Source organism: Lynx rufus, unplaced genomic scaffold (assembly GCF_022079265.1).
Source record: "Lynx rufus isolate CCGP_SWC_20201006 ecotype Redwood Valley unplaced genomic scaffold, mLynRuf1.p SCAF_1, whole genome shotgun sequence".
Taxonomy (NCBI): Eukaryota; Metazoa; Chordata; class Mammalia; order Carnivora; family Felidae; genus Lynx; species Lynx rufus.
In genome coordinates, this window is record NW_025814823.1 from 176,488,901 (window position 1) to 176,611,432 (window position 122,532).

Here is a 122,532-nt window from a genome sequence, read left to right on the forward strand (position 1 = left end):
ACCTTAGTTTAGCTCTCTCCTTACAAATTAAAAAGAATAGGGGCACCTGGATGGTTCAGTAGGTTAAGCGTCTGACCTCAGCTCAGGTCATGATCTCATGGTTCGTGAGTTTGAGCCCCATGTCGGGCTCTGTGCTGACAGCTCAGAGCCTGGCGCCTGCTTCAGATTCTGTGTCTCCCTCTCTCTCCCTGCCTTTCCCCCCACTTGTACTCTGTCTCTCAAAAATAAATAAATAAACATTTTTAAAAATTAAAAAAAAACAACTTAAAAAGAATAGTTTCCCCTTTTCTCCAACTCCAGGCAAATATGACGCTCAGTTATCATCATGTTTGTCCTCACTGGTGGTTATTTGACTTCCATGATCTAGAGTTCCTAGCCACCTAGATAAGGATCCAAGAGCCATTTGGAAAGATCTGAGGTTTAGAACATGTCAATAAAGAAATGATGGCTTAAAAGGTCCCTAAGTAATCCCAATCAAAATGGTAGTAGTGCGTATGTGTATAATGCAGCTTGACAAGCTGATTAGAAAATTCACATGGAACTGTAAAGAAAAGCCAAGATGCTCTTCAATAAGGAATAAGGAAAACAAGGGGGGGAGGTTCTTTCCCCGTCAGTTAACATGGTAGTTAACCCGGTGTGGTTTTGGCACAAGGGCAGACAAATGAACCAATGGAACAGAACAGGGCACCTAGAATCATATCTATACATGTATGATCCATAATACAGTAATGGATCATGTGGATTTTTTTTTTACATTTATTTATTTTTGAGAGACAAAGCACAAGTGTGGGAGGAGCAGAGAGAAAGAGACACAGAATCCAAAGCAGGCTCCAGGCTCCAAGCTGTCAGCACAGAGCCCGACATGGGGCTCAGGCTCACAAACCAGGAGATCATGACCTGAGCCAAAGTCGGAGGCTTAACCAACTGAGCCATCCAGGCGCCCCCACAGTTACTTTTTTTTTTTTAAGTTTTTATTTATTTATTTTGAGAGACAGACTACAAGCAGGGGAGGGGCAGAGAGAGAGGAAGAATCCCAAGCAAGATCCACGTGCTATCAGTGCAGAGCTCAACGCGGGGCTTGAACTCATGAACTGTGAGATTATGACCTGAGCAAAAATCAAGGGTCGGACACTCAACCGACTGAGCCACCCAGGTGCCCCCATAACACAATTATTTTTGTAGATCGGTGGGGAAAGGGTGGACTTTCCTAGAAAATAGTGCTTCATGAGACAAAAAACAAATGAAATTAGACTCCTACCTCACACCATTCATGAAAACGAAATCAAGATTAATGAAACCTATATAACACTTAGAAGGCAACGTAGGAAAAAAATTTATGACCTTCTGGTAGGAAAAGGTTACTTAAATATAACACCAAAACACATAAACTTAAAGGAAAAGATTGTCTCCGTTAGATATTGGCAATGCACATAGCCAACAGAACATTAGTATGCAGAATATATAATGAAATCCTAACACAATTCCTCAACACCACACTCCAGGCCTCTTTGGCTTCCTTGCTGTTTGCCACACAAACATGGCACATACCCCTGCCTCAGGGCCATTACATTGGCTGTTCTCTTTGTCTGGAATGATGTTCTCTCAGATATTTGTCTGGCTAATGCCTCATCTGTTTTAAGTTTTTACTCCAATGTCCTTATCATAAGGCTGACCCTGACTACTCTATTTAAAATTGCACACACATCCCCCCCTCCCACACACACATCCTCCTGGCAGTCCCTATTTTTTTTTCCTTTAACCCTTGTCACCTTTTAATGTGCTTTTTTGTTTAGTGATGTATCCCAAGCATATAGAAGAGTACTTGGCACTTGTAGATGCTTAATAAAATGCGATGAATGAATAAATGAAGACAAATTATCCAAAAGGGAAGAGTGGACAAGTGAAATGAACAGGAATTTCATGGAGAAGGAAGTACAAATGTCCTCAAAACATATAAATACAATTAATCTATTCATTAATTAGAAAAACAAAAAGTCATGATGAGGTACTATAATTCACCCGCCAGACTGGCAAAAATCAGCCATTAGTAGCAGAAATTGGGAAAATAAGCATCATTGGGAACTACTCCTCTGAAAGAGGCATTACCAAGTAGAAAGCCTTTAGAAGACAGTTTGGCACAACTTAGTAAAGCTGAATAAGAGCCTCCCTTAGATCCAGCAATTCTATTTCTAGGCACATATCCCAGGGGTATTCTTATACATGTGCACCCAGAGACATATGTAATTATGTGGTTAAGTTTAAAATAGCTTTGTGTGTAACAGTATGGACTAGAAACAACCCAAATGCCTATCAGCAGTTGGATGGAAGAATCACACAGTGGAATATTATACACCAGTGAAAATGTAGGTACCACAGCCACACTTGTCAACATGAATCAATCTCAGAGATGAATCAGTGCTCAAAGGTGAGCAAAAGAAGCAAGACACCAAAGAATACAGACAATGAGATTCCATTTACATAATGGTGAAAATGGGCAAAACAAAATGACGTATTAGTTAGGATGTGCACCTAGATGTCAAAACTATAAAGAAAAGCAAGTGAATGATGAACTCAAAATTCTTTTTTTTTTTTTTAATTTTTTTTTTCAACGTTTATTTATTTTTGGGACAGAGAGAGACAGAGCATGAACGGGGGAGGGGCAGAGAGAGAGGGAGACACAGAATCGGAAACAGGCTCCAGGCTCTGAGCCATCAGCCCAGAGCCTGACGCGGGGCTCGAACTCACGGACCGCGAGATCGTGACCTGGCTGAAGTCGGACGCTTAACCGACTGCGCCACCCAGGCGCCCCAATGAACTCAAAATTCAAAGAGTGGTTGCCTCAGGGGGAGAGAGAGAGAGAAATGCAACTGGGGGGGAGCTTTCAGTGGGGACTTGTGGGGTATGGCCATGGCCTATTTCCTGGTCTGGGTGAGGAGTACTCAGTTCATTTCATCCTTCTTTAAACTATACATATATATGCTCTTTTTTTAAATTTTATTATTATTTAACTTTCCAATATGATTTACAGTGAAGTGCATAAATCTTACATGGTCAACTAAATTTTGCAAATTATAACACTCTTTTGTGTACATATGTAAAATGCTATATTTCACAATTTTAAAATACACGCCCAAAATCAATCATAATGTCCTCAGTTTCGGGACTTAGCCTTAGAATAAGGAGACTCTGCCCAAGACATATTTCAAAGTGAAAGAAAGCAAGATAAAAACTGTTTCCAGGAGGGTCTCAGGTATGTAAAAAAATAGTGTATACTTATTATTTCATATTATATGCTATTATGAATATTCTTTATATTGTCTAATGATCAACATTTTCCAGCTGTCAAATGTTATTTAGCCTGCTGTGCACTGAGCCCTTTCAAGCCATATGCCCATTCGGGCCACTGACAATTCTGTGAAATTAACCCAGGTACTGTTTCAACTGAGGACACAGCAGGCGAAGTGAATCAAGTCACTCAGCTACAGGCTGCAACCCTCCCCCCTCGCTCACAACAAACGGGGGGGGGGGTTGAAGTGGGAAGTAAATACACCGACACGTGCCTGGCCAGTGGTAATCTTAAATTTTATACGAGGCAGGCTTCCTTAGGACTTCAAATCATTCAAGCCTGGGTTGCAGTAGGATTAAATGGAAAGTGCAATTCATATATCAAGTTTTTTTTTAATTTAAAAAAATGCTTTTTATTTAATTTTGAGGGGGGGGGGGAGAACAAGCAGGGGAGGGGCAGAGGGAGAGGGAGACACAGAATCTGAAGCAGGCTCCAGGCTCTGACCTTCAGCACGGAGCCCGACGCGGGGCTCGAACTCACAAACTGTGAGATCATAACCTGAGCCGAAGTCAGGCACTTAACCAACTGAGCCACCCAGGTGCCTCCATATTTCAAGTTTTGCATCTAAAGGGAAATGATTATTTTTGGTATTATACTACTTCAAAAGCACAGGATTCAATTTATATACAATGTAAGATACAAACTCTGATTTCTTTACATTCGAAGTCTACTATAATGAGCATCAGAAACAAAATCAAAGTTTAAAAATATAAATACAGGGGCGCCTGGGTGGCGCAGTCGGTTAAGCGTCCGACTTCAGCCCGGTCACGATCTCGCGGTCCGTGAGTTCGAGCCCCGCGTCAGGCTCTGGGCTGATGGCTCAGAGCCTGGAGCCTGTTTCCGATTCTGTGTCTCCCTCTCTCTCTGCCCCTCCCCCGTTCATGCTCTGTCTCTCTCTGTCCCAAAAATAAATAAACGTTGAAAAAAATTTTTTTTTAAAAAATATAAATATGTAGGGGCACCTGGGTGGCTCAGTATGTTGTGTATCCAACTCTTGATCTCAGCTCAGGTCTTGATCTCAGGGCTTGAGTTCAAGCCCCACATTGGGCTCCATGCTGGGTGTGAAGCCAACTTAAAAAAAAAAAAAATAGAGACAGCAGTAGGTGGAGGCCCTCTTGGTGAACCAAGAGGCCTGGTAACTATGAGCTAGAGATCACGGCCAGACAGAGAGAAAGGAGTGCATTATCCTTCCTAGAAATGATGGTGCGTTTGCTCATTGTCTCCATTGCTACAGTGGAAGTTCCATGAGGGTAGGGGTTTGGGATTCTCAAGGTCTGGGACAGTTCCTGGCATAATGTGGACTAAATATTGACCACAAAGTGTTTTTGTTTTTTTTTAATTTTTTTTTAACGTTTATTTATTTTTGAGACAGAGAGAGACAGAGCATGAACGGGGGAGGGTCAGAGAGAGGGAGACACAGAATCTGAAACAGGCTCCAGGCTCTGAGTTGTCAGCACAGAGCCCGACGCGGGCTCGAACCCACGGACCGCGAGCGAGATCATGACCTGAGCCGAAGTCGGCCGCCCAACTGACTGAGCCACCCAGGTGCCCCGACCACGAAGTGCTTTTACATTCATCCTCAGTCTCCCAAACTTGACCATCATGCTGAGATGTTTCTGAGATATCAGAAACACAACACCCAAGCCCATGCCCTGGGGATTCCAATTCAGCCCAACTTCCAGGATGAGGCCCCAGAAACCAGGCTGATCCCAGAGTTTGGGCAACATGGCTGTGGTCTGTGCTGGAACCTGAAGAATATCTGGGGGTATGAGTCTTACTTCCAAGGACTTCAGCCTTGATTCTCCCAGAGTCAAGAGATGTCCAGCCTTGGAGATGTCCAAGGCTGTCCAGCCTTGTCCAAGTCTAAAGTCCAAGATGTCCAGCCTTGACCAGTCTAAAAGAAAGTTTTTAAGAGGAAGGGAGAAGTGTCTGTGTTTCAAAAGAGTTTGTTTAAAAGAATCAAAAAGCACCACAACACTGTATCAGGGTCATTATCCAAATCACTTGGCCTAGGTTTCATAAGAAATCAAAAGTCCTCAGAAAATAAAAAATAATGACTAACAAATTGACAACTTTAAAAAGTAGGCCTCATTTAAACAGCATTTTCACATCTACATACACACTCTAGAGAAATTCTTGCAAATGTGTACCTGGAGAACCATTGCCATTAGATCAAAGTCCCCCAAGCATCCCCCAGTAGCAGTCTGTCAGCACCAGTGCAACTCCATAAGGCCACTCAATTATAAAATGAAACAATAAATCCCACAAAACATGTAGGATTTCAATTTTAAAATGAACAAAGGACTTGTATAGACATTTCTCCAAAGAAGACATACAAATGGCCAATAAACACATGAAAAGATGCTCCAATATCATTCATCATTAAGGAAATGTAAATCAAAATCACAATGAGACACCATTTTGCACCCATTAAGGTGGCTACTATCAAAAGAACAGAAAATAACACGTTGTCGGTAAGGAGGTGGAGAAACATGGCCATGTAAAATGGCGCAGCACCTGTGGAAAACAGTATGGCAATTCCTCAAAACTGAAACATGGAATATCCATTTGATCCAGCAGTTCTACATCAAGATATACACCCAAAAGAGGTAAAAGGAGAGACTCAAACAGACATTTGCACACTAATGTTTACAGCAGCATTATTCACAATAGCTAAGAGAAGCAATCCCAGTGTTCATCAGTGAATGAATGAATAAATGTGCTATACAGTGAATGAATGAATAAATGTGCTATATATACATATAATGAAATATAATTAAGCCTTAAAAAGGAAGGGAATTCGATACGTGCTACAACATGAGTGAACCTTGGAGACCTTATGTGATGTGAAATAAGCCAGACACAAAAGAACAGATATTGTATGGTTCTGCTCATAGGAGGACCTAGAGTAGTGAGATTTATAGAGGTAGAAAGTACAATGGTGGTTGCCATGGGGCTGGGGGGAGGAGGAATGGGAAATTAGCGTTTAATGGATACAGAGTTTTAGTGTGGGAAAACTAAAATGGCATATTAATAAAGTGTTCACCGTAATATCATTTTCAAGACAAAAAAATTGGAAACAACCTAAATATCCACCAATAAGCAACAAAATAAATGGTACATCCATGCAGTGAAACAGTACGTACTTATAATACAAAGAGTAAGGTGCTTCACTAACTGATAATGGAGCCAACTCCAAAAATTATTTTATTTTAAAAAAAAAAAATTTTTTTAACGTTTATTTATTTTTGAGACAGAGAGAGACAGAGCATGAACGGGGGAGGGGCAGAGAGAGAGGGAGACACAGAACTGGAAGCAGGCTCCAGGCTCTGAGCCATCAGCCCAGAGCCCGACGCGGGGCTCGAACTCACGGACCGTGAGATCATGACCTGAGCCGAAGTCGGACGCTCAACCGACTGAGCCACCCAGGCGCCCCCAAAAATTATTTTGAAAAGCAAGGTGACAAATGGATAAAGAAGATGTGGTTTATATATACAATGGAATACTACCTGGCAATGAGAAAGAATGAAATCTGGCCATTTGCAGCAACGTGGATGGAACTGGACGGTATTATGCTAAGTGAAATAAGTCAGTCAGAGAAAGATACCATATGTTTTCACTCATATGTGTATCTTGAGAAACTTAACAGAAGACCATGGGGGAGGGGAATGGGGGAAATAAAAGTTACAGGGAGGGAGGGAGGCAAACCATAAGAGACCCTTGGATACTAAGAACAAACTGAGGGTTGATGGGGGTTGGGGGAGAGGGGAAAGTGGGTGATGGGCATTGAGGAGGGCGCTTGTTGGGATGAGCACTGGGTGTTGTGTGGGAACCAATTTGACAATAAATTATATTTTAAAAATAATTTTAAATAATAAAAATAATTAAAAGCTAATAAAACCCTGATATTGCACGAGTAAAAGATAAAAAATAAAAATAAATAAGAAAGCAAGGTGCAGACCAGTGAGTCTAAAATCTGCCACTTATGTAAAGGGGGCAAAAAGAAAAAAAAAGAGTCTCATGTATTTGCTTGTTTATGCATCAGGTATCTGTGCAAGGATGCAGTTCGTCACCAGATATCCTTTTGGGCTTTGTAAAAGTTTTCTAAACATTTAAAAAATGATTCGATATAACATTCAGACAGAATGAGGCATAAAACACATATGTGCAATTTTACTTATTGTAGTAAAGCAATATCCACGTAACTGCCACCCAAGTCGAGAAATATAATGTAGTTGGGAAAATCTACAATTAATCAAAACCTCCACCCTCCTTCTGGAGCTTAACACACTTCAGCTCCATTTCACCGCTCCTCATGTATAAGTTACTATTATCTGGTATTAGGGTTGTAGCCCCTCCTTTTTCTTAACCCACGTCTTACATTCAATGTCTGCTTATACTTGCCCACGTATTTACATCTTTCTTTGCTTTTTCTCTTGTCTTCTATCTCAAACCCTATATGAGCTTATTGTAATTTTTAAATGAATTAACACGTATTTTTAAGAATGATCACTCTTAATTTCTAATATGATAAACATCAATAAATACAACCAACAAACTAAAGCTCTTTGGGGTCCTCAATAATTTTTAAGAAGTGTAAAGTGTTCCTGGGAAAAATATGTTTGAGAATTTTGGATTCTAGTGGATTTTTGCTTTTTAACAAATCACTCCTTGATTTTCTCTCTGTGTGTGAGGAACTGGGTTCCCCTTGCCAGGTCTGTATCTTCCTGTTGCCTTGGGTATAAGTGGAACAGCACTTTCCTCAGCTTTCAGAAAGCTGGCAACACTTTTTCTTTTCTTTTCTTTTTCTTTTTCTTTTTCTTTTTCTTTTTCTTTTTCTTTTCCTTTCTTTCTTTCTTTTTTTTCTTTTTCTTTTTTGATTGTTGTGCAACCATCACTATTATTAGACTGAGATCTTTAATGATGATATTTTGCCACAGTGCTTCAAGATCTTTTTTTATTCTGGCAACTGCTACATTAATACAAAACGTTTCTTGATTATGTGTTTTGTAGGGTTTTTCTTTTTTTAAATATTTTTATTTATTTAAAAAAATTTTTTTAATGTTATTTCAATCCAAGCTAGTTAACATATAGTTAATAAAGATTTCAGGAGAATTTAGCGATTCATCACTTACCTATAACACCCAGTGCTCATCCCAATTGCCCTCCTTAATGCCCATCACCCACTTAGCCTACCCCTGACCCAACACCCCACCAGCAACCCTTAGTCTGTTCTCTGTATTTAAGAGTTTCTTGTGGTTTGCCTCCCTCTCTTTTGATCGTATTTTTTCTTCCCTTCCCCTATGTCCATCTGTTTTGTTTCTTAAATTCCACATATGTGTGAAATCATGATACTTGTCTTTCTCTGACTGACTAATCTCGTTTAGCATAATACACTCTAGTTCCATCCACATTGTTGCAAATGGCAAAATTTCATTCTTTTTGATTGCCAAGTACTTTTCCATTGTATATATGTACCACATCTTTTTTTTAAAAATTTTTTAAATGTTTATTTATCTTTGAGAGACAGAGAGAGACAGAGTACAAGTGGGGGAGAGGTAGAGAGACAGAGAGGGACACAGAATCCGAAGCAGGCTGCAGGCTCCGAGCTGTCAGCACAGAGCCCGATGCAGGGCTTGAACTCACGAACTGTGAGATCATGACCTGAACGGAATTCAGATGCTTAACCGATTGAGCCACCCAGGTGCCTCTACCACATCTTCTTTATCATTTCGTCAGTCGATAGACATTTGGGCTCTTTCCATAATTTGGCTATTGGCGATAGCACCGCTATAAACATTGAGGTGCGTGTGCCCCTTCGAATCAGCATTTTTGTATCCTTTGGATAAATACCTAGCGGTGTAATTTCTGGGTTGTAGGGAATAGGGTTTTTCAAGTTACAACTATAGAAGGCATATGTTTCACAATGACAGCCGCATTTTGAGGGTTTTAAATTTCTGTAGTATCTTTTACCTTTTACCTGTAGTTACAAGAAATGAAATGGTATTGGCTTAAGGTTCTGTGGTAGCACATGACAGGAGCCGACTCTGGCTAAACAAGCCCAAAAGAGGCCTTCACTGAACAGTTCTTAGAGCAACTCATCAAATCCAAGAAGGGGGACCCAAACAACAAGGTCCAGGAGGTGTAGAACCAGTGCATCCTGAAGGCCCACCCGGAGGAGGAGTTCACAGCACAGCCCTCTTTAGAGGGTGTTGTTAAAAAGCCACCGGGCCCCAATGGCTGTAGCCTGGGAAGCTCCATCCGTGGTCAGGTACTGAGGAGAGCAGCTGGAGGCTTTCTATCCCTGGATCCATCAACTGGGCCAGAGGGAACTCAGGGCCTGCCCTGGGCACTGCAACTGTTCCCAGAGAAGGGGGCATCATGAGCCAGTTGGCCTTGTCAACCAGCACCTACCACTAAGTGGAGCATGGAATCCTCAGGTGGGCGCTGGGGTGGCCAAGGAAAAGCTGGGAGGGACATCACTCTTTCTGCAAATAGGAAAGTGCTAAACTCCAGAACACTGACACACCAAATGCTGGTGAGGATGTGAAGCAACAGGAACTCTCATTCACTGCTGGTGGGAATGCACAATGGTCCAGCCGCTTGGGAGCAGTGTGGCAGTGTCTTAAAAAACGAAGCATAGGGGCGCCTGGGTGGCGCAGTCGGTTAAGCGTCCGACTTCAGCCGGGTCACGATCTCGCGGTCCGTGAGTTCGAGCCCCGCGTCGGGCTCTGGGCTGATGGCTCAGAGCCTGGAGCCTGTTTCCGATTCTGTGTCTCCCTCTCTCTCTGCCCCTCCCCCGTTCATGCTCTGTCTCTCTCTGTCCCAAAAATAAATAAACGTTGAAAAAAAAAATTTTTTTTAAAATTAAAAAAAAAAAACGAAGCATACTCATGATACCAGCAATCGTGCCCTTGGTATTTACCCAAAGAAGTGGAAAATTTATGTCCACATAAAAACCTGCACACAGGTATTTATAGCAACTTTATTCCTAATTGCCAAAACCTGGAAGCAACCAAGATGTCCTTCAATGTGTGAATGGATAAATAAACTGTGGTGCATCCAGACAATGGGATGTTATTCATTCCTAAAAAGAAATAAGCTATCGAGCCACAAAAAGACGCGGAAGGACCTTGGATGCATATAACTAAGGGAAAGAAGCCAATCAGAAAAGGCTAAACACTACATGATTCCAACTCTATGACCTTCTGGAAAAGGCAAAACCATGGAGACAGTAAAAAGATCAGTGGTTGCCAGGGGTTGGGGGAGGAGGGGCGATTAGGAGGAGCCCAAGGGATTTTTAGGGCAGTGACACTATTCCGTATGATGCTGACACATGTCATCGTACAGTTGTCCAGACCCATAGAATGTGCCACACAAAGAATGAACCCTAGGGTAGACTATGGACTTGGGTGATAATGATGTGTCAGTGTCAGCTCATCAGCCGTAACGAGTGTTCCACGCTGCTGCGGTATCTTGATAGTGGGAGAGGCTCCACATATGTGTCGGGGCAGGGGATATTTGGGAACTCTCCGTACCTTCCACTCAATTTTGCTGTGAACTTAAAACTGCCCTAAAACACAAAATTGTTGTTTTTAAAAAGTATTCCTTACTATAAAATTAACACATTTCATTGCAGCCAATTTAGAAAATGCAGAGGTAAAATTCACCCATGATGCCACTCAGAGAGAACCAGGCAACATCATCTTTCCCTTTCAATGATTTGTCGTTTCTTAACTTTTCTTTTGTTAAGGAAAAAAAAAAAAAACAAAAACACAGGTACGTCCCTTCACCTAACAGTACGTCACGAATGTTTTTGAGAGTCTGGCTCCAGCATTCCTGATTTCAAATCCCAGTTCTGCCACTTACAGCTGTATCATCTTGGGCAGCTTCCTTAGCCTCTCTGTGCCTTATTTTCCTCAAGAGGACAATGGGGGTAATAATAGCACCTACGTCTTCAGCTGCGGGGAGGATCAAATTGGTTGTTTATATACATAAAGCACCCAGAACAGTGCCTGGCACATAGTAAGTGCCTATATTGTGTCCTCTACATAATAGTCAATATTCTTGCATAACAGGAAGACACCACTTTTATTAGCTGCAGCAAACAATTCTGTTGCTCACATATGGCATAATTTAACTAGCCTCCCCTAACTCAAAATATTCAGGGCCCTTGTGTTTCTCTCATAACCAACACTGCGATAACATCTTTACGGATACACTGAAGTAGAACCTCTAGAAACTGTTTTATTTTATTTTATTTTTAAAAAAAAATTTTTTTTTAACGTTTATTTATTTTTGAGACAGAGAGAGACAGAGCATGAACGGGGGAGGGTCAGAGAGAGGGAGACGCAGAATCTGAAACAGGCTCCAGGCTCTGAGCTGTCAGCACAGAGCCCGACGCGGGGCTCGAACTCATGGACCGCGAAATCATGACCTGAGCCCAAGTCGGCCGCTTAACCGACTGAGCCACCCAGGCGCCCCTAGAAACTGTTTTAAAACTCGAGCCTGCGTGACGCCAAGTTGCCCTGGAGAATGTGGCACCAGCTAAAGGTGTTACTGAATGTGAATACGGTTTCATCTTTGCCCACCTGACAAGCAGCAAATGGCATTTCAGTGTTTTCCACTCCTCCTTCCAGCAGATAGAGGCATCCCCTGACCTGATTCTGGGGAGCGCCTTCCCGCGGCTCCAGGCGAGCTGGTCAAAGCCTAACCTAACCCCGCCCTGGATCCAAACCTGAGCCCTACCATCCTCGGACCCACTGGCATGCTCTAGCCACAATTTCTGTTTTTATTACCCCACCTTCTGTTTTGATAACTACCGTGATCCACATCACACATTCTGCCTCAGTTATTTCCTCTCTGCTCCCCGGGGGGTTGCCTTGCCTGAACTCGGTACCTGTGGTCTCCACATGCTGGACGGGAGCCCTCTCCTAATTCATTCCACCCGTGCTGGGTCCACACCAGGTGATGGGTTGGGGGGCTCTCTGCCTCTTCACAAGCTCCCTCGAGGCATCTATTGTTTCCTTTTCATTAAAAAAAAAATTTTTTTTCTTGGTGCAATTGTGAATGGGATCAGTTTCTTTATTTGTCTTTCTGTTGCTTCATTATTAGTGTATAAGAATGCAACTGATTTCTGTACATTAATTTTGTATCCTGTGACTTTGCTGAATTCATGTATCAGTTCTAGCAGACTTTTGGTGGAGTCTATCGGGTTTTCCATATATAGTATCATGTCATCTGCAAAAAGTGAAAGCTTGACTTCATCTTTGCCAATTTTGATGCCTTTGATTTCCTTTTGTTGTCTGATTGCTGATGCTAGAACTTCCAACACCATGTTAAACAACAGCAGTGAGAGTGGACATCCCTGTCGTGTTCCTGATCTCAGGGGGAAAGCTCTCATTTTTCCCCATTGAGGATGATATTAGCTGTGGGCTTTTCATAAATGACTTTTGTGATGTTTAAGTATGTTCCTTCTATCCCGACTTTCTCAAGGGTTTTTATTAAGAAGTAATGCTGAATTTTGTCAAATGCTTTTTCTGCATCAATTGACAGGATCATATGGTTCTTTTCTTTTCTTTTATTAATGTGATGTATCACATTGATTGATTTGCGAATGTTGAACCAGCCTTGCAGCCCAGGAATGAATCCCACTTGATCATGGTGAAAATTGCACCTGCATTCTTCTCGAAGCTAGAACAAGCAATCCTAAAATTTGTATGGAACCACAAAAGACCCCAAATAGCCAAAGTAATATTGAAGAAGACCAAAGCAGGAGGCATCACAATCCCAGACTTTAGCCTCTATTACAAAGCTATAATCATCAACACAGCATGGTATTGGCACAAAAACAGACACATAGACCAATGGAAGAGAATAGAGTCTCCAGAATTGGACCCACAAAAGTATGGCCAACTAATCTTTGACAAAGCAGGAAAGAATATACAATGGAAAAGAGACAGTCTCTTTAACAAATAGTGCTAGGAGAACTGGACAGCAACATGCAGAAGAATTAAACTAGACCACTTTCTTACACCATTCACAAAAATAAACTCCAAATGGATAAAGGACCTGAATGTGAGACAGGAAACCATCAAAACCCTAGAGAAGAAAGCAGGAAAAAACCTCTCTGCCCTCAGCCGCAGCAATTTCTTACTTGACACATCTCCAAAGGCAAGGGAATTAAAAGCAAAGATGAACTATTGGGACCTCATGAAGATAAAAAGCTTCTGCACTGCAAAGGAAACAATCAACAAAACTAAAAGGCAACTGACGGAATGGGAAAAGTATTTGCAAATGACATATCAGACAAAGCGTTAGTATCCAAAATCTATAAAGACCTCACCAAACTCCACACCCAAAAAACAAATAGTCCAGTGAAGAAATGGGCAGAAAACATGAATAGACACTTCTCTAAAGAAGACATCCAGATGGCCAACAGGCACATGAAAAGATGCTCAACATCACTCCTCATCAGGGAAATACAAATCAAAACCACACTGAGATACCACCTCACGCCAGAGTGGCTAAAATGAACAAATCAGGAGACTATACATGCTAGAGAGGATGTGGAGAAACGGGAAACCTCTTGCACTGTTGGTGGGAATGCAAACTGGTGCGGCCACTCTGGAAAACAGTGTGGAGTTTTTAATTTTTAAAAAATTAAAAATAGATCTATCCTATGACCCAGCAATAGCACTGCTAGGAATTTACCCAAGGGATACAGGAGTGCTGATGCATAGGGGCACTTGTACCCCAATGTTTATAGCAGCACTTTCAACAATAGACAGATTATGGAAAGAGCCTAAGTGTCCATCAACTGATGAATGGATAAAGAAGACGTGGTTTATATACACAATGGAATACTACGTGGCAATGAGAAAGAATGAAATATGGCCTTTTGGAGCAACGTGGATGGAACTGGAGAGTGTTATGCTAAGTGAAATAAGTCATAAGGAGAAAGACAGATACCATGTGTTTTCACTCTTATGTGGATCCTGAGAAACTTAACAGAAGACCATGGGGGAGGGTAAAGGGGAAAAAAAAGTTAAGAGAGGGAGAGAGCCAAGCCATAAGAGACTCTTAAAAACTGAAAATAAACTGAGGGTTGATGGGGGGTGGGAGGGAGGGGGAGGGTGGGTGACGGGCATTGAGGAGGGCACCTGTTGGGATGAGCACTGGGTGTTGTATGGAAACCAATTTGACCATAAATTTCATATTAAAAAAAATTTTTTTAAGTAATCTCAATACCCAATGTGGGGCTTGAACTCAAGACTCCAAGATCAAGAGTCACATGCTCTTCTGACTGAGCCAGCCAGGTGCACCATATTTTTGTTTGTTTGTTTGTTTGTTTGTTTAATTGTGGTAAACTATACATAATAAAATTTTACCATTTTAACCATTTTTAAGTGTACAACTCAATGGCACTAAGCACACCTACAATGTCATAAAACAATGCATTTTTAGAACTTTTCATCATCAGAAACAGGAACTCTGAACCCATTGAGTAATCACTCCCCACTCATACTTACCCCAGCCCCTGGTCGTTTCTATTCTACATTGTCTCTATGAATTTGCCTCCTCTACATACCTTAAATAAGTGGAAACATATGGTATTTGTCTTTTTGTGGCTGGTTTATTTCACTTCGCATAAGGTTTGCCAGGTTCATCCATGTTGTAACTTGTTTCAGAATTTCATTCCTTTCTATGATTGAATAGGATCCCACTGCATGGATACGCGACATTTTGTTTACTCACTCGTGTGTGGATGGCCGCTTGGGTTGATTCCACTCTTTGACTATTGTGAATAATATAGTCATGAACAGGAGTATACAGGTACCTGGTTTGAGCCCCTGCTTTCAATTCCTTTGGGTCTATACCTAGGAGTGGAATTGTTGGATCATATGGTGATTCTATATTTAACTCTTTGAGGATGTCATCACCATTTTACAGATAAGAAAACAAAGTCTCAGAAAGGTGGGAAGGCTGGCTCTACCCTGGAGTATGTGTAACCCAGGCCTGTCTCACTCTGAAACCCATGCTGTGTCCAACACTCTGTTGCCTCAGAGGTGAGATGTGGACAGATCTGGGGGCAGACATCAGAAGGCCCAGCTGGGGGGCCCTCTAAACTATATCTCACATCTGTTCGCTGTTTCCATTTCCATTTCCACGGCCCTGGGCCAAGCAACTACCTGGTCCCACTGGGATTCTAGCCACAGGCTCCATTATCCCTGCTCCCCTCTGCCTGCCTCCAGCCAACGGAATCCTGCAAAGACACAAATCAGATGGAATCACATCACTCCCCTAATTAAAGGTCTTCAATGACTTCTCCTTAAATTTAGGGCAGAATTCTTGGGCCTGCTGCTCCAGCCCCTATCTGTTTCTCCTGTTTTCCCTAGCCCATCCCCTTCTTGTATGAGGTATACTAATCTGCAGTCTGTCTCCTGAACCAGAGAAGCCCCTTCCTGCCTCAGGACCCTTGCCATGCTATTCTCTCTGCCATCAGCACCTTCCACATACCCTTGTCTGACTGGCCCCTTCTCAACCTTCTGGTCTCCTGTTTAAGGATTAAGACTCCTCAGAGAAGCTTCTCTGGCCACCACATCCAGAAGAGTCCCTCCCCACCCTTCCAACTTCTCCATATCTCCTATTTTGACAGTCCATGATTCCAGAAGAGCCCCTTCTCAGCCAAGAATGGGCATTTGTCCTTCAAGTCCAGCTCATGCAAAACAGGGGCCTAAACGTGCACAAAGTCACCTGGGCCACCAGCCACCATGGAGGAGGGCAGCTCCTGCCTCAGTCTGGCTCGGATTCCGTGCCCCTCCCTGCCCCCTCCAAGCCAATTGGTTGTCTCAGAGGAGGAGGTTTCTGAAGTCCATTCTGACCTGGTCTCACCCCGTTTATACTCTTCAGGGCTCCTGTTGCCCTCAAGGACAATCAGGCACGTGAAGCTGCCAGGGCTTGCCTCTCTCCTTTCCCAGCCTCAGCCTGCGTCCTCTCACCCAGGCCCTAGACACGGCAACTTCAGAGGGTCTGCAATGTGCAAGTCCTTATACTGAGGCACAGGGAAGCAGACGTATCATTAAGGACCTGACCAGCCTAACACAAGTGTCCTACCTGCCTAGACCCATCCCCTGGTCCCCAACAAGGCCACCGGTAATCCTGCTAGTATCTTTGTGGGTTGCCTGACCAGCATTCTGATGAGATGGTGCAAATAAAATGCAAATCAAGAGCAAAATGAAAAGATAACTCTTGCAAAAGATGCAGGAGGTCATGAAGTTGAGGACCTTGGCATCAGAGAACCTCATGGACACCAGCTCAGTCCTGGACAATTGGGGGCTGGGAGGGAAGGAGAGCAAACAACTATCAACAAAGAGAGACAGGGGGCGCCTGGGTGGCTCCGTTGGTTAAGCCTCTGACTTTAGCTCAGGTCATGATCTCACGGTTCATGAGTTCGAGCCCCATGTCGGGCTTTGTGCTGACAGCTCAGAGCCTGGAGCCTGCTTTGGATTCTGTCTCCCTCTCTGTCTGCCCCTCCCCTGCTCACACTCTGTCTCTCTCTCTCCGAAAAATAAATAAACATTAGAAAAAAATTTTTTTAATTAAAAAAAAAAAACAACACAAAGACAGGGAAATGCTGAGAGGGTCAGCTCCAAATGGGAGCAATTCAACACACCAGAGGGCAAAGACAGGCACTGGGGAAACCCGCCCAAGTTGTGGCCCGTGCTCTGAAGTCAAATGCAAAGTGAAGGATGTGGTGAACTTGGCCAGAATAAGTCCATCTTTCCCCAAATGAACATCTGATTCCATTTGGGTTTGCTGTAAGAATTAAAACAACTGTCAATATAACAACTTTTGTTGACTATTAGATGAATTTATTTTCCTCATTTTTCATTTCTTCAAGACAAAGTCCCAAACTAATCTTTTTTTTTTTCTTTCAGAATTTGTTTTCAGTTTGGACTCCATTTATGTTAAATAGCCCTTTTTCTAGCATGAGTTTTCCTTCAAGAATGATCACCCCACCCCAACCCACCCCCCGTTCTCACGGTATGAAAAACAGTACTTTCTCTTATATACACTTCCACTCTTATGTTTGAAGTTCCTCCTTCCTACCTGGTAAACTCCCACTCATCCATCAAGGTCCATGTCATGTGGCCCAGCCTTTCTGAGAAGCATTCCCTACTGTTACACAGATTTTGTAACGTGGTGGGTACTGTTGGAAATCTGATGCATCTCTATGCTCACAGTGCTTAATATAGAACACACTTCTTAGTAGGTGCTCACATATGAGGAAGGAAGGAAGGAAGGAAGGAAGGAAGGAAGGAAGGAAGGAAGGAAGGAAGGAAGGAAGGACACCTGCAGACTCATAATCTCCCGCATTTGTTTTCTGTAACAGAGCATTTATTCATCTTGTTGCAATTCTGTCTTGCTGCTAAATCACGGGCCCTCTAGGGAAAAGAGGTTCACCCTGTACAGAGCCTTCATCCCTGAAAGCGTGTCATAAATGTGTACTGCCTGAATGAAAGTGGATTCATCAATTCTGACTTTCAACATAAAGAAATCCACTCCTGCTGATGGAATAAGAAATAGGACTGTCTGCGTTTTACTCATCACCTTTCCCAACTTCCCTCCTCTGCTCCTCTCTGGCACCACTGAAATTCTTCCAGTACATATTTATTGAACATGTGTAAGGCACTAGGGAACTCAACAGTGAGCAATATCTCTGCCATCACGAATCTTTGGTTCTGGTGAGAAGGCTGACAATGAACGAACAAATACATGTATAGAGAGAGTCATCTGAGATTGTAGTACTGAGAAAAAATTCGGTTGGGTGATGTGACAGAGGGTGCTTTGGATGGGTGAGATAGGGTAAGGGACGGAGAGAGGTGTTTTAAGCATTGTGGTCTGGTAAGGCCACACGTTGGAAGTAACATTTTAGTTATGTTCTGAGTTTTTAGATGGAGCAGCCAGGGAAGAATCTGGAGAAGAGAGTTCAAGGCAGAGGGAGCAGCTTGTGCAAAGGCCCTGAGGTGGGAATTACTTTGGCATGTTTGAGAAACAAGCTGGTCGGAGCTAAGTGAGCACTTAGATGGTTGGCTCAGTGGATGGGTGGAGGAATATGATGTGGGCTTGGAGAAGTCAGCCTTGTGGACATGGGGCAGATTGGTCATAAGTCTCCACTGCTCTGTATGGCATTTATGTCTGTACATGAATTTCCCTGACCCTTGACTTTGGGCTTGCCCAGGGGAGTTGTTTTGATGAATGAGATGTTAACAGATAGGACACTGGCAGAGGTTTGACATATGCTTTCATGGTGGGGCTTACTACCTTGGGCTTCTGCCAGCCCACTGGTCCAAGGAGGATAAGAGACACCTGGAGCAGGCCTGGACCTAACCTAGAGCGTGGGCCAAGCCCACCCAACCTCAGTCAAACTACAGCCGACCCAAAGATGTTGGAAAAAACCTGACGGTTTTAAGCCACTGGATTGGTGGGAAGGGATTGTTTCACAGCATTATTTTGGGTATAGTTAACTCACATGAAGCCACTGTAGGAAGCTGGGATTTTATTTCAAGGGGCATGAGAAGCCAGCTGGATGAATGCTGCCTTAGATGGCCCTTAGCTCCAGTGTCTCTACGACAGATGTGGCAGTCACGAGGCTGGTTCACACACACTATCTTCCTGAGGGGCACATAACATGATTGCATTTCCCCACCACCTTAAAGTTAGCACGGCCATGTCACTTGTGAGCAGAAGTGATATTAACATGTCAATTCCAGATGAAAGCTTTAAGGGCCAGAACACTAGTCCATCTTTCATTTTTCCTCTGCCAGGGCAACCAGTAAAGCTCTCTAATTCCACCCACTTCTCTCCACTTCCACGGCTTCCAACCTGGTCCAGACTATCGTTCCTTCTCGCCTGCATGATCACAGTAGCCTCCCAACCAGTCTCCTCTTTTCCATTCCTGCCCCCTGTGTTAGACAGCATAACAGTCTCCCACAATGATGTCAATGATGTTTATGGCCTAATCTCCAGAACTTGTGAAAATGTTACCTTATAAGGAAAAAAAAAAAATCCTTTGCAGGTATGATTAGGTTCAGGGTCTTGAAATGGGCAGACTGGCACCCAACTGTGTGGCCCACTGTCATCCCAAGGGTCCTTACAAGAGGCAGGAGGCTTGGAGTCAAAGAAGGAAATGTGACAATCATGGCGGAGGTTGCGGTGAACGCACCTGGGGGAGGATGAAGGCAGGAAGCCTCCAGAAACCGGCAAAGGCAAGGAAAAGGCTCCCTAGAGCCTCTGGAAGGAACACAGCCCTCCTGCCACCTTGATTTGAGAGCTTCCAACTTCCAGGACTGTAAGATAATAAATCTGTATTGTTTGAAGCCGCTGAGTTTGTGATAATAGAAAACAAATCCACTTCCCTAGAGTCTCGTCTCCACACGGCAGAAGTTGGAGGCTGTCACTTCCCTGCACGAGACCCTCCATGGATTCCCTGTTGCCTGTAGGGGATCCCGAACTCCTTGTCTGGGCAACGAGGCCTGTCCACCTCTCCAGCAGCGTCACTCGCTCCTGCAGGTGGCTTTCTCTGAGAGGGCCTTCCTGAGCCCTAGACTAAATTGAGTGCTTCCGTGTCCTCTATTTTAGCGCCCCTTATGACATCTGTTCCACACATTTGCAGATGCATTGCTTTGCTGTTGTCCCTTCTAGACCATCAGCACCATGGAGGGCAGGGACTATGCAATCACTGTCAGTACTCACTGAGCAATTACGAAGCATCAGGCTGCACTTGCAACATCACATTTAATCCTCAGAGTAACCCCGTAGACAGATTCCATCATTACCTTCCTGTTACGGACAAGGCCCGGAGTCTTAGTGAACAGAACATGGAGAGTAAGGGGCTGAGCCAGGACTGAACTCGGGACTCAGGAAGGCTTGGCCCAGAGCCCATTCTTGTATCCTCCGGACTCTACTGCTCCGTTTGGTTCACCCTGCCTGGTACACAGTAACTGCTCAGTAAATACATGGCAAACGGATGGATGTTCCCTGGAGGTGTGGCGCCTGGGCTGAGAACGGCGTGCCCTTATTGAAAGAGCGGCAGAGAGCACAGCTGCATCGTTGAAAATAAAACACACAAGACGACGAGACCAAATTGTTCGGGGCCATCGATGGCCTCACTGCCCATCTGTTCCCTGTGCCACCCTGTCCCCATTAAGCGTAAAGCTCAAGGAACTGTTAGAACAGAAACCTAGCCCCTCCTTAACAGTGTTTATAGATGAGGAGAGAGCCACCCGGCCTCCCGGGAGAATGATGGCTTTTGAACCTGACAGTGTTTCCCCACAAGGAAATGAACTGTTGGTCCTGCAGGAATCATCTTCAAAGCCAGAGAACCTGGTTTAAGCACGGCTTTTAGAAGAAGCTAATCATGCCCCTGACTCCCGCCAACCAGATGGCTGGGCCGCCTTCCCCTTGTGGAAGCGGGGGCCTGCTTCACACAGCTGTCCAAGCTGCGGGCTGAAATCAAGATGCTGGAATCCAGCCTCTTCTCTTTCATCCGCAGCCTCTGGGACCTGCGGTCCGGAGTCAAGTGTGGGGTGAGCCGCAGGGCCTGCGGCAGACGAGGCCTCGCAAGCAATTAGCTCCCGTGCCCAGACACTTGCTCCTTTTTATGTTCCTAATCTCTTTACCAGAAACACTCTGGATTTTGTTCTGAGCTGGGCTAGGAGCATCGCCCTCCTCAGATGGCACTGGAAAGTCAGGTGTTTTCAATGCCAAAGCCGTCAGGCCGAGCTTTGTGGACTCGGAGCACAGACAGACGGGGGTTAGAGGGCCAGAAGGGAAGAGATACTACAGAGCACAACAGTGGGGGAACACCAGAAGCCAAGGGGTAGAAACCAGAACATTCTATCAGATGAAGAAAAGTCCTTGGACCTGTCAAATGTTGTTGATGTTTGGGAGGCAACCTGATTGATGGGGTACCAGAAAGGGGTGGGGGGTGGCTATGGGGAGACACTTCTGTTCTGGAGAGAAAATGCTTTCCCCTGCATTCTGATAAGATGAACTTGGACCCAAATGTCTGTCTGTCACTAACACTGATCATCTCTGGTGGGATTATGTGTGTCTGTTTTCTTCCTTCTTTCTGAATTTTTGGAATGATCATGCATTTCCTTGAAAAACTGAAAAAACACTTTTTATGTTGAAAAACAAAACAAAGTCTGGCTGACCCTGCGAGGGTCCTCACAACAACCCTAGCAAGTGCTCAACACTTGGTGAACATTCTTTCCTTGAGGGCCACGGCCAGCTCCTGAGCCAGGTGGACCCCTACTCCAGCCCCGCCTCTCAGAGCTGTTTGTGGAGTAACGGCCTGCCTGTCACAACTGTCCCAAACAGCCAGACACCGAGCTTAGAGTCCAGGCCAGCCCTTGGCATTTAGCCTTTCTTATCCTCCAATGAGGACAAAAAGACTGAGCAGAGGCAGGCTTGTGAGCAATAAGTAGCCCGATGTGTGTGCAAACACTGAGCCAGTATCTAGCAAACACAAGACAACCAAAGGTAATGAAAGATGGCTGGCTGAACTGGAAACCACCAGCGCAGCCAGCCCCAGCCCTGACGCCTCACCTTCTCCGTTTCTCCCACGGCCACTCACCCTGGCGCTCGGGTGCTTATTTACTTTACATGTTCCCCAAGTTCACTTTAAGTGACTCACTGCTTTTACTTGCCTAATCCTCAACAATACCTGTGAAACCACAGCTTTGATATGCCAGTTCCATTTCCCAAAGGTACGTGAAAGTCAGTACAGAATTACTGACAACTAAAATGTTTTCTGTGCACCATCTAAAACTGCCTTTCATGGGGGCACCTGGGTGGCTCAGTCGGTTAAACATCTGTCTTCGGCTTAGGTCACGATCTCAAGGTTTGTGAGTTTGAGCCCCACATTGGGCTCTTGCTGTCAGCACACAGCCCACTTCAGAGCCTCTGTCCCGCCCCCCCCCGCCCCTTCCCTTCCCCTCAAAAATAAATAAACGCATCAAAAAATACAATGAAATTGTCTTTCATGGCCCCAGGGTCCTGTGCCCCACATTGTGGGAGCCACACCGTGGGAAATGCTGCCCTACCCACACCGAGCTCCTGTGAAGCGTCCAAACTGGGTTGCTGACGTTCTAGGTGGGCTGCAGCACATCAGGGATGAGGCTCCTGAGAGAGGTCGCTCTCTGCGGGGCCAGCACCCCCCACCCCGCACCCACCTTCCCAAGCCCCCACCGCAGAGCCAGCCGGAGGGCCTCCCAAAGCACAGCCAGATGCAAGCCAGGGAAGGGGGGGCGGTCCACTTCCCCGCTGGCGGTGGCCTTGGGCTCTGGCCTGCCCTTCTCTGTGCCCACAGTCACCACCTTAGTCAGGCTCCATTGCCTCCTACCAGCCTGGGCCACCGACCCTGTCTCTCACTCTCCAATCCATTCTCCACACAAATCTCTCCCCACAACGTCCTCATTCGAAATTCCATCGTGCTCTCCAGTCACTAGAGTTGTTGAGGTTGTAAACTGGAATGTTTTGCCCATGCAGGGTTCTCTCTCTCTCTCTTCTTTTTTTTTTTTTTTTAATTTTTTTTTTTCAACGTTTATTTATTTTTGGGACAGAGAGAGACAGAGCATGAACGGGGGAGGGGCAGAGAGAGAGGGAGACACAGAATCGGAAACAGGCTCCAGGCTCTGAGCCATCAGCCCAGAGCCCGACGCGGGGCTCGAACTCCCGGACCGCGAGATCGTGACCTGGCTGAAGTCGGACGCTTAACCGACTGCGCCACCCAGGCGCCCCATCTCTCTCTCTCTCTTCTAAAATGAGCACAATGAATGTGATTTTCATGAATATTGATGTAACGCCTTTAAAGATTATTCTAGGAGCTCGGAAAGTAACTCCTTGGCAGTTCCTCCTTACCGTAACAGTGTAACAGCGACGCTGAAGACAGGCTCTGTGCTGCTCCAGACTATCTTCTCTTTGTCCCACGTCTCATGGCCCCAGGTGGCCTCATGTTACTGGGCTTGTGCTACCGTTTGGAGGTGCTGCAGAGCTGAAGGACTGTCCATCCGACCAAGCTCTTCCCAGGTGAGGTCTCTCAGCTGGCTGCTCTGGGCTCCTCTCCTCTGCTACACAGATGGTGCCAAACTTTTTTTTAATGTTTATTTATTTTTGAGAGAGAGAGAGAGAGAGCACAAGCAGGGGAGGGAGAGAGAGAGAGGGGGAGACACAGAATCGAAGCAGGCTCCAAGCTGTCAACTCAGAGCCCGACGTGGGGCTTGGACCCACGAACCGTGAGATCATGACCTGAGCCGAAATCGGATGCTTGACCGACTGAGCCACCCAGGCGCCCCCAAATGTTGTGAACTTTAACAATTCAGATTATTAAATTTGAAAAGTGGAGTTATCCAGCCACGGGCGCTCATGTTCCCACGTGGCAGCCACGAGGAGAGGCCAGGTGGCAGCTGCCCCTTGACTGAAGCATCTGCTCTCCAATTCACCACAGTCCCCACCACCCCCTATCGTTCCCCAACAATGAGGCGGCACCAGCTGTTTCTCTTATGGCGGCGTTGAGGACAGAGAAAGCTTTCTTATGTCCTTGTCTTGCAAAATTGGAAAAACTAAAGCTAGGCGACGAGGATCCTGTATTTCAAACAGGAAAGAAGGTATTTTTTGGTGAAAAGAAGCACCCAGTCTGCCTTCCTCATCTGCATGGCTTGCTTGGCCTCTATCAGTCGTCGAGTTTGTATCCGCTGTTCTGGGGAGAGAACTAAACCTCTCTGCAGGGTATAATGAAGTTAGGATAAAAGGCGGCTATAATAAGGCACCCCCAAACTAGAATGGCTTCAGCAAATTACAAGTTTATCTCTCTTTCATGCAAAGTTTGTTCCAACTTATGATTTGATGGTGTTGGGAATCTGGGCTCTTTCTATCCTGTTCTGTAATTTGTTCTCAGTATGCAACAGCTACCTCATGGTCTGAGATGGCCCCACCATCCCAGCTGCATCCCAGCCAGGGGGATGAGGGAAAAGTAGAGAGGGGCACAATCTGAAAGTGTCACTTAGAACATTCACTCTTGGGGCGCCTGGGTGGCGCAGTCGGTTAAGCGTCCGACTTCAGCCAGGTCACGATCTCGCGGTCCGTGAGTTCGAGCCCCGCGTCGGGCTCTGGGCTGATGGCTCAGAGCCTGGAGCCTGTTTCCGATTCTGTGTCTCCCTCTCTCTCTGCCCCTCCCCCGTTCATGCTCTGTCTCTCTCTGTCCCAAAAATAAATAAACGTTGAAAAAAAAAAAAAATTAAAAAAAAAGAACATTCACTCTTGTCCCGCTATCTGAAAATAGTTGCCTCGCCACACCTACCTAGCTGCGAGGGAGGTTGCCAAATGTAGGTAAGCTGATGTCTATGTTCGTGCCTACCTAAAAACTGTTACAATACAAAGAGGAGGGAATGAGCAGTCTCTGTCATCTAATCGCCCTGCTCATCCCTCCAGCCTCATGTCCCACCCGTATGCCTCAGAAATATGCCCTCCCATGATCCGTCACTCCCCTGTGCCCTTTGTGTACACCCTTCCCTGTCTGGAATGCCCTCCCTAGACTGACTCCCTGGTAAGTCTTCCTCATTCTTCAAATCTAAGGCAAAGTATGCCTCCCCTATCACGCCTCTGCCACCTGCCCCAGCTAAGCTCAACATTCTCTCTCTTGGGTTCATTTTATAGTTTGTAGGAGCCGATGCCAGACTGCCTAGGCTGTGTTTCAGCCTCTGTACCTGCCCTCTCCTTCTTCCCTTCCTCCCTTCCCCTCCCCTCTGCCCTGGACTGGGTAAAATATATATCTGGTGAACTAGGTAGGCCATTGGAGCTCAGGGGCCATCTCTAAGGGTGTCTCATCTCAGGGTCTTGTCAACCTTACTGGATATCTGCAGAGTATCCTCACCCTGAATCTACAGGAAAGGCTCCTGAGGGCTATGGTCAGCTGGGGTTTCTCTCCAGATGGGCCTTGGCCGGCATAGGGATGTTCCCATCCCTAAATGGCAGCCACCCCAACCCAGCCCAACAATCCCCATCCTCTTATCTCCACTGAGCCCAGCACTGGGTGGGGGGACTGACCACATCCTACAGCCACAGGCAAGCAGGGCCCATGGGATGCATAAGGATCTGTTGTCTGGGGGAGGACACAGGGAGGTACAGGGAGGCCTTCTTCTGGAAAGGACCATGGGGTAGTAGCAAAAGCACTGGTTTTAGCACCCACCGACCTATGTTATTATCCTATGATGCTCTAGCATCATGAAACAACCTCTTGATTTCCCTGTCAAATGGGACTAATAAAGTCCCACGTGCCATGCTGCTGGGAGTATAAAAATGGGATAATACAGGTTCTCAACAAACATCAGTTCCCTTCCCCACTTTCCATGGGTCTCTGTCTCAAGCGGGAGACTGGGCCTAAGTAAGGTAGTTTCAGTCCTGGGCCCCAAAGCTGAGATTCCTCGTGGACAATCCCAACTGGGTAGAATTGGAAGTCGGGTTGCAGTGTAGGTCGAGGACAGGCTTTGGGCACAGAGAGTCCGACTGCTGCTCTTGAGCTGTCGGATCTTGGTCAAGACACTTCATTCTGTTGTATCTCGGGTTCCCGTGCGTCACTGGGGCAATGAGGTCCTGCCTGTGGGAGCACTTACTGAGAAACACTAAAGGGTTTGTAAATCACTGAGTGGGGTTTTCATCACGTGGTTTGAACAGACAGATATGATAACGTTTTCTGTATCTGTTCACGGGCTAGCAGCTGGCTAGCATGACTGTTCCTTGTAAGAGGGTTTGCCGAGGGCATAGGTCTGCTCTGCTGTCACTGTCCCTGGTCACCTTGGCCACCACACCAGAAAGGAAAGGTATAAGGGCAAGACAGGTCTGGAAAGGGGTGAGTTAACAAGCCTCGCTGGGTCATATCTGACCAGCACACAACTGGAAAGGAGGGAGCCAGGGTGGGCTGCTGCCTGCTTTCATGCTGTCCTGTATCTCCCACCCACCGGTCCATTCACGGCACTAGGCGTGTGCTGATCCCTGCCCAGCACCTCCCTGGCTCCCAGGGGTGCCACTATCACGGCACAAAGGTACCCCTCTCCTGGAAGGAACAGGCAGCAATTTTGCATTCGGGTTGAAACCTCCACAAATCAATTTTCAAATACTTTCTATGTGACAGCCTATGGCTGCGCCTGCCTCCTTGGTCCCCTCAATTTCAGTCTCTGCCCCTCCACAGTGATTCAAAGGGAGCTTTCTGAACCCCTTTTCCCCTCCAGTGAATCACTATTCATTTATTCATTCATGTGTGCACTCAGTATTTGTTGAGACATTGTGCTGGGGCTGGGGAAAGAAGAGTTAATAAGATATATGAGGACCCTTCTTGGAGCTTATAGTGAATAAAATAATGACATGTGGTAGTAAGTGTTGCCCTATGAAGAGATGTGCCAAAAGGCAAGAAAAGGGGTTACCTCTACACGGGATGGTAAGCCCATGGGAGAGCCAATGCATTAGGGTGCCTGAGAAGTCCTCCCGGATGGGTGCTCCACTGGTCACCTGGTGAACCCCTCAGACTGGGTTCTCATCCTCATCCTGCTGGCTCAGAGGGCTTTTCATCAGCATCCTGGGAGTAGGTCCTTATCTTGGGGTGGACTTATGTTATCCAAGCTGTTATAGGTTGAATTGTGTCGTCCCCCCCCCGCCCATAAAGATATGCAAAGTCCTGATACCCAGTACCTCAGAATGTGGCCTTATTTGAAAATAGGGCCATTCCTGATGTAATTAATTAAGGTGAAGTCATTAGGGGAGGCCATAAGGCAGTATGATTGGTCTCCTTATTAAAAGGGTAAATTGGACACAGAGACAGATGTGCACAGAGGGAAGACCATGAAGACACAGAGGGAGAGGATGATCATGTGGTGGTGTAGGCCAAGACTGGAGTGATGCATCTACAAGCCAAGGAACATCAGAGATTGTTGGTAACTACCAGAAGCTAGAAGAAGCAAGGGAGGATTCTCCCCTCGAGCTGTCAGAGGGACCACGGACCTGTCAACACTTTGATCCCAGACTTCTAGCCTCTAGAATTGTATAACAATAATTGTCTATTGTTTTAAGCCATCCACTCATGTACCAAGTTCTTAGTGAGCAACTATTACGTGCAGACACCATGCTAGGTCCTAGGGACACATGTGGAGCCCTGGAGGCCCAGGGGTAGGGGTAGGGGTGAAGAGCCTGGGCGGGAGGTGACAGGACCAGGGCACCACCATCATGGAGAGGCATTTGTGGGGGAGGCTGGAACCAGAGCAGGGAAGGTGAGGCCCCACCCCTCCCTGATGGACAGAGCTGGGGGGTACTGTGAGGTGAGGCCTCAGGGGCGGCCCTTTCCTATCCTCCTGGCTGAAGTGATCACAAGGTTGTTTCTCTAGGTGGGCGCCACATAACAGATGAGGCTTCTGCTTCAAAAAAGCATCTACAGTCCCTTCTAATAGTTGGGCCTCCCTGAGATTGCCCCAAATGATGCTGGTTGGAGCTTACAGTGTGCTCCAACTCTTGGTTCACGTTGACCAAGGTGTTACTGGTTTAATCCAAATGTCACAAAGGCCTCACCCCAGCGCCATCAGGTGGGTGCTTTTCGCCAGGTACGGTGTTTTTACTGGCCCTCCCCACTCCGTCACTAGGCCCCATGCTCACATTCTTACTTCATGCCTTGCCCAAGTGGAAGCATCTGAGGTTAAGATCTCTGACTTACTCAGGTTATCGGAATGTTCCAGTTATCTATTGCTATGTGACAAACCACCCCAAAACAACAGAACAACTGTTTAACTCTTCTATTGGCCAAGAATCCAGATGAGGCATAGTGTGGATGATGTATCTTCCCTCCATGGTGTCTGGGGCCCCAGCTGGGAAGACTGCAATGGCTGGGGGCTCGGATTACCTGGAGCCTTCTTTACTCACTTATCTGGCACCTACACTGGGATGACCCCAAGATTGACCGCAACTTGAACTGACAGCCCAAGCATCTACGCTGGCTTTTCCATGTGAGGCTCACATGGCTCTCCATTGGGAGCCTCACACCATATTGGCCTCAGGAGAGTTGAACTTCTTACACGGCAGCTCAGTTTTCCAAGGGCAAGGGTTCAGGAGAACGAGGTTTGGCTGTATGGCCTTTCATCACTTAACCTTGGAAGTCACAGAGAATCACCTCCACTGTACTCCATCCATCAAAAGAGTCCCAAGCCCTTGGAGTTTTGAGAGGAAGGGCATGGAGTTTATGGACAGAGACATAGACTCCTCCTCCAAAAGAGAAGTGTCAACAAATCCGTGGCTGTATTTCAAAACTACCATGGTCAATTACAGCCACGAGGTAGGAAACCAGATTTCCCTCAGGCTTAGGTTTTGGGGTATGCCTCACTTGACTGACACCTGGCCCTCCACTCAAGCACAGAATGAGGTTCAAATCCCTTGGCATGAAAATCTGAGTCCTTCATAGCCTGTCCCAGCCTGCATTCCAGCCTTCTCCTCTGGCCATCTGAGCTTTCCTTGAACCGGCTGAATATGCTCACGTAAGGTGCCACTTGCTGGCCAACTGTGTGGGCGAGAGGACCCGTGACCCCCCCTGGAGGGACACAACTTTCCAACTCCTCAAAGGTGCTGTTGAGCCTGGCGGCACCCCTGGGTTATTCCTCCAGAGGCTCGGAGCTACCCCAGGGGATGCTGAAACCCATCCGGAGCCCTGGATTCTTGGCCTGATGCTGTCCCCTGTCCTCCGCTAATGACTCAGCCATCTGTTTTCCTTCCCTGAACTCTGCTCTGCTGGAAGCTGCACAGACACCCCAGCTGGGGCTTCAAAGCCAGGTGGTTTGAGTGGCCCTAAGCATGGGAATCGGAGCTGCTTGTGATTCTCTAGAGTTCCCGCCCCAACTCATAACTATTCACAGGGCACGGACAGCTGAGCTCTGTTTCCTTGAAAGGGCCGCCTTTGAAGCCAGTGATGGGGGCCTTGGACAGCCTCCCACGTGAGCACTGCACCCGGTGAGGGGAAGACAGGGGTCATGGGGGCCACACCTGGAGGGGCCACTCTGTTAAAAGGACCCACGGCCATGGCCAGGAAGGCAAGAAGTGAGACAGAAGGGATGCACTTCCGCCAGGTGACCTCTGGTCCCCAACCAAATGGATGACTGTGAGGACTGAGAGTCTAGGAATTAAAGCCACATCTCATTTCAGTTGACGAGCTGCAGCCTGATCTTTACTGGGGGGGGGGCGGGGAACAGACAAGTCAAATTCACAAGCACATAAGGTACATGATACTCTGCACTGGGACTTGTGCCCCTGCACAGTACTTAGCGAGTCAAGCACAAGTAAACTGAACCTGAGTCTAGCAAGAAGCCTTTTTTTTTTTTAAGTATTAAAAAAAAGTATTATCTGTATTAATTCTTAATGTTTAAGGTTTTTAAAAACTTTGGAAATAATTAGAGACTCCCAGGAAGTTGCAAAAATAGTACACAGGATTCCACGGACCCTTCAGCCAGCCCTCCCCCTGTGGTAACATCTTCTAGAGCAATAGCCCAACATCACAAGGAGACTGATGTGGACATAGTACGGTTAACTAGACCGCCGACCTTCCTCCACACTGGTTTTTACGTGTTCACTTGTGTGTGTGTGTGTGTGTTTCTGTGTAATTTTATCCCATGGATAGACTGGTGTAACCACCACGGTCATCAAGACACCGACCCTTTCCATCCCCACTTAGGAATCCCCTCACGTTACCTCTTCACAGCCAAAACCCCCTCCACCCGTCCCCTGGCAGCCTCTAATCTGGTCTCCACCTCTTTAGTTTTGTCATTTTGAGAATGTTCCATAAATGGACTCATAGGGCATGCAGCCTTTGAAACTGGCTTTCTTCACCAAGCATCATTCCCACAACGCCCATCCAGGTCGTTGCACATATGGACAGTTTGCCCCCCGTTACTGCTGAGTAGTGTTCTAGTGTAAAGATGCACCAGAATTTGATCAGCCATTCACCAGCTGGAGGACATTGGAGTTGTTTCTGGTTTGGGGGCTATTAAATCCACTGTGCACACTTGTCTGTGGGTTTCTGTGTGGATATAAACTTCCATTTCTCTGGGATAAATGCCCAAGTGAACATGTCGTTTTAAGCTTCTCTGTTATCTGGCGCACGTCTCCCAAGGAGTTCCAATCTGCAAAGACTTTGGATTTTGTGTTTTAACACACCATACAGTTAGTCATTTTTCTGAAGGGAAATCATCTTGTTCTCACACGGCTTTTGGAAATGGGGCTCCTTCCATATAGAATTTGCATATGAGAGAATATTTACGTGTCAGTTTTATTCAAGGGATAATTATGCTATTCTCATAACCAATTTGAAAAGTAGAAAAGAGACAGGCATTGTACCTCCATTCTACACGCAATGACATGGAAGTCCATGCTTGACGTGGTTTTGTTTTTCATTTTACTGGTGGACTAGCTGTGGGCTTTTCAGTAGGAGCCTGAGATGGGTACAGAGGAGAAAATGAAAATAGTCTGCTGGGTCTGGACTAGAAAGTGATGACAGTAAGGATGATCCAAGCTTCTGGATTCCTAGTTGTCAGACTTTTTAAAGAAATACTTCACACATACCAAAGGGTAGAAAGTTGTTTTACCAAGATGGTAATGTTGCTATGGCAACACAAGAGGGGTTTCAGACCTGTCTCTATGGGGCTTAGTGAAAACATTCACCACACTTTCATAATATGTAACTGATTTAGAAATAAATTACGAAGAGCAGGAAACCTATTTAATAGGAAATTTGAATGAAATATTTTCAAAAATCTGAATGAGAATTTCCTTCCATGAATGTAACTTTTGTGTCAGGCTTTAGGCTCACGGCCACCTGCAATCTTTGCTTTAATGACGAATGCTTCAAATTCTTAATAGTCACCATTGCTAAGAAATTTTGCTTTCACAGGGTGCCTGGGTGGCTCAGTCCGGCTCTTGATCTTAGCTCGGGTCAGGGTCATGATTTCACAGTTTGTGAGATTGAGCCCCCGTTGGGGCTCTGTACTGACAGGGCAGGGCCTGCTTGGGATTCTCTCTCCCACTCTCTGCCCCTCCCCACTCATAAGCATGCCCACACATGTGCTCTCTCAAAATAAATAAACTTAAAAATATTATTTAAAAAAACAAAAAACAACAAATTTTGCTTTCATAAGTAGTTAAAAAAAACGTTTAGAAAAATTTTTTTGCCATATCTAAAAATTTACAACAGTCAAAACTACGTTTAAAGAACCTCTCTTTTCTTTTACTTGGCAATTATAATGTACGAACTTCTTGGGACTTTGAATCCGGTCACATTTCTTCATATTAAGTGTTTCTGTGGAAGTGGGGGCTTCGTGACTAGTCAGAGGTAAAGACAAAGGAGGTGGGAAGGAGGTTGAGTTTCTGCCTTGGGCACTGGGGGCCCCCCAACAAAGGTGGGGAAGTTATGAGATGGTAATTAGGCTGCAACCCAAACAGGGAACACCACTGGGGTTGGTAAAGCTTTTGACACCGAGTTTCTTTATTCTTGGTCAGTGGTCGGATTTAAGCACTCATCCCTGTGGTCAAGTAGGGCTTGGTCTTGGGGCAGAAACCCGTCGTAAGCCAAGGGTCAGGCTTAACATCAATAAGGGCCAAATCCCAGACTTTGGGACAACGTTAATCCCAACTCTGGGTTAAGACCAGTCCACAGTTAACTGAACAACTGGTGGTAAAAGTAAACCACGAGGCCTACGGGGCTTGGGCCTTCGCAGGGAGCAGTCTGGATAAAAACTGTTATTCTTCAGGCCATGCTGATGTGGAGGGCCCTTGTTCGGAAGCCTCTTTGGGAAGGGGGTTGGCCTGCCAGTTCCTTCCCTCTTCATTTCTCCCTCCTCTAATATGCAGGGGCTGTATGAGTAAGGACCCTTTCAGTTGCAAGTGACAGAACCCAAAGTAAAATAAGTTAATTTTTGGATGACTTACATAGGGAGACTAGAAATACAGCTGGTTTCAGGCATGGCTAGATCCTGGGGTCTTAAATTATGTCAATAGGATGCTGTCTCTCTGTCCCTCTGACTCTCAGCTCTCTTCTTGAACAGGATACCCCAAAGATAGTAACCCCAGGATCCTTTCCTATGAGCTCAGCAATCCCAGAAATCTTAGCAATCTCCAGATTTCTTTCTGGATAATTCCAGCAAATATCTGAGGACTGATGTTTGGTGGCCTGGCTTTGGTTATATGAGACAATCACTTAGCTAATCTGACCCTCACTGTCCAGGTCACATCTCCAACCCTGGCATCAAGGGTTGGGTGAGCTCCACCCTAACCATGTGGACTGAGAGTGAAGAAGGGTAGTTCCCCAAAGAAAAACTGGCAGGGGTGGGGTATTCCCAGATGAAGGGAAATAGATGTGGGAGAGGCAGACATAGCAGATGCCTACCACAGGGCATTTGCTTCTCAACGCTGAGGCCAAGGGAGAGAGACATCCCTTTCCTGCCCAAAGGAAAAGAGTGTGGGTCCTTCCCCCAGACTATTCCCTACTACAACCAAATAACCTCATCTGTGCTTAGCTATACCTACTTCCCCAGTCCCTAAGGAAAGGAGGGAAATACTCCTGGTTACCTGGGGAGCCCCCCCAACCCCCTGCTTAAACTCCGTTCTGTTTCTACAAGTTACATCACTGCAAGAACACTAGAGAAGAAAGCAATGTTATGTGTGTTAAAATACACAAAGAAACACATTAACCTTGTGAGGGGACTCTTTTAAGTTAGAAGGATCTGGGTGAATTTTGGTTAGAAGATTGATAAAATTCTGGATCACTAATACTATCTGCTCAAAAGTACCTCTGCTATTTGCTTTTCAGTTTTTGGTTTAGAAAATGGTTAATAAGTTGGTTTCAGTTGCTGCCACATTGCTCGTAGGCCCTGGGATTACACAACCACATTTGTTCCTGAGAGTAGCTGATGGCAATACCTATACTTGCTGGATAAAGAGTTTGAAGTCAGCACGACGCTGAGGAACATGAGCAGTGCGACTGAAAGATGGAAATAAATATTACCCCTGAAAGCTCACCTTCCTATGTAAATCCATTTTCCAGAAGGAAGATGTTTGCAATCTCTTTTCCAAGCTGGGGGCGAGTCAATGCCCTAGATGGGAGGAAGCGGAAGGCTCCAGGAAATGCTTTTCTACCTGGGAAAGACAAATGTTGAGGTTGCAAACCTTAGAATGGCTTGCTGAACAAGTTCACTGTGCCCGGCTTCCAACCTGCTCGGCACAGGAAACTCCAGAGGTCAAAAACCTACCATTCTGGGGGCGCCTGGGTTATTAGTTAAGTTTCTGACTCTTGGTTTCGGCTCAGGTCATGATCTCACAGTTTGTGAGTTCAAGCCCCAGGTCAGGCTCTGTGCTGACAGCACGGAGCCTGCTTGGAATTCTCTCTCTCCCTCTCTGTCCTTCCTTTGCTTGCTCTTTCTCTCTCAAAATAAATAAATAAACTTAAAAAAAAAAAAAGAAACCTACCATCCAAAACCCTGCCAACAACCTAAATGCCCAAAAATGGAGAGGGGTCAAATCATCAGGTTCATTCACTTAGGAAATATTTATTTACATGATTTTACATATTATTTACATAATATGCCTATTACGTGCTGGGGATTATCTTGGCTAGTAGGGTTTTCAGGTAAAATTTTTTTTTCTTCTTTAGACTTTGTTGCTTTTTTCCAAATTTTCGCAGATGAACCTGTACCACTTTTTACCATCAGATGAATCACCTCACCATCACAAGATGAACGTTCATCCAACGGGGACAAAATCAACCAAAGGAACCGATGTTGCGAGGGAAGCAGATCTGGCAGCACTTTCCAGGTAATAACTGCTGCCTAACAAATCGCCCCAGACACAGCGGCGGAAAACAACAGCATTCGCCCATTGTTATTTCCTCTCAGGGTTCCGGGGATCCGTGGGGTTCAGCCAGGTGTTTCCTCCTTGGGGCCTCTCACGCAGGTGCAGTGAGATGGTGGCTGGTGCCGGAGTCATTTCGAAGCCTTCGTCACTCACATGCCTGGCATCTGATGCTGGCTGTCAGCAGGGACCTCAGCTGGGCTGGAACACTAGCAGATGGCCTCCCTGTTTGGCCTTGGCTTCTTCACAGCATGGTGGCTGGTTTCTAAGGGTGAGTGTCCCCAGAGAGCCAGACGGATGCTATGTTGCCTTATATTGTCACATCTGAGACGTGACACAGCCTCACTGCCACTGCAGTGTACTGTTAGAAGCACATCGTGACAGTCCATATTCAAGAGGTGAGGACTTAGACTATACCTCTTGATGAAAAGAATGTCAAGAAATTTGCAAACATCTTTTAAAGTGATTACACAGGGGTTTCCTGAACCAAAGTTCCCAGAACCTCTGCAATGCTCCAGTACCACCAGCCATCCTACCCACCACCCCATGAGTCCCTGTCTTTTTCATCTTCTCAGCACCCCTAACCCCACCTTGAACCCTCATGAAAGAGAAACCAGAGAAAGCAGATGTCTCCACGTGTGCACATACTCCCTCAAAGTGTTCTTAGAGCAGAACCTGAACCCCCTTCCCAAGGTGAACCCTCTCTTTTCACTTCCTCCATGACCTTGTGTACCTTCCTCTCCATTCACCCTCATATTCTTGAAATGTGCTAAGTTTCTTCACCTTAAATAAGCCCAGCCCTCAGAGCCTAGGGTAAGGAGACCATCCAGAAAGTTATTCCAATAAACTAGGCAAAGCCCAACTGTGGCAGTAGGAAAAGGGAGAGACAAAGGAAATTTCACTTTGGTAAAGAAGGGTCATGCCCTTGGAGGTGATAATATGGGGGTAAGCGAGGGAATTTTTAAACATGACTGTGAGGCTTCTGGTGTCTGCGTTCCATGAATCCTTCCCTAGTATCTTTCTTCCTAGATGGGAGAAAGTTCTCTCCGTCTTCTTAAATGCCAGAGCAGCGAGTGGTCACGTGTCCTGCCAAGAAAAGGCTGAGGGGGTGAAGCCTTCCAGAGAAGAGCAGAGACGGGAGGCAGCAGGGGCAGAGTGCTTGGGCTCAGGACTTGTTCAGGACTCAGTCCCAGAGCTGTCCAGGCTCTGACAGCTCACCTTCACATCTGGAGGCACTCCACTGGGGTCCCAGGAAATCCACCCTCGCCATTAAAACAATTTTTTGTGTGCAGTAAAATACACATAACATAAAATTTATCATTTTAACTTTTTCAGTATATAATTCAGTGGCATTAAGCACATTCACACCATTGTATGACTATCGCCACCATCCATCTCCAGAACTTTTCCCAAATTGAATCCTCCTAAATTGAAACTCTGTCCCCATTAAACTGTAACTCCCTACTGTCCCTTCTCATTTTTCCCCCACCCCCACCCCACCCCGCCCACAGCCCCACCCTTCTACTTTGTTTCTATGAATTTTGGAAAGGTACCTCCTGTAAGTGAGATCATACGATATTTGTCCTCTCATGTCTGGCTTATTTCCCTTAGTATAATGTCTTCAAAGTATGTCATCCGCGTAGCACGTGGCAGAATTTCATTCCTTTTTAAGGCCTAGTAATATTCCATCGTATGTATTACCACATTTCGTTTATCCATTCCTCCATCGGTGGGCCACTTGGGTTATTTCCACCTGTACGTTACCGTGAATAATGCTGCTATGAACATGGTTGTGCAAGTCCATTATCCGGTTCGGATAAACAGACCGTGACGCACCCATATAATGGAATCGTACCCGACAACAAAAAGGAATGAACTATCGACACATTTGACAGCACAAATGAACTCCAAAATGTTATACTGAGGTAAAGAAGCCAATAGCCACATCCCCCACGTAGTATATATGATATGATCCATTCATGTAACATGATGAAAAGTACAAACTAGTCTACCGTGATCGAAAGCAGATCAGCGGTCATCTGGACAAAGTGCGGGAGCAGTGGGGGGGCAGTGCCGGCCAACAGGTGACAAAGGGTCACGTGTTCGCTTTGGCAGCACCTGCATTAAAGATTACAAAGGAAAAAAAAAATAATAAAGATTACAAAGGTCACCAGAACGCTTTTGGGGGTCATGGATATTACCTGGATTGTGGTGGTACACACATCAAAATGCAGCAAATGGTACAGTTTAATTATGTGTAGTTTATTATAAATTATATCATCATCAATTATTTTTAAAGTAAAAAAAAAAATGAACAGGCTATACCAGATAATGCTGTATTTGTTGAAGGTACAAAAGAAGAAAGAAAAAAAGACATAGAACGCCCTCCCAAATGTTTCCAGCAATTCTCTCTAGATGGGTTTATAAATTCCTGTCTTTGGGAGGGGGAGTTTGCATGGGTTAAATATGTTTTCTAATTTCACTGCAATTAATATGTAATACTTTCATAAAGGGGAATCCTCTGGCCCAAGTATGCTTCCTCCTACAAAGGAAGTAACCCCAACCTTCATAAAGCCTACTGCATGTGCACCACTGTGCTAGCAGAAAGGCAGCTGGAACCACCCCCTCCCATATTTGGTTCTGCTGTTGGTTAAAGAGGGGCTGACTCCCCCCCAATGTTGGGCACGTGACCCGGGCCTCTCCAATCAGGACATCCTGGCCTTCTCACCACAGGGACTAGTGCAGGGTCCCACCAAGGGATATTTAGGAACTCATAGGGGAAAGGCTCTTTCTTTAGGGATCCCAAGCTAAGTGGATGTAAGTCTGAAGCTGCCCATGGAGGAAGGGGGAGACTTGATACCTGGTCAGAAACCACTCAGAAGAAAGCCAAGTGGTGGGAAACAGAGAAGAGACGGAGGGGGACGAGTTCTTAACATTTTTGGTAGAGCACCTGGATCCAGCTGTGCCGAAAGCCACATACCATTACGTAAACAGTCAATTCTTTCTTTTGCTTATGTGACTGCCCTGTTCCTGAACCCCTAGTGCCGACCTCGGGCTCAGCAGGTATCCTCACGCAGGGATCTGCGAACCCCGCACCCTCAAATCCTTCCATCTCTACCCTCTCCTTTACATCATTTTGGTTGCTGGGTAGGATGTGTATTGAGGGGTCTCTGCCCCTACAACTTTGTTGGCCTCTCTTATGCCTACTGTTGGGAGAAGTCCAGAGACTCTTGAGCCTAGCTGTCTGGGTTTGAACCCTAGATTCACCAGTTACTAGCTGTGTGACCTTGGGTGTGTTTCTGGACCCTTTTGCATCTCAACTGCCTCAGTGGTACTAACCACCAACTATGGGTAGAATTCCTGGGTTAAAGGAAATAACGCACAGTGCCTGGCACTCAATACATTAACCTCATTTTGGATTTCATTATGATTGCTCCATTGTTAATTTTATTTTAACTACTATTTGCTGCTTCTAAGCTGTCTACAGGGGTTGTCCCATTGTGCTCCCCAAGGCACACTTACCACCTCTGGGGTGACTATCTAGCTCCAGCTCTGTCTCTAACAGGCTGTGGGTTCTGCAAGGCAGGTGGAATCTTATGCTTCTATCCTTAGTGCCCAGCACAGAGTGTAGCTGAAGTACATACCAGTAGGACTCTGGAATGGACTGGGGGTGCAGTGGGTGGAGGTCATTCAGGGAGGCAGCCAGGAGCTTGTCCAGTCTAACAACACACCTCCCCTTGGCCCTCGAATCCACTGGCTTGCGAACCTATTCAGAGGGTGGCAATGGCAGAGCCATCGCTTGCACACTAAAAACTCCTTTCTTAGAAACTATAGCATTTCTGTCAGGAACCCTCTTGTTTTTCACACCAGTCAAGCTGTCAGGATTAAAACTGATTGACCGTTTCCTCATTTTCCAGACCATAGTTAACTTGCTACATTATGGATTTTTATCCGGGAGCATTCTTTGCCAGTGAACGAGACTGTGGGGGGAGAAGAGCAAAGATTTAATATTAATAAAAAACAGAACACTTTACACTGAGCTAATTCTTCTCACTTTTTTTTTTTTTTTGACGTTTTGGGAAAGATGACCAATTTGCCACAGCCTGCTCTGTCCCACTTAGCTCCCTGCCATTTGAGAAACTCTACTCCATCCTTGGGCCTGATTCCTTGCCTATCCCAGCATCCTCTTCGCCTAACCACCATTTACCCAAAATAAAGCCCCAAAGAGAAAGGGGAATGAGGTCATGCCACGAATGCAGTGGCCATTGGAGTGACAGTGTGAGAGGCACTATGTGAGGCACTGTGTGAGCTCTCGGGGGACTTTTGTCCTTCAATCTCCCAGCACCCCTAAGAGGTCAATGCTCTTGGCTGCCTCTGTGTTCCAGATGAGGAAATGACAAAGGGGCAATCCCTGCCCAGGGGCATATGGCCGGGAGGACTGCAATTTGATTCTGGGCTGGTGCACTGTAGCCCATTGAAAATGCAAGGTGACCAATACCATGGGCCCTTGGGGCTCTGCTGTTGAGGACTGGGGTGGGGGGGGGGTTGGTGGGGTAGATAACACCCACCCCTCCTCTCCCCCCCCCCCACCCGCCTGCAGCCCTTCATTCCTGACAACTGCTGAGACTCCTGGCTGGTATCTCTTAGATTAGCCCCCAGCTATTTTTATGCTGCCCTTGTTTAGGGAAGAAACACAGCTTGGGCAAACCCTCAGGCAGGGCCCCAGGGGAGACCACCATTAGTCAAGGAAGAAAACTGAGCTTATTTTACATTTTACTATCTTTTTTTTAGACTACAGTTTTCCTTAGACAAATATCCAAATTGGGTCACCCTGCCAAATTGCCTTCGGCAGAGCGTTTCCGGCCATCTAAATTCGCCAACACAAGGTATCTGCCTTCCTTCAGAACAATATATTGACCGTTGAATGAAGTCTCCTCCCTTGGGCGGGTGGGAAGAGGTGTCAAGCAGATGGCCTTGGTGAAGGGAACAGGAAGCCTGGAAGGGGGATGGGAGGTGTGTCCGGGAAGACTGGGAGGCTGGAGAAGAGCCTGCCTGGGAGAGAGAGGTCAGGGATGAGCTCAAGCGGAGGAGTGGAGGAATGGAGACGACAGAGGAACCTGGAGCTCACCTGAGAGACTGTGGTGGAGAAATAACTTTGGAATTATTGACAGTGATTCTCCTGATGATTATTAAACTGTGGAGGACATGGAGGTCCTTGCCTGTGAGAGAATATATAGAGGGAGGTGAGGGCAGAAGCTCTAAGCAGCACTTAAGGCTGAGTGGGAGATGAAGAAAAAAGAATGAACAGGAGTTCTCAGAGAACAAGAGGAACACCGGAAGTGTGGAGTCACAGAAGCAGGAGGTACTGGTCAACAACGGCTGAGGATGAGAGAAGGTGGAGGCAAACATCCTTCAGATGAACAGTCTGGAGGAGGCCTCAGCAAGGCTTGTTTTTGGGAGAGTGACAGGAGCGGAGGTCAGACTGGAGTGGCAGATGAGGAAATGGAGACTTGTCACAGAAGTTGGGTGGTAAAGGGGAGAGGACAGCAGTGGCTCAGGGGGATGGCATGCTCTTCCATGTCCTGTCCAGGGGAACACTCTCTCCCTCCACAGGTCCCCAGTGCACAGGCACCACCGTCATTCTGGGTTGTTCTTAAAGGCAGGGGGGCTACATTTATGTGCAGTCCTCAAGTGCCTGGCACACAGCGGGAACCCGATAAATATCAGATGCTTTTTGATGATGATGGCAGCCACAATGATAACGATGAAGATGATGACGAAAAACACAGATCCTTGTATATCGGGAAGTCTCCTTGTTTGGGGGATTAAATGATGAACAGACTCCCTAAGAAGTCTAACCAGTACAAGTGCCTCCTCTGTCTCTGGGCATTCCTTCTCAGTCTTGTTTGCGGGTTCCTCTTTTTTTGTAGTTGTTACTTCTCTGTCTATACTCAAATCTCTGGGTGGTCTCATCCAACCTCATGGCTTTAAATCCCATCTACGTGCCTCTTCCAAATTACCCAGCTAGCCCTGACTGCTCTCGCAAACCCCATGCACACATAGCTACGTGTGTATCTGACGTCTTGACTAGAGGGTCTAATAGATCATCTCAAGCCCAATGGGTCTAAAACCCAACTCCTGATCTTTTCCTCCTTTTGTTACTTAGGCCAAGAATTTCATAGTTTTGGGACACCTGGATGGCTGACTTGGTAGAGCACATGGCTCTTGATCTCAGGTTTGTGAGTTTGAGCCCCATGCTGGGTACACAGATTTCTTAAAAATAAAAAGAAATTAAAAAAAAAAAAAGAATTTCATAGTTTTTTGCTTTCATTCTTTCAAGAAATCTTACCCTGTTGGTTCTATCTTCAAAATATGAAAAGATATTCATTCCTTCAAGAAATCTTATCCTGTTGGTTTTATCTTCAAAATATATCCAGAATATGACTAGTTCTCACCGCCTCTCCTGCTCAGCCAGGTACAAGCCACCATCATCTGCCACCTGGACACCTGCGATCATCCCCCCAGCTGGCCTCCTGGCGCTGCACTTGTCTCGTTCACTTTGTTATCAACACGTAAGTCATATTAAGTCACTCCCCTGCTCCACTGGCTCATGTCCCTCAGAGTACAAGGACAGTCATTCTGATGACCTATAAGGCTTTTCATGATTTTGTCCCCCAGCATCTCCGATTTCCTGTTACTTTTCTAGGACTCCTCACACCCTGCTCTAGCCATACTAGCTTCCCTGCTATTCTCCAAAACATCAGTCATGTTCCAGTTCTGTACCCAGTTCTGATGTGTGTGTTTCTTCCCCACACCAACAAGCGATTCTCTGACACCAGCTGGGTATCCTAGAATTCAACTCAATTCTGACACTATCTGCTGGACACAGCATCAGATCCCACAGGTTAAGGGCTCAGTCCCACAAAACTTCCCCCCCAACCCCCACTTCAGCTGCCCACCACAAGTCCAGGCTGTCACCTGTGCTTCTGACCAACAGGCTGTAGATGGGAGGTTCCCATGAACACCTATCTCCTCCTCAGGTTTGCTTAATTCACTAGAGGGGTTCCCAGAAATGAAAGAAACATTTTGCTTACTAGATGACCAGTTTATTAAGAAAGGGTAGAACAGCCAGATGGAAGAGACGCATAGGGCAAGGCACGAGGAAAGGATGCAGAGCTTCCATGCCCTAAGTGTGCCACCCTCCCTCAATCTCCACGTGTTCACCAACCCAGAAGATCTCTGAACATAGTCCTCCTGGGTTTTGCAGAGGCTTCATTCGACAGTCATGATCGATTAAATGATGGCCCACTGGTGACTGAACTTAATTTCCAACTCCTCTCCTCTCCTCTGAGGTCCACTGGCAACCAGCCCTGTCTTTAGTGCTTTCCAAAAGTCGCCTCATACACATAACAAAAGAAACCTTTATGGCTCTCACTGCAGGAAAGTCCAAGGGTTTTAGGAGCTCTGTGCCCCTGACTGGGGACACCAAATATATATATATATATATATATATATATATATATATATACACACACACACACACACACACACACACACACACACACACACACACACTATCAATCACAGTATCGCAGGTGCTCCCACCATAGGCCTTTGCTCCAGCCCCATCTGGTCCCTGTGCCGGAGCCCATCTCCCCCAGCAGTCCGCATGGCTAAGGGGTCTCCCTCCCCAACAAGCCTTTGCTCAGACCTCACCTCCTCAGTGAGGCCAGCTCTGACCACCCTACTTAATACTGCAAACCTATCCCCACACCTACATTCCTGTCTCCATTAGCGGGCTTCCCTCTTTCCTAGACCACTTATTGTCTAACAGAATGAATGGCTTATTTGTTTATCATCTGCCTGCCCTCTCTCACATATTGTAAGTTCCACAACAACAGGGAATCTTTGTTTTATTCACTGCCTATACCTAGCACAGTGCCTGGTACAAAGTACGTGCTCAGTAAATACCTGGAATGAACGACCTCTTGACAGCTGCTCTATACTTTTAATTCTTTGACTGTCACCTAACCAAACTGTAGAACACAAGCTGGCCTTACTTTTCACAGTGAAAATGAAAATCATCTATGAAACATCTTCTAAAAACTATAAACTTTGTACATTTGTATGTTTGTTTGTTTTTAAAGTCTGGTATGTGGGGGAAAAAAATCCGCAAGAGCATTCCGTATGGACTGATGAAGCCGTACACACAGCAAGACCACAGAGCAAATGTGAACACTGCCCCCTCACGGTTGAACATGGAGATGGTTGCTCTCTGTCCAGCCAGCCGGCTAGGGGATGACTTTGAATCCCGGTGGCTGAATGGGGTTCCAAGATACAATGCTATTGATGACATTTCAAATTCAACCGAGCAAGTTACAGAAGAATAAAGTCAAAGGGAGATTTTTTAAGGAGTACAGCGCCCACACATTCCCATATTGGAAGGAGGATGTTGACAATTAGTGGGAAGTGGTAAAGAAAAATGTTAAGACAAGAAAATCCTAAATTGATAACATCCATCTGCTGCACTTACAGCTGGAATCTGAGTGGGAATTTCCCATCTGTGCTTTATTCTCAGCTTTAATTTGACTATAAATAAGACACATGCATGCACAATTTGCAGTGAGTGTCTTCTGAGGCCAGAAATCGTTTAAGTGTGATATATGTATATATAGAAGTGTGTACACACACGCGCGCATACACACACACACACACATGCACGCACTTTAACTTAGAACCTACTCATTAAACTAGTCAGTCTGAGGTGTGCAGCCAATCTCTTAAGTACTTGGTCCCATGGAGATTTGGCAGTTCATAACTGAAGCCAAAGCCTTAACTGTTGACATCCTCTGCTCAAACAGATCTAAACAGAACTTGTGATGCCCAGGCCAGCTTTCACCGAAGCCCCTGTTTGCTGCAGGAAACCTCAGGGTCCAGAGCCCTGGAGGTGGCCCCATTTGGGAAGCCCACTGCTCAGTCAGACAGAAGCTGCACTTGTTACTTCACATTCTTGTTGGAGTCTCATGTTGACTAAACAAATGTCTATGTGGACTATCACCCCCATGTTACAGGTGGGGAAACTGAGGCTTAGTGACATAAGATATCTTGCCCATAGTCACATGGTCCTTTAGTTAAACAGCCAAGACTCAAAACCAAGGCTCAAAGTCCATGTTCTTTTTCACTTTCCCCTCTGCCTCCACATTACACATCCCAGGGCCTCTGGGGCTATAAATAGTGGGGAGGCTGGGATTTCATGTGTGAGGCCAGCCAGGCCTATAGCACAAGGACACGAACATCTCCCAGCCTGAGCCCTAGGATCCCCCAGGCCTCGACAGAACTCAGGCCCAGACAGGACTCCGCTTATCACTAGCCTCCCTCTCATCGTTATATTTAGCGTTGCACCTCAAAGAGAAAGACATGCGCCAGCCCCCAAGACGCTGCACACCGAGAGGCCAGGCCCACCACTGTACACAGAAAGAAAAGTCTGTTTGCCTCAGCCTTTTCAGATGGGTCAGCCACCTCCGGTGGGGGCTTTTTGTAACTTACTTTTTTGGAGCCTATGAGATCTTGTTCTCCTTGCTCCCTGAGGGAGGAACCACAGCTGCTTTACCAATCTATTTGTAACAGTCTGCAGGGTCTGTAATACATTGCATATGACTGCTGCCTAATAATCCTTTGTTGGGAGAACAAATAAATGATCTAAGTTCATGTCCTAGAAATCTGGACACCAAAAGCAGGACACAAATCCCCAGAAGGATACCTTATAATCCAAATGCATTTCATTCTATTAAATATAGTCAAGTTTATTCAAGAAATGGACGTGAGTTTTCCTTATCCTCCTTCCCCCCCCTTTTCTCTTCCTTCTACCAGATCTGGCACTAAGGCCACAGCAGAAGAAGGAGAGAAAGGAGGATCAAAGCCTGAAGGCTGGCCTCTGAATGCCCCATGTGACAGCCATAAGCACTGTTGCGACAGCTCGTGGAGTCCCTGTGTCCCTGTGTCTCAATGACACCGTGCTCTGCTCGCCCTTTGCAAGCCAGCCACCTGCAGGAACCTGGGGAACTCTGTGTCTCCATCCAACCCGTAGAACAACTGGAGCAGACTGTGGAGGCATGGACTGGTTTACCAGAGCTTGGTAGCATGGCCAGATCTTGACACTGGACTTTAAAGGGCAAAAGCTGGTAATTCCCTATCTTACAAAAATGGAAAGAGCCGCTTTTTTATAATATAGAGGACCGTAGCGAGGAAAAGGGCCAGGGCAAGGAAAATGAGAAGTTTGTCCGTCAGCTCTCGGCGATTATATTTTGTGATAAGCTTCCGTCCCAACTGGATGGTCCCTGACATGGACTTAAACTCTTCATTTGCATCCAGGATAGTCCGGGAAGAATTGGCTGAAACAAAAGAGGGAGGAAGCCTGACTCAGAGACTGTAGAGCACCAAAACCAAAGACTTTGCTCTGCTGGCTGGGCTACCACTAAATAACACTGCACTCTATAGCAAGTTCCCTTGAGCCAGAAGCAAAGATGTGAGCAGAGACAATCCAGAGGAGCAAAGAATAAGGATACTACAAGGAAAGCACTTCTCTAGGTCTCATCCAGCTTAGAGCGATGTGGCTTTATATACAATGTCACGGGGCCATAACTAGGTGTTCTCCAACATGAACATCACCAGGGAAAAAAGCAGAAGCGAGTTCCTTTCCTGACCACCAACTTCAGTTTTCTGAAGCAGGGAGGTGTTGAGAACCACCAGTCCCAAAACGAACTTGGGTGACTGTGGCCAGGCAATGTACGGTACGGGGGCAGAAGCTGGGAGTCACCAAGACTGTCCAAGATGCACCCCGCCCGCACCCCTGACAGTCAGATCTGCTCTTTGTGGGATCACAAGAAGTTGGGCTGGGCCTTGCCACAAGCCCTCACACACACATACCAGTCCTTCAGTCCTGAGACACTGCTGTAGCTTTCAAGATGATGCACCTGCGCTCTGGCCACTGTATGAAATCTAAGGGGAGGTACATGTCCCTGAAGGCTCATTGTATCCAGGAGTCAAATTTACTTCTGAGTATGGGTATCTGGGCCTGACACTTGAGTATATCCGGCAAGATTCTCCCACAAAGCCTAGCAAGGCATCATCAAAACATCCACAGAATAAAATATGCTGTTAAAGTGAGGTGTGAAAGAGCGTATGTGAAAATTTCCACTTATGGAAGAGAGAGGAGTATAAACAGTATTTAATCTGCTTGTGCTAGACATGCTTGGAAGACCTCAGGAGGATATAAAAGAAAGTGGTTAACAGTGGTTGCCCTTGGGGAGTAGACCTGGTGTCTACGAGGCAGCCCAACACGGCAGCCCCTGGACGTATGCAGCATATGAGCATGTGAAATGTGGCTAAACCAAATTGAGACATCCCTAAGTGTCAAACACACACGATTTCAAAGACTTAGCATGAAAAAAAAAAAAAAAAGAAGGTAAAGTATCAATAATTTTTCATATTAATTGCAGACTGAAATGGTAATATTTTATATGTAATGGGTTAAATACATTCAAAGGTTTCTTTTTACCTTTTTAATGTGCCTACTGGAAAATTTAAAGTTACATATGTGGCTCACATTGTGTTTCTGTTGGACAGTGCTGGCCTAGAGGTTCCTCCTTAATCAGGTAATATATGTTACCTTCTCACAAAATTAAAAGTTAATAATATTAGTAAGTAAAAGAAATTACCAGAGGAAACAGAGAAGCATTTATATACAGGCAGATGAGGGGTGAAAATAAACACTCATATATCAAAAATCCCTCTTGGTCCTCTTTCTCTATGCCTGCTGCCATTCCAAAAACCTAAGGAAGAGCTTGTTCAGAAAAAAAGCTAGTAGGCCTTTCTTTTCAAAAATCATAGAGGATTTTAAAGTATCGCCAAAGTAGACAGAATAGTATCATGAAATGCCCTGTGCCCATCACCCATACCCTAAACTGCTAACTCCCTGGCACTCTTGTCCCCACACTACTACCCCACTCAATTTCAGCAAATTCCATTATATCCCTAATATGCTTTAAATAAAACAAAACAAAACAAAAAACAAAACAAAACATAACTGTAGTCCTAACAGGCTTTTAAATCAAACTGACTTTCTGAGCTACAAGGAAAGGATTAACAATTGCATTCTTTTGGGGCATCTGGGTGGCTCGGCCGGTTAAGCATCTGACTTCGGTTCAGGTAATGATCTTGCAGTCCGTGAGTTCATGTCCCACACTGGGCTCTGTGCTGACAGCTCAGAGCCCATAGCCTGCCTCAGATTCTGTGTCTCCCTCTCTCTCTGACCCTCCCCAACTCGCTCTCGAGCACGCACTTTCTCTCTCAAAAATAAATACATTAAAAAAAAAATTAAAATATTGGATTCTTTTTTCTTCAACAGCTTCTCTCCTAGTAGGAGAGAATGGGCCCCAAGAACAGCCCTGAAAACCCCAGAGGTCATCGGCATCTCTGTACCCTTCTCACCATTTAACTACATTATCTGTTTCCGGTATGTGCATGCGCAGCCCGTCACCTGCATCAAAGCAGAAAAGCCCTCAACTAACAAGGCCAGGCGGCTCCCCCTTTGGCATGTTCTCCAAGGCCTCTACCAAGGCTTGAGCCCCACCCCCAGCACACATGTAGAGGAGGTGACCGGCTGGTTCTGAGCCTAAATGCCCAGACACGTTTCAAACAGAGGGACTGACCTTGGGGACAAACAAGCTGCTTGCTTTCCTTGTGCTTTTCTGCCTGTTTGAAGAGTGCACTGAAAAAAAAAAGTGGCTCAAAGTGACAGATACTGTTTAGGGGTGATAATGGTATCGTGCTCTGGTTTTGTTTGTTTTTTGTTTCACGAGCCTCTTATCTTTCAGAGAGACACACTGAGATATTTATAGATGATGTCTGTGATTTGCTTCAAAATAATCCAGATGAGGGCACGGAAGGGTGGAGCCGAAACAAGACTGGCCATGAGCAGACAGCTGCTGAAGCTGGGGGAACGGGTCCGTTGGACCTCTGCACCATGCTCTCTACTGTCTCTTTGTGAAATCTGCCAAAAGTGTTTCAAAGTGTAAACTCTCCTCTTCTGTTTTCCTATATGGAAGACCCTGAAGAGGGCCAATTCTCTTCTGCATTACAAGAGAGGCACTATGGGAAAGCTGCTGGGAGAGAACCAGATGCTCCAGCAGCTTCTTCTATGGCCTTTGACTGTATCTTTTAAAAGCAGTTCACAGTGAAAATAACACTGGGGGTTATAATTGTAAGCCGAGGACCTAGCAGCCTCGTCGGCAGCCGATACACTAAACATCTCCCTAGGCAGTGATTCCCAAGCCTACCTGGCCACACGGGTCCACAGAATGCCAGATAAAAAAAATACAGACTCCCAGGGCCCTCCCCCGGCCCTGCTGGGACCCACTCTCCAGAAGAAGGCCTGGAGATCTCTGCCTTTCACATGAGACCCTGGAAGTGCTTCTGCTGGGGAAACATTTTGACAGTGGTGTGCAGATCTTCTAGTACAACCATGAAAACCAAAAAGAGAGGTAAGAGCGACACATCCCACTCTGGGCAAGACCACGCTGTCGAAGAAGTGAGAAGCCACCCACGTCAGCAAGCTTCGGGACTAGGGTGGGGGGCAGAGGTGGAAGAGCCTGGTGGCAGGTGCCAAGGCAAAGGCTCTGGAGCCGGTGTCTCTGGGAGAAGCTTCTACCTCCAGGTCTGGCTTTACCTAGCGTCTGCATGGCTTCCTCGCTCTGCTGAACCTGCTGGGACATCATCCTGCTGATCCCCATGAGGCTCTCCGTAATGGAACTGGACGTCTGGGCCAGGCTCTCTTTGGTGGTTTTCCTAAAAATCCAGAGTGGGAGGAGGAATGTCAACAAAAGCCTGACTGCGAGAAAACCCCATTTTCAAATGAGATCCCATTTTTTTATTTATCAAGATACCATATATACTTAAATATCAATGATCGCAGTCAGTGCCACCAAGGATGTGCTGAAGACTGCTACCCTTCTGTGAGAGCAATTCGGCAACAGGTATCAGGACCCTTAGAAATGTTCGTGCCTTTTGCCCAATAATCTCATCTCTGGGAATCTCTCCAAAGGAAATATCCAAAATGTGGACAAAGCCTTATGTCCTAAGACGTGCCCTTGTGTATTATTTATCATACTGACAAACTAGAAATGTAAACACATGCGAACAGGGGATTAGTTAATACAAGAGAATACTACGGACTCTTGAAACTTCGTTTAAAGAGTTTTCTAAAACAACAAGCAAGTCTTTGTGTTATGCAATGTGAAGACGAGCAAGATACTAAATTTTATATATAGTACGATTTTTGACTTTGTAAAAAAAATAATGGGAGACAATACATCACAACATTTGTAACACGATTACAGCTTATTCTCATTTTATAATTAATATTTTTATCAGTTTATTACAAGTAAGCATATATTTCTTTCATACTTTAAAAAATACTACTTATATAATAAAATTAAGTACCAGTTTTACATTGAAAACAAGAAGGGGCTGCCTACAGTGGGTTTTGCACCTTGTCAATTCCATTATCAGGGCCCAGAAAGACAAAAAGAAAGATACCTTTGCCTTAAGAGGTCTCCTCCCTGGAGAAGTTCTGCTTTCTCTAGATTGTCGATAGCAATTTTGCAAGTGAGATTAGCCTTCCTCCATGAGGTCTGATTGCTGGAATCAGAAGGGTCTCGCATGAGTTTCTGTCAGTCAGATCAAGTCACCGCAAGTGAGTGATGGGGAAGGCCTGGCCCACAGAGCCCATCTCCACCTCCCGACATTTCTCCCTCTTGGCTGCCCCAGCAGCTGCCCCCGCTAAGGCTCCAACACCTCTGGTTTGGACCCTGGAGACTGCCTGCAAGATGTTCCCCTACTGCCCTAGTGCCCATAGCTGTCCCTTTCCTTCCAGGGCAGCCAGAGGGAGCAGTTTGGCCATGGCACTTCTGTGTTTACAGCCAGCAATGGTTTCAGAGCTCAAATCCACCTTGGACATACAAGGCCCTGTTCTGTCAAGTCACATCTGTAACACTTCAAGGCTCTGTCTTGTGTACTGGTTAGTTCCATTCCTTGAGAACCATGTCTCACTCATCTTTGGATCACCAGTAATTAGAACAACAGTTTCTGGCCCATTAGCCAATTAATATGTGTTATAAGAAGTAGAAAAATCATAGAAAGACTGTTTTCCCCAGTATTTCTTTTCCAAGCTTTGTTTAAATTCCAGTTAACATACAGTGTAATATTAGTTTCAGGTGAACAATATAGTGATTCAGCACTTAGGGTTTGCTCGATATTTCTTTAAGATGTGCTGTCTTTTACACACCCAGACCGATCATGAACAATACAAACACAATGTATTAGCAGAGCCCAGTTTGACACGACTTATTTACATTCTTTACCTGATCCCCCTTGTGAGAGACAACTCAAATTTGGTGAACAGCTCCCTGGGGTTAGCAGTGTAACCTTTGTTGATGGACTATAAAAATGTTAATTGGGCCCCTCAGAGAATCAAACTCAAGCACTGGAACTCTTAGGCAGCTGGATCACGTCAGTTTTGCTAACCCCTGAGATATTTACAAAGTCAAGCACGGGGCACATGAACTGAGAGGGTGTTTTTCTAATAGCACCTCTGTGCTTAAAACATTAAAACAAGTTCTCTCTCACCTGAACAGCACCTGCTATGCCGTTTCACACCTGGTATTTAAAAAGAATCAATTACATTTTCAAACTGTGGGCAAGGGAGCTCTGCTCGACCCTGTGACACAGAGATGAGTGAGCTATAGTGGCCGCCCTCAAGCGGCTCACATTTCTTGGGGAGAAAGACAAGCAAACAAAGGATTTGTTGGCCGGTGTGATAAGCACAATAACGAGGGTAAGCACAACTGCTGTCTCAACACGGCTTGCCAAAGTATTCATTTACTGCTTGCTCTCCCTACCTGTAACTCCACATCATGGATGGCCATTCTCAGACCCGTGCTGAGCCTGTTTCACCTCGTGTAATTTACTATACTTTATATAAGGGTCCTCTTTACTCACTGTTTACAACCTGGGCATCCTTGGTGGCCAAGGGAAGCAAATGCCATCATGACACAGTGATACTACTGAGCCAAGCACTTTAACACCGGTCACCACGCACACATCCCTCCCTGCTTACACTAGTCTCTACCACGCCCACATCTTTGTCAGACAGTCTTCTCCCGATTGCTGGGTATTATAAACATAGCTGCTCTCAGCAAGGATAATGCTGGATCATCACCCAAATCAGAAGCAAAACCACAGACAAATACAGATCTGGCAGAGTTAGAGCAATTAACAAGGAGGAAGAGAACACCTAGGAGGGCGATGACCAGCAGGGGCTTCAAGAGAATGACCTGGCTACCAGAGGACTGGGACAGATGATGGAGCCCTCCGATATTTTTGCAACAATAATCCTCTGTACGATATGGTACCAAGGTCAAATGTGAAGGGACAGGTACGGTTTCATGCCATCAGACAATTTTGTTGGACAGTCCCCCAACTCAATACCAAGAAAGAGCACATACCTCAGTAATATAATTAAAGGTTAGCACATGAGTTATAACGATCATCTCCAAGTTATTTAACGTAACATCACCTTAGTTACATCTTTTTGGTTTCATTTTTTAAGATAAGGTCCCATTTAAAACTTTCTAAATTTTGTTTCATCTTAAGTAGGTTCATTTTCAGCGGGCTTTTTCTGGTATCAATTATCCTTAAAGAAAAAGGACCTTGTATTACATGAGCAACCATTTTTTGGGTTTGTGTTAAAAATATAAAATATAGCATATGGTTAAATACGCTTTTGTAAACTATACACAATTCGACCTACCAATAACCTCTACCTGCCCCTGCTTTGAGAATTACTCATCTAGAGAGGACAGTCTGTGTATAAATGACACATTTAAATCATGAAGCCAGGTTTATTAGGCAAAGCTCTGCACAAGCCTCCCACAGAGCAAGTGACCCAGCACAGGCCCCACCTACCTGAGCATCTGCTTCTTGTGATTCTCCACTTCCTGGAGCAGAACCTGCTTCTCTGACTCTTTGTCTTGCTCTTTAGCTGACTGCTCAAGCTCCTTTGGGGAAAATAGCTCTATGTTAAAATGATTTTAAAAGCCAATATAAAAACCAAAGAGCACTTCTCTTTCTAGGGACGTTATATGATAGCACTTAAAAATGCTCCTAAAAGAGAACACTCAGGAATGCCAGGTGACATATAACAAACATCTTTCTAAATATAGAGCTGAGTTTGCAAGAAAGTAAGGACAATCCCCAGGGCCCCAAGGTGAGAAGGAAACTAAGAGCCAGAGATGTCAGACTGTGAGTGAGGCACAACTGCCCTGGGATAGGACATTTACTCCTGTAGTCCGGGCCATGACTGGAATCAAAAGGGGGGGAAAATTACTAAATAGGAGCCCCGTGGTCCCACTTTGAGATACATGCAAACATCAAACTGCTATATGTGTCTAAATGTTCATTCTCCATCTCTGTACCTATTTCATAATATACTGGTAGCAAACAGTTTGAAGGTTTTAAAGCCCATATACAGACAGCCAAACAAAGTGTTGAGCTATCTGAGGCAGGGAGCCACAAATCCAGGACCTACAAAGGGATATCCCTCCAGTGAAAAGGTGAACTAGGAAAACGTCTGTCAACCAGCACGAGAGACAGCATGGAAGCTGGTCCCTTTTTCTGCCCTGGGCTCTGGCTAGGATACAAAATATCTCCTGAGAATTTAAAAGCATGGAGCCACCCTCAAGCTGATCTGGAGTAACAATTCCTCCTCTCTGAATGGTTTGGGAATCTTCACAAGGAGAAATGAACATACAAAGTGCTTCCAGACTTACGACCCCAGGAGACATAGCAAAAGCAAATCCAAAAACCTCTGAAAAGACCTGCTGCCTTCAGTCCAGGTTGTACAAAAGTCCCACAGATAAGGTCGGCTGAAGAGGACTGCTCACAACCCAGAATCACCAAACGCCAGGAGACAAACGGTCCACCTCAGTGAGGGGCAGTGGACACAACAACTGGCAGTCTGAGACCCCCCAAGAACTTCACATGATGGAAGTAGCAGACAAGACTCTAATGAAAGATGTTATTATACCTCAAGAATCAAGCCATGTTCTTTGTTTACAGAGTAAAACAAGTTCCAGTTCCAATCAAGCTACTGATGCTAAAAACATCAACATATTAGTGCATTTATATACGCATTTATTTATTTATATACTCATTTATGTGTTAATTTGCACATGCTGGTCAGGAACACGCGTCTGTATCCACCATTTCACTAGCTCAGAGATAACTTCCAATTAATGGTCCCAGATATGTCTGAGTCAGAGAAAAAAAAGAATGTAAAGGAATGCAAGTTTTGCGAATGTAGTCAGTAAATTACTTGCTTAATTATTTACTTAAAATCTAGATTCCCAGGCACCTGGGTGGCTCAGTTGGTTAAGTGTCCAACTTCACCTCAGGTCATGATCTCACAGTTCATGAGTTCAAGCCGCATGTCGGGCTCTGTGCTGACAACTCAGAGCGTGGAGCCTGCTTCTGATTCTGTCTCTCTCTCTCTCTCTGCCTCTCCCCTGCTTGCACTCTGTCTCTCTTTCTCAAAAATAAACATTATTTTTTTTAAATAAATAAACATTAAAAAAAAAATCTAGATTCCCTACCAGAATGTGAACTCCAGGAAAGCAGGATTTTATCTAGTGTTCATTATATATATTCCTTGTGCCTGGCACATTATTAGGCACCAAATCACTGAATGGAAGAATGGATGCATGGGAAGAAGGGAGGGAGGAAGGAAAGAAGGAAGAAATGTATAGTTTCCTCATAAAAGGGAGTTCTGTCATAGAGAACCAAATAGTTGTGGAAGAAAAGAAAGGGGTAAAATAGTTCTCAAATTCCAGTCTGAGAACCACATACACAAAGACATTCACACAGGTATTTACACATAGTCAGTCGATGCCTAGCTGAGGCATATGTTGACGATATGAGGCCATATGTTGAGGATATGAGGCCAGTTCCCCAGTACTACACAATCTTGTTGCAAATACACAAAGTAGTCATTCATAAAGAGCTAAAAACATCAAATAGAAATCTTGTATCTATTTCCTGGTATAAATGTTCAGAAAATGCAGATAAAACTGGGATGGGGTTATTCATTCACTGACCATGTGCTTATTAAGTCCTTACTAGGTGCCAGGATATTCTGGTGCTCGAGGAGGTGATTATGGGAGAGAGGGACATAATAAATATGTACATGTATCAGTGAAGTAATTTCAATTAGTGAAGGAAATAAACACTGAGCACTCAGATACTTAAACAGAAAGAACATGAAAATACTTAAGGTGGTGGGTGTGGCTGCAGAGTTGCAATCATGAGAGTCGAAGAAAGGTCTTTCAGGGAATGCATTAGCTTTAAAAAGCAAAACAAACGAAAAACCAAAAAGCAGAGAAGTAGTCCAAATAAAATGCCCTTTGATACAGAACTGGCTAGAAAACTAGGACTATAAAAAAAGAACGAGGGAGCACTCTAATACTGATATGGAAAGATTTCCAAAAGATATTGTTAAGTTTTAAAAAGTGGTGTTTTAGTATGCTACCTTTTATATGAGAAACTGGAAATAAGAAAATATATTTGGCTTTTTTTAGTATTTGAGTAGATACACCATGAAAAGATACCTAAGTAACAAATGTGGCTACCCGTGTGGAGGAGAGGAACAGAGAATAATAACACTCATACATGGGACTTTTCACTGAGTGTCCATATTCACCCATGGGCATACATACATAGAATGTATACACATACATGAGAAAGTAACAGCCTTTCAAAAATAAAAATTCAATTATAAATCAGTGCTACAGACGGAGGCAAAAAAAGATCAGCGAGGTTCAGTGACCTTGCTAAAATTCTAAAGTGAACTCTTACGGCAGAAAGTACTTATTTTCAAACCTGCCCTTGAAAATCCCTTAGGAAAGCAATACACAGGGCCCAGACATACTATTTCTCAGGTCCAAATGGACACTTTTGCTACCAGCTTTGAAACAGACTATCCTCTGTTAAGCAACAGGAGTTGTTGGCTGGCCTGTGGGGCCAGGTCACAGGGAAAGCGCAGATCTCTAAACTCCAGTACCACAGAGTGAGACCAAGGGCCCCAGGACCCACCCAGCGACGGGCAGGCCCATGTACTCATCTTATTCTCTCTAGGGCACAGCAGCACAAACAGGCTATGCAAACAGGTACGTCTCGCTCCACTGGTTTTGAGACTGCACATATGCCATAGTTGGATTCAGGAGTGTTATATGTGCATATGATGTGATCGGAGACCTCAGAAACAGGGAGGAAGGGGCTGGGCAAAGAGCAGCAGGAAACAAAAACAAACAAAAAAACACCTCAAGAGACAGTAGCAACGCATTCAAAAGTTCTTCACTTTTACCTTGAGAGCAAGTTAGTACAGTTACCCTCACTGTCTAAATGTCTACTGAAGAAACCGGACAGCGCTCAGACGGCTCCCGGATGGAGCCCCCTCATTGTGACGCATTCTCCACATCTTACTTCTGCAGCTACTCACCTGTATTCTGTGCCGCAGTTGCTGAAACTTCTCTTTCACTTTAGTATTCAGTTCAGTAAGTGCACTTAATGGTCCTGAACAATCCCGAATATCCTAGGAGACATTGAAAAGGTGAGAGGGACTTTCTCAAGGCAATGAAGTGAAATGATACCATCTGTACAGTGAGAAAACTGGCTCAGACCACAACTAAGGCTGGCCTACTGCCTGTTAATTCATCCTGATCTTTGCTGTTTACCTCAGCAACACAAGCAAAAACATTATCATTTACATTTCTCTCCTATTTCTGTAATTCTGAGCAGGTAATACAAAAGTATGAAAAGAAACACAGCTGTCCTGACTTATTAGTTCCTGATTTCAACCAAACACCACAGGATCAGTATAAAAGGCTTAAAGCAGCTTGTATGTTCAACAAGAACGGACATCCAAAAGTGACACTATAACTTTAGAACTGTCCAACTTGAAAATCAGGATCAACTCCTGGCATCATATGACAAGATTAACTTCACCCTGATTTTACAAACCCTCTATTATATATAAATCATGGTGTTTACAGACATGTTCAAGGGGAGATCTAGAATTGGTTTCTACAGACATGTTCGAGGGGAGATCTAGAATTGGTTTCTGGGCATCCAAAAGCCCTGGGGTCAGGTTTTAGAGCAGGTCCTGGAGCCAGAGTATGCAGATGCAAATTCTGGCTGTAGCAATTTCTTAGCTGTGTAACAAAAAGTCATTGAGTTCTCTGTGCCTCAGTTTCCTCACCACATCACCTACCACATAAACCATATATGTATGTAAAGCACTTTGCAGGGGAGCTGGAACACAGTAAGAGTGCAGTACATCTACGTATAATCAATCCTTCTCATTTGCAATCATGAGAACCCAAACACAGTACAAAAGGGGCTTACCCAACTTAGATTACGTGAGAATGTTTTATTTGTATGAATCCTACGTTTATTTTTCCAGAGTCAGCCCAGAAGTACTGCAGTGTGTATGGAGAAGAAGTGAAGTTGAAGAAGTTTAAATGTTTGCATCAAGTTTCCTCACTTGTTCTCTGACTTATTAAACCCCACTTCTTGCACCATGATAAAGCACTAATTTGGTTTATCCTGCATCGGGTTTCCATGGGGAATCCGACTTTCCTTCAGTTTTTGCCACAGTTACTTGCAAACTCTGAGTCTACATCTAATGTTTAATAGCATCTGTTGGAAACGGAAATGACTTGCCTGAAACCAAGGTTTAAAACTCTTGGTTTCTTTTTGCTAAGTTCAAGGGATCATTTCTACATTCCTAACTCTTGCCTGTGCCAATTGGTTCATCACTCTGCTGCCTTCTACCTTAAATAGCTTAAGGCAAAACACCTCAATTACCCCATCAGTTAAAGAAAGTTGTAGAGACTCCCTAAGCCCCTTCTCTAGGCTGACTTTCCTCATCCGGGTCGCAGTTTTGCCCCAGGCCTTGGCATTTTACCTGATTTCCTCATTTACAGAGTCACAACTACGGCCTAGGTTACGTTCATTTCACCTGGTGCCTCCCGTGTCAGGCGGCCTTTGGTGTCACCGGGCACCAGACCCAGAGGAGCAGGTCAGGAGTGGGCGGGGCCAATGGCTCTCAGGACGCCACCAACTGGTGGGGAGGGCGGTGTCAGAAGGCGGGGCCACCCTAGGTGACAGGTATGTTGTGTGGCGGTCCGGGTCGAGAAGTGTGAGTGGGAGGGACCAGTGGGGGTCACAAAGGGTAAGCCTGGTCAGGATGGGGGAGCATGAGAGTGTCCAGAAGAGGGCAAGACAACCGCAACTGGATAGAGGATCAAGGCCAATGGTCGAGGAGATGGACCAAAGGGGGAGGGAGGGAGCAGCCGGCCCTGGGACGGGGCCAACGACCTCGGAGACTTGACCAAGCGGGGAAAGCTTGGGAGTGAGACCGCCGAGCTTACAGGAGGCCAGAGGAGCCTGGGTTTAGGGCTGCTGGGGCCCGACAGGGGTCCCGGGAATTAGTACCTGGATAAGCGCCTTCACCTCCAGGTCAAATTTGACAATCTCTTGGTTACAGATACGGACGTGGACATCCTGGGGAGCCGCCATGTTGAGGACGCCGACTACGGGCGGCGGCGGTGCCCAAATTTAACCGCGTTTCAGCATCGCCTTCCTTCCGCTCCAGGTCTTGCAGCAGCGCCCCCTAGAGACCGGCTTGAGGCGAGCGAGCGTGGCGGCGATGAGTCCTGGGGAGTATCCCTGAAAACGCGGAGGGAGTCGGCTCTCCCCTTGGTGTGGTCCTAAGAAAAGGAAGAAGAGAAGGAGTATCAAGGGCGTTTTAACACTGACCTCTCCACATCTTCTATCTAAAAGCCATTCTAATCGCTATATATTTTTTGCATAAAGGTGGGGGCGGGGGGAGAAGACTGGAAGGAAAGTATCACTTGGGATTCTCTAGAGGGTGGAATTAACAATTTTTTATATTTCTTTAAACTTTCTTGTATTTTTCATATGTTCTACGGTGAATATAAGTTGTGGAATAAATGCAAAAATGATAAATGTTATTAATACGTTTAATGTATGGGATTCAAGGCAGTTCTCTTGGAGCACCTCCTGTTGGTCCAACGGTTCTAAAATCACAACTGATCAAGCCACCTCCCAGCTTACACCTCTTCTGTGGCTCCTGGCAGTTCCCTTTTGTGTACAGTTGGATTTATTAAATCTACCTCGCTGGAGTAGTTTTGATGGAAATAATTAAGAGCAGACTCTCAGAAAATGGTGGCTCTTCATTTTATTTTTATTATCAAATTGTCCAAGTTTCTTAGCTGGTCTTCAAGGCCATCAGCCACCGCATCTCATCCCACTCCTGGATTCCTCAGGCTCTTTTTAGATCTGTAGCTTTGGAATGTGCTGTTCCCTCTTCTCAGAATGCGTTTCCCCTTTTGCTCCCACCCTGTGTACTTTTGTTCACATCAGCAAGCATGAATTAGGAAGACCTGAATGCCTAGTTTAATCCTCTCAACCACACTTGAAATAGTTACACCCCAGTTTTACAGATTGGCAGATGGACTAAGAGTAGGTCAAAAGTGAAACAAAACTGAACATCCTGCCCCAAGGCTACCCAACTTGAGAGTGGCAGAGCCTTAACTGAGAGCCACATCTTCCCTCAAAACTCAACACATGGCTTGCCCATCTGTGTTACTCCAGTGCTCCACGCACCTTCCCTTAAGGGAAGCTTGGGAGTCAACCCTGCTTGAATCCTGCTGGACAACCCACTTCACATCTCTGTGCCTCAGAATCCTGAGGCTAACTGGTGATAATCACAGGGATGGCTGGAGCATTAAATGAGGTAATACATGAAAAGCACCAAGCACCGTGTAGTAAATGCAGCATATGTTTAAAAGCTCAATGTGCATTAGCTGCTATTACATTGCTGACATTTTTGGAGTACTTCCTATGTGCCAGGCACTTTGTACAAAGTTCTTAATGTGTTTCATCTAACAATTCTCACAACAACCCTACGAGGTAGAATTGTCTGCATTTTACACATGAAGAAACAGGCACAGGATGATTTGCCCAGGGCAAATGGAAGTGCTAGATGAAAGGATATGTGCATTTTAAAATTTAGATACAAACTACCAGATTGCTCTTCATAGAGGTTACGTCAGTTATCCACAGCAAGGTGGTACAAATGCCTGCGTTCCCATGGCCTCACCAACATGGTATGTTAAACACTGGGATTTTTCCCAGTTTGATTAAGTGAAGCTGCCATATTTAATGTGCATTTCTCTTATTATGAATGAGATTGAGTGCTTTTTGTAGTTACTTTACTCATTTCTCTATTGGGTGGTTGGTTTTTCATACTAGTTTCCAGGAGCTCTTAATATATTAGGAGGATTAGCCCTTAGAGATGAGTTTTTTCATAGTCTATAGCATTTTGACTTGGCTTATGATGTTTTTGACTTTAAAAAGGTTTCAATTTTTTATTTTTGTTTCACATAGAATTTGTCGATCTTCATTTATGACTCCTGAATTTGGGATCCAAGTTAGAACATTCTTCCCACCCCCTCCCACAGATTTTAAAGGAATTGCCCACATTTCCTGTTATGTATACAGTTTGAAATATGGTGTGAGATACAGAGCCAACTTTTCTTTCTCCAGAGAGTTTCCCAGTTGTTCCAATGCAGTTTTCTGAAGAATCCGTCTTTTTTTCTCCCTGGTTCTGGATGGCACATTTACCATAATAAATTCTTATGTTTGAATCTGTTTCTAAACTTTTCCTTCTGTTCTATTGGCCTATTCATTTATGCACCAAAAATTTTTAGTTTTATTTATAGTTTTATGTGTTTTAATGTTTGGATTAAACACCCAATCTTTTTTCCCCCTTCCAGCTATTATTTTTTTCCCCATATGAACTTAGGTGTTTTTTTTTTTTTAAACCCCATTGGTATGTCTTATTGAGATAGCATTACATTTGTTAATTTTGAGGACTGACAGCTTCATGTTGTTGGCTGCTCCAGTTCAAGAACTTGGGTCTTTCTTTCCATTTGTTCATGTCTTCTTCTATGTCCTTCATGTTATTTTAAAGTTTTCTTTATCCAGACCCTGTACATTTTAAGTTCATTCCCGGTGATGTTTTAAGTTTAGAATCTTTTAAAGAAACTGACATTTTTCAGATCACTCAAAAGTTTTGGATCCTCAAAAAGAAGCTCCCTATTTAGGACGCATGACCTTGGGCCTCTATGCAACTGACAGTCTCCATGCAATTCTCTACATAGCAATTAGAGAAGAAAACACAGATCCCCTTTTCTCCACCTCCAACATGCTCCCTTCTAACGAAGAGACCCAACTCTAAGCCCTTAATCTAGAGGCCATCTTTGAGGGATAGACGTACAGTGTGGTGACCCACACTCTCGATCACAGGCTGCTTTGGCCAACACTATTTTGCTTCTATCACCTCTACCCACACATCCTGAGACTAACTTTTGGTTACTACGTCTGCTTGGTTTTAGCTTTAGTTCTTTCTGGTTTCAGATTCTAAGCCTATTATCTCCCTCCTACACAGATACCATTATATACTGCCTGTGACCTGGCCTGGCCCTTCAGGAGTACGAATCGTCTCTCAGTGCAGACAGCAGACAGGAGTTTGAATTGGGGCCATCACACACGCTGGGTGTGAGGTGAGTCTCCTCAACGGAGTTTATTCTCCTTTGTAAGATGGACACAACCACCCACCTCACTGCGCCACGGAGAGCAGAGTTACCTGACAGGAAAGCACCTAGCAGGGGTTTAATGAATGCTACCCCCAGCCTTCTAGATTTTTTTTCTTTTTTTTTTTTTTAATATTTATTCTGGGGAGGGCGTAAGCGGGAACAAGGCAGAGAGAGGGAGACAGAGGATCCAAAGCGGGCTCTGTGCTGACAGGCTGACAGCAGAGAGCTGGATGCGGGGCTCAAACTCACAACCCGTGAGATCATGACCAGAGCTGAAGTTGGGCACTCAACCAACAGAGTCACTGAGGTGCTCCTAGCCTTTCTAACACCCTCTTCCTATTATAACCTTTCAGCAGGAATATTAAAGCATTTCCCAACTTATGTCTTTCTTGCTTGCTAAAGAGCTCTCCTGGTTCTGAAATCACTGGGTGAGGAGGGACAACCGAACAACCCATTTAACTAGGTGCTACCCACAAAAGGTTTGGTTTCCTAAGGACTATACTGACTTGGCTCACCCAACTCCTTAAAAGTTCCCAGACCGTGACAGAGGCTCCTGGGATGGAGGTCAAGTCCTGAAGCAGAACCAGTCCCTGAGAGGCCATGTCCACTTTGCTCTCTGATGGCCCCAATATCCCTTGAATGAAGCAAAAAGAGCTTTTTGCAAGAGTCCTGGGACATCACGAACACAAGCCTGTCAATTCTTCCCTAACATACCCTACTGGATGTGGTACCCGCATCCTTGCAAGTATCTCGGCCAATAACGTACCCAGAACCCTTTCCATTTGTAACAGCTCTTGTCTTGTTCCACGATCCTGTTCACATGCTGCCTCCCCTCAGCAACCTCAGGAGTTCCTGGATGTCTCTCTAATCTCTTTACAGTCCGTACCTGGCACAAGTCTTGGCGGAGCATGGGCTAAACAAATGTTTGTTGGCTGAAGGAACACAGTGCCACGGTGGTGTTCACTCAGGTCCCCTCACTTAAGGCTCTGTGTATATACCCAGCCTATCTCAGAGACGTACTTTGATTAAACATACAAGCACATACAAATGTTTAAGTCAGGAGAGACTTGAAACATTTTATTTCCCTTGCTTGCCTGAAGAATCAAAGACGAAAAATACATGTAAACTAAACTATGTTCCAAACTATGAAGAATGCAAATGTTTTCATCAACAAATAATTTTCCATAATCACTAACTTTCACTAGAGTACTGAAAAAGCCCGAAGCGTCCAAAACGTTAGCTCTTTATGCCCTACACCAAGAGAGGGGCAGCACAATCCACAGTTCACTGCTGTCTTTAGTTTGCAATTTCTTTGCAGACGAGGAGATGGTTAGCCACCTTGGTAAACGACAGAAAAGCAACAGAGAAGGGAAGGGCGAAAACATGAGGCAAACAATTCAAAACCTTTTCATCTTTTTTTTATTTTAAATTACAAAGGATGTTGCATACACTGATGAATCTGTATCTGACTAGAAGTGCTGGGGGGTTGGAAGGTGACAGAAAACAAAGGCAACATTTGAATTGCCTCTTCTTCTGAAAAGAAAAACTGCACAACTATTAACCAACATTTAATAGAATAATTTTTAAACAGCTCATGCGTCAACAAGATAAAATTCTTTCTAGACAAAAGACAAGACTGAATCCAATAAGTTTCATAGCTCCAGTTGGGGGAATGGGGAAACAAAACTACAGAATATTTATGATAGCATTACAAACAGGATCCTACGCCACTACGCAAAAGAGGTTGCCACATTGTATGAACGAATGCTCTGAATTCTTGCCCTTCCGCTCTTCTCTTGTGACTTCTCATGTGCGGTCAGCCCTAGTATCAACTGTTAATCACAAATGCTAAGTTGGAGGACAAATCCTAGGGAAAGAAGGTTAAAAAAAAAAAAAAAGCAGGCAGCGGAATACAGTGTCATAAAGATGCGGTGGAGAAGGCAGATACAGTACACACATACACATTTCTGTTATTTGGTTCCGAAAAAAACAAAGGGCGAAGGGCAAGACACAGTAGTCCGTCCCGCTCCCATACACCCAGAATTTAATTACCTACACACCATTGTGTTTACATGGTTATGAAAGAGGCAAACCTAGTTCACCTGAACTTGGCACACTGAGATACCGGACCCTCGTGTTCTTCGCTAGTCACCAAGTCTTCGATTCCAAGATAACAGTTTGGAAGCAGTTTTAAGGTTCTAGTCCCTCACCACTACACCCAAACCTCTCTTTTCTAAAGAAAAATGGCAATTTGGCATCATTCAGTTCCTAGGTGTAATTTCTACAATTTCAGTCAGTTTACTAAGCATGAGGATTATGCTTCAACACATAATCCCACTCGCCTATGGAAGTGTAAAACTGTCAGTAGTACATTTTCATCATCTTTTCCCAACATGCTTATTCCTTAAAACGAAACAACTGTTCCTACAGCGGACATTCATTGTTCCATCCCAATGTGTTTGAAATATTAAAAAAACATGGAGTCATCTTCTCATAATGCCCTTATTAAGATTACAAAGATTACAAAAGAATCCACAAGTATTACGGCACTGTGTGAGACTTATTTGTCATGATCCAAGGGAAGAACAAGACTGCAATTCTGTGCAAAGTTGTGGAAATGGCCTCAGTTCCATGGGAAATGGTATTCCACAATCGACTTCACTAGAAGGATAATTGAAACCTTTTACTTTAACACTGAAAGCATAATTCAATGCATTCTCAAAATTCAAGTTTCAAGATTTGGAGAGATGCTAACATTCTCTTACATAATTAACTAGAAAATACTTGAACAGAATTTTAGGAAGACTATATAAAGAAAGGGAACATAAGCTTTTGTTAATTCCTGCTGAAGGCAACTTGAATTTGTTTCTTAGAAAGTTAACTAAATCTTAGCAGCTAAAATATTTTTAAATGTATGGAATAAAGAAAAGCACATCCATTCTTGACATTTTGGTGAATAAACTAACAGCTTTATTAATGAAGGCAAACATCAGATAATTGTATGAATAGTATATATAAAAAAAGAAATCCAAACTAACAGCATTGTATTTCAAAAGTACTGTACTTCTGTTTCTTTTAAAGAGACTTGTCATCTGTTTTATAAAACAAACAAAACGGGTATTCTTCTCCTAAAAAATTCTGGAAAGATGAAATAGTCAATTTCAAGCTGATGAACTGAACACACCTTTCTTTAAATGCAGACTATTGCTACGGAGCAAATAAAGTCAAGCATCAGAAAGAAGATGTAGGACAAATTCATGAAAGTCAGAAAAAAGGGATGTAGTGAAATTACTGCTAAGTCTTTCCCTCTCATATTTAAAGACCATTCAAAACTGGTCTTCCATACAAATATAAAATAACTGTGAAGAGAGGGAATTTGAAACCATACCCATCTGAAATCCTTCACGATGTTTTTATAATTGCTCTGATTCTCTTACCAAAAAGGTCAAAGTGAAAGATTTAGGAAGTGGAAGGGAATGAAGATGTTCAGTTTCAATGTACAAGTAAGGCACAATATAAAGCCACATCATAATCTGTCATGAAGGATATAGGAAAGGACAAGAATCATACATGGTACAGTAGGACAAGCAATCATATTGACTGAAAAAGTGTGGCACCCAATTCAAAACTCAGACAAGATCTTAACAAGAACAACTGGACAGCATGCTTTCATATGGAGACAAACTCTATAAAGAATCCAGTGTATCTGAAACGAGGAAGAACGTTTTTTGTATTTTTTTTCTTAAATCATAGTAGTACTCGAGTCAAAGTTTATAATTGCTTTTGGAACAATGGGTTTACTTGAGGTGAATTCACAATGCCTTCACTTAAAGTAAGATTCTGGACTTCATTATGAGCTATCTGTATACCATGTATGAACACAGAAAACCTTTAGAGAGCTCTTCTCTAATGATCTTCGCCCAAAAATACATGCCACAATTTTCAAAAACAGAACATGTACAATTGTTGGGGTTTTTACGTTACCCTTATAAGATCTGTTGTGTGATACACTAAACGTATATATTTGAATGACAATAGAGGAAGCAGATTATTACTGGCATTAAAGTACAACCATTTCTAGACGGTTTTAAATGCCACAGAGTCCCCTGGTTAAAATGTAAAGCTGCACAGCTTGCCTATGTCATCTTTATGATAAAGTTAAAACAGCAAGAGGATTTAACTTTCACTCTACATTTTACTGCCAGGTTTTTTTTTTATTTAGATCAAGTATCGCTGCAGCATTCTGACCAGCCCAGATTTAGCAGCAAATGGCAGGAATCATATAAAATGCAATTTTTTTTTAACAAAGTGCTTTTCTAAGATATACATACATATATAAATAGGTACAAAATAAAGTGTCAACATTAAAAAGCTCAACTATTTAAAAGCTTTTAAACTATTTAACTTAAGTAGTACATATAAAACACTGAAATGCAAGGATATGGAATCTACTAAACAGATTCAAAGTCTTTTTTTTTTTTTTCTGAAATGCAAGACCAAAAAATCAAATTCTGGTTTGCAGACAGGAAAAAAGTATCAAAAACCAGAATTCCTAACAGAGCAGCTAGAAAGGGGCAATTTTATAAACCTCATCAGCTGAATCTCTATCATGAAGTGATTTTCACCTGATTGCAAAACTGCCGTATTTTGGAACATGTTTCAATCTACTAAACACACTCTGTCAAAACTTCAGATACTTCCAAGTTATAAGCCTGTGCTCTGCCTTCTCCCACCTGAAGAGGAAAAACTTTAAACAATGAACTTACGTTCTATTAAACCATTAGATCTGAGCTTATCGCCTGTTGAGCATGAATGCACTGACCAGGTACATTTCCACCAAGCACACAGGAAAATCTTGTGTATCACAGTTCAGCTAAGGTGTTAATCCTTTTCTGAGTTTCCTTTTCATGATGTCAAAGAAGCATATAAGGACATAGTTCAGTTGTTACTGTGTGTTTTAGAATCAAGCCTTTATAAGCTATAGCTTCATATGCTACAGCTTACAAATAGCGGTGAGGGTTGGGGGAATAAAGTAGAAGAAAAGGAAACACACTGTAAAAACAAAATATAATTAAGGAATAAATTCTCCAGGGAGTAACGGAGAAATGGTTGGAGAAATAGATACTTTCCCAGCAGCTAGGTCTGAAATTTTTGGTATTTTTTCTGGGCTAGATAGGATTTTTTTTTTGTTTTTTTAAGTATAGTTTTTAAGCCACCAGTTTTCAGAGTTCAAAACACAAGATTTGAGAATCAACAGTAAGAGAGACAGAATGGAAAGATCTGTGGGGAAGGTTTATAATGCTGCCTTGACACAAGAAATTTCTCATCAAGAGGTAAAGCTTTAACATAGTTAAAACACTGACTAATGAAGCTGTTTTATGTGAGCAAAAAAGAGCACCTAAAAACTAAATGTGTTAATTATTTCTCAGTTCTAGAAACATAGAAGAAGTCACATGTAAGTTTGAAGAAGCTAGTTTGAAAATACCTGTACAAAAATATAAAAATCTATAAATTGTTTTTGTTTTAAGCTTGTGTTGATCTTTGAAAATATTACATGCACAATAATACATTGATTGGAAAAGTGGCAACTAAAGAATTAGATATTTTTAGCTTTTTTTTCTTTCTTTACATATATATATATATAATACAATAAAAATAATCTGTATTTTGGTTGTTTGGTGGAAGTATACTACAATAAGCTAAATAAACTTTAATTTTCAAGGTCAAAAACTATTTTACCAATAGCTTACTAAAATGAAATATATTAAAATTTCCTACAATAAGTGCAGAAATAAAAAGACTTACGGACATCTAAATGGCCACCAACTTATCTACTATGGAAGCGAATGAGAGGAACGGCAAAATAATATCTGTATGTGTGGATGCTCCTTCTGTAGATAATTGGACCCAAACAGAAATAAGATTCACAGTTCAGTAAGATCCCTAACCCTGACCTTTTCATTTTTCTGGGTTTTTTTTCCTTTGTTTTTCATACATTCATACAGTATCATGTAAGCTGTGCAAAACTTTACTTAGACTGGCAGTTTGCCATATCAGTTGCATTTGTCTTTGGTACAAAAAATAAAACAATCGCAATAATGTGCAAGTATTTGTCTTCTTCCGGTCAAGTACCGAAATAGGAGTTTTCTAGAGCCATCTTTTTTTTGTTTGTTTTTTTGTTTTGTTTTTTATACAATACACAGACTCTGTGGCATATATCTACATTTCAACATAGTCCTATATACATTCAAAAAATTTGAAAAAGAGTTGGAACAAAAAAACATTTAAACCCCATAATTTCTCCATCTATATATCTTGTTTCTCCTCAGTAGGGTTTTCATCATACAAAATATTACCAGTTTTATAGTTTCCCCAAAATACAAGGCACAAAGAATATGCTTTTTTTTCTTACTTGCACAGACATTATATATATATCTATATATATATTTATATATACCATATTGAGCTCGGAAAATGAACTTCTAATATGGCACATGGGCATGAGTGCTGGGTTGTGCCATGTACAAGTGAGATTAATGGTTGTGGAAAAATCAGAACAGAAGGAATAATTCTAAAAACAATCTAAACGGACTGTTTAAAAAAATGCTTCCTCAATTTTTTTGTGTGGTTCAGAGCATAAACCTGCCACAGTATTTGGCATTTACTAATATCTTCACTCCTCCGAAACTTGTTTGACTTTAACAGATTTTCGCAATCTGTACCTAAACGTTTACTTAAATGTACACGTTCCAATTCTGATGCCAGTAGCAGTTTTAACCATGGTTTATGCTCTGAAAATGCAATAATCAAGTATTTTGGATCATGCTTCACTTATGCTACTTAGTTCTTAAAACAATGTAACCTAATCAATGTTTACATAATGCTAAACTGACATGCAAAACAGAATGAAAATTTACAATGAATAATGTGACAAACACAGATATTTCTGACCAGTGGTCCAATGAGGCTGATTACACTTTTGATGTTGGTATCCTTAGTCCTACAAGGCCTCCAGTGGGATTGCCTTCTGCCGTCTTCTCTAACACTTGGTTAACAAATTCTGAGGTTTGCCCAGCCACTGGGAGACCTAGGAAAAAGAAATAAGGCACACTCAGGCACAGAATTGGCGATGGCGTAGATGGAACGTGAGACGTAGGCAGGTCTGAGGGTCAGGGGTGGCCCCCAGCTTGATACCAGTCCTAGATGAGTACTCAGCTGCTTGCTACTATAGAAATTCAATCTCCTCATCAGATTAGAGCCTACAGTTTTAAAATGTGTATTTATTTTGAGAGAGATGGGGGTAGGGGAGGGCAGAGAGAAGGGGGGGACGAAGGGCAGGGTGGGGGGGGAGAGAGAGAGAATCCCAAGTAGGCTCCATGCTCAGCACAGACCCCAACACGGGGCTTGATCCCAAGACCATGAGATCATGACCTGAGCTGAAACCAAGAGTCAGATGCTTAACTGACTGAGCTACCCAGGTGCTCCAGAGCCTATAATTTTTAGATTAGAAAGGTCAAACCAATAATGAAGAATGGTTAATCACCATTTTTAAGTGGGGGAGATGACAGGTAATAGGTTCCAAAAAATAGTCCAAGCCCAAACCCCACACCCACCAACAAGCATTGTTCCCCAGCCCAGCATGTTTGCTCTGTTTTTTCAGCCAGTCTCTTCCAACTTCTCCAGCCTCTGTGCATCCCATGGATGGGTTTCACCCATGTAACTGAAAACTCTGATCTGAGGGATGTTTTCAGTAATTTTTAGAACTACTGGATTAAGTTTATGTTCCCTTTTTTTATTAAAAAAATTTTTTTTAACCTTTATTTTTGAGACAGAGAGAGACAGTGCATGAACGGGGGAGGGTCAGAGAGAGGGAGACACAGAATCTGAAACAGGTTCCAGGCTCTGAGCTGTCAGCACAGAGCCCGACGCGAGGTTCGAACTCATGGACCGCGAAATCATGACCCGAGCCAAATTCGGCCGCTTAACCGACTGAGCCACCCAGGTGCCCCCCCCCCCCGACTTTTCTTCATTTTAAAGAAAGTGAATGAATAAACAAAAGTTGGAAGAGAAGAGGGGAAAAAAGGTAGAAGACAGTGTATGTTGAGTTTTTCATCTCCCTCATCTCCTACAGCTGAAGTCAAAAGATACTTCAAAATCAGTAAGTCAAATAACAGGGGTGCCTGAGTGGCTCAGGCGGGTCATGATGTCGTGGTCTGTGAGTTCGAGCCCCACATCGGGCTCTGTGCTGATAGCTCAGAGCCTGGAACCTGCTTTGGATTCTTTGTCTCCCTTTCTCTCTGCCCCTCCCCTGCTCATTCTCTGTCTCTGTCTCTCTGTCAAAAATAAATAAACATTAAAAAAACCTCAAGGGGCGCCTGGGTGGCTCAGTCGGTTGAGCAGCCGACTTCAGCTCAGGTCACGATCTCACAGTCCATGAGTTCGAGCCCCGCATCGGGCTCTGTGCTGACAGCTCAGAGCCTGGAGCCTGCTTCAGATTCTGTGTCTCCCTCTCTCTCTGACCCTCCCTCGTTCATGCCCTGTCTGTCTCTGTCTCAAAAATAAATAAAACATTAAAAAAAAAAACTCAAAAAAAAAAATAAGTCAAATAACAGAGGTATAAGCACGTTTTAAAAGTAATGAGAAAATAAATGATTAAAACAAGATGGAAATAGAAAAATATCTAGTCACTGCTCCCAGGAAGAAGTCAAAAGATACTGTAAAAAAACCAGACAATTGACACTACCTCAATCATGTGACTAAATCTAACATGACCAATAATGGGACAAACTGATATATGTGCCTCTTGACTGATGGAATGAGAAGGATAATCACCTATGAAGATTCTTGCCAAGAAAATTTAACTGCATGTAATCATGAGGAAACAGACAACTCCAGATGTTGGGACATTTTACAAGAACAGCTACCTAGATTTTTCATAGGAAAAAATAAACACAACACTGGGAGACTGATCTAGATTAAAGGAGAAAAATGATATAAATAAATGTAATGCATGGTAGTTAATGGATCAAAACCAAAAAGGCTCTAAGGGACATTATTGAGACAAATGGGGAAGTTTAAATATGGACTCCACATAGATATTGTATCAATGTTGAAGTACTTGGATGTGAAAATGGTATTGTGCCTTATTCTCAGAATGTCCTTGTTCTCAAGAAATACATGCTGAAGTAGTTAGGGATGAAGGGTATGTTTAGAAGTTACCTTCAGATACTTAGGAATGAAAATAAGTAGATATCCAAATAAAGCAAGTGCAGCAAAATATTAACAACTGGTGAATCTAGCTGAATGATAAGCAGATGTTCAGTGTACTATTTCTACTTTTCTTAAATGAAAAGTTAAGGGAAAAAATATATACGTTATAACTAAAAAAGTCAACTCACAAGGTAACAATGCAGAGCTTACAAATTATCAAAGAACACATACTGAAACTATAATAATGGATCATATAGTGAATGATATAAAAAGGCAACAGCCATATGAACAAAGGCTAACAGATTTTTTGATGACAAAACTAAAATCAAACATGTATCAATAAATAAAAAATGAGTTCAACTCACCTATTAAAGAAAAACTCCCAGTCTGACAAATAAAGGACTATATGGTATATATAAAAATCTAAAAGTGAATTTTATAATATGCTTATCAAAATTAAATTTGAATTTAAATGTTTTTAAAAGAGATGTGTCTAGTATGAAGTGATTCAGAAACACTGAAAATAAAAGAGTAGGCAAAGGTATACTAAGCAAATATAAATAGTAAGAAAGCTGTATTTATGATTATAATATCAGACAAGACTGAATTCAGAGAAAAAGCTATTAATAAGACAAAAGAAGTATGCTTCATGATGTAAAGATTACAATTCATAATAAAGATCTACTGGTAAGGATTCCCATTCAAGCACTCCAGCATTCAAAAGCAAAACCTCGGAAAATAGAGGAGAAAAAATGAAATACGTTAGTGGTGGGTGCTCATTCTCAGTTTTACATAGAGTAAATGGACACCCCTACAAAAATGAAAAGGAAAAAGAGACCTAATTAAGATGACCTAACCAACATATAATGGAGTCTTTTTTTTACTAAGTTTATTTTTTGAGAGAGAGAGCATGAGCAGGGCAGGGGTAGGGGAGTCAAAGCTGGCTCAGTGCTGAACAGCAGAGGTGGGGCTCAAATTCACAAGCTGTGAGGTCATGACATGAGCCAAAGTCAGACGTTTAACCAAGCCACCAGGTGCTCCAATATAATGGGAGTCTTAACATAATAAATGTATCTGCTTTTCAAGTGCCCACAGAACATTTAAATAGGTTGTAATAAATGTAACAAATATAAATAAATGTAATCATGTTAGATAGCTTAAAAAAATCTTAAATCACACACACAAAAAGAATAGTTAATAACAAAACTAGAAAATAATAATATCTACCTTCTGGAAAATTTTAAATCTCTCTCAAGCAATTCTTGGGTCACAGAGTAAATCAAGCATAAAATTTCAAAGTATTCAGAAAACAATGAAATATGACATCAGAATTTGGGATATAGCTAACGCAGCACTCAGAAGAAATTTCAAAGGTTTTTAACTATATAATGAACAAGAAAGAATAAAAAGAAGTGAATTAAGCAACTAACATCTAATCAGAAGAACTGACAAATTCAAGAGCTGGTTGTTTGGGTGGGGCGAGGGGAGGGAAGCAGAACCACCTGTAATTAACCAATTCAAGAAGTGAAGGTGAACACAGTAGACATAAACAAATGAAAATGAAGCACTAGCCACGGATACAGAGGAGTATGAAGATAATTTTAATAAATTTGAGGGCATGGAGGAAGTGGGTAATTTTCTAGGAATATATAAATTATCAAAACTGACTCCAGAAGAGCTTGTAATCTAACATACAAATTATCAGAGAGAACACAGAAAGTTTTCAAAGAGTTAATCACAAAAAAACACACAGGATGAGACAGTTTGAAAGAGTATTCTACCAAATCTTTAAGAAAAAGAAACTCCAACTTATTTAAACTGCTCCAGAGAGGAATTCTGAAAAGACTGTTACAAAGCTGTATAGATTTTTAATCTCAGTTCCCCATATAAAGAGATTAAGCAGAAAAACCATAAACCCATGGAAAACATTAACAAGTGATCTCCACAAACCTCAAAATCCGAAAGGGTTCAAACAAACTATCAAAAGTGACAAGACCTCCATGGTATTAACATTACCAACATTTGTGTAGGATGAGTCAAAAGGGAGTAATTGGACCTGAGAACAAAAGCATAAAATAGGCAACAGGTTATGCATTGGAAGCCACAGGAAACCAACATGAGAACACAGCTGAAGCCGTGAGGGATTTTTGTCCAAATGAATAGTGAGTACAAGGTGAGTGCAAGGAGCCCGCAGTAAGGTGTTGAGGGGCTGGAGCAGTCTAGCCTCTGTGAACTAAAAACTGACCAACCAGGACTCCCTTGCATGAGAAGAGCCAGGATTGGTAAGAATCAAAATTGAGTAAGACAGGAACAATAGATATGAAAGAAAGAGACGGTGCAGATAAAATGGGAGAGGAGCAGAGAACAAGAAATTTCAGAAAGCAAGCTGCCCTGTGCACCTGCCCTGCCACAAGTTCTTCTTGCCCTCACTTGACTGTGGGCTAGTGACATACAAATGTACCAAAAAAATTGCCTCCCACCCTTTGCTTTTGCATATCACCTCAGCATCCAATAAAGGCACTTGTCCCCAGGTTCCTTTGTTTTTCTCCCACTCCATGTCTCTCTCTCTTCTCTGTCTCTTCCCTACCTGCTTTGTTGAGTCTTCTCCCTTAGTGCTTCCTTCATGTGGCCCCCTTGTGGCATGTGGTGACTTTGTTTCTCTAGGATAAGCTTTCTTCCTGCTCCTCTCCTGTGTCCCCTTCTTGTGGCTAGACTATACACCATCTCATAAATGAATACAAAACATAGTTTTATATTAACAAAAACAGAGAACTCTGTAAAGCCTGAAGTCAGGAAAGCTATTGTGAACCAAACTTTCAAAGTTCAGAAAAACCAAATTCACATACAAATGAATAGAAAAATATCAAGGTCAAAAATCCCATACAAAGTTATTATAAGAAAAAAGAGAAGAATATTCTTACAAACAATGAATATCCTAGCAGATATGACCACAAAACGACCATATATATCCTTTATTATTATCCCAAAGGGTCAGAACCTACTATTATTTCAGAACGAACGCAAGGATATTCAAAATGAACTAAAACACATTAGAGAAAATGTTACATGAAGGGACAACATAAATCAGAAATAGAAAAACTCAGAAATAAGGTGACAGAACTCAGAAAAAAACTGGAAGAAAAATTAATTTCTGAAATTAAGAAAAAACCAAAAAATACAAGAGCAGCAAATAAACACAACAATAATGCTTTCAAGAGACATGGAGGTGCAAACAAGAAACAATTTTAAATTTTTTTTTTTTTTTTTTCAACGTTTATTTATTTTTGGGACAGAGAGAGACAGAGCATGAACGGGAGAGGGGCAGAGAGAGAGGGAGACACAGAATCGGAAACAGGCTCCAGGCTCCGGGCCATCAGCCCAGAGCCTGACGCGGGGCTCGAACTCACGGACCGCGAGATCGTGACCTGGCTGAAGTCGGACGCCCAACCGACTGCGCCACCCAGGCGCCCCAAGAAACAATTTTAAAATAAAAAAAGAAATTAAGAAGCAAAAAACTGATAAAAAACTAAATATACATAGGAAATACCGAAGCTAGGCAAAGAAGGTCCAACCCACAAATAATAATTCCCTGAACAACAAAAACAAAACAAAGCAAGGAAACAGGTCAAATAGTAATATTTGAAAGAGCACAGTACACACATGACAATATCAACCTAAAATGACCAACTCCAAGACAAAGTCTAGTGAAATTACTGGGATTTAAAGGAAAAGAAAAGGGTGCCTGGATGGCTCAGGTTAGCATCTGACTTTGGCTCAGGTCATGATCTCGTGGGTTCGAGAGTTTGAACCCCGTGTGGAGCTCACTGCTGTCAGTGTGGAGCCCACTTTGGATCCTCTGTCCCCTCCTCCACTAGTGGTCTCCCTCTCTCAAAAATAAAATAAACATTAAAAAAAGAAAAAAAAAGAAAAAATCCTGTTGACAACTTGGCAAAAATAGCAAATGACCTATAAGGAGAAAAAAAAAAAACTAGGCAATTATTAGCTTTTTAACAGAAACATATTATGCCCCCCCCCCAAAAAAAACGGAGAAGCATATTTAAATACTCAAGGAAAGGGGCACCTGGTGGCTCAGTTGGTTAAACATCCGACTTAGCCTCAGGTCATGATCTCAGGGTTTGTGAGTTTGAGCCCCACGTGGGGCTCTGTGCTGACAGCTCAGAGCCTGGAGCCTGCTTCAGATTCTGTGTCTCCCTCTCTCTCTCTGCCCCTCCCCTGCTCGTGCTCTCTCTCTCTCTCTCTCTTAAAAATAATACACAGTGCTCGCTTCGGCAGCACATATACTAAAATTGGAACGATACAGAGAAGATTAGCATGGCCCCTGCGCAAGGATGACACGCAAATTCGTGAAGCGTTCCATATTTTTAGAGCTCACCAAACTCCACACCCAAAAAACAAATAACCCAGTGAAGAAATGGGCAGAAGACATGAATAGACACTTCTCTAAAGAAGACATCCGGATGGCCAACAGGCACATGAAAAGATGTTCAGCGTCGCTCCTTATCAGGGAAATACAAATCAAAACCACACTCAGGTATCACCTCACGCCAGTCAGAGTGGCCAAAATGAACAAATCAGGAGACTATAGATGCTGGAGAGGATGTGGAAAAACGGGAACCCTCTTGCACTGTTGGTGGGAATGCAAATTGGTGCAGCCACTCTGGAAAGCAGTGTGGAGGTTCCTCAGAAAATTAAAAATAGACCTACCCTATGACCCAGCAATAGCACTGCTAGGTATTTATCCAAGGGATACAGGAGTACTGATGCATAGGGGCACTTGTACCCCAATGTTCATAGCAGCACTCTCAACAATAGCCAAATTATGGAAAGAGCCTAAATGTCCATCAACTGATGAATGGATAAAGAAATTGTGGTTTATATACACAATGGAATACTACGTGGCAATGAGAAAAAATGAAATATGGCCTTTTGTAGCAACGTGGATGGAACTGGAGAGTGTTATGCTAAGTGAAATAAGCCATACAAAGAAAGACAGATACCATATGGTTTCACTCTTATGTGGATCCTGAGAAACTTAACAGGAACCCATGGGGGAGGGGAAGGAACAAAAAAAAAAGAGGTTAGAGTGGGAGAGAGCCAAAGCATAAGAGACTGTTAAAAACTGAGAACAAACTGAGGGTTGATGGGGGGTGGGAGGGAGGGGAGGGTGGGTGATGGGTATTGAAGAGGGCACCTTTTGGGATGAGCACTGGGTGTTGTATGGAAACCAATTTGACAATAAATTTCATATAAGAAAAAAAATAATACACAAACATTAAAGAAAATTTTTTTTTTAATTTTTTTTTTTTAAATTTTTTTTTTTCAACGTTTTTTATTTATTTTTGGGACAGAGAGAGACAGAGCATGAACGGGGGAGGGGCAGAGAGAGAGGGAGACACAGAATTGGAAACAGGCTCCAGGCTCTGAGCCATCAGCCCAGAGCCTGACGCGGGGCTCGAACTCACGGACCGCGAGATCGTGACCTGGCTGAAGTCGGACGCTTTACCGACTGCGCCACCCAGGCGCCCCTTAAATTTTTTTTTTTTTTCAACGTTTATTTATTTTTGGGACAGAGAGAGACAGAGCATGAACGGGGGAGGGGCAGAGAGAGAGGGAGACACAGAATCGGAAACAGGCTCCAGGCTCTGAGCCATCAGCCCAGAGCCCGACGCGGGGCTCGAACTCACGGACCGCGAGATCGTGACCTGGCTGAAGTTGGACGCTTAACCGACTGCGCCACCCAGGCGCCCCAAGAAAATTTTTTTAAAGGAAAGAAAATGTGAGTCAAGGAATTTGAAATTGACCTTTATATACACGTTTATCAATATATAAGGCCTTTAAATTAAAAACTAAAAAGGTAAAAAGAATCTTTACTTGTAATATTAAGTTCCTCCCTCTACCTAATAAAAGAACTGAAAATTATTTTAAAGAACATTAAAGACAGAAAGGCACTGAAAGAATACATAAAATATTAAAACAGCATCAATCCATTTGAAGAAAAAGTCAAGTAAATTCACCAGGACTTCCTATTTGCATACTGAATTAATCTACATGAGGTAAAAAGTAACTGGTTGTTTAGGAAAATATTGATAGTTAGAATCCACTCTTCACCTAAGTGTTTTCTACATAAATATAGTTTTGTTCAAAATAAACTTCTGATCTTTCATACTGTTTTATTTTTTTATTTTTTTAAATGAATGGTAGTTTTTCAATCTCATCTTGTATTTTGGGTAATTGAGGTGATCTTGGGTTTTTTGTGTTTAAAAAAAAATTTTTTTTAATGTTTATTAGTTTTGAGAGAGAGAAAGAGAGACCAAGCAGGGGAGGGGTGGAGAGAGAGGGAGACACAGAATCGGAAGCAGGCCCCAGGCTCTGAGCTGTCACCACAGAGCCCAATGCAGGGCTCGAACTCAAACCACGAGATCATGACCTGAACTGAAGTCAGCCGTTTAACCAACTGAGCCACCCAAGAACCCCTTTACTGTTTATTTTCTGTATAAATATACAGTTCTTAGTTTTGTTTCATTTTGCATTACTCTATTTTGATACATATGTACAACTCTATTTTTGAAAAGGTAATTCTGTAAATATAATAATTACATATTCATTTTATTATTCTGTGAACTTACCTAGTAACTATAAGTCATTTCCCAAAACTTAGCAAAAAAGAATTATTAATTACTGATAAGCAGTAATCACTGAAATGTTATACTGTTTGGAATACCTAAATAGAAAAATTAGATCTATCTTGTTAGCCAATTATATCACAAATAATTATCAGGTTAATATGTTGTGAACATGCAACTTAAGCATTTGACTAATTTTAATTGACTTTGTCATGAAAAAAATCTTCAATTTTCTAAAATATGAATGATGGATTTTAGGAATAAGGTGGAAATAAAACTTTTAAGAAAAAAGAAAAAAACCTAAATGGTTAAGATGTAATATGGTAACATCAACAGCTAACACTTATGGAATATTGAGAATTTATGTGCTCAGCAGGGTGCTAAGTGTTTTATATGCACTCTTCTCAATTAATCCACACAATTGTCCATATTTTATAGATGAACAAAATTAGGTTGAGGGAAGTGAAGTCACTTTCGTAGGGTCCTCATGTAGTATGTAGTAGGGCCAGGAGTTCAATCTAGAACTGATTTCAAATACTCCGATTTTAACCACTACAATAAACAAACTTCTGTTTTTTGGAAACATGACTTTAATTTTCAGACCACTGGTTTTGCCAGAGCCACAGAGACACCACTAGTGTTTGTTTGGTTTTTTTTTTTGGTTTGTTTGTTTTTTGGTAAAAAGATAGGAAACAAGGCATGCAGATCTTAAAATAAAGAAAATGTTTCCAGAAAAATACTCAAAAGTGCCAAATGTTATAATGAGTGTCAAGAAAAAAATTCTCAAGTAGGCCTACTGGATGAAGCGATTAGGGGGCCAATGATAAACTATTCAGGTCAGACTACAGAGATGAGAGTCAGATGATAGGGCTCAATGATGGTATGTGGAGGCAGTGTGAGCACTGGAACTTAAAGAACTTCTACTCCTGGTTCGGCCACTTATTGATTGTGGGACTCATAAGATACTTTAATACCTTGCTGTGTTTTCTAATTCCTATTTGTAAAACTAGAGTAATAATACCTCCTTCACAGAACTGTGAAAGTAAATGACTAAACAACCTTAGCAGACAGGTCCTAGGTCATAGTAAGTACCCAGTAAATGTTAGCTGTTTATCCCTTCCGAACACCCGAGGAAGCCCTCTTTCCTGGCCCTTGATCTCACTTACAAACCTTCTCCTTTGGCCTTCAAGCATAAATGTTGCCAAACTTTATGAAACTATTTTGCTAATATCTATATGCATTGCTAATTTTACCAATGATTTCCAAACTACCTTTCAAATATACTAGAATATTTTACCTTCAGTATGAACACAATGCTGACAAAGAGAAACTAATAATTTCAAAGACCATCAGAAACATGCATTGTGGACACATGCATTGAAGCATTCAATCTGCATTTATTTTTAATCAAAGAAAATGCAATCATTTTGGTAGCTGTGAGAAGTATTTCTGTATAAATAGAAATAAACTGTTCAATGAACCATGAGAATCTATCCCAAAAACCAAGAGCACACTTTACACACTGTATGTTAGCCAATTTGACAATAAATTATATTAAATAAATAAATATCGGATTCTGGGCTGATGGCTCAGAGCCTGGAGCCTGTTTCAGATTCTGTGTCTCCCTCTCTCTCTGCCCCTCCCCCGTTCATGCTCTGTCTCTCTCTGTCTCAAAAATAAATAAACGTTAAAAAAATTTTTTTTAAATAAATAAATAAGTAAATAAATAAATAAATAGAAATAAACTGTTGCTCACTTCACTCCATGGAAACATCTTGATTTCTTCACAGTGATTGCCACAATTTGTTATTTTTTTCTGTTTATTCTTGGTCTTCCATTTTTAGACTAGTGACCAAGTCTGTTATTCAACCCTATATCCCCCCACACTGGGCCATATAGCAGGCACTGAAAAAACTTTGAATGAATTTATAGTAACTAAAAGTAAGAAAAATTGTCTTAACAGAAATGTAAAAAAAATTCTGAGATATTTACAGTTTTAAGAAAATAGAATGATTTATAGTGTTTATTACTCTAGAATTCAGGTAAGGAACTAAATAATTATTAAAAAGTAAGCTCTAGGGGCACCTGGGTGGCTCAATCGGTTCAACGGTTGGCTCTTGGTTTCATCTCAGGTCACGGTCTCACAGTTTGTGAGTTTGAGCCCCAAGCTGGGGTCCCCACTGACAGTGAAGAGCCTGCTTGGGATTCTCTCTCTTCCTCTCTCTCTCTCTGCCCCCTCCCCTGCTTGCTCTCTCTCTCTCCCTCTCTCTCAAAATAAATAAATAAACTTAAAAAAAAAGTAAGCTCTAATTCTTTTGAGTGACCTGATTCAATACACAATCAGCATCCTGGGGAAAAATGAACTGGAAGAAAATTCTCAGATAGCTGAAGTATGTCACTCTACATAATGACTACATAAGAACCAGTTTTTAAAAGACCGTCCTAGAATAAATATTGTTAAAGAACATATGAAACAGCTGAACCAATTTTATGATGCTTCAAGGTTCTCACAGATTGCACTATGCTGCAATGTCCTGGGATGCTACTCCCAAGGTAATCTGCTCCTATGGCCCCTAAGCTCCAGCACCTCTAGAGTTCTCATGTCTGTATTATCTCCCTCTTTCCTCCATCAGGTATTCCTCTACTTGATTTCTGGAGGCCTGCCTCTCTGTTCCTCCCCATGTTATATAATCTGTCCAGGGAAAACCACACAACTAAGTTTATTAGAATCCCGTGAAATGTACTACTGAGTAAATGTACAGATAAGAACCTCCACCAAAGTACAAATTACAGGCTTGACAGCTCAGGGATCTTTCCTTTCCTCACAAAAGGTAAAGTTGCTAGAAGTTCATCTTTCCTAAGTGTTAAAATAGTTCAGTAATGAAGTATAAATAACAAATTGTGGTAACCAGCAATACATGTTTATGAATGCAAAATCTCAAAAGACAAAACAACTCGTAAAGAAAAGTAACTACAATAAAAGCATTTGGGTTTTTCCTTAAAAGAACTTAGTATCTCCTTAAATCATATATCTTACACTACATGTTACTGTTATTAATTTTTCCAATATTCTTCTTACCAAGAGTATCCTTAATGAGCATTTCAAGCTTCTGCCCCATGTTGGGTCCTCTCTCCTCTCTTGGATTCTGTACTCGATTTACAATCTCTTGCTTGATGGAGTTGATTACAAACAATAAATTATCTGTAAGACAGAACAAGACACTTGGAACATGTCACTGACATGGAAGAATTTGCTTTTTATTATGTAGTAACAGTTATTTGGTTAAAAAATGGAAAATGTGTAAGAAAATATTAAGTAGTAATGGTTATAAGCTTTCTTATCCAAAGGGACTAACTTCAAATGATGTGCCATTTTCGATAACACACTGTAGGCATGTATCAATGTATACTATCCTATAAGCAATTTCCTTACTTGTCTTCATGGCTTTAAGACCTATAATAGTGCCTGTATATCAAATCATAGATGTTAATACATGTTTATTAAATAAATCAAATGAAGTCCTTCAAGTCCTCCAAAGACAAAACTTTAAAAACAAATATCCCCACCTTAAGAAGCTTTAAAAGAAAAAAGAAGGAAGGAAAGAAAGAAAGAAAGAAAGAAAGAAAGAAAGAAGAGTTAACCAAAAGTAAATAGAAGGAGAGAAATCATAAAGGGCAGAAATCAATAAAACAACACAAACATACAAGAGAGAAAAGTAACAAAGCCCAAAATGGTTCCTTAAAAAGATCAACAAAATTGATATCCACTCCCACCCCCAACCAACCCCAGCTAAATAGATCAATCACCTATATGATTGATTGGAATGAAAAAGGGGTTCCACCTTTTGGATTGACATGGAATGAAAAAGGGATTGTCACTTAAGAATCTAGAGCCATTGAAAGAATAATACTATGCCAACAAACTCAACAATTTGGTAAAAAATGGTCACATTTCTTGAAAATGCAACTTAACAAAACTGACACAAGAAGAAATGAAAAATATGAACACCCTATTTGTAGTAAAAGTATTAATTTATCCAAAATTTATTCCCAAAAGAAAACCCAGAGGGTTTTAATGGAAAACTACATCAAATATACAATGAAGAAACAAAATTGTTCTTCTCAAACTTTTCAGAAAAGTGGAAGAAAGATCATGGCCTAATTCATTCTATAAAGCCAAAATAGTCCAAATACCAAAACCTGACAAAGATATTACAAAAAAAAATCACAGACCAATGTCTCTCTTGAATATAGACATCAAATTCTTAACAAAATATTAGCAACAGAATCCAACTTAAAGTTTTGGAATAGAATCTTATAGAATATTTGCAATAGACTCTAATATACAAAGGAAACTAAATTATAACCAAGTAGAGTTTATTCTAAGAATGCAAGGTTAGTTTAATAATCAAAAATCAATTAATGTAATTCACCATATTAAGAGGTAAATACGTGATATGTTACCAGAATAAAGGAGAACAACATGACTGTTCCAATAGATGCAAAAAAGAGCATATAACAATTATTCAACACCATTCAAGATAAATGAAACTAGGAAAAGAAGACAACTTAGTTAAAGTGATACAGGGTATCATCTTACAAAAAAGCCTACCACCAACATCATACTTTAAGGTGAAAGGTTCCCTTCCCTGAGATTGCAAACAAGACAATCACCATGTCTATCCAATGTCTTAGATATTGCAATAAGGCAAGAAAATGAAAGGCATAAATATCAGAAAAGAAAAAAAGAAAAAATATCTGAAAAAAAAGAAAAAACAGCCTGGGTGGCTCAATCGGTTCAGCATCCAGCTCTTGGTTTTGGCTTAGGTCATGATCTGACAGTTTGTGAGTTCAAGCCCTACATCAGGCTCACTACTCTCAGCATGGAGCAGACTTCAGATCCTCTGTCCCCCTCTCTCTCTGCCCCTACCCTGCTTTCACTCTCTCTCTCAAAAATAAACATTAAAAACACACACACACACACAGGAAAGAAAAAATAAAGCCATCCCTATTTGCAGATGATGACTGCTCAAACAGAAAATCCCAGGGCATCTACATACCTACACTGGAACTAATAAATTTAGCAAGATGACAAGATACAAGAATAATATATAAAAATCCATTTTATATATTAGCAGCAAAGAGTTTTAAAATTTTACTTTTAAAATTTCTTTTTAAAGAGTTTTAAAATTTTACTTTTAAAATTACTTTTAAAATTTCACGGGCACCTGGGTGGCTCAGTCAGTTAAGTGGCTGACTTCAGCTCAGGCCATGATCTCACGGAGAGCCTCGTGTTGGGCTCTGTGCTGACAGCTTGGAGCCTGGGGTCTGCTTTGGATTCTGTGTCTCCATCTGCCTCTGACCCTCCCCCAATCACGCTCTGTCTCTCTCTCTCTCTCAAAAATAAACATTAAAAAAAAAATAGGGGTGCCCAGGGGCACCTGGGTGGCTCAGTTGGTTAAGCATCTGACTTTGGCTCAGGTCATAATCTCATGGTTTGTGGGTTCAAGCCCGCGTCGGGCTCTGTGCTGACAGCTCAGAGCCTGGAGCCTGCTTCAGATTCTGTGTGTGTCTCTGTCCCTCCCCTGCTCATGCTCTGTCACTCTATCTCTCTCTCAAAAAAGAAATAAACATTAAAAAATTTTTTAAAAATTAGGGGTGCCTGGGTGGCTCAGTTGATTGTCTGACTTTGGCTCAGGTCATGATCTTGTGGTTTGTGAGTTCAAGCCCCACAAAGGGTTCTGTGCTGACAGCTCAGATCCTGGAGCTTGCTTCAGATTTTGTTTCCCTCTCTCTCTGCCCCTCCCCTGCTTGCACTCTCTCTCTCAAAAATAAAACATTAAAACAAAAAATTTAAGAAAACAGATTTCAAAAAAGATTCCATTTACAGAGCACCAAAAAATATTAAATAGCCAGTAACAGAACAAAAGATGTTACGCATTCCACACTGAAAGCCATACAACAAGGCACAAAGAAATTAAGGAAGACCTAATAAATGGAAAGAGATACCAAGTTCATGGATTAGAAGACTCCATTTTGTTAAGATGGTAGTTCTCTCCAAATTGATCTACAGATTGAAAGCAATCCCAATCAAAATTTCAGTAAGCTTTTTTGTAAAAAGAGATTCCAAAATGTATATGGTCACGTAAATGACACAGAATAGCCAACGTAATTTTGAAAAAACAAAATTGTAGGATTAACAAGGACTTAAACTTACCCGACTTTAAGATTTACTATAAAATTACAGAAATCAAAATAGTTTGTATTCACATAAAGGTAGACAAATGATCAATGGAACAGAATACAGAGTCCAGAAGTAGACTCATACATATAGGGTCAACTGATCTGGCAGAGATGAAAAAATAATTGAATGGGAAAAGGAAAATCTTTTTAATGAATGGTGCTTGATCAACTGAATATTCATATGGATAAAAATGAACATCAATTCTCACTCCACACCATAAATAAAAATTAACCTAAAATGGACCATAAACCTAAATGTAGAACCTAAAACTATAGGAATGCTAGGAGAAAACATACAAGAAAATATTTGCATTTTGAAGTTGGCTAAATTTCTCAGAACACAAAAAATATAAAATATAAAAAGAAAAATGGGCAAATTGGGAGTCCATCAAAATTAAAATTTTTTGCTCTTTGTTAGCTCTTGGGGCTATCTCAGTTTTCCATGACTTGGTTCATTTTCCACTTGGGGATGTCTTAGGGATGTCCCTCTCAGTGTGGTCTTTTATATTTGGGTGCTTGATCTTTAGCAGAAATGATGAATTCATTAACTCCTGTGTTTAGATATTGTTAATCTTTTTCCCTCTAACTGCCAAGTAAATTCCATTTTAACATCTTAAGTGTATAAGTTGTTGAATCCTAAAATAAAGGGGCTAGGGAAGATGAAGGAAGGGTTCTGTGCTGTGCTTAATTCTATGTAGTACAAAACATACAATGCAGAATAACTGAGACCTTCAGAATACAGATAAATAAAAACAGATAAGGATAATGCAATATATTTTTCATAAAGTTTAATTTAAGGTTGGCAACCTATAGTTCCAAATCCCAAATTCTTTTTCAAATGTCACAGATTTTTGAATCACAAATTCCAGGAACCACTCAGCTAATCAGTGGGTGGTGAGTAATGAGTGTTCCACAAAACAGTTAACTGACTGACCGACAAATATCTCAAGGAATCAAGGGCACCACTCTCTTGAGGGATGAACCAGAAACTCTAGGAAGAATTTTCAAACTACATGTGGCAGACTACATGAGAGCATCTCATGGGGTTCTGAAATGACTTCTAATCCAATAGTTACGGCTGGCTGTTCTTTCCCAGAAACTGGAGAAGAGAAGGAAGGCAGAAGGGGAAGAGAAATAAATGAATGAGAAGATCCTCTTCCTCCATGCTGACTAACTGAGAAGAAAATGATAACCTTTTAAAGACAGGCCTATTCCTACATGAAAACAGAGGCTTTATTAGTTTTGGAAATAAGAAAAATTTAAGGCAGCTATCAAAAATCAATGAGATAGAACACATCCAGAAACACTCCAACTGGCCCTTAGCAATTCCCCAGGTGTTCCCTAATCCAGAATATACTTACATTACAGACCCAAAGCATGTGTGTGGAGATGTAAATTAGCATATACACAAATGCACAAATCTACAGGCACACAGATACACAAACTTATAAATACATAAATTGAACAACACACAGATAGATGCCTACAAGTGTCCAAGGAAACACAGAGCCAGAAGGCTCCCAAATGGCCCATCATATCTCCCTGCAGTGTAAGTCATCTGGGTTCCAAAATGAAATATGAATGCCTATGGTATTGTAACAATTATGTGTATATGTACTCACAGAGCTCAAGGTCAGAATGCTTCAACAGCAAGAAAGAATAATAGGAAAATGAGTAGATTTCTTTTCTAACAAACCAACTATTGTTTTACCTAACTCATTTATCTGATGAGAGTTCCTGAGTGGCCATTAATAAATAAAACCATCAGCTCATTTCACAAGTTGTAAACTTCACAGTAGGAAATCCTCTTTCTGCCCTCACAAGTGGAAGCAAGATAATCAAGATAAAGGATTAAGAAAACTGCACAAAGTTTAGTGAGCACCTATGTGCCAGACATTGTGCTGACTTCAGAAAATCTCTGGAAACAAATAACAACTGGTCATTTTGCCACTGATCCACTTTCAGATACAACGTAGCCCAAGAGCTGTCCAGTGAAGAACATAATTTTAGAGGCAAAAGAACATACAAACTCTTATGATACCAGGCTTAAGGAATAGTAATAGAGCAAGGAAGAAAGGAAGAATGGTTCTTATTACAGAAGATCAAGACCAGAGCTTTACAAACCTCTAGAGTGCTGAAAAAGGGTTCCAGGTGTTTTAAATAATAATCCTCTCAGTCCATAAGGGGCTTCCCCTCCCTTGAGCAGCCTACTCTGTTATATTCCAGGATGTCTTAGAGATGATAACTTTTTACATGTGCCATGTTGTAAAAGACTGGGGGGCACTGATCTAAGCCAACAGTTCCCAAATATGTGCTAAGATAGTTGCCTAGAGTAATCTGGAGTAGTGTGAAAAATATGGACTCCTGGGTTCTACTTGCACAGACTCCAATTCATTGGATCTGGGGAGAAGCCTAGGGATCTATATTTTAACATGTACCCAGATGATTTTTAAGGAGCCATCAAATTTGTAAAACACAGATCTCAATTATCCACTCAAATAGACATTACTCAATAAAACTGGCTAACCCAGCAATACAATTGTAAAATGGAAGTAGGAGATTATTGTGGTCACAAGTATACAAGCTCTCTAGGGTAGAGAGGAAATTTGGCATGGGGAGCCACAGATACACTCACTAAAAGGAGAACATGAATGAATAAGAGTATGTAGCTTACTGAATGGATGAACAAAAAGGAGGCTGGCCTAAAACTTGGCAGAATACAGGGAAAGCAAATAACAAAACCGAAGAAAAAGAGAGTGGTTGGCAAAATAACAGGAGGTTAATTAAATTCTTAAAAGTTTAGGTTTACCATATTCTGTGTTGAGGCCCCATAATTTCACTTTATTAGCTTCATACTGGGCTTTTTTCTTTAACCGACAAGCCCTGTGAAAGGAAGGAGCAATTAGTTCACTTATTTTTTAAGTGAACATTCAGAATATACTTCTTTTTGCTGCTGTCAAACTATTTTCTAATAGCAACCGAGAATCACTGCCTATTGATGTTTATATCAAGGAACTCAGTTTCCGAAAAACACACAATACAGTCATTAATCCAAACTGATTTTTAAAAAATTTTACCACACATCCAAAAATAAAGCTATGATCAGTACACTAAAATAAACAAACAAAAACTGACAATACCAAAAGAATGTAAAGTGAGTGGAACCATCATATGTTGCTAATTGGGATGTAAACACTACTTACTGCTACTTTGAAAAACAGTAAGTTTTTTAAAATTTACTTTATTACTTCAGAAATAGATAGTTTGGCAATGTCTTATGAAGTTGAACATGTAGAGAGAAATGCAAACTTATGTTCACACAAACACCTGTAAGTGAATGTTTATGGTGGTTTTATTCATTACTGGCAAGAAGCAGAAACAACCCAAACGCCCCTTCAGTTAGGGAATGGATAAACTACGGTGTATCCCTACAGAGGAATACTACTCAGCAACATGGATGAATCTCGAATTCCTCATGCTAAATCAAAGAAGCCAGATTCAAAAGGCTACATATAATTCCATCTATGTGACATTCTAGAAAAGGCAAATCTGTGGGGACAGAAAACGGATTAGTGGTTGTGAGGAATTAGGGGTGGGAGAAGGAGTTCGCTTTACAACGAGGCATGAGGAAATTTTTTAAGGTGATGGAAAATATTCATTATCTTGATTGTGGTGGTGTTTATGTGATTGGGTATGTCTGTCAAACCCATAAAAAGTGTACATTAAAAGGGATATATTTTACCTCAAGTAAATTATATCCCAGTAAAAAATTTGACTTACCACAAAACAAAAATTAAAATTATGACAAAACTTTTCCTTGCTGTAATGTAATGCACTTGAGAGTCCTTTCACCTCTCCCCTTTAAAAGCATAATACCATCTCTTGGTACTATGAAGCATAAATGAAGTCTGAATACCATCTTTTATTTTCAAAGGAAAAATTATAATACTCTCATTGTAGTATTTATAAAAACATATATCTGAGTAAGAGGTTGATGGCCACCCATAAAAACTCACTTAGAATCTAACCTCACCTCCTAGACTTTATTCACACAGGTGAACATGATTATCATTTACCTGGAAGCCAGCTTATTTTTTTCCTTCCTTGACCTTGGCCGGGCTGTTAAGGGAAGCTCACTGACTGGAGTCAGATCACTAATCACCTTATTCAGTTTCCGTAGTTCATTGCCTATCTGGAGTAGTTTTTTAGGGTTTGGAGTCAGGTCTTCTACATCAGTTCTCCGTGACTTTTTGACTGCATATTTTCCTATAGATGGTATAAAGAGATTTAAGTTAGATCACTGTATTTAACAAAAGACACATTCTGCAGCCATATTTTAAATCCACATTTCTCCCTCCACCTTTTTTCTTTTTTAGAAGTCTTGGCATGTTTCAGAAGTCTCAGCATGTTAACAGCCTATGCTAAAGGGGCTAGCCTCCTCTCCTTCCACCTTGTAACTGCAAGAAATGGGGGAAACATGGCACAGAGCCAGTCTTCGCCAAGTCCTTATGCACCTTAGAGTTTCTAGCCCTGGTATGTCAGAATCTTAATTATATGCATGGTGGTAATAAGCATCTCAAACCTCAGGACTTGAGGGCAAGTTCACCAAGCCCAAAAATCAGGGCTAGGGTAGAATATACACCCAGAAAAGACTCTGGAGACTTTACTCAAACCAAGATATTTTGATGCTATGACTGAAAAATTCTCAGTCATGTATACCTTGTTGCTGGACTCAAAAGGCCAGCAAATAAAGACCGCTTTTTTTGAAAGCTCTTCCTTGGTTAGTTTGATAAATAACATTACAGAAGACTCAGGGGTCTTGCCCTATCACTGCAGGCAAGAGTGATGGGGGGTGAACTACAATACACCAAATAACTTTTCCTAGTACTCAGCACATGCTACCTAGAGCTATTTAGTGGACCTGTCTTTTCATTTCTGGTAGAAAACCGATCTGAAGGCCATATTCACTGACAAACAGTAGAATACAGACTGAGTGCCAGTGGAAAGGGAAAATGAGGCACAGATACACTTTTGATATAATTCCTGTTGTAAAAATTGCTTAGCAACATAAATCTGTAGCATGAGAGATTACTAAAACTGTTTATTGAGAGCCAAACTTACTAGTGCCTCCCCATTTTCAGTACAGGTTTTAGATCATACAGAATAAAAGAAGAAATTCTACTTAACTACATCTTCCTTTGTTCACCATTGGAAATTTGGCTTGCCTATGATTATAAGTTTCTCCTGACTCCTACTATTCAACTCTCCTCTCTCCAGTGCTTTTCTCTACAATTATTCCCTTTCCTTTCTTTTCCCACCTTTCTTCCCACCTCCATTTTTTTTTTAAAGTAGGCTCCACACCCAATGTGGGACTTAAACCCATGACTCTAACATCAAGAGTTGCATGCTCTACCAATTGAGCCAGTGAGGCGCCCCTTCCTATTACCATTTTGATTCCAATCTCCCTGTTTACATTTCAGCCTGGAGATTGGGCAAGAACAGAAGATAGAGATGCTGGAGCCCAGCCCCTTTCTCCCCAACCCTTCTGGTTTATAGCAACTGTGGCAGGTCAGGAATCGGCAGTCTCCTGGTCATTTCCCGAGTAGGATAAATAGAACAGGAGATGACTAGAAGTTGTTTCTGCACAGGCCTTCCTCCGTTTAGGTGACAGCTCTCACAACTGGTAAAGGCTACTTGTGAGTGTCTCTGCAGTAATAGTAAATATAGCAGCTCTCCTGTTCCCCTCTCCACTTTGCTAGGAATGGCTGAATACGCAGGTACACTTAGTAAGCATTATGGTTTATGGTCTCTATGTAAAGTGACACGAGGCGCACGTGGGTGGCTCAGAACCATCCAGCTCTTGATTTCAGCTCAGGTTATGATCTCCTGGTTGTGAGATCAAGCCCCGCATTGGGCTCCACACTGAGCATGGAGCCTGCTTATAAGTCTTTCTATCCCTCTCTCTCTGCCCCTCCTCTGAGCGCTCTTTCTCTCAAAATACATAAGTAAAGACATTAAAAAAAAAATAAAGTGACACAAAATGTTTGGCTGTAATTCCGTCTTACCATGATGTAAGCCATTTTTCTGATACATATTACTTGGCAAGGTATCTCGGTTCCACTCAGATGGCCTGAGCATCCTTTCTTGCTGTGATGGTGTGAGCTGTTCACTATACTCCCAGAAGTACCTTCTTTTACCTCTCTTCCGAGAGGATATTGAAGTCATCTCCTTCAAGTCTTCCACAGAATCATTTTCATAGCCTTAAAAAAAAAAAATCCCCCCCACCCCCAATTTTTTAAGTTCCATAACTTTCAATATAGCAATAGGGGCAAATAAAAAGATCTATTTGTCACTTGATTCATTTCATCTGAAAACATCACTGGTGTGTCAAAGATAATAGGCCATATAAAATAAGTTAATATGGAAATCTATAAACTCATAAAATATTGAGATTAATAAACACAGATAACTATACTGTTCACTCGCCTTCTATTTCTCTTTGGTTCTTATAAGTTAGTACGTGACATCTTTTGTATCTTCACATAGGCTCTGAGAGAATGATGAAATATAGCTACAGGAATGTCAAATGTACCATTAGATAACGGTACTAACACATGACACTGTGATTTTTAATGTCTTTCTCCTAAAATTTATGCATCCAAAACATTCCCAGACAGACAGGTGTGTGCATTTCTATGATGGTCTCTTACTAGACACAATTTTGTAAGGCAGGAGTGGTTTTCTTCCTACCTCTGACCCTAACCGTTTTGTAAAAGTACAAAAATGAGAATTCTTGCATAGACTCTCAAATAAAAACATATATGCACAGTCTAATATTTTACTGGAAGAAATCTGCATTTACTTCACTTTTTAAGAAGTTATTTTCCTTACTAATGGGAAGTTTCAGAACATACTTAACACTGAGCTGCTGGAACTGTTGGTCAGACCTCACGCAGAATGACCTACAAATCTAAAATACCTTCAGAGAATGTCCATCTCAGTGTATTCCACATCACTACTTCTAGATATGCAGGGGAGTGGAGATGGGCCCCACAAAAGATATATACAACCCTAACATGGCCAGGAAAACTCGGGCACTTCTGGCCAAGCAAAATGACCACTCTCCCTCCTAAAATCATCACTCCTCTGGAACTGACACTAGAAAGTGATGACATTTGCACATTTTGGAAAAAAGTTAGAATTTGAGAATTTTACCAGGTTTCCTTCAGATTAAGAATTAATCAGAGGGGTGCATGGCTGGCTCAGTTGGTTAAGCATCCCACTCTTGATTTTGGCTCCGGTCATGGTCTCGCAGTTTTTACGTTTGAGCCCCACATTAGGGATTCGATCTTTCTCTCTCTCTCTACCCCTGCCCCAATTGCTCTCTCTTGCTCTCAAAATAAATAAATGAAGGATTAATCAGAAATATGGTCCATTTATATGACATTTTAGAAAAGGCAAAACTAGAAAGTGGCTTCCAGGCGTTGGGGGTGGAGGGAGGGGCTGACTATAAGGAACACAAGGGAAATTTGGGGGGGGGGTGATCAAACTCTTCTATATCCTGATGGTTACACAACCACCAGTACATACGCTTGTCAAAACTCAAAGAAGTATACACTTAAAGAAGGCTGAATTTTATGTATGACAATACATAAAATAAACACTGCAATAAACGTGACCTTTTAAAAAAGAATCAATTTGGAGACCAGAATGATTTCAGGGCAACAATCAAGAGAAGCTTCTGCAGCACTGCTAGCATTAACAGCATGAGAGTTGCACACGTGGTAGTTTAAAACAATATGGCAAGGGATGTGACAGTGAACTTCAGGTTCTTCTTAAGACATGATCCAGAAGTTGAGTCACACAATCATTCCTAGAAGTCTGATTTTTTTTTTTTTAATTTTTTTTTTCAACGTTTATTTATTTTTGGGACAGAGAGAGACAGAGCATGAACGGGGGGAGGGGTAGAGAGAGAGGGAGACACAGAATCGGAAACAGGCTCCAGGCTCTGAGCCATCAGCCCAGAGCCTGACGTGGGGCTCGAACTCCCGGACCGCGAGATCGTGACCTGGCTGAAGTCGGACGCTTAACCGACTGCGCCACCCAGGCGCCCCTAGAAGTCTGATTTTTAAAAACTGTGTTAGATACAAAAAGCAATGGCTTTAGTCTATTTATTTGTGCCACTGTTACACTGCAAATTAAAGGATTTTATCTTGTTCCAGTTATCAACCTAGTTTTGGAAAAGGCGCAAGGGCAATACTGTGCCACCAGAAATGGTGTTTTCACCAAGAAAAGCTTACTGGCTCGAACAAACTACCAGCCCACAGGTATTAACCTAGTATGGCTGGGAACACCTCAACACAGGCAGGTGGACCAACAAAAACACTCCCAACTTCCTACCAATGTCAAGAAATAGTGTTCCACAAAAAACTGAAACAAACGAACAAACAAGCCAAAACAGAAACAGACTCACAGATACAAGAAACATACCGTATACAAGATACAAAGAGGGACGGGATGGTGGGTGAAATACGTGAAGGGGATTATGATGTATATTTTTCCAGTTATAATAAAGTACAGCTTTAGGGATATAAAGTACAGCTTAGGGAATAATCAATAATACTATCATAACTGTATGTGACAGATGGTAACTAGACTTATTGTGGGGATCATTTTATAATGTGTATAAATGTTGAATCACTATATTATACACCTGAAACTAACATTGTATATCAACCATACTTTCATTAAAAATAAATAAATAAAATTAAAAAAAAAAAGTAAAAAAAAAAAACCCTTTGTATGGTGACAGACTTGACTTATGGAGATCTTTTTGTAATATATAAAAATAACGAATCACTACGATGCACACTTGAAACTAACAGGATACTGGATGTCAATTATACTTTAATAAAAAAATGAAAGAACTAGTGTTCCATATTGAAATCTACCCTAGCCCAAAGTAGAAAAGAAATTTTTTCCTATACAGCTTCCTCAGGCAAGCCATCCCTCTGGCAATTTATCTGATATTCTCCCCTACTTAGCAGTTCTCTTCAGGTGGCCTGGATTTCTGGCAAAACACTGTCTATCTCATTTAATGTACCTACACATTTCACTTACAGATATTTGAGACTTCTAAGAGCCTGGTAAAAAAAAAAGACATTTTTAACCCTATTTACACAAAGAAACAGGCTCATGGAGGCTTTAAGTGACTTGGCAGACCTGGAACTGGTGACCCAAGTCCCGTGACTCAAGGAGTCTAGCTCCTCTTGGTCTTCTCTCTTTTCCTATCTGTCTAGTTAAACGGTCTCAATGGATTTTTCTTCACATATATCCTGTGTCAAATTCAAAGAATGACGAAGATTTCAATTTCTTCGGTCCACTCAAATTAGTTACCAGTTTTATTTATTTATATACGGTCAGACTTTTCCAAAAAAACATTGAAGGGCCATCAATAACGTATTGACCTAACGTATTAACATTTTCTAGTAACATACACCACAAATTCACCATAACACACACACACACACACACACACACACACACACACACACACAGACAGTCATACATACACAATGGATTTCTTAAAGATGGCTACTTCGCAATACAGAGACCACCATGAGCAAGTCGAATGCAGAAAAATTATATTCCCAGATCATAGGTCTAGCATTTAAGGTAATTAAATATTTCTCAAAGTATGTTCTCAGAAACACTATTACCATAAGATAGGCCTTCATCCTCAAGTGAGTTCTGTGGCCAAATAAGTTTTAAGAAACCCTCATCCTGCATCTCTCTCTTGCCGAGTCACACTACACACAAGCAGATTAAAAGACTGAGAAATCGTAACAGTAAACAAACCCACTCAACTCTAAATTCCATGAAGATAAGAATCATGTCTCCCTTGTTCATCTCTAGATAGCCAATACCTAATACACACGGTGCCTGACACAAAAGTAGGCACTCAGAAATATTTTTCTTTTAACAAATCAAGTATTTGTTTAACGCAACACTTCCATGAAGCCTTTTTCCCTTTTCTTTTCATTTGCGGGATCACCATACTGATCTGACTCACTCCTTCCTGACATGATTATCAGATGGAAATCAAAAAGGCCACGTTTATTCTGTAAAATTCTAATCACACATCGTTGGTTAGTGCAGACTACCAGTAAAGTCAATCGTGAAAATGTTTAGGAGGGATTACAAAATAAACTTTCTTTCTGGGGGCCCAATTCTTATTATTACAACCATGTAATCCCAATGACCCCGAACAGTCACAGCCTGTCCACAGAATAGGCTCTATTAAAACTTGGGAGCAAAGCCAAAGTAGGGACTGGAACTCCATTTTACACCTTTCCTGGAGCTTTGTAGGCTCAGGCACTGTTGTAGCCAACTGCCAAGAAACAGCATCAAGGGAGCTAGTCATCACAAAAGGGCCTTTGTAACTGTCTGCTGCAAATTAAACCAATCGACCCACTCTAAAACTAGCACTCTGAAGAAACTACAACTATCCCCACTTTTCTGCTTCAAAGAATGTCTTCCTGCTTCTTACCAGTAACTCACTTTTGCATTCCTGAAGTCACTTGTTTAGCTCTTTCTTCCAAGAAAAAGGGAAATTTTCACTAGCAAATGTGAATAAAGCCCAAATAGTACCACAAAATTGTGTTGGTTATGTGGTTAAATCATGTCATTCATTACCATTTGTGAGAACTGTCCAAGTAATACTAACCAAAGAGGCTTTACTTCAAGTCAACTGGAAATGAGTGAATTAAATGCCATCCAAACATTTAGCATTGTTAAACAGAGCCAAGAGGAGAGTTTTACCCTGCTGAGTGCCAGCCAAAGCATTCCTGTTTCAAAGTAGTGTTGGTTAACACCAGCAAGCTCACAAATCAGGATAATTCTACAGGAGACAGGGCAAGAGAATGTGGCATGAGGGCAACACCAACTATAACACTGGTCCCCCCTCCCTATGAGAGTCAAAAGGCTGAGAAAATGGAAACGAGGGTCAACTCATCAAGTGATCTCTCTTCGCGGACCTACTCATCTCTCAACACATTTATCCAGGCAAAAACCACATTAAAAGATAAAGGGTGAATTTAAAGTGGACTTGAAAGTCAAAGAAAAGCAAAACTACAACCAGAAGTGAGACAGACAGTACAGTCCTTGGTGATGGTGGGATTGACTGACTCCCTCTGATTTATATTTTCCTTTAAGTACCCACTGGCAAAGGCATCTCTTTCCCCACGCTTTCCATTTCCCTTAGTTATTACTCATCTCTTTATCTCACTCTTCCCCTACCCTCCTACCCTGATCCTAAGTATGGAACTCAAAGCAATAGGCCTGATCTATAGACCTTGATGACCACTCATAAACAGCACTCTGGTTTTCCCATGGGAGGGAGCTACATAACTTACCACTAGCTACAAAGACAACTTTCCCTGAAACATCTCAGTGCAGATTTTTTTTAAAAAAAGATTAAAAAAATTTTTTTTAAGTAATCTCTACACCCAACCTGGGGCTCAAACTCACAACCCTGAGATCAAGAGTCACAGGCTCTACCAACTGGGCCAGCTAGGTGACCCTCAAAGCAGATTTCATTAATTTGTTGACAGGAAAGTTTTCCAGCTAAGTAGAAAAACAAGTGTTCTATCTAGACGACACAGAGTTCTAAAGCAAACCAAAAAAAGGCAAAAGCCCTTTTCCTCCACGTTAACTTTAAAGGATCCTTTCCTTACTTAAAACTCCACCCAAGTCAAACAACTGGGTTGTATCAAACACACACATCTAAGCATTTGTTACGATAGAAAGATTTCATTAAAGGTAAAGTAAGTCTTACGGCAATAATAGTGCTTCAAGGGCTACCATACAGCTACCGTGGCTTAAAAGCCTTTTTGAAAATTAAATATTAATGTTTATACTGCTAGAAATTCCAGCAATCATAACAAAAGGGCTCTCTCTGACAACTGATAAAGTTTAAAAACTAACTTCGTTTTTTTATGTACAAGTTATAGTATCAACATTATTTTTGAAGAAAATAACTTTTGCTTAAATTTGAAGATCTTCACTTCTTTGTGCAGTTTAAACTGTGTGCCACTTGGCAATACCATTTTCATAAATACTATACAAGCCAACAGTGGCAACAGCCTGAGTACATAAATGCTGAATGAAGGGAACCAGTTCCCACAGGTTTCTTTTCTTTCTCCCGTTTATTTATATGTGCTGTACATCAATAAAGCAGAGTAGCCTGCATACGCATTAAATTACAGCATGTATTTTTCTTAAATGGAAAAACACTGTGAATGAAAGATGGGGCAGACACAAAGAAAAAGCTCTTTTTTACATTATTGACTAAGGAGGCCTTACTGGTTACAAGCATAAGTAATACAAACCATCGTCACTTGGTTTACCATTGTGGGCCCTCCTAACTTGCCTCGACTGTAACAGAAGTCCATGTGTATAAATAGGAATATTTTTAAGTCAATCTATTCTTGGTATCTTTGCACAGCTGCTGCAGAGAGTAACAAAGTAGGTCCCTTAACATAAGATAAATTAAGAAGAAGCTCCTGAAGAGCAGCAGTGATTATTTCAGAACTGCTTGAATAGAAAAAAGCAATTCCATATCTGATCCAAGATAGTAAGTCATTTGATCCCCAAACTAAGACAAAGAAAATACCCGTATCTCAAGATAGCAGAAAGGTCATTCTGGTAAGCCTCCAAGCATTACCATACCTGGCTCAGAGAAAGTGTCACTAATATCATCATCTTTGTCATCTTCATAATCCTCTTCCTCCTCTTCCTCCTCCTCATTTTCAGAAAGTTCATGCTCACTCCCAAATCCTTCATCATGGTCCTCATCGTCAGCATCTTCCTCGTCTTCTTCATCTTCTTCAGGACTGCATTTGGTTGGCTGTTCACCCAAGTTGTCGGAGACAAAAAGGGAATAATTGTGCTCTTCTTTTTTCTGGGATGAATCTGAGACCAATGTGCTGGCAGAAAGGCTGCTACTCTCTCCTGCTACAATTGACCCAGGACCCTCCTGGGACAGGGGACTGAGTAATAGTTCCTGGGTTTCTTTGAAAGGCAAAGCTGGAGTGGCATGACCCTGAAGAGGCTCCAGCCCTTTTTTCTCTGGTCTTTTTGCTACTGCACCACAGTAGCAGGTGTTCTCCTTTGCTGCATCTGCGTGAATCTGGCTCAACAAGGGCCGGCTCTGCTGCACTGGGTTGATCTTTACCTTTGCCTTTTTTACATAGTCTTTACATTCAACATGAAAGTTCACCTTTTCATTATGATACATGTTGGTCTTCACCATGATCTGTGTGCTTGAAGTGGGTTTACTTGCTTTTTGGACACAGTCTGACAAAGGGACCTCAGCCTGAAGAGTCTTAGAAGAACACACAGGGGCAGCTGCTCTGCTTGAGATCTTTTTACTAGGGAATGAAGAGGGCAAAGGAGCTTGTTTGACACTGAAAAGTGAATCAGGGTAATAAAGGGAATCGGAAACAGACTGAGAGTCCTCACTATTAAGCTGGGCCAAAGTTGGAGTTTTACTTATGACCTCTTCGTCTTGGTAAGGACTAGAAAAGTCATCAAGACCCAAGTAATCCACTTCTTTTGTTCCCCAGATGTCACAGCTGGTTAGTTTGGTATACTTTGTTAAGTCTTCACAGTATGTATCCCACTGTTCCCAGTTTGAGGTTAAAGCACCCTCATTATCCAGGACATCTGTGAAAGACTCCAGATTTTCAATGTCTTTGCAGTCCTCCAAAGAAAGGAAGTTGTCTCTAGGATTCTGTTGATAGTTCATCTCTCTATCCTGAGAAAAGTTAAAAAAAAAAAAAAATCACACACCGCATTTTAGGAAAGAAACATTCACCTCCATCCTCACATCCATATATCAAATTGATAAATCAGTACTTGACCTCTGGTCTGTTCTATTTTACGATAAAGGCTATTTACAGGTCACTTTACCATTCCATACAATATCATTTCCCGGCGCAAGGGAAAAAAAAAGGGAAAATATGCCCCTTGGGAGGCTTAGGTATGATCTAAATATCAAGGGCTCTTGAACTTTACTATAAACACTCTTCCTGAAAAAGCTTTACATTTCCTGATCTTTGACTTAGGATTTGAGGAACTCCTTAGAAACGAGCTTCAATTACAAAGCAAATAATGAAGACCTTACCTTCATCACAGAAGGATCTGTCTTCTTAAATGAGAACTTAATATTGAGACAAAGAGCAAACCAAAGAAGAGTTGAAACTCAGCCACAGAAGGGTATGATTTTCAGTAAGACCTTGTTAACAACACCTGGGCATGGGGACTATATTACTTCTCACAAGTATGATACTCCTCATGAACAGACATAGGATTTTTAAAATAGGTCAGTGAGACTATGCAGTCATTAAAAAGAATGCAGTTAAGGTCTAATGTACTAACACAAAAGGCTGCTCACCATGAGTCTTTATGTTAAAAGGATTAAGTTACAGAAAACGGTATCTACGAATATGTCACCCAACTTAAAATACTCACATACTTATATATAAGCAGAAAAACTCTGTTAGGAGTACCTATCTTTGGGGAGGAAAGTTTGGAGGGTGGAGGTTCAGGAAGGAAACAAGGAAATTTTCACTTTTTGAGCGTGCTTTTGCTCTGTTTTGATTTTTCCATTTGTTTGGGGCTTTTCTTGTTTTGTTTTTGCTTTTATATGTGTGTCTTTGCGTGTTTTTATGGCTTTAATGAAATACAGCTTACAGACCACAAAATTCACCTATATCAAGTGTACAATTCAATGATTTGTAGTAAATTAGCCGGTTTGTGTACTCAGTTTTAGTTTTTCAGTTTTTATATACTTCCATGTTGCTTAAGTGGTATGTAATTGAAATTAAAAAAAAATTTTTTTTAGTACTCTTAGGTGTCTATTTACCTCGAGAATAAGTAATAAGTATACTGTTTGGAATTGCTATTTTTACCTCACATTCTTTGCATCAGATGCTTTGCTCAACGTTATCATTCCTAAATATCCCAGCTGAAGAGCCCGTTAGCAGTTAGGCATATCAAAAAAGCTTCCCATCCTCATCAACAAAAGCTGGACTTATCTAAAGGTAAACTCTCCTCTATTTTCTTTTATGTGTGTGCATGTGTGTATGTATAGAATTATTTTTTTATAATTATAATGCATATTTTAAAATTCTAGTATAATTAACATACAGTGTTATTTTAGTTTTAGGTATACAATAGAGTGATCCAACAATTCGATACACTACCCAGTGCTCCTCATGGTAATCCCCTTCACCTATTTCACCCATCCCCTCACCCACCTGCCTTCCTTTTACTCTTTTCAATTTTAGCCGTCTAAAATTACTAGACTGACAGTCACGAGAATCAAACTTGACATCCTTTCTCTTTTCAGGCATTTATAAATGAAAAAAAAAAAGATACCACAACGTTTTTACCCCAAATCAATTAAAGCAGAATCCAAGAAAGTGTTACTTACCAGTTCATACATGAAATCTGGATCTGAACTGTTTGCTAAGAGATCTGTGCTCATCAGAGTCTGTTCTGAAAAGGTGTGGCTTCGAAAGGCATCCCCAAAAGGCGGATCCATTCCGCTTACACTAGGCTACAACAGAGTGATTTTAATTTTAGACAAGTTAAAGACTACTCCAAGGCCAATTTATTACACATACACCCCACTCCCGTGCCTACTAACTTATTATTTTCAGAATTTTGTATATTTTCTACTTTTTAGTGCATTTAAGAGATTTAATTAGCATTAAATTGTGACCTTAAACTAGGAAAACAATGAAGATGCATTAAAAACAGAAAAAGGAATAGTGGCAACTGTTAATAATATCTAACTTCTAAAAACTGAAGTTTATTTAGCCACTAAAATCAGCCTACACTACTTAATGAGTACTTTTATTCAGCTATATGACATTTCTTCAAATCTATCTCTAACAACACTCCCTCTTCTAACTCCCCGAGTTAGAAGAGTAGAGAATTCTGGCATCTGTAGTGCAACAAGTGCATCCAGGAACGTGATGAAGATAGGAACAGCCAAATATCCAAAAATCCTACTGGTGAGACCAGACACTTGGGCATGAGCTCAGTAACCTTTATCCTGATACCCCACCCCCTCCTGCCAAAAAAAATCCTGATTCCAGAAAAGGGTACCATTCATTCTGTAATAAAATTAGGGGGAAAAAACTTGGCACCCAGAGTTGATGCTCCTTTTCTCCATCCCCCTTTTCCATTTCAACATCTATATAAATCACTCCAGAGTGAAGTCAGGACTCACACTCCAAAGTGGCCAAACAAGTGAATGGCCAAACTTTGAAATCTAACTTGGATGAAGGAAGAAGATGGGAAAGAATAAAAATTCTCTCTTTTTTGTCCTTCTGCAAGTTTTTGCTGAAACTTAAAAAAATTATATTAGCCAATTTGCTTGTATTTCTCTATTCATATAGCTTCTACCTACCACGGACTGGCCTTTTTACACACTCTCCTATCATGTTTTTTCTTCATTGGCACTTCCCAACCCATTCTTTTCTTTCTCTGATTTTTCCCAACCCTACCAGGCCACATGCTCAAAGTAAGTGTTTTATAGCTCTAAATTCAAGTATTCAGTAAAGAGCAAATGAAACTTTGAATGGGGAAGAACTCTAAACGAGTACAGCTAGTCTACTTGGCACAGAGATTGGGGTGGAGACAGGCCCCTGGTTTTAATATCAACCAGCAAATCCCCTTTCTTTGCCTCTGCTGCCTGCCTCTGAGCCTCTGGACAGTCCCACCAAGTTGCTTATTTTCTGTGTTCAAGGTGTAATTCTGCCTGGCCCCACATAAAGCCACCTAAGAGTCCCTGCCCTCTCATTATTTCTAGGCTTCTCCTTAGCACTGAACAAACAGAAAGAGGTAAGGGGGTAAGAACTAACCACTGGAGGGGGACAGGAAGAAGTATGGATGTGCAATGGGGATTAAAAGGGCTTCATGGGGCAGGGCACCTGGGTGGCTCAGTCGGTTAAGCTTCCAACTTCGGCTCAGGTCATGATCTCACGGTTTGTGAGTTCGAGCCCCACGTCAGGCTCAGTGCTGACAGCTCAGAGCCTGAAGCCTGCTTCAGATTCTGTGTCTCTGTCTCTCTCTGCCCCGCCCCCACTCACACTCTGTCTCTCTCTCACAAATAAATAAACATTAAAAAAAAAGGGGGGCTTCATTAGTTTTTTTCAGAAATTGCCTCAAACCAGAGCTAATCAATTCTAAGTAGTTACCATAATATAAATAGATATAATCATTCAGAAATGTTTTCTGGGAGGTGTATGTATACACACACACACACACACACACACACACACACACGGGAACATAAGTGTGTGTATGAAAGAGAGAAAGGTTGAAATATCTCACCATTTCCTCTTAACTACTTTTCAATTCAGTAGGCATACATGCAAAGAAACAAATGGGAAACAGGAAGTAGACACGGAGATGGAAGTGGGCTTTTTGTGGCAGACTGATATTTTCAGGGGAGTTGGGTTAGCCTCCATAAAGCCAGCAGACCTGTCCCCCTTCTAACCAGCTTTTCATTCACCATGTTTCCCATGTCAAGCTCATTACATTTCAAAGTGGTAGCAAAGGAGGAAATAGAAGCAATGGAAGGAAGGACATGTATTCAAAACTAGCTGAGGTGGTAAGTAAAACGTCTTAAAGAGAGTGTTTGTCAAGTTGTGTTAAGATTCAGAGAACTTACAGAATCAATGGTATGGACTTTTCTGCAGTGGGAAAATATAAAACTTTGTACCTACTCTGTTGTAATTTACCTGAGGCATTTCCAAGCCCAGATCCTGTGAGTCCGATGGCAAACTTTTCTTTTTCCTCGTTTGTAAATTCCTTTCCAGCTTTACTTTTAATTTCAAGATCAAAGACGATTTCCACAATAAATGCCAGGTTTTCCCAGAATGCCTTCAATTTCAATGCTTGGATCACTGCTTTTTTTTTTTTTTTAAAGTAATTCTGTGTGAATCTGTCAAACAACAACACAAAGTAACTTTACTGAGTGCCATTAAAAACAAGTTGACCTTTCAAAAATGACATTAACAAAGAACATTTTAAAGGAGTAAGTCTTAGGGTTGCAATTTCAAGAATTTGGTCATTTCTTGGTAGTAACTTTCCTGAAACTCACCATCCCTCTATTTGTTTCTAAAACAGGGTAAGTCAATAACCAACTGGCAACATTAAAAAAAAAAAAACCACCTTGACAAAATTAACTGAGGCCTACCTTTTCCTGTGATTTGAAAGATACCTAATGTTAAATAAAGTTCCCATTCACTTTATGTTCTGTATGAGAAACGATAATGTCTCAACATTTAATTCCATCTGTTGTGTAATTATTACTGTGAAACCGATCTACATTTTATATCTCTTATAAATCTACAAGAGTAACGAATAAATAAAGTCAACAACGGAATTTAACATCATCCTCTGCATTAAATAAAATCACATTCATAACAGCATATGCAACATTATTCTTTGAGTTATAAGTGAAAGCTGTCCTTGAAATGAGAATTATTCCAGTAAGTTTTTTATAACTTATTTAACAACATGTTTATCCTGGGGGGAAACAGGGATTAAGGATTACTCTGCAGAGGGGTTTCAAGGGTTAAATTAAATAATGATTGCAAATCACCTTGCACAGTGTCTTGACTATGGTGGATTAATTCCCTTTTTCCTTCTCTGTGAAGGCCTTAATTATACCCACTTCATCAATTTTTTCTGTCAGTGGTTCTCAAAGCATGATCCTAAGACCAGCACAGCATCAGCATCAATTTAGAGATGTGTTAACGAGTGCAAAATTTTGGGCTTCAACCCAGAGCAGCTAAAGCAGAAACTCTGGGAGTGTTTCTTCCAGTTATGTCTTTAACCCTCTAGGCAATTCTGATTCTCCCTAAAATTTGAGAACCACAGCTCTACACTCAACTCTTTGCTCTCATTTCTGCCTAGTTGCAGTATCGTTTCTTGGATTGATGTAAAGAGCCAATTTAAGCTGAGCTGCTCCATAGTTAACACATCTGGACTAGAGGATTAGAATAGTACATTATATCAATTTCAAAGGCCTCTGCTGAACAAATAAGAGACTGTCAACAAGGGATTCAACAATTGGTCCACTTTTTAGATTAATAAATTGACAACCATTTGTATTTCCTGGATCTTTGCTGGGCTCTCCCCTCTGGTGGGCTCTCATTCTTACGCTACTGTTCTAGCCTAGAAAACACCATCGAGTGCCCAGACTGGGCCTAGAAACAGAATTAACATCTCAATAATTATGCATCTCAATCCAACGCTACAGTCTAACCAGATTATTCCCTGCTCCTGCCAAAGGCCAGTTCTAGTCCAGCTTCTCCTAATGCAGCCTTCCTTCTGCCTTGGTCCTACTACTGATACATAATCTCAGTCCAAATTCTTCCCTTGATTCCTGTGAGAAACAGGGTCAAGTTGCCTTTTCTAGACCTATTACTTTAGATTCCAAAAAGGAGTATGATTCAAATGATGCATTCAACAAACTGGGTTAGTATGGACCTGGGAGACAAGTTTGATACTCTAAAACCTTAAGTTTACCCTTACTAAGCAACAGGGCTAAAGAACTCAAGAAAAACTAAGTTCTATTCAACAAATACTTACTGACGTCTATCAAGGACACCAGCTACCAACAACTTGGTTTATCAGGGAAACACTGGACCAAAAAAGGGCCAAGTTCTAGTCGCAGCTCTCACTTGCAAACTATACAACACTGAGTAGGTCAATCTTTCTAAGCCTCATGTTTCTCATTTCTAGAAAGAAAACACTACTACTAAAAATACTAGTTTCCTGGCCACTGAATTCTCCGAGCCACAAAACCATGTACAGATACAAATACAGGTATATCCCACTTTTTGAAATTCATGTTATGCCACCTCACTTTTACAAAAGACCTACATCAGTACCAGTTTTTGCTAACTGAAAGAAATCCAGAGCAAACTTTTGTTTTTATGAAAAAAGGTGAAAATAGTGTTAAGCATTTGTTGGGCCCTTATAGAGGCAGTGGCACACCACAAGCAGAACAGCGAGAGCAGCCTCACCAGCTCCTTCCCTGGGAACCACATTCAGCATCTCAGCATCAAGCTGCCACAGCTCGAACAGTGTCTGTGAGCATCTGTGCTTTATCTACATTTATTTTGCGCATGTGTTAGCAAGAGTATCCTAAGGTTATCAGGAAACCCTAGGAGAGGTTACTTTTCGGGTCTGGGAATGATCAAAATTTTTCCTCATAATTAATGATAATTGCTTCTCCACCCTATGACATTTCAGCTTACGAAAGGTTTCAGAAGAGCGTTATAGTTTTGCATAGCAGGAGAAACCTTTTTTTATTTAAAATTTTATTTAAACACTGGACATCAAAACTAGGCTGTCAATGCAATTAGCAAAAAGACCACTTGTTTGGAGCACTTGACAGGAGACCTGGATTCCAGTTTTGATCCCATAATTAAAACTAAACAGTCTTATGACTTTGAACAAGTTATTTAAATTTATGACTGAGCACCCAGACCGAGGAATTACAATTATTCTCCTTTAACTATGTAACAGGAATGCTATGAGACTTGAATGAGATATTAAGTTAGGATGTATTAATAAAATAAATCTGAAAGGTGATTATTATCAACAGGTATCTTTTGCCAATGCTTTCTTTTGTTGCACAGTAGTCCATCTCAGAAGCTCAACATTTGTGATAGTTATTGGCAGCAAGGCTGAATGTTTTAAGGACACCAATTCCCAAAGAGAGGGTATCCACCATGTAAAGAGTTGAGCACGCACTCCTGGAGTAAAGGTCCTTAGGTGCTTCTCCCAGTCTCTCGGGTAGCAGCAAACAGGATGGGTGAAGAGCCAATTGTACCCCAAGCAGCAGAACCTCTTTTCAGTAATAAACTCTCTCAGTCTCTAAAACTAATGATCCAAGGTCACAATCAATTATCTTCATTCCCAAGGTTTTCCAAATGCTTCATACCATTCCAAATATTTATTGTGAAACAACTACAAACAACAAAATTCCCCACCGAAAAGTGGAAGGGAAAAAAAAGAATAAAGATTTCTACACCAATTACCATTGCACAGAATCTTCTGTAACGATATACTGCTCCCAAATCATCTTCTATACTGGGGAGCCATATACAGAGGGTACATTAATGTTTAGATGAGCAAGTAACAAGAGGAAAAGTGTAACAATGGGCTTTTCAGGAGGCCTTCATACTTCTCAAGAATACCCACTATTTTACTCAAAGCTTTGATATTAAAGTTATGTACTTTAAAAGCAATTAATTTCTCAACGTGTGACCTGAGGAGTATTTGTTCCAAATGATGTTGAATAGTTACTCAACAAAAGGGTTATGAGGTTTGGAAAACACAACATTAAATAAAACTGTTAATACTACCTTTACGTAGGACTTCTTGCGAACTTTAAGGTGCTAGGTGCTAATGTGCATTATAAATCACCAGTAGATGAATAGAGCAGATATCATTTCCCAAACTTACTTGATCTTAAAATCCTCTACCCTGCACTCAAGGAGACCTCAAGACTAGAGCTTCTTAAACAACAACACCACCCTAAAGAAAAGGCTAAATTAATTCCCCTAGTTATGAGTTCCTTTTATTCATAGTTCTGGCTCACCAGTTCCCAATATAGTTTTGTGGGCTTTTCAAGGGAGAGAAGACTGTCTTCCATCAGAAATATTTGCCAGTAGGAGTACCTGGGTGGCTCTGTCAGTTATGCATCTGACTCTTGGTTTGGGCTCAGGTCATGATCTCATGGTTCATGGGATCATGCCCGGCACTGGGCTCCACATTCACTGCTTGGAGCCTGCTTGGGATTCTCTCTCTCCCTCTCTACCCCTCCCTCACTTGTGCTCACTCGCTCCCTCTCTCTCAAAATAAATAAGCTTTTTTTAAAAAGAATCATTCGCCAACATTTCCTGTACCTGGGTCTGTTCAGAACTATTCAACAACATCTTCTAGGCACAGGAAGATACCATTAGCAGAAAATTAGCTCTCTGAAGCAATGTGATGGGGTCCAGGACAGGCCACCCCAAAATATGCCACCCTGGTATATTATTTTTAATTAAAGTTACTCAACAAAGAGCCAGTACAAGAAAGATACTCTGACCCTCTTCTGTCCCCCTGAAAGCAGGAAATAAAGTCTTCATGTGGAAGGTACCCTCCCTGCACCTGGGAGATAGAGGCATACTTATTGCCAGAGATAGGCAATTCAGGGCCAAGAAGGTTGTATAAATAAACCTTGTTATCTCTTCATTAATTTGCTATCCCAAGCCCAACCATCTTTGTCTTATCAACTCTTAACAGATTTATTGTTCCTTTGTCTAAAAGGTATAAAAGCTGCCTGCTTTGGTCACTTCTTTGAATCTCTTACTTCTTTGAGCTCCTATACATATGAAATTAATTTTTTTTCTCCTGTTAATCTGCCTTGTGTCAATTTAATTACATAAGACCAGCCAAAGAACCTACAAGGGAAGAAAGAAAAAGTTTCCCTCCCCTACAAATGAGATGGACCAAATGACTGATTTATGAGCATTTACCACTTTATCGAAGACAACCACAGCTCAGTATCTTTCATAGCCCTTTTTACCAAGTCCTTCCCTAGGTTTTTTCAGTACTCCACTTGAAAATACGTTGAGGCTTACTATGTACATCAGGCAAGACAAAAAGTGAATGTGAAGTAAGATGATAGGTAAGGCCAAAGGACTTTTACAAAAGCTCATCCCTCGGATTGCTCAAACCACTAATCCAAACTTAAAAAGCCAAACTGAAGAGCTGACTGCAGGGGCCCAGGCAGCTTACACATATCCAAGAGCCCCTAAATTGTGCCCCTTCTGAACCTGAGGGTTTCACGTGATTCCTGGGAGTCCACATATGTTTAAAAGGCTAGGGGCGCCTGGGTGGCGCAGTCGATTAAGCGTCCGACTTCAGCCAGGTCACGATCCTGCGGTCCGGGAGTTTGAGCCCCGCGTCAGGCTCTGGGCTGATGGCTCAGAGCCTGGAGCCTGTTTCCGATTCTGTGTCTCCCTCTCTTCTCTGCCCCTCCCCCGTTCATGCTCTGTCTCTCTCTGTCCCAAAAATAAACGTTGAAAAAAAAAATTAAAAAAAAAAAAAGGCTAAAAATATAAATGAATTTATAAATGAAAATATCTTATAAAAAAGCAGATACTATATGTGATGGTCAGAATCCCTAGAGCTCCCCTTTTATGGCACTAACTTAGGTCACTGCTCCCTCTTAGTTAACCCGAGGGAACTGATTCCTCACACGTGGGAGGTAGCATTTCTGAGTTATCCAACACTCATCAGAGTAGAGGTCAAAAGCTTTCTGACACACCCATTAGGATGGTTATTACCCAAAAACCAGAAAATAACAAGTGGAGGATATTGAGGAGGATATGGAGACATTGGAACCCTTGTGTAATTGCTGGTAGGAATGCAAAGTGGTGCAGCTGGGAATCTCTAGCAGCTCCTCACCAAGTTAAACATGAATTCATACGATCCAGCAATTCCACATCTGGCTATATATCCAAAAGAATTGAAAGCAGGGACTCAAACAGATACACATACACCCATTTACACAGCAACATTATTCACAATAGCCAAAAGGTGGGAACAACCCTACCAGCCATCAACAGATGACTGGATAAACAAAATGCAGTAACCCCCCCCCCCCACACACACGTAGTAGTACATACAACGGAACATTATTCAGCCATACAAAGGAATGAAATTCTAATCATGGATGAACCTTGAAAACATGATGCTAGGTGAAATAAACCAGACACAAAGGGACAAATATTATATGATTCTACTTATATGAGGTAGCAGGATGGGCAAATTCACGGAACAGAAAGTGGAATAGAGGTTACCAGAGGCTGGGAGAGTTATTGTTTGATGGGTACAGAGTTTCTATCTAGAATGAGGAAAATGTTCTGGAAACAGTTACACAAGAATGTCAATGTACTGAATGCCAATGAACTCTACACTTGAAAATGGTTTAAATGGCCAAATTTGTTTTATGAAAAATACTTAAAAATTTTTTGAGGTAAGAAATGCCAACACATTTACATTGTTAAGTAATTCACATACCATGGTTTATTTTAATATTCCCTAATCTTTGCTGGTTCGTGCTCATCATTTCTTTCATGTGTGCAGAGTTTCTGGGTTCTCTCTGTTATCTTTCAACTGTACTAGATCCACAATTCTAAGATGTGGCTCACTGTCCTGACCCCCTAATTTAAATAAACCATTTTTCCTGAAGCTTAATCCCCAAGTAAAGATGAAAGAAAGGGAGGAGAGCGGAGGAAAGGGAAGAAGGAAGGAAAGAAGGACCACCGACTTGGTAATTTAAGTTTATACAGTGTGTATGTCCCACGGGATTCCCCATGGGACAGTTCATCAGTTTGCCCAAGCTCCTTAGCAGACCAGGACCCATGAGCCACATTCCATCCATCCTGCCATACTTCATATGTCCCACTCAACAATTCCTTTTGAAAACTATGCAGTAGAATAGTGAACAAAATAGTTCTATGGAACAAAACAGTTCTTCAGATGCTTACTGAATCAAGTCACTACCTGTTTCACGGCACAGCAGAAATCAGAGATCCACTAATCTCCAAACCATTAAGGGAGCATACACTGCCTATGCAAGGAACACATGGGGCAAATGGTGGTGGCCACATTCTCCGTTTATTATGTAATATAAATCCCATGAACACACTGCAAGTGAACTGCTATTCTCTACCTTTCAACAGCAGTTCTCTGGACTCCAAAATATAGAAAACAGGTAACACTTCACACTAAATGGTTATACTTTATGTCTGGAATTATTAGCAAAAGACCCCCATTATTTATTTTCCAAACCTTGCTGCTGCTGGTGTTTAAGGAAAAGAGCAGGGTAAAGAGAGAGAAGACGTATCTTTTCCCTCATATTGAGTGAGAAAAGATCATTTTCTTAGCCACGTAGTACCTATCATGGCCCTATATAAGCAGATGTAATCCTCCTACCGTAACACTTTGTGAACTTTTTTAATTTTTGTTTTTTTAATGTTTATTTATTTTTGAGAGAGACAGAGTATGAGCAGGGGAGGGGCAGAGAGAGACAGAGAGAGACAGAATCTGAAGCAAGCTCCAGGCTCTGAGCTGTCGGCAACAGAGCCCAATGTGGGGCTCCAACTCATGGACCGCAAGATCATGACCTGAGCTGAAGTCGGATGCTTAACCAACTGAACCGCCCAGGTGCCCCATTTTGTAAACTCTTTATTCCTGGGTAAATCCGATAGTCCCCTTTTATCCTCACATTCAGAGAGTTTTAAAAATACGGATATTTTAATTAAAATAATTACATTTTACTGAGAATCCTGAGGAGTTAAGAAAAGATACTACATCTCAAAAATGATCTCTCCCTGAAATACAGTTTTGGAGGAAGACATAAGACCTCTCAGAATTTTATTCAATTCCTTTCCAAAGGCTCCTGCCCAACTTTAATCTTTGACCTACAGAAACATATGGGAGCTTACTTAAAACCCTTTGGGATCCAAAAAGAAAGACCGTTAAAGCAGGTGTCTGGATCGACGTGAGTTAAACAGGAAGAGCTACTTTTTATTTCTCTTTTTAATTTTTTTAAATGTTTATTTTTGCGACAGAGAAGAGACAAAGTGTGAGCAGGGGAGGGGCAGAGAGAGAGGGAGACACAGAATTCGCAGCAGGCTCCAGGCTCTGAGCTGTCAGCACAGAGCCCAACGTGGGGTTTGAACTCATGAACCGTGAGATCATGACCTGAGCCGAAGTCAGATGCTTAACCGACTGAGCCATCCAGGCGCCCCCAGGAAGAGCTACTTTCTGTTTCTAAAAACTATTAACTACAAGATATTAGAGGCCTTCTGAAGCATTGAAACCTATCAATTAAGTTGTTCAGAGCACAAGAATAAGAGTATGGGACAGTTTTTGACAGAACTAAAGAATGCATTTCTAACCCCAGCCACACTTGGTTACCACTGGCGACAAAATATTCACAAGTTTATACCTGTATCACTGTTTACAGACAACAGGCACGTTGCTATACCCCGTCATTTGATAAAACAAGTTGGTGAAGTAGTTAGGGTACATATTAACATCACTGCCATGCCCTAACCTCTGTCCAACCATTTTTACATTAATAAAAAAAGTCCAGCAAGGATAAGGGATTTATCTGAGGTCATTTAGTAAATGCCTCTGTGCAAACCTATCATTATAGAGACTGTCTCGTTCAGTGCATCTCCAGAAGACTTCCAAATCCACACCTTCAGCCTAAATATGTGAATGCATGAGCCCTACCTTCTGAGAACCAGGTATTTCCATGTTCATTCACATCCTATGACCTCAGACACAGCATGTCACCTTCCTATCCAAACATTTCCATTCTGTCAGCAGTACTACCACTTTGAGACATCCAGGCATGGAACACTGATCTCAACCCTCTTTTCTTCCTCCTCAAGTCTTTGTTAAATCATGCCAGTTCTCTTAACAAAGATACACAGACAACTTGCCTTGTACCCAGCACACAGGCATCTGTTCATCTTTGCCTTTCCCACTTTCTCAACTCTTACTTGTGCCTCATCGTTTTATATTTACCATTCCAATAGTTGCCCTACAGACCTTCCTGCTGCCCTAGAGACCTTCCCCCCCTCTCTCCAGTTCTTATGTCCCACTGTATTTTCTCCCTAAACCACCACTTTCTATTAGCATTGTGCTCAAAAATTTTCATCAACTCCCAGAAATGTCTTGGATAATGTTCAAATACTCAGATACAATGAAACTACCTTTCCAATCCCATCTTCCACTACCATTTTATAACACTAATATTAGCTTGATCTTTCAATTCCATCAAACCCTTGAGGTACACACAATCTCACTTCATTCCACCAGGAATTTCCAACAGTGAGGCTCTGGCCTTTTATGCCTTTGCTCATAATGGCTTTTCTCTTCCTCCTCCTCAATCCCTTGTCTCCACTATCAGATCGTAAAATCTTTGAGAACGACCATCTCTATTTCACAACAGTGCCAAAAGCAATGCCTTTCCCAGGACAGGCATCCAGACAAGAGCTGACGGACAATGAATGGGAAATCCCCTAAGATCACAGGTCTTTCTGGATAAGGAGTCAGAGGTGCAACTTTCTTTACATACAAAGAAGTCAGTCATTTAGTATACAATTGACCCTTGGATCATGGGTTTGAACTGTGTGGGTCTACTTATGCATAAATGTTTTTCAATAAGTACAGTACTGTAAAAGTATGTTCCCTTCTTTATGATTTTAAGAACATTTTTTTCTCCAGCTTACTTTATTGTAAGAATACAGTATATAATATATATACAACATACAAAATACGTGTTAATCAATTGTTTATGTTATCGGTAAGGCTTCTTGTCAACAGCAGGCTATTAATAGTTAAATTTTGGGAGAGTCAAAAGTTACACATGGTTTTCAACTGCATGGGAGGGGAAGGTTAGTGCCCCTGACCCACATGATATTCAAGGGCACTGTATATTTATTGATCATCTTTTATGTGCTCTGAAGTTATCTAGTAGTAGCTTGTTAATTTGAGTCTTGAATCACTGTAGTGTCATATAATAAAAATATTTTAAATTGTACTCCTGAATTTTCTTTTACACAACCAGGAAAAGTATTATTTGAATTCCAGTCAATTCTGAAGACCAGAGAGAATTCTTCTTTAGTGAGGAGAGGGAAGAGGAAGGAGTAGGATTAAATTTTATTTAAACCAACTGAATTAAGGCACTGGACTGATACATGTTACACTGTTCTGTCTCTTCCCACTCCCATTTTTAATTAAAACAAGATATTTTTGCAGGTTAAACGCTGAAATTTTAAAGAATCCTTTAGTTTTCTGAGCTCTTCAGCAGAACTACAAAGTGTAAAAAGGAACCCGCAGGATTAAAGGTCGTAGCATAGAAACAGACAGTGGTGTAAGCAAACACGCTTGAACCATCCTGCAAGATTCCAGCAGAATAACCATCACGAGACACGCTGGACATACCCTAACAACTTCAGCACTCATTATCAGCGATCTGGGCTCTTCTTCAAACTTCGTTTCCTCCCTCCTTTCCCAGATTGGACACTTTTGAAAAGTAGCAAAAATATATACAACAATTTTGAAATCCTCTTCAAATTCTATTGTGTGAAATGAGCTACACCACTGGCCCAAGACTACAGAACAGCAGGTACAGGGGTTATGGGCATAAGGCTACAAAGAGGTTGTGAATAGTTTTTTGCAGTCTTTTCTTTCAACACTGAGAAAGGCTGGCTCTTTGGCTCTAGTACTCCAAAGGCTTGCTCTGTGAGAAGCAAACTCTAGATTCAAAATAAAAGTTTCTGCTTTATAAGTATTTGGAATTTCATTCTAGATTCTTACTTGGCTGCTTTTATTTGTAAATACAAGAAGAATTCCCCATCTCACTTTGCAGGGATTTTGTGATTCACATTAATATGTGCCCTGGCACAAAACAGATAAATAGCTACTCAATAAATTGTGGCTATTTTTTATTCTAAGATTTCTTCCTTGTTATAAAATAATCCTGGGGCGTTGCAGCTACTTAAGGTATACACCCAAACTCAACTCAGAGTCCTAGATTGTCTAAATTCCACACTTAATTATCACAAAAACTCAACTGCTTGGCACTAGGATGTATAAGGTATACACAGGCAACACAGGTCATTTAACATCCTTGTCCTGGTTTATGAGGGTCAGTGTCAATTACGCTGGTTTAATCAGCAAAAGAATCTTTGGATTTACAAAGTAATTCATAAAGCTGCCAGCTAGTCATCTCTGTACACAATAAAGAGCTGGCAGGGCACCTGGCTGGCTCAGTCGGTAGAGTGTGACTCTTGATCTCTGGGTTGTAAGTTTGAGCCCTACAGTGGGTGTAGAGATTACTTAAAAATAAAATAAGGGCAGCTGGGTGACTCAGTCAGTGGAGCTGTCGACTGCGGCTCAGGTCATATCTCACCGTTAGCAAATTCGAGCCCCAAATTGGGCTCCCTGCTGTCAGCACAGCCTGCTTCGGATCTTTTGTCCCCCTTTCTTTCTGCCCCTCCTCCTCCCACCCCCATGTGCACACGTGCTCTATCAAAAATAAACAGTTAAAATAAAGAAAGAAAAGAAAAGAAAAACACAACACAACAATAAAGAACTGGCAAGTAGGGGTGACTGGGTGGCTCAATCAGTGGAGCACGTGACTCTTGCTCTCAGGATTGTAAATTCAAGCTCCACAGTGGGTGTAGAGATCACTTAAAAAAATCTTAAAAAAAAAAAAAAACTGGCAAGAAAATTACAAGAGGGAAAGGCTTTCTTCAGAGAGATTATAGCTCTAATTGTCCAATTACATACAGTTTATCTTTTTTATAGTTATATTAGCTTCACCATAGATTATGGGTAACTCAAGAGAATGGACTTAACATTTAAAACTTATCTTTCTTTTTTTTCAACGTTTATTTATTTTTGGGACAGAGAGAGACAGAGCATGAACGGGGGAGGGGCAGAGAGAGAGGGAGACACAGAATCGGAAACAGGCTCCAGGCTCTGAGCCATCAGCCCAGAGCCCGACGCGGGGCTCGAACTCACGGACTGCGAGATCGTGACCTGGCTGAAGTCGGACGCTTAACCGACTGCGCCACCCAGGCGCCCCTAAAACTTATCTTTATATCCGTAATACCTTACACAGTTCCTAATAAATACACACAGTTTATATTATACTTGTCTCAATAGGGTTCAGAATAAACCAAAGGAGATGGACTATCTCAATTGCCAGGAAAACAGAACTTTGAATAGAATGAGCCACTATCAAAGAAGTACCAAAAGTAAAAAGAATCTGATCCCACCCTCCCATCAGACACTCAGAATTCTGATAATCCTACCAGAGAAAAGAATGAAATTCATTTATAGTAATTCATTCGTTTTTCACTGGGGAGGTTGGACAACCACAAGTTATTATGCTAAGCTACTAGGGAGCAAGATCCTACCAAGTTCACTCTACCAGGAATATACACAATTTAAAACAAAACACAAAGTTAACTGAAGATTTAAGACAAAGGTCTCCAACTGGAGCCACAAATCAATGCCTACATACGGGTTTTTTTCGGCTCACACAATGAAAACATTAAAATGAAAAAATTAAAATGAAAAAAATTAATTAAAAAAATTTAATTTTAACTACCAGCATTTAAATTGGAAATTTCATATAAAATTTCTGAATCCTGTTAACAAATGCCACTCTCTTGGGGGGGGGGTAGTCATTGGGTACATATTTCCAGCAAGATCACTTGAACTGAATCACTCAAACTGAAATGAGTTATCCCTTTAAACTGGCCTGTGCTCTCCAGCTTGCTCCAAACTCTACCAATTGCATTTTACAGATGAGGTATCTAAGCTAACACATTGCCAAAAACCACAGCACAAGCAAAAAGCCTGTTTGTGAATACAGTTAACTCCAGGACTTTTACTCGTAAGCATTCTGCAACTGGACCTCCAAATCAAAGATAGTTAATGATAAAAGAAGTATTTAAAAGATCTGCGCATGAATGTTTATAGCAGTTTTATTCACAAAGGCCTAAAATCTGGAAGCAAACCCAAAATGGATGGACAGACTGTGGTACATCCATACAGTAACAAGTACTCAACTGATACTTGAAATGACATGAAATCTCAAAAGCATTATGTTAAGGAAAAGCAGACAGACTCAAAAGACAACACATTCTATGACTGCATTTAAATGAAATTCCAGGAGGGGCCTCTGGGTAGCTCAGTCAGTTAAAGGTCCCACTTCAGCTCAGGTCACACTCTTGTGGACTGTGGGTTCGAGCCCCACGTCAGGCTCTGGGCTGACAGCTCGGAGCCTGGAGCCTGCTTCAGATTCTGTGTCTCCCTCTCTCTCTGCCCCTCCCCCCTCTGCGCGCACACACTCTCTTTCAAAATAAACATTAACAAATAAATAAATGAAATGAAATTCCAGGAAGAGAAAACTATAGTAATAGGAAGTAAATCAGTGATTGGGGGCCAGAGGTGAAGCAGGGTCATGAGGGAACTTTTTGGGAATGTTCTGTTATCATGACTGCAGAGGTAATTAGATGACTGCATATATTTGTCAAAACTAAAAATTAGGTGAACTTCATTTTATGCAAATTATACCTCAATAAAGCTGACTTAAAAAGAGGTCTTTAGAAAATACTATAAAACTACAGAGAAGAGTACTATCATCTCTACTTGGGTAATTTCGGGAAAACGTCAGGAAAAGGTGATATATGAATTGGATCTCATCATAGAATAATTTTTTTTTTTTTAATTTTTTTTTTTTCAACGTTTATTTATTTTTGGGACAGAGAGAGACAGAGCATGAATGGGGGAGGGGCAGAGAGAGAGTGAGACACAGAATCGGAAACAGGCTCCAGGCTCTGAGCCATCAGCCCAGAGCCTGACGCGGGGCTCGAACTCACGGACCGCGAGATCGTGACCTGGCTGAAGTCGGACGCTTAACCGACTGCGCCACCCAGGCGCCCCTAATCATAGAATAATTTTAAGGTGCATAAGAGATAGAAACAAAACCTGTAAGTGATTATATTCTGCATTGTAACCTATGAGAAATGGCATCTCTGAATACAAAGAAAATGCTTCATAAAAGGAAATTCATAGAGATGGATAATCAGTACTTGGATAGGTATCAAAGACAAGTTGATTTCACAAGACTTCCCAAAAGGAAATCAACTCAGACATATATTACTGCTCAAATGCAAAATAAGCAGAAAGAAAATGCGTGAAAGTGTTTTTGTTTTTAAATAAAGCAAAATGAAAAGGAAAAGCAAGAGTCAAAAAAAAGGTGAAAAGAAACTCAAAGGGAATAAAGAAAGGGATGCAAGCAAGGAGGTAAAATAAAGGCAAGAGACACATTTGGTCAGAATAAAAGGTATGTTGGTACTGACAAACTGTAAGAGAGAAAGGAGATATGTTAGATCTTGATGAAGGACTAAAAGAAAAACTAACAACTATGGGGAAAGAGAGCATCTAATCAAAGTCAGAGCTACAGAGAAAAGAGACCAGAGACCTGGCAGTATAGAGCAGGCCCAGGAGAAGTAGAGAACAAGGGGAAAACAAAAAAGCACTTTCCTCCTAAATCTCACCAAGTAGTCTCCTCCCCTTCCATCTATCCCCTCTCCATGACCCTGCCTTAGGCGAAGCCTTCTCATACCCAAGCCTATCCCACAAATTGCATACATCATCTTTCATTTTTTTAAGTAGGCTCTACACCCAACGTGGGGCTTGAACTCTTGAACCCAAGATCAAGAGTCACATTCTCTACCAGCTGAGCCAGGTGCCCCGCATACCCCTTTTATACCTCCTTGACTGAACTAGAATGCTTCCTTTGCTGGTCTTCAAAACTCAGTTCAGGGGCACCTGGGTGGCTCAGTGGGTTAAGTGTCTGACTTCGGCTCAGGTCATGATCTCATGGTGGTCTGTGGGTACGAGCCCTGTGTGAGCTGACAGCTCAGAGCCTGGAGCCTGCTTGGGATTCTGTTTCCCTCTCTCTCTGCCCCTCCCCTGCTCCTGCGCGCACTCTCTCTCTCAAAAATAAGTATTAAAAAAAACCAAACCCAGTTCAAATAGACCTTTTCCGTGAAGTTTCTCCAACTTTCACAGGCAGAGTTAGTAGTCCCTCTTCCATATTTTCAGAACATGTTGTTCTAAATGCTATCCTGTTGAACTGCAATGTCGGTCTCCTCTATTAGTCTATGAGCAACTCCAGTAGAGCATTCAATAGGAAGGATGAAAACCCTTACTAAAAAGCATTTAAAAAAACTGTGAAGTCTTTTTACAAGTAGGAAATTTTATACATCTTATACATCACAAGTAGGAAGCTAGAAGCCTTGCTGTTTAAAGGGATTCTACAGTGAATCTTTTGAACAAGAGCCCACATGGCCTACCCCTACTTCCTCCCCATACCATAAAGGACCCTTTTGCAAAGTTTTATTTTCTTTTAACTGGCCCATGGTCAACTTTTTTTTTTAATAAATTTTTTGAAGTTTATTTATTTTGAGAGAGAGAGAGAGAGCATTCAAGCAGGGGAGGGGCAGAGAGAGAGAATTCCAAGCAGGCTCCACGCTGTCAGCACAGAGCCTGACACAGGGCTTGATCACACGAACCATGAGATCGTGACCTAAGCCAATATCAAGAGTTGAACACTTAGACTGAGCCATCCAGATGCCCCTTAAAGTTTTATTTTTGTAATGCTTTAAATTTCCAGTGAATGACAAAAACATAAAGAGAAGGCAAACTGCATCAGGAATAGTGTGTAGTAGTCAAAGAAGGAATTTCCTCTCTGAAATTAAAAAAAAAAAAAAGCACCTTAAACCCTCAAAGGCAGAACATCATATACTAAAGAAAATAAGTGTACAAAAAGAATCTGAAGAAAACTGGAGGGAACAAAATCAGCACGCTCATAATGCTTTCACAGGGAAACTGTCAAAGTCAACAACACCCAAGGATAAATAAGTAAAACATGACTTTGTAACAAAATATGTAAAAGTGGGTTTGGTGTTAAGAGGACAGAATAGCAGAGGGAAAAAAATGGACAGAATAGGAGGATGATCAGAATTGCTGGGAATCAGTGGGGAGATGAGCGGTTTAGAAAGTCGTTTAGGGAGTAAAGTTCCGTTTTGGAAGAAAGGTCATGAACTGGTGAAAAAGCATGTAAGGCTTGGCTGGCAGAGGAACGGGATGGTACTGCAGTCACCAAGTAGCACTGCAGTCCCCTGCAACAAACTCTGAGTCTAACTGTCCCCACTGGGATGAACCAGACTTAGTAGCAAGACGATTTTACAGTGCTTCCCCAAGACAAGGAACACTGCTATACAGATGAACAATTATCACAAACCTCTAAGAAATAAGAGGTTCCACTCACATTTGCCAAACACTCAGAGACCAAGTGTGCCAAGAGCTAATGACAAATCCAAAGGACAAGGCACAGGGGTTTTATGTGTGTGCGCGTGCATATCTGTATGCATGCGTCTAGAAGGAATATTCAACAAATTTAACTAATAGAATGTATCTGAAAAAATTTTTTAAGAATTCAAGAGATTTTAAGACATCATCAAAATAGCTTTTACATAAACTTTCTTAAAAGGTCAATTTTTAAGTGAAATAGATGGTGATTAATTCCTCCCTTCCAACTAAGCCCAACATCTCTACCAATAGCAAACTGACTTACTGCCTTCCAGATAAGCAATCTTTAGCAATTCACTCATTTATTTAAATTTTTTTAATGTTTATTTATTTTTGAGAGAGAGAGGGAGAGAGAGAGAGAAAGAGAGAGAGAGAGAAAGAGAGAAAGTATGAGCCGGGGAGGGGCAGAGAGAGAGAGGGAAACACAGAATCTGAAGCAGGCTCCAGGCTCTGAGCTGTCAGCACAGAGCCTGATGTGGGGCTCAAACCCACGAGCCTGATGTGGGGCTCAAACCCACGAACTGTGAGATCATGACCTGAGCTGAAGTCGGATGCTTAACCGACTGAGCCACCCAGGCACCAATTTACTCATTTAATTAAACAGTTCACAAGCACTAAAAGATGTTGGGCACAGGGTGAGGCACTGGGGATATAGAAATAAAGAAGCAGACTCTGATCTCAAGTTGCTCACCAGGTAGATGAGATAAATGAGTAGATAAATACTGTAGAGTAGAACAAGTACTAATAAAGATAAATTGAGAGGCAATTAAACTATGAGAAAAAAAAATGGAAGAGAGATTTGAGAGGTGGTTCCAAGCAGCTGGAAGTATTAGCATATTCAAAGTAGAAAAGCTTGGGAATACAGTAACTGACACTTTCCCAATCCCACTGTGAGACAGAAAATATTAATTTCTCCCATCACAAATTAATAAACTGGATTACTCACAGTCACCCAGGCAAACAGCAGGTTAACTAGAAAAAAGATTATAGGCCACATGATGCTTATCAGTTTTAAGAGATCAATATATTCTCCTTTCTCAACTGTCATGCTCGCACTTGAAATCCAGTTCAAGTCAACAAAACTGGAGAAATACTACACAGAAACTAAGCAAAAAGCCACCCATGAGAAAATTAAGTATATGCCTGTGTAGTATTTTTAGGTTTTGGCATCTCGGCTTCAGTGGGCACTTAGCACCACTTGACGTTTTCCAAGGAAGGGAAGGGGTAGCAATCTGTACGTTTTGGGGTCTTGTGTGAAAAAGTACCCAACCCTATTTAGGTAATTTCACAAACATCTCAGGCAATGGCACTATCAGTGTGGCTTCCAAATTAACTGCATGATGTATATAAGAGCTAAGTGTGTGGACGATTCACTGACATCTCTTCAAACAGCTATACACAGTTTTATTAGGCATGATAACCTAAATGCACTTTTAGGTATCAACAGGACCATACTCTCGACTGTATTAAGGTTCTTAGGTATCATACCTTAAAAAGCAAAATCTTTTCAATCAGAATGCATCTCTAAAATAAATAGGACTTAATATTCCAACATTTGCTTTAAAATGTCTTTTCAGGAAAACATCTATCCACAAATGATATAAAAATATAGAATACAATGCTCCCATGTGCTCTTATTCTAAAAGTTCTTCAAGAGATACGTACATTCTACAAGTGTTCCAATTACTACTTTTGATGCATGTTCATATAGGCTGCAATATCTAGACATCTAAGTAATTAAAACCCAGTGACTGATATCTTAGAATAGAGGTTGACAAACTACAACCTTCAACCACAACCGGCTCGTGTAAATAAATCTTATTACAATACAGCCCCAAACAAATTGTCTATGGCTGTTCATGCAATTTGCAGAGCTGAGTAGTTGGGCCAGAGACTACATGGCCCACAAAGCCTACGTATTTACTAATTGACCCTGAACAGAAAAAGTCTGTCAACCCCTATCTTAAAATCATCAGACTAATGACCTGACAAATTATGTCGCCTAAGAGTTTACCTAGCCTGGATGATGAACTACTGAATACAATGAAAGAGAATTCTTCCCCAAAACATCCAAGTCAAAACCCACAGGGAAGCAAACCTCTGCTGATTCATTCCAAGTCATATAATTGTCAATCTTGACTAAAAACTAAACTTTCAAAGCAAATGGTGGATTCAACTCTTAATCTTTTAAAAACTGTGTTACATTAATAGAATAAACATACAAACTTACTGACTTTCACTGTCACTTGTATAGTTAACCACCACCAGGGAACCATGCAAGTTATTCTTTTACTCCTTAAGCTGGCATCCAAGAGCCCACACACAGTGAACCAGTAAACAAAGTAGGCCATAATCTTTCTAAGTTTGCTTTCACCTGTCACGACAGAGAATGGGATGGTAAGTGGAACATCCAAAATCTCTTCTTCTGGATGTATTCAGCCTCTTCTATGCTTACTAGTCTAAAAATCCCAAAGTTGGTATGTAAGTCATAGGGAAGAATTACAGTCAAGTAAGTCCTGCTGGATCTATTTGCCATTCTCCATTTATTTTATCTAAGTAAGCACTAGGCCCAATGTAGCGCTTGAACCTGACCCCGAGATCAAAAGCGGCATGATCTACCCACTGATCTAGCCAGGCACCCCTCTTTATGCCATTCTTCAAATAAGAAAAAAAAAAAAAAAGCTAATACTTTCTTTGCTATAAAAGTTGTATTTAAGAACTGACGTCTGTTAAAAAATCAGGGATTACATTTTTACATATCATTCTTAACAGTACTGAGTCTATCATGTCCAATTAATACAGAAATTGACAAATCATTTATTTACCGATTATTATTATTCTCCAGTTACAATAGGAGATAACGCCTATTCGTAAATACAGACAACTCTTGAATAGCCTCTCCTTGATACCCTAAGTGTTTAACCAAAGATGCATCAACACGCAGCCTGGTACCCTCGACAATACGAGTGCAGTTACAGGTTGTAAGGTGACGTGAACATAAATCTAAATCAAGCATTTAATAAGGCGACAGGATGCCAAAATAACCAGGAAACAAAGTAAAATAACTGATTTTCTAACTACTCATACCATCTCCCCCCTTCATATTTGGTGCTTTCCTAGCTATTTTGGATAAAAAGAAAACGGGGGGAAATATTTAACAGTACAATCAAGTGACAACCAGTTTACCACAGATGACCAGATTTACACAAAAGTCTTCTCTTCTGCTTTTTAAAAAGGAAGTTAAGTCAGATCTTGATCCTATTCCTCACCTGCAGGATATTCAGAAGACAAACTCCTAAAGAGCCTTCAAATGTAAATAATTTTCTGAAGGCTGTTTTCTCATGAAATTGATTCACGTGAGCTACAGATTTATGTTAGCAGGAGGGGCAAATTACTCCTAAGACTGGACAAGCAAGTGCGGGGGCGATCTTCAGAAGGTACCCTGATGAAAACATGGAAACCCCACCCAGCTCTTAACTTTCTCGGCTTTTTCTAGTCCCGGCTTCTGTGCAAAATCCAGAGAAGCAGAACTTCCTCCTCACTGCCTGCCTCTATCTGAGGCCTTGTGCCGAAATTCAGACCGCTAGTTATCCAAGTACCTTCTTAAGGTAGTCGTAAGGCTCAAGCCCGCTCAGAAAACAGCAAAAAGGTTTGCTTTCTTGGATTAGAAGAGAGCAATTACAGGGTTTGGCGGCCGTGTTTGTCAGGAAGGGTAGGGCAGAGAAAGAGGGAGAATCCAGAGATTGAGCTCCATCTAGTCCCAGGAACCACCCCCATGGGCGGCTAGACTGCCCTCGGTACTTCCCTGCCTCCTCTGCTCGGGAGGGGAGAGCGGTGGGTCGGGGTCTGGCTCCCCTGAGCTACTTCCTGGTCCGATCAGACTCGCCTTCGGACACCCGAAACGCCCCCGGCCCGGCTCCCTCGCCCTTTGCCCTGTCTCCTCCCCTCTCAGTGACCCACCACCACCGGTCCCCTCCCATCTAACATGGCCGCCCCACCCGGCCCACCCCCCGGCACAGCCTAACAAACTAGGGGGGGGTCCGCGGCACCGCCTCCCCCAAGCCCATTGGCGCGGCAGTCTCCGTCCGCCTGCCCCATTGGGCCGAACGGCCTGCCACTCCGCGCTGAGGGCTCCGCCTACGAGCCGCTTCAAGCTGCTTTGAGAAGACATATAAACAAATCCCGGGAGGGAGGCCCCTCTCGCCCGTCTCTGGGGCGGAGACGGGAAGGGGGAGCGGCTACCCCAGAGACACCCCTGCCTGGAGCCCCCCCACACCCAGCTCGCGCTTCCTAGTCTCTTGCCTGCACGGTTCCAACCTTAGTGGACCCGGCCCTTCCTCACACGCCCCTCTCTCTCCTCCCCCGCCAGCCTCGCCTCCCCTCCCTTCTCCGGCCCCTCCCACCCGCTCGCTTCTCTGACAGGCCGGTTGCCGGCAGCCACGGCCCCGGGCTTGGAGGCAACAGTGAAGGGCCGGGCGGCCTGGCAGGACAGACGCCTGGAGCTGCCCACCCCCGGTCTACCCTGCCGCCCACCCGTGGGTCCCCTCTACCGCCGCCCCGCGCTTTTATATAACCGTCCCGGGCCGGGGGTGGGGGAGGGGAACCGGGGACCCCGTGACCGGCAGGCGGCAGCCTGAAGCCCGCGCGCCCCCAGACTCGGCCCTGGTCCCGGCCCCCGCCCCGCGCCGGCCCGGTTCAGAGCCCCGGCGCTGCTGCCTCGTAGGCCAGCGGCCCTCCTCCGCCCCTCGCCTGGCTAGTCCTCCAGCCCAGACCCCTGCGGGATCTGGGCGGAGGGCAACGGAGCTCACCTGTGCGTGTGGGGGCGGCTCAGGGGCTCGGTCCGGTTCCGCTGCAGGGGCCGCGGCCCCTCTCCATGCTGCCTCGGTTTGTTTTGTTTATGTCCTTCCTGACGGGTTCCCGGAAATCGCGTGACTCGCCCCCCTCACGTGGGCCGCGGCGAGGAGGAGGAGGGAGGCGGGGGCCCGCCGGCCTCGGGCCAATCGCGAGACGCTCTGCAGCCGGGCCAATCAGGAACTCGGCCCGGCAGGGCACCCCTGTCACATGACGCCGGAGGGGCGGATTGCCGGGAAAAACCAGGAAGAGGGGGCGGAGCGGGGGCTTGGCGCCTGCCACTGCTGCGTGGGCGTGGGCCGACTTTGATACCCAGCCACACTCACGTTTGTAGAGGAGGTTCATTTACAATGACTTTCCCATCCAGCGTTTTATCTGATTTCACAGCTACACGGTGAGGCCTGAATATACGTATACCCGTTTATATTTATGTTTATGCCAATTTGCATTTACATTCGAAGTTCAGTGAAACTTGAAGGGGGCTCCGGGACCATAGTGGCATAAGCTTAGGAGAGGAATTGTATCGACTGTTTTAGGTATGTCCTCCACATCTGAACCTCTTAATTTGCTGAGACTGACCTTGCCTTTAGTCTTTCGTTCATTCAGTTAATATTTATTGCGTACGTAAGCCCCAGACACTGGGATCAACTATATTGCGTGCACATTTGAGAGAGAATACCTGTACACGACTGTACAAACAGGGTGCTAACTAGAAGCGCCTACACAAACAAACCTTCATAACACATGTGCCTGAGGTTTTCTTGTGCTCCCTAATCCTGTTGATAACAATAGCCACCCTCTGCTCCTGAACGTGTACTGTGTGGTGGGCTCATCATCTCATTTAGTTCACCCTACAGGGACGCGCAATGGTAATACACACATTTTTGCAGAGGGGGAAATTAGGGCTCAGTGGGATTACTTGCTCAAGGTCAGGCAGCTAGTAAATGAACCAGCTGGGTCCAGAACCCAGATCTGTTACCATAGCCTGTGCTTCCAGACTCCTCTTTATACTTCTTAAGGGCCCAGAAGTTATCTTCTGAGCACAGAACAGAAATATGACTTTAGTAGCCATGGAGAAAGGAGGATAGGAGAACAGAAATGCTTGGCCAGATTCCCTCAGGCTGCCATATTTCTCTTAGGAATAATTGCCTTAGAAAATGTGGCTCCTCTTTGCACAGACCTAGGAAAGTAGTATAATGTCAATGTCAAAACCATGGACTTTGTAATTCAAAGACTTCTAAAGATCATAAACTTCAAGAGGGCAGGGACTAGCCCGGTTGTTTATCCTCTACCTTTCATGACATAGACAGTCATTAAATACTTGTTGAATAACATGCTGGATTTGAATCCCTGCCTCTACCGTATGTGAACCAGCACAAATTATTTAACTTCTGTGAGCTTCCTCTGTAAGTACCTCATGGGGGTTGTGAGAAGTGAGTGGAAAAATTCACCA

The 122,532-nt window shown here is 42.2% G+C and overlaps 2 protein-coding genes and 1 non-coding gene across 4 annotated transcripts; 1 reads left to right on the forward strand and 2 right to left on the reverse strand.

The window, feature by feature from the left end:
• Positions 1-44,053: 44,053 nt before the first annotated feature.
• BNIP1 (BCL2 interacting protein 1) lies at positions 44,054-60,238 on the reverse strand. 2 transcript variants are annotated; one of them, XM_047091044.1, is made up of 6 exons: positions 56,882-60,238; positions 54,885-54,977; positions 51,299-51,390; positions 48,872-48,973; positions 48,003-48,121; positions 44,054-44,667 (listed from the first exon to the last, which is right to left on the reverse strand). In XM_047091044.1, the coding sequence occupies exons 1-6, from the start codon at positions 56,963-56,965 to the stop codon at positions 44,471-44,473; spliced, it is 687 nt and encodes a 228-aa protein (XP_046947000.1). In that variant the 5' UTR covers positions 56,966-60,238; the 3' UTR covers positions 44,054-44,470. The 2 variants fall into 2 exon arrangements, with proteins under 2 accessions (XP_046947000.1, XP_046946992.1); XM_047091036.1 differs by lacking the exon at positions 44,054-44,667 and having other exon boundaries at positions 46,610-48,121.
• Positions 60,239-61,470: 1,232 nt separating this feature from the next.
• On the reverse strand, positions 61,471-121,145 carry CREBRF (CREB3 regulatory factor). Its single transcript, XM_047091055.1, has 9 exons — positions 121,037-121,145; positions 99,983-100,185; positions 97,663-97,788; positions 94,896-95,982; positions 88,232-88,426; positions 86,243-86,432; positions 84,976-85,049; positions 79,003-79,125; positions 61,471-67,156 (listed from the first exon to the last, which is right to left on the reverse strand). The coding sequence occupies exons 2-9, from the start codon at positions 99,989-99,991 to the stop codon at positions 67,041-67,043; spliced, it is 1,920 nt and encodes a 639-aa protein (XP_046947011.1). The 5' UTR covers positions 99,992-100,185; positions 121,037-121,145; the 3' UTR covers positions 61,471-67,040.
• On the forward strand, positions 73,557-73,663 carry LOC124522954 (U6 spliceosomal RNA). The gene has a single exon (XR_006964874.1). It is a non-coding gene; the product is annotated as a U6 spliceosomal RNA (small nuclear RNA).
• Positions 121,146-122,532: the final 1,387 nt, after the last annotated feature.

Bases quoted from the DNA above. Each gene is read 5' to 3' on its own strand.
- BNIP1 (XM_047091036.1), bottom strand. From the start codon at position 56,965: ATGGCGGCTCCCCAGGATGTCCACGTCCGTATCTGTAACCAAGAGATT. The intron at 48,974-51,298 runs GTAGGTGGGGCC...TTCTGATTCCAG, and splicing joins CACAAGAAGCAGATGCTCAG to CAATCAGACCTCATGGAGGA. The intron at 48,122-48,871 runs GTATCTTTCTTT...CTGGATTTTTAG, and splicing joins GGAGACCTCTTAAGGCAAAG to GAAAACCACCAAAGAGAGCC.
- CREBRF (XM_047091055.1), bottom strand. The intron at 79,126-84,975 runs GTAAACCTAAAC...TCTGTCTTACAG, and splicing joins GGGCCTCAACACAGAATATG to ATAATTTATTGTTTGTAATC. The intron at 67,157-79,002 runs GTAAGAAGAATA...TCTTTTTCCTAG, and splicing joins GCTCATTAAGGATACTCTTG to GTCTCCCAGTGGCTGGGCAA.